Source organism: Helianthus annuus, chromosome 1, assembly GCF_002127325.2.
Source record: "Helianthus annuus cultivar XRQ/B chromosome 1, HanXRQr2.0-SUNRISE, whole genome shotgun sequence".
Lineage (NCBI taxonomy): Eukaryota > Viridiplantae > Streptophyta > Magnoliopsida > Asterales > Asteraceae > Helianthus > Helianthus annuus.
The window spans coordinates 140,501,832-140,645,004 of record NC_035433.2 but is presented as its reverse complement, the minus strand read 5'-3'; the positions used below and the strand labels follow the sequence as shown (position 1 = coordinate 140,645,004).

The window sequence follows — 143,173 nt, the reverse complement described above, 5'->3', positions numbered from 1 at the left end:
CGCGTCAACACGCGGTCAACTCAATAGCTTAGCTCAGTCATCCTCTAGACCGCCACGATCATGACACGTGTCGGCCTCAGGGTGTATCCGCGTTTCACGAGCTCTCGCGGCCCGCGTCAACTGTCTAGAACTCTCACGCGGCCCGCTTTAACTAATGAAATCAGCGGAGTCAACTTCAGTCTTAATACCGCCCGCATGAACTTAGGGTGAGGTCTTACGCGGCCCGCCTCAGCCCTATATTTCTTGTTTTTTATTTATTCTATAAATATAACATAACTAGGGCTCGGTTTTCACATACGGGGCATAATATAGGACATATTAGGACTTTTTAAGATGTAATAGAATATCAGAAATATTATGAGGGTGTCGGTTTTACCGAGGGTTGTTACAGAATGCATGCCAGATCCAAAGATATTGTGATGCAACAGCTTCAAACATCATAGCCGGCATTCCATGATATCCGCTTGTGTGAGAGTCTTGCCATGCACTTGGACAAAGTTCCCACTCCCATTTCATACAATCTAAACTTCCTATCATCCCGGGGAGACCATGATATTCAGCGTGATGTTCCAAAATTTGTTGTATATCACTAGACGTCGATTTTCTTAAGTATTTTTTCATATATAGTTTATTGATATACGCACAAAAATTGTGAAGACTTTCCCTAGCCACTCGTGCCGACATTTTTAAATAGTCGTCAATTATGTCGGAACTATTGCTGTAAGCCAATTATCTTTGGGCGACCGTAACCTTTTGCCACGTGGTAAATCCTAAATTACTACGCGCATCGGGTCTTTGTCGGAAAAAAAAAACATAATTATCCTCTAAATCCTTTGATATTCTTAAAAATAAATTTTTACTCATACGAAAATGATGCCTAAACATTCTTTCATCATACGTTGATTCGGGTGAGAAATAATCGCTTACCAGCAAATCGTTTGCGGTTTCCCGTTCACGAACAATATACTTCCTCCGTTTGGGTTGGGGTTGGGAAGTCCCTTCATCTGAATCTTCAACAATAGCTTTCACGACCATTGCAACTGTTGATACTAATATTTCCGCCCCGTCGTCGAATGAGGATGACAAAACAAATCTATCATACGAATCGCTTGAACTAGAAGAATCCATTGTATATATTTTTTTGGAGTTTGGTAGTGGATTTTGAATTTTTGGATAGTAAAAATGAGTAAGAATTGTTTGATTTATATAGAATATAAGAAAAAGAATATTTTTTTTAAATAGTCGTTGGCCAACTGCTATGCCAAACGGCTAGCCCAACGATTCTATCTCACCAGCCAATCCAAGCCAATCCAAGCCATCCATGAACCAACTCACCTTACCCCCCGCCCCACGCTAGCTTTCAAACCCACGCCAGCGGGGCAACGCCGTGGCCAACGCTGGCGCGGTGTGATTTAGCCGGCGTTGCTTGACATCCCCGCCCCAACCCATCCCCACACCCCGTTCCGTGGTCTTAAAGAGGGAGAAGTAGTACGTGGGAAGAGATTCCAAAACTGTCATTAGGAGAGTTGATTACCTCCCACGGAAAGAATTTTGGTCTTCCAAAGAGAAAGACACTCGTAAAAGTCTCCAAACCCGCCTCCCAATGTAAGATTCTATTCATATTTGCCCCACCCAATATGAATAAACAAACTTCATCCAAATCCACCCCACCCCACGCCAATAAGCTTGGACTTGGAATATATAGCTAATTTATTTAATACAGTAAATATGAAAATGCAATATAGCTAAATATGAAAGATAAAAATTGAATATTGAATATGGAAAAACAAATGGCAATTCATGTGTAACAGTAAAAATACTAGCATCTATCTTTGCAAAAGAAAATAATGTCTGCAAATCATTTGATGAAAACCTGCTTTTACTTTTTTCTTTTTTGAAGAAGAAGGCACGTACGTTCGCTTTTAGTAGCTTATTGTACAAACTTGTTAGGGTATGTATACATATCATCCTTGTACCAATACCATATCTGAGCACCTGCTGCTTCTTCTGATCCCATAATCACCAATCCTAAACCCTGAAAAACAAAAATGTCTGAGCATGACCAAATCCAATACAGCATCGAGATCCCAGATGACAGGATTCTTGACTGGATTATCGGCTCAGTTACCCATGTCGATGCCAATGACACTCCCCAACGGCCGTCACCAGCCGCAAAAATCCCCAGAGTTCCAAGCATGCTGCGTGAGAAACACAACTACGAGAAATACTTTGCTCCTCAGGCTGTCTCCGTTGGTCTTTAGATAACGTTAGGTTCTCTAAGGGCTGGTTTGCGTTTTCAGCTGCTGTACAACTCCCACCAATAACCTTGTTGAGTCGCACCAAGCCTGTTTTGTTAAACTTGATAGCCTATGAAACGTGCTTAGGTAAAGAGGCATGGTTTGCATCGTACGTTTGTCTTCTTCGGTCTCTGATTGGTAACCATGAGGACGTTAGGGTTCTTAAAAAAGCTGGGGTGCTTCAACACCGCTTCGGGACTGATAATGACGTCGTGGCTTTCTTCAATGAAATAGCCGCGGATTTAATTCCACAAAATGAAGAATATCTTGAACTTATGGATAACATACAAAGTTTTTATGAAGGTTGGAGTAACACGCCCATTTCCGAACTTAGGCGTGAATATCGCAAGAGTCCATGGAAGTTTATTTCACTTCTTGGAGCTTCCATAGCTCTTTTTCTTACTGCTGTTCAAACTTATTTCGCTGTCTGGAGTCGCAAATGATTGTCCATCTCCATCTGAATGCTTTTCCGAAGATGAACCATCACTTATTATTGTTGTGTTTGATCTGAGTGTTGCAAGTTGTTTTATTTATATTTGTAATTTTTCTTAAAAGAGATCATATTTGTTCAGTTGGTCCATTGGAACCAATTAATGTTGTGAAAAAAAGTATGCTATATATGTATGTACGTGTCTGTCTTATGATTGGTAAAATAATGAAAACTAGTGTTATGGTTAATTTAACATCGTGTTATTCAAAGAAGAAAGCTTTTTTATACTTTGACCCATGATTCAGAAATATATAGAATTACATGCACACAAATTCTTTGCTTCTCTTTATTTTAGTTTTTCATGATAAGCATTTGTGGATACTTGTTCTCAACTCTTATTCGGCAAGAATTCTCGCAAGCGGCTCAAAAATATTGTAGGCCTAAAACGGATAATAAAATTGAGACTCTTTTCGTAAAAAAATAAAAGAAAAAAATTACTTTTGATCCTACGATTCATATACCATCTCTATGTATACATAGTTATATATCATAAACCTCAACGCCAACAATTTTAAAGCCAAGATTACCTACATATAATATGTTTTCTTAAGAATTTGGGGCCCTAGGGAAGTGAAGGTCTAAAGCGTTTGCTTTATTTCACTCCTCCTTGAGCCCACCCTGGCAGTGACATCTACTTAGGGGGTAGGGGTGGTCATCACTCACCACCCATTTATCACTCACAACATCCAATCAAGTTCCGTCATGTTGTCATCAACCATTAATGGAAGAAATGCAAGAAGAGATGCAACAAATGCGACAAGAAATACAAGAAATGCGACAACAACAACAACAGCAACAACAACAACAACAACAACAACAAGTGCAAGTGCAACCATTCTCAAACCAAGCATTACTGGAACTACTACAACAACAACATGCGTTTCAAATGCAACAAATGGAAGCACAATTTCAAAGCCGACTTAATGAATTGAAACGAAAAATGCGTCAAGTTGACGAAGATGATGAAGATGATGATTAGACTTAGATATTTGCATTAAACTTTTAATTTGAAGTTTGTACTCGATAACTAATGTTTATTTTGAAGCTTGGACTTGATAACTATGACGAATATTTTGTATTTTGAATCTTTAGTATAATATGTAGTTTTGAAATTTCCTGTTTAAATTCAGTTTAAAAAAGCAGGTTAATAATTGAAAAAAAAAAGTAAAACGCATTAAAAAAATTAATCTGTAGGGACGACATATTGTCCCTATAGAAAAAAAAGAAAAAAAATGATTTTGAACTTGGTGGAACAACATATCGTCCCTATACATTTAAACCAATTTTTTTATTTTAACTCTAAAGGGACGACCTTTTGTCTCTAAAAGTTTAAACCAATTTTTTTAATTTTTTTTTATTTTAACTCTATAGGGACGACTTTTTGTCTCTAAAAGTTTAAACCAATTTTTTTAATTTTTTTTTATTTTAACTCTATAGGGACGACTTTTTGTCTCTAAAAGTTTAAACCAATTTTTTTTATTTTAACTTTATAGGGACGACTTTTGGCCTCTAAAAGTTTAAACCATTTTTTTTATTTTTAAATCTATAGGGACGACTTTTGGTATCTAAAAGCTTAAACCGGTTTTTTTTTATTTTAACTCTATAGGGACGACTTTTGGTCTCTAAAAGTTGACCTATGGGGACAACACCAATAGGGACCACCTTAATAACCTGTAGGGAGGGGCCTATAGGAACAAAAGATGTGGATACCATATATCGTTCCTATAGGTTAAAAATACTTATAGGGACGATAAGTCGTCCCTAAAAGCTCAAAAAATTTGGTTTCCACAGGTGTTTTTCCTTGTAGTGATTATTTCATCACTCACAACCTTTTTTAGTGGAAATGTCCATCACTCACCACCACACCCAACAATTCCCCCCTCCCCCCCTAACCAACAATTTCCCACACAACACTCAAATCATCACGCGTCAAAATGTTAACGCGATTTAATATCCACGCGTTAAACTTATGGGGTGGGGGTGGTATTTTCCTATTGTTCACGCGTTGAGTTTATCCATCACGAACAAAAATTAATCAACCCCGGGTGGCCTTAGTTTGCGTCTTTCAGATCAAAGCTGCATATCGGTACCACCATTTAACTTGAGGGTTAATGTTAGAAATAGTCAACTGAGTCAACAGTTTATCAGTTGGTCAAGTGGTTCAGTCAACAGTTTATGTTACTTGTAGTTGAGGAGTCCCTTTTAAGAGTTTAAATAGCCATTTTGTACTTGTTGATGTTTATTAAGAAAGAGTTACATGTCATTTGTACATGGTTTTGGCAATGCTCAGACCTGTACATTTAAGCATTGTATTACCTAATATTTAAACGTTGTTTTTAAGGAATTCATTAGGGATTTAAAGTCAAGAAGATAACCCCTTAGTACCCTAAAACATATCTACTTAGCGAAAAATTGTAAGAGAATCAAACACCTATTAAATTTATAGAATTACAATCAGTCTCCCACATGTTATATTAACCTTAATGACCCTAGTCCCAAAGACAACAAATGTTCCGACACTAAGAAATACGTTTCTAGAAATGAAACAACAAATACAGCATCAAACACAAAACGTAAAAAAAGTCAAGTTTCACATAGTTAAAAATATAAACAAGCATTAGGAAACGGTAATTAACACGAGGCCCCTATCGGTAAATAACCGAGGGCCAAACCGCAAAGTTACCCCTTCAAATCCGAAAGGTCAGGCAAATCATTACGAAAGATTTCGTTATTAATGGCCCGATTCTGTAATCATTATAAAAGATTTGAAAAATTCAGAAAATATAACCTCACGCGACCCGCGTAAGGTTTAGACATAAGTCGAGGCGGGCCGCGAGCCTCCTCACTAACTCGCCTGATTTCTTAACCTTTAGGCGACCCGCATTAGAAAGCATGGGAACTCCCATGCGGGCCGCGTAAAGTGCCCAGATGCAGAATGGTTGTAGTTTCTTGACTTTTGGAGCTTGTGAACGATCATGCACATAATTATGGGGCATGGGCACCCTATGCTCGACCCATAACACTTAGGGAACACCTACCATCACCTCTGGTCTGATTGTAAGAGTTGTAATGATCAAAGATGCTTGGCATTGGCTATAAATAGCCACCTTAAGCTCATATCATTCACACAACTCAAACAACTTCCATCTGATTATTCTAAGTGCTCCCAAGTGTTCTTCTTTGCTCCATATTCAAGTCCTAACTCCTGTAAGTTGCCTTGATCATTCATACTTCAGTTTATGCTTAGTATTTAGCTAAAAACCAAACCGTCGTAAGTACGGTTTGACTTTAAAATAACTCAGTGATGGTTCAGTCTTATGACGAACCAAAAGTAGTTTTGAGTTGGTATTTATGTGGGTATTAAACCTCTAAAATGGTTCCCCCTGATCACCACTCTAACTATGTCAATTATCGAGTCAAACGTGCGGTTAAAAAGTCAACAGAAAGCTATTTTAGCGATTTATGCATAATCTGTAATATATATGTTATGGAACCTGTTTTGATAATCATAAAACATGATATTAAGTATATAAACTTGTTTGCGCTCGTTTGAATCGATCATTTACTATATAGAACCGGTTCGGAGCCGAAAGTCGCAAAAGTTTGACTTTTGCTTTGACTTCAGTTCTGACCCGTTTTAGTAAGGTATGAATATACCTTAGGACTCTCTTAGGACCAGGTCACATGTTGGTATAAGCCTCTGTGGTCGGTTCATGAGTTACCCGAGTCTTTTACGTATTTCCGTCATTCGCCTAAAAGTTGACCGTAACGGCCTTTTAAAATTAAAACGAGTATTTCGGACACGTGAACGGACCAAAACCTTGCTTGTTAAATTATAAGCATGTCCCTAAAGTTTCACGTCAATCCGAGGTCTAGAATGAGAGTTATGCTAAAAGGCGCACTTTTAAGAAAGTTTTGTATTTAACGGCGCAATTAGCATAACGCCCATCTAACCCAAGTTTTCGTCACCAAAACTTTTACCCACTGTGGTAAAATAATATTTTGGGAATTTTAAAGATTTTTAATAATTTTTGCCTTGCTCATAACCTGCGGTTATGGCTACGGTTCGGTAAATACCGAATATGCCCTTTTTGGCCAAAACGGGAGTTCTACAAGGTCTTTTGACCCGATTCCAGTTGCTACTGGTTTTAAATAATAAATAAAGTATTTTAAGCTTTATAAGCTGTTCGGGAAACTCAGATTTCCTGTAGAACTCGAAAATCCCTTTTTAAAGTCTTTAAAATGACCGAAAAGCCCCTACGGGGCATAATATAAACTTAAACTCGTTACGGGCATTACGGAAGGTATCCTACTGATACCAAAATACTTTTAAGGCATATTGACTTAGGAAATAAGCGTACGACTCTTATGGTTAACCGTTTCGCCTATTTGCGCACACGGTACGGCTCATGGAACTAGTTTTCGTGCAATAGCCGATACGGGTCAAATTATACTATTTGAACCCCAAAATCCAGAGTATGAACCATTGACCCATATAAAAACAAGTCTCTGAACTTGTTGGGTCCAAATCATACTCCATTCTCGGTTTTCGCCTTTTCGTGCGAATTAACCATATCTATATATCGGAATCAACCGGTTTAAGCTACGGCTAATACAAGGACCGTTAGGATTCTAAGAGGTTAATTAAAACCTTCGTTCCAGATTAGGAGCCCCAGTAAAAGCTATCGGTGACTTGATCTAAATTAAGGATTAATACTTGCAAAGGTAAATACTTTAACTTATTTCCCCTATATGGGCTTGGGTTACGGTATATTAATACCGCTTGATTGAGCATTATATAATTCCATCGCTTAGGTGGTTAATTGATTAAATATGATCGGCTCATTTAAACAGTTTTGTTGCTTATAAGCCTTTGGGGGGTTTAATGACCGTTGTCCCGGATATCCTCGGCATCATTTTACGAAATGGCCACGACCATCGACATCCCGGTGTAGGCGTACACCCGGTATAAAGTGTCGACATTAAAACTAAAAGACGTAGCCGTTGGTTTCTGTACTACGGTTTTACGCAAACGTGGTGTGTCTATAAATCTTTAACCCGGCACGACCCGGGCTACTGAACGCATAAAAGAACATGTAAAACGTTCACAAGATCATTATGAATTTTCCCAAGTTATAAAAGAGTTTGTGCCTTGTGCATTCAAATCAATTTTAATAAACATTTTCAAATGTGTCAGTTGAATGTATTTACCAGTGTAAACTGACGTATTTTCCCCAAAAAGATTAAGTGCAGGTACCTAAACGTAATTGGCTGGTATTAGCTCCCTAGCGTCGGGATAAGCCTCGCAAGCTTGATTGCAGTATCTAATGGAACAATACTTTATCTTTATTTACGATCCACTGTGGATATTCAACTTCTGTAATACATTGATATTATCATCAGAGGTTGAAATTTATATATTTATCTTATGCTTCCGCTGTGCATTATATAATTGTGTGGTTTGACTATATTGTTGCCAACATCGTCACGGTAATCCCCCACCGGGCCCACCGGTGAGACACGTGGAAAACGGGGTGTGACATTAGTCCATGTGGTTTTGGCCATTATGCCAGTTTAGTCCAAAGGTTTGAAACATTGTCATTTTAGTCCAAATAGTTTTAAACGTTGTCATTTTAGTTCACTGGGTTAACTTCATCCCTTTATTTTGTTAACTAGAAGGGCATTTCTGTCACACCCCAACCAATGACGGAAACATCGGGGCGCGGCACTGAGCGAAACAGATTGTCCAAGAGAATCCATAACAACTATTAAATTACCATATATTTAGCATTCACGTCCCATACCATGAACATACACAGTAAAACAGTTATTACAGACATAGTTTTTCAAAGACAATTAAATTGTTCCGACAACTCAGATTTAATGTGACGTTTCTAGACCTCCTAACTTGATTCCATAACAGCAAGCATAGCATAGCATCCTAAACACCTGTCACATACGTTAAAATAAAAGTCAATACACATAGTGTAAAAGTGAGTACACAAGTTTAATAACATATATTATAGCGAAAGCGTTTACGCATAACCAACATGTAACACGTTGCAATGTGAAGCAAGTAAGCTATCGACACTGACACTATCAATACCAATGACTGCGAGTTGTAGAGTGCGCAATACATGTTCACCACTGCAAACACGTGAGGTAGTAACCTTAACAACCCCTGAGTAAACAGGTGCTGAGTCCAAACTATAGTACTATCGTTGCTAAGGCAGGTAGACAGCAATCAATGTGTAAACATAACATACAAGCATTCATCGAGTCACGTATAACATGCGAGTGAGGTTAGCGTTTAGAGTGTTTGCGTTGTGTGTTATGTGATTTGATATAGGTAACGTATGTAACACCCAAAGTGCGTTAAAGAAAATGGGTTCGAGTATACTCACAAAGCGTGTTTAGTAAATAAATACAGTCTTGGATTGAAAGGAGCGCTTAGAGATTAACCTGATCACAGTATGACGGTATAAGCGTTTGAATAGTGCGTAAAACAGTGTGAGTGTCGAATGGTGGTTCGGTCGGATGACCGTCCGGACGGATGATCATTCGGTCGATTGGTCATTCCACTGAGGTTGTGTATTTGTGAAACGTTTAAACTTTTGAAGTTTCCGTTGTATTTTGGAAAACATGGAGTATTTCAAATGTTAAGTCATCCGGACGGATGGCCGTTCGGTCGGATGGCTACTCGATTGGAAACTTGTTTGTTTGTAAAACTTCATAAAATCAGTTAAGTTGAAAAGTTTTGCGGTTTGTCGGAGACGGCATGACGACATGTTAAACAACGGAAACCCCTCCAAGTTCAGCTCGGTCAATCGGACAGGAATCACTCCGTTCGACCAGACTTAACTGTTCTTGATAGAGTTTCAAGTTCAACCCTTGAATCAGTCGTCTCTTCGGTAGGAATCCGTTCTCAGACCGGTTCTTGTCACGGCCCCCGACCCGGTTTGACCCGTTTCCGGAGCCGCGGGACAGAAACCCTGTGATATTTGTTTAATTGAGTTTTGCAGCGGAAAATTTTGAACATCAGGATCGTTGTAAAGCTAAATTTTTCCCGATTATTTTTATTTCACAATTCGGGATAAAACCCCGATAATTTACAATACATAAGTTTAGTGATAAATTCTTATTTTAAAACATCTTTATTCATTTTATATTGAGCCACTATTTTAAGCTTGAAATGCTCCTCAGCACTTTTCCTGATTTACAGCAGATCACCTGAAACATGTTTGAAAAAGATTTTGTCAGCGGGGAAATACTGAGTGAATCATTCATTTTACTGAAAATGACACATTTGTTATAATTCACAGTATTAAGAGTTTTTACTTATGTTTATTATCAACCAACATTTCAAGAATAGGTATTTGTCACAGACCAGCTCTGTGACTGTGGTCATATCACCATTGGCTGTCCCAATGAGTGACGTATATCACTTACTTTTAGGCTCGCCCACCTAATGTGATTAAAACAATAGTAATACTGTGTACAATACCCCACATACCGGCTGTAATTTGGTGATTACATAGACTTAATCACTGTAATTATAACTCTGAAAAATGATTTGGAGTATTGTAAAATAATTGATAAAAAGAGAATGACTCACATTGCAGATTTAGTACTGACAGAATATGATTTTATCCCTGTTAACCTAATTTCACAATAATGCACACAAAACAGAGTTAGTGATCAATACAGCAGTTACGATAATTTCCCGAGATCAAATACTCGCAATGAATGACCAAGTGCAATACTTCAACTCATTTATCAAAATGACAAACGACAAAGTATAGTACTTCAACTCATTATCGAATTATCGACAACGACAAAGTACAATGCTTCAACTCATTTATCGGATTACCGACAAACGACAAAGCATAGCCCAATGTGGGCGGCACTTAGACATTCTTTGAATGTATTGATTCCGGAAACTGAATCGTAATAGCGATCGAGTAATTACCCTGTTCTGCGGCAGCGATTCGATATTAGTGTGTGTGTGTTGGACTGTTTCTGTGATAACTTGATCTACGTAACTCGGATTTACGTCGTTCCAAAGACAGAATTCAAGTCCCAACCCCCTCTATTTATACCCGAAATTTGACACCGTCGCCTACGCGAGTGGTAACCTATGTTCATAGGGTAGCTACGTGTGTAACTAGGCTTGCTGTGTTGACAGTTTCGTTAATTTCGAATTTTACACAGAGTTATGAGGATAATCGTTGGCTAGGGTTTATCCCCCCCTGAGTTTTAGGGGCCCTGATCCTGATTCTGATTGTTCTGGAAATTTTAGGGTTTGCGTAGAATCATTTGGGTGTCTCAATTAGGGTTTTCTTAATAGCTAATTACCATTCTAATTATTAATTTTAATGAGAGTTGTTACATCCTCCCCACCTTAGGAAAAATCTCGTCCTCGAGATTTACTGAAATAGATGAGGATACTTGCGCTTCATTTCTGACTCTAATTCCCAAGTGTATTCCGGTCCTCTCTTTGAATTCCATTTGACTTTGACCAATACCAGTCGTTTGTGTTTGAGAAACTTGACTTTTCTATCTTCGATCTGTAGTGGTTTCTCTATAAACTTTAATTTTTCGTTCACCTCTATATCTTGAAGAGGTACTACCAGGGATTCGTCTGATAAACATTTCTTAAGGTTGGATACATGAAATACATCATGTACTCCAGCTAGTTCTTCTGGTAGTTGTAAGCGATAAGCAACTGGTCCGATTCGTTGAATCACTGGAAATGGTCCAACATATCGGGGACTCAGTTTCCCTTTCTTACCGAATCTTACAACACCTTTCCAAGGAGATACTTTTAGTAGTACTTTGTCTCCTATTTGGAATTCAAGTGGTTTGCGACGATTGTCGGCATAGCTCTTCTGGCGATCTCTGGCTGTTTTCAATCTTTCCTTGATTTGAGTTATCTTGTCTGTGGTTTCTTGCACGATTTCTGGACCTGATAATTGACTTTCTCCTATTTCTGCCCAACATACGGGTGTTCTGCACTTGCGTCCATATAGTGCCTCGAATGGAGCGGCTTCTATACTTGAATGATAACTATTATTATAGGAGAATTCGATTAATGGTAAATGGTTATCCCAATTACCTCCAAAGTCAATTACACATGCTCGAAGCATGTCTTCCAGAGTTTGGATTGTCCTTTCACTTTGTCCGTCTGTCTGTGGATGATATGCGGTACTTAGATTAAGTCGGGTTCCCATTGATTCTTGGAAACTTGTCCAAAATCGGGAGGTAAAACGACTATCTCTATCCGATACAATGGAGAGCGGAACTCCATGTAAGGATACTATTTCATCCACATATAGCTTGGCTAATCTTTCCATGCTAAAGGTTTCCTTTATTGGTAGAAAATGAGCTGATTTGGTTAATCGATCCACGATTACCCAAATTGCATCATTACCTTTTCTGGTTCTGGGTAACTTAGTAACAAAGTCCATTGTTATAAGTTCCCATTTCCATACAGGCATTTCTAACTGTTGCAGTAAGCCTGAGGGTTTCTGGTGTTCTGCTTTAACTTGTGAACAAGTTAAACACTTAGATACATATTCAGCTATGTCCTTTTTCATTCCTATCCACCAGAAATTTTTCCTTAAATCTTGGTACATCTTATTGTTTCCTGGGTGTACAGTATACCTAGATTTATGAGCTTCTTCTAAGATTTTCGATCTTAAATTTCCTTGTTTAGGTACCCAAATTCTGCTTTGGTGAAATTTCCAAATTCCATCATTTCCTTGTTCTAATTCTTTTAGGTAACCTTTCATTCCTTCGGCTTCGTCATTGATTGCCGTTTTCTGAATTTCCTTCACCTGTTCCCTTAAATCTACTTGTAGATTTATTCTAAGAGCACGAACTCGCCTTTGTTTTTCATGATACTTACGAATTAAGGCATCTGCTACTACGTTGGCTTTTCCTTCGTGATATTGAATATCACAGTCGTAATCACTCAGGACTTCCATCCATCTTCTTTGTCTCATGTTTAACTCTTTTTGCCCGAATATATACCTTAAACTCTTGTGGTCTGTATAAACAGTAAACTTACTTCCATACAGATAATGTCTCCAAATCTTAAGGGCAAAAACTATGGCTCCTAGTTCTAAATCATGAGTCGTATAGTTTTCTTCGTGCTTTTTCAATTGTCTGGAGGCATACGCAATTACCTTCTTGCGTTGCATCAACACGCATCCATATCCTAATTTTGAAGCATCACAATATACTTCAAAATCTTCTGTTCCTTCTGGTAAGGCTAAGATTGGCGCATTGGTTAATTTCTGCTTTAAAATTCTAAAAGCTTCTTCTTGTTTTGGTCCCCATTCAAACTTAGTGGCTTTACAGGTTAGCTTAGTTAATGGTACAGCTATCTTGGAGAAATCCTTAATAAACCGTCTATAATAACCGGCTAAACCTATAAAACTTCTAATTTCCATTGCAGTTTGTGGAACCTTCCAGTTGGTAATTGCTTCGATCTTAGCAGGATCTACGTGAATACCTTCATGGTTCACCATATGGCCTAAGAATTGCACTTCTTGTAGCCAAAATTCACATTTTGAAAATTTAGCGTACAATTTTTCTTTTCTTAACAAAGTTAAGATTGCATGCAAGTGTTGACAATGCTCGTCTTGACTTTTGGAATAAATGAGTATATCGTCAATGAACATGATCACAAATTTATCCAAATATGGTTTACAGATTCTGTTCATCATGTCCATGAATGCAGCTGGGGCATTGGTTAATCCGAAGGGTATGACTGTAAACTCATAATGACCATACCTAGTTCTGAAAGCAGTTTTAGGTATGTCTTCTTCTTGAACTTTCAACTGATGATATCCGGACCTTAAATCTATCTTAGAGAAATACCTAGCTCCTTGTAATTGATCGAAAAGATCATCAATCCTAGGTAATGGGTATCGATTCTTAATTGTAACTTTATTTAATTCTCTATAATCAATACACATTCTCATTGATCCATCTTTCTTTTTCACAAACAACACTGGTGCACCCCAAGGGGATGAACTAGGTTGTATAAATCCTTTGCTTAGTAATTCATCTAATTGCTTTTTCAATTCTAGCATTTCGGTAGGAGCTAATCGATATGGTGCCTTGGCTATTGGTGTAGTTCCTGGGATTAGATGAATCCTAAATTCTACTTCTCTGTCTGGTGGTAACCCAGGTAAATCTTCCGGAAATACATCTGGGTACTCTAAGACTACAGGAATTTCCTTGAGTTCTTTGCCTTTAGTACAAATGATTACTGAAATCATATATACTATTCCTTGGTTCCGTTCATAATTAGCAACTTTCATTACTGATATGAACTTTAATGGCTTCCTAGGTTTATCTCCTGAAATCTTAATTACCTCTCCAGTAGGTGCTTGAATTTCTATAGAATTTCTATCACATATGATTTGAGCATGGTTGGCTATTAACCAATCAATTCCTAACACAACATCAAACTCAGCTAATTTCATAGGCAATAGGTTTGCAACAAACTTATGACCTGAAAGTTCTATTTCTACTTTTTGCAAAACCTGATTAATTTCTATGGAATTCCCATCTGCAGTTTCGACTGTAAAGATCTGCCTAACTGTAGTTAATGGTAACTTAAGAGCTTGACAAAATGAAGTATTCATAAAACTTTGGTTCGCACCAGAGTCAAATAATACTTTTGCATAGACGTTGTGGACTAAAAACGTACCCGCGATCACATCCGGAATGAGTTCTGCTTCTTGAGTAGTCAGCTGAAATGCTCTAACATTCTTCTTAGTAGTTCCTTCAGCTGCCTTGGGTTTGTTGTCTGCTGGGTTGATTAACTTAGGACACTCTGGTTTGATATGTCCAGCTTCTCCACAATTGTAACAAATTATGGATTTCTTTCTGCAGTTTTCTTCCCGATGTCCGGTTGTTTTGCAAAAATTGCAAATTCTATTACACTTTCCAAAATGTCTCTTTTTGCAAAATTTGCATAATGGCACATTTGAAGATTGCCCTGTTCCTCTTTTCTTGAAATTACTACTATTACCTACCCTAAATCCCTGGGTAATTTTCTGAGCCAATTCTTTCTTCCTATCTTCATCTCTTGTACGGATTAGTTCATCGGTTAAGGTATTAGCTAATTCTACTGCATCGTCAATAGTGCGAGGTCTCGCAGCCTTGACGATATTGCGAATTTCGCTAATTAATCCCCAAATATATCGAGAAATGAGTACTGGTTCTGGCGAAGCCAGGTTAGGTACCACTCTTGCATATTCGAAGAATGTCGAAGTATAACCACGACAATCTACTCCGGTCATTCGATGATTTAGGAATTTATTTGCCATTTGTTCCTTCTCATACTCAGGACAGAATTTTCTTTCAACAAGATTCTTAAATTCTTCCCAGGTCATAGCATAAGCCACTCGTCTTCCTTTTGCCTGCAGCACTGTGTTCCACCATTCTAGTGCTCCTTCCTTAAACAGATGTGAGGCATACATGACTTGATCTTCGTCAGCACATTTACTTATTGCAATTACTGCTTCGGTTTTCTCTAACCATCGCAGTGTTGCAGTTGCTCCTTCGTTGCCTGCAAATTCAGCGGGTTTACAAGCAAGAAATTCTTTGAAAGTGCAACCAGGTGTTGCAGCCTTTCGTTTCTTAGGGCGCTGCGTGTGCTGAGATTCATTGTCATGATTTATATGATCATTGCCCCCGTTTATACTATTACTGAAATTATCTTCGATAGTATGTTTGCTAGGTATGATATGTTGCGGATCGTTTGGATTTTTCATAGCAGCAACGAACATTGGAATTGCGTTGGCTATTCCTTGGGCAACCATATTTTCAATATCTTGTTTGGTCATATATTGATCTTCTGGGTGTTGCTCCGATTGATTAACTTCATTTACTGGTTCGTTATTATTTGCCATCTGATGATAATTTATTATAAGTAATTAGCAATTAGCAATAAATAATTCAAACAATTTTAAGCACATAAAGTCAAAATTATCGATTTTTCGATTCTATTTCATATCAGTATAGTATGCATCAATACACACCGATATTTTACAAGGTTTTATTTGTTATGTTACAACTGGTTTCACTATTTACTTTTACTATTATACAAAGATAACTTTCCCATCCTCCTAGTTGTTATTCTAGAAACGTAATTCCCTCTCGTCATATTTCCAGGCAATCTGTCCCCCTATTTCCCTAATTCTATTCCCTGCATCCATCAACTCTTCACCGAAATGGCGAAGTTCAGCCAAATTCTCATTGCTCATTGGTGGATTGGGTAGGGGTTCTGGGTCGAACTGTGGAAGAAATGAGTAAGCGTTATTGACAATATTTTGAAATTGCCAATCGTTGGTCCACCATTCTTCCATTTCTATAGGTTGGTTATGGATTATTGGTTCAGTGATGGTTGGTGCAAAATTCATAGGAATTGGGTTTTCGATAGGATAAGTAAAAATACCCGGACTGGCAGGTTGCATAGTCTCACATTTTTCTAGTAAAATATCTATCTGATCCTGAAAAGTAACTCTTTTGGTTTGATTAGAACTTTCTCCAACTTCTACCTGGGTTGGGTTAGAACCTTGCCCTATTTCTATTTCTATTTCCTGAGAATACTGATCGAACTGCTCCTCCATTTGCCTAACCTCATTATTAGCTTCAGTTTCTTGTTCTTGCGGATTAGGGTTTTCCTGGATTACAATCGCTTTTCCTTTGTCTAAAAGTTTACTAGTTTTAGGGGTTTTTGTAACTGACTTTTTCTTACGTATACGGCTTCCCCATACATAATTTTTCTTTGGCTTCCTTTTTGGTTTGGTCACTGGTGGAGTAGGGAGTTTTACAGGTTGGTCCACATCAGCAATATATCCCGTGAATTCATGAGAAACTTCTATGTTCACTGGGTACAGATTGAGGTTCTGAAAAGCTTCAGATATCTCGTTCATGCTGTGTAGCATATATGCAAAATGCATAAAATATCAAGTTAAAACTTTGGAACAAAGTTTAACAAATAACATGGAAGTTTTATTGCACACTATTTGTACAAAATACAGGAAAACACACTCAAATTTATTTCACTTTTATTTATTTACTTATTGGGAAGTACTGCTTGCAAATTTTAGGGCATCTTTAAAGATTTGCATGTTCTGCCACAGTGGCTAGCATATATAAATTTGCCCATTTTTCATCGAGTTTATCTTCCCAAGGGGATTTCTTAAGTAACTCCAAGGTTTCCTTTTTAATTTTCTTTTCTCTGATTTGCTCCTTACTTTTCTTAATAATCATATTCCTTTTTCTAGGAGAAAGCGGATTTTCATAATTCGCTTTTTGCACAAATATTCCTTCCTCAGGAATCGTAGGGAGCCTTGAAATTTTAGTTTTAGACGAACTTCCTTTCTCGTAAATTGATCTATCTAATTTAAGATAGATATCTTGCAACTTTTGTTTACCCATACTGTAACTAACAAATAATCAGTTAAAAGCACATAATCACATAATCACATAATAGTAATCAGGAAAATTAAGTATCGGTTAAATACTTAATTAGCTTAACTCAGTGGCTTTGATACCACCTTGTTTCTGTCACGGCCCCCGACCCGGTTTGACCCGTTTCCGGAGCCGCGGGACAGAAACCCCGTGATATTTGTTTAATTGAGTTTTATCAGAAAATCCAAAAAACATTAGAAATTTTGAAAAAGCCAAAAACATGATAAAATTCAAAAATTGAGTTTTTATGTAAAAAGGGGAAATGATAGTACATCAGTAGACAGTTACAGTATGCTAAAGAAATGTAATGATTATATAGCGTTAAACAGTCTCACTGATGATATGCCGATAGGTTTTTATACATTTAGTAAACTTTTTCGGGATATAAACCTAAATTCAAACACTTACTTATTTCGTGGGGAACACTACTTGGATATATAGGTAACCCCTGAAATCTCGTTTGAAAGGTCTCGTATTCTGATATATACTAGGTCTTTACGCTCAATGATGTCTGGGGTATTATTCCGGGACTTCTGCTGAATGGAAGTTCTGACCTAGTCCTTGGATAATACTTTCTGCTAATGCTTGAAACATAGCATAAACCCTCAGCATGCAGATGAAACAATAAAATTGATAGTCGCTGCTGTTGTAACTAAAAGATCCTCTAAAGGGGACATACCAAAAAGTCGAAGCTGATATCTCTCTGCGCATACGGAAGTATCGACCTGAGATCCCTCGGCCCTCGCATACCTAATTTATGTACAGATATCATTGTAGTATAATCACCTGTAAGACTGAATATTGGGATTCTGGATACGGGAGTATATTCAAGAGGTGGGACACATGAATAAGTTTAAGTTCTTAAAACATCTAATTCGTATCCTGAATCAGTTGAAATTTGTGTGAAAATTTAAGTGGATCAGTATATCGACAATCTAAGTGAATTGTTTAATTCTTAATGTGTAACTAAGCTCAACGGTACTTGTAACTTGTCAAAAACTGATATGATCCTCTGACACGAACTCAAACAAAAATATTGTCTGTAAATATGTTTGTAAATATTTCTTTACTGCTTTATATTTCAAAAAGATACAAAAAGATTTTGATTTCTGCTTTATTTTCGACAACCTATGTCTGAATGCTGAGTTTCAAAATCTAAGTAAGCTGATTGTGTTTCTGAAAATAAAACAAGTTCATTAATTTGAAACTTGAATTAAAACAACAAAAATTCAAAAATAGTTTGTGACATCTCCAAGGTCATTAAATTGGACTTGGATGATTAACCGTGAAGGATTTGGATGCTCATATTGTTAAAATCTGTTGAAAAGAGCCAGTTTTCGATTTTGGATGCTTAAATACTGCCAAATCTATGGAGCATTTTGATAGGGGGAGAGAGTCAAGATAATCCTGGATATATTCATATTATTATATCTTAAAATCAGGATCTTGATTTAGAATAGCCAGATTACGATTTCTGGACAATTTCAAAACATTGTCACTTATAAACGTATGAGTGTTGCAGATGTTATTCCAGACTACGATCCCGACAGCCGAGTCTGAGGGGGAGTCTGAAGACGAGCTCAACGCAAACGGAAGTGTGTAAGGAGCCAGGTATAGTTCCTGGAAGAGCTTGTAACCGGAAAGCCAGGTGTCGATCCCAAAAGCACGGAAGCTTGACGAAAGGGGGAGCCTGAAGAGTTTACCGAAAGGGGGAGCTGAAGCTGAAGACAGATCCACCGGGATTCTGTTCAATCAAGAGGGAGTCTATGTTGCTGAATACGTGTCAAATATTCAAGAAGACTTAGAGAGAAAAAGATAGAAAAGTCGCTAAGAGCTTGATTACGGATTGACTGCGGCAATATCCAAGGGGGAGTCTGTTAGTGCAGTAATGTCTATCGCCTCCGTCATTTCCATTCGTAGCAGAAACAGAAGAACTTTAGTGATTATAATGTAATATCTTGTTACTAAAAGGCAAGGTGGCATTATTGTAAATAAGGAAAGATTCCTTATCACCTTGGCCTATAAATAGAACCATTAGGGTTCTCATTTAGAACTTTTTAGAACTTTTGTCATTTTGGAGCTTTGAAGGTTAGAGGCTAGAGAGAGAAAGTAGAGAGAGAAAGGCAAAAGGTGATTCGTGTTGCTTGTACATTTTCATACGTTTCTATAGAATCACAGATTAAGTACGTCTCGTGTGTTTCGGTTGTTCACGTTCACGGATTCCGCACGTCGAACGTGTCATACGCAATCGTTTCGGAGTCAAACCGGTCCTAACAAAGGGTGTGGTCAGATTCGGCAAGAAAGGGAAACTAGCGCCTCGATATGTTGGACCTTTTAAGATTCTTGAAAGGATCGGAAAAGTCGCCTACAAACTCGAACTACCGGAGGAACTTAGTAATGTCCACCCGACTTTCCATGTGTCAAACCTCCGAAAGTGCCTGGCTGAGCATGATTTAATTGTACCTCTCGACGACCTTCAAATAAACGAAACACTACACTTCATGGAGAAGCCTGTCGAAATCATGGATCGCCAAACCAAGCAACTTAGGCGCTCGCGCATTCCTATTGTGAAAGTCCGATGGGAAGGCAAACGAGGCGCAAAGTTCACTTGGGAACTCGAAAGCGACATGAGGGCAAAGTACCCACATTTGTTTGTTACGGCTTCGGCCTAATTTCGGGACGAAATTCCCTCAACTAGGGGAGGTTGTAACACCCCGTGTTTCGAAGTCAAGATTGAAGTCAAAAGGAAGAAAAGATTGCTAATTGCGATATGTCTCTCCTTGCTCAATTTCTGTTTTGACTTCTTTGATTACAATCTTGAAATGGGCATTCGGAAGCTTGTTCATATTAATAATTCTTTAACTTTGAAATGGGCATGGAGGTTCTTGACTGAGAAAGATAGTTTGTGGGTGAAAACGGTGGCGGCTATTCATGGCAATTGCAGAAATTGGGGATTTCTTCCTGTTAAATCGTCCTTGGGTGGAGTTTTGGGGAGTATTGTCAAAGCTGTGAACAAGCCTATTCGGGCCCGGGATCGTTTCTCGCACTTTTTGGAAGGGGCTGTTAGCAATGGGGAGGAGTTTGCCTTTTGGTTAGATCCCTGGTTGTCGAAGGACCCGCTGAGGTTTCGATTTCCGAATTTGTTTCGGTTGGAGGTAGATAAGAAGTGTAAGGTCCGTGATCGTATCGTTCGGCCGATTACGAATTCGAATGCGTCGTGGAGATGGAAATCGCCCCCTGCTAGTGATGTCGAGTTGGCTGAATGGTTGGCTCTGTGTGTCTTACTTCGGGATATATCGTTGTCCGATGCCCGGATAGGTGGCGGTGGTTGGCCGATGACACAGGTGTGTTTAGTGTTTTATCGGCGAAAAGGTTGATGGATTCCAGTAGCGGTGTAGGAGAGTGTTTTGTTTGGGAGTGGTGTAAGTGGGTGCCGTTGAAGTGTAACGTATTCGCTTGGATGGCTGAGATTGAGCGTCTTCCCACTAGGTTGGAGCTGGCCAAACGGAATATCCTGGTCGCTGACACCTGTTGCCCGATGTGTAATTGTGGTGAGGAGTCTGCTACTCACTTGTTTACTGCGTGCAGTTTTGCGGCGGAAGTTTGGGCTAAAGTTAGTAACTGGAGCAGGACTCCTTTTTGGTAGCCTTTTCTTTCAAGGATGTGCTCGAAGCTCACATTCATTGTGGTTTAAAAGGGAAGAAGCAGTACATGTTCCAAGGGATTGTGGTTATTACGTGTTGGATTATTTGGAAAACTAGGAATGATCGGGTTTTTAACGGCACGATCCCGAAGGTAGATGAGGTGTTTAGATCGATTAAGTTCCCAGGGTTTCTTTGGTTCAAGAATAGGAGTAAATGTATAGATATTAGTTGGGATAATTGGTGTAAATTTGTGTAAGGTTTTGTAGTCGGTTGGGTCTCCCGTTGTTTTTGTTCGGGTTGGTCGTTTTTTAATGAAGTTTTCGTTTCAAAAAAAATTAGGGAACCGCCGTTTGGTGAATTTACAAGATTAAATAGATGTAGGTTAGACTATGGGGTATGGGGCTTGAGTTGGGGCGTGGGTTGGGGGAAAACGCCCAAGCCACCACCCCGGGTGGGCTTGGGTTGGGGCGTGGCCCTTGGGGCTTGGGTTTGAAGCCGTGCGTGGGGCGGGCTAGCAAGGTGACATGGCAGGCTCTCAATGGCCAAACCAAACTAGCTATTTCACATGCCCCCGTGTGTCAACTCATGACCTCAACGCAAGCCCCACTATACCCCACGGGCATGGGTTTGAGTTTGTTAATCTTAAAATTTCACGTGTCAACTCATGCCCCCAACCTAAGCCCCACCATACCCCATGTTACTATATACAACGACCTCCTTAATTAATTATAGTAGGTTCCGTTTGGTGAATTTACAAGATTAAATAAATGTAGGTCAACGACCTCTTTAATTAATTATAGTAGTTTATATACAACAACCCCTTTAATTAATTATAGTAGGTTATATACAACTACCTCTTTAATTAATTATAGCTAACTTTTTAACTAATTTGTAATGTTTTCTTTTTCAACGGCAGTCTGTAATGTAATGTTAATGCTATAAAAGCCATTTGCAAATAATAATTTTTAAACATTTGTAAGTAATTTGTTGGTGTTTAAACATTTGTAAGTTTGGTGGGTAGCTTCTCGCTACATTTAATAATAATTTTTTGTCGGCCGTTCAAAAAAAAAAAAATGCTATAAAAGCCAATATTTGCAAATAATTTCATACAATAAAAAAATACATAAAGAAATTTGTATTTTTGATTGCAAAAGACACAAAAGACACAGTAAGTTGTTTCATATATGTTATGATTAGTGTTTTCATGATATAAATGAAGTCAAAACAGTAAATTAACTGGGTTTGGCTAAAAGAACATCTCATACAAGATTTTAAAACATTAATTACAGAATTCATCAAGTTTTGTGTCAAAGCACACCACCTAAAAAAGGGATAGAGATAAAGGACTAAACTTGTAATTTACTCATTATCACAAATACTTTTTTCATTTAGAGTAAAATGCCAAAATGGCCCTCAGTTAAAATGAAACTTTTTGTATCTGGGCCGTTGAGATTTTATTTTTGTTGTCATTTCCATCCATTTGCCAACTGGGTTAGAAATTTCTGTACTTTTTGTTGTTTTCTTTATTTAAATAGAGGGTATAATCGTCATATTATGTCGTTTTCCAGAAATGAAAACCGGTTCAAACCACCCGGTAGTATCGGTTGAACCGTCTGGTAGAATCGGTAAAACCGCCTGGTACATCCGATTGAAACTTCCGGTATGATTTGTGTCGGCCAAACTTCCGGTATTCGATCTAACCGATTCAACCGGCCGGTATAAACTGGTTTTTAAAACCTTGTCGTCAAGCAATCCCTAACCTTAGCAAAACAAACAATGTTTAGGGTATGGGGCTTGGGTTGGGGCGTGGGTTGGCTGAAAACGCCCAAGCCACCACCCCGGGGGCGTGGGTTGGGGCTTGGGTTGGGGCGTGGCCCAAGAGGCGTGAGTTTGAAGCCGGGCGTGGGGCGGGCTAGCAAGGTGATATGGCAGGCTCTCGATGGCCAAACCAAACTAGCCAATCACATTCCCCCAACCCACGCCCCAAACCCCTGCCCCACCATACCGTGTTGAATGTGGGTTTAGCCCATGTCTGCCCCCCAAGTCACGTGTCAACTAACGTCCCAACCCACGCCAAACCCCCGCCCCACCATACCCCACGGCCTTATTGTCTGAATTACATCTGCCAACATGGACAACCAGAAGCCATGTGTCGTTCCTTTCCCCAAAATACTGTTTTATTATTATGTCACATACAGGGGTGTTTGGGATTCCTTCTAAAAAAAACAACTTATTAACTTATATAAGTTATAAGTTATAAATACTAATTTCTCAAAAACAACTTCTCAACAACTTATTAACTTATATAAGTCATAAGTTATAAATACTAACTTCTCAACACACAAAAACAACTTAAATAAGGTAACCCAAACACTATAAAAACAACTTATTAACTTTTAGAGTAAATTACTTTTTGAGTCCCTGTGTTTCAGTGGTTTTAACCATTTGAGTCCAAAATCAAAAGGTTTAACACCCTGAGTCCCTGGCCACTCATTTTATCATTTTATAACGTTTTGAGTAAAAAATGGTCTCAAAATGTTATAAAAATGGGTAAATTACTTTTTGAGTCCCTGTGTTTTATGAGTTTTAATTAGTTGAGTCCAAAAGCAAAAAGTTTAACGACCTGAGTCCCTATAAGCATTTTCTTTAACCATTTGAGTCCAAATTTCTAACTCAGTTAGATAATCTCAGTTAACTTTTTTTAAAATAACCAAAACACCCTTTTATATTAAAAAAACTTATTTACTCTTATTATTATAATTACATATACATACAAACACAGAACAATGTGCATCTCTGTTCCTCATCCCTCTCTCTCTTCCTGATCTCTCTCACAACCACCACCACCACCACCACCACCGCCACCGTGATTTCAATCGAGCTGAAAATACCAGCATTTTTTCAATCGAGCGTAGCACTACATATTGCAAAGCACCACCGGTCAACCATACACATCAAGAACACACAAAAATATTCAAACCCACAAGTTCCAAAACACCAAATAGTTTCCACTTTCTAGTTTAAGAATCAAATACCTGCTGAAAAGACAGAATATCCGAGCTGAACCGCATCCGTTCACCCTTGTCACAATTAATCGATTTCGATACATTCTGAATCAATATCCCACCCGGGATCACAATATCTCTAACCTGTTCATCATCTATCCCAATCAACCTCGACTCGGGTGACTTCCCTTTACAATATTTCAATCTCAAATCCTCCGTAAGATCATACCCCAACCTGATCGCCCCGATCACTTCCTCTGCGGCCGCCATCATCAAAGGTTGAGACCGGGGCAGCGAGTGAATGGTAAATATCGTATGTATTCCTTGAATTGGTGTATTATAGAAGTTAGGGTTTATAATTTGGGAATAGGGATGAATAAATAAAATTCGAAGCCAAGTTGATTTGGTGGTCAGATTTGAATGATGGCGGGTGGGATGGTGAAGGGTGCGGCAGTGGTGATGAGATCTGGTGGATGATGGTGACGGTCTGAGGCAGTTTCAGGTTTACTGATGGTGGCCAGTTGTTGGAATCTTCATCTGTGCATCTTGTGCTTCCAATCTACTGGTGGTTGTTCGGCCTCTGATGTAATGGTGATGCAGTGAAGTCGGATTGTTGGAGGTGGTGCAGCGGTGGTGATGGTAGTGCGACGGTGGTGCAGTGGAGGTGTGGTGGTGGAGGGTGCTAGTATGTGCAGATAAAGAGAGGTGTTGGTGTTGCGGTGTTGGTGGTAGTGATGCGGTGTTGATGCGACGATGTTGGTGTAGGTGGTTGTGCGGTGGTGGAGGAGGTAATGGTTGTACGGTGGTGATGGTTGTGGTGTGGTGGTGGTTTTCTTGAGAGAGAAAGGTGTGTTAGAGAGAGAAAGATCTTAGGTATAGAGAGAGAGAGGTGTGTGTGAAATGTGTGTGCAGGTGTTTATAATAATAAAAAATATTAAAATATTTATGCATTAAACACTTGTTCCTTATACTCTTGTGCATATAAGACTTGTACTTTGGATGTAAATGACCAAATTACCCTTGTAGTTAACAAACTTGGTGGATGGAGTTAGAAATTTGGACTCAAATGGTTAAAGAAAATGTTTATAGGGACTCAGGCCGTTAAACTTTTTGCTTTTGGACTCAACTAGTTAAAACCCATAAAACACAGGGACTCAAAAAATAATTTACCCTATAAAAATATGTCTAGAGACTCAAGACGTTAAACATTTTAATTTTGAAATTAGATAGTTAAAACCACTAAAATATAATTACTTAAAAATAATTTACTCAACTTTTATAAGTGAATAACTTACAAGTCAACACACAAAATAAGCTATAACCCATACACCCTGATACTTACTCGAACTGAAGGAGGATGATTTGGGAGATCTAGGGTTCAAGGTAAGTAAGTAATACAATTCAAATTAGTTTCTGTTTGCTTTACAATAGATTCTTTGACTTTAGGATTAACATCATTAACCATATATTGATTGAGTCAGTACTCCGGGTATACGTATCATCCTTGTACCAATACCATATCTGAGCACCTGCTTCTTCTGATTCCACAATCACCAATCCTAAACCCTGAAATACAAAAATGTCTGAGCATGATCAAATCCAACACAGCATCGATATCCCAGATGACAAGATTCTTGACTGGATTATCGGCTCAGTTACCGATGTCGATGCCAATGACACTTCCCAACCGTCATCAGCCGCAAAAAAAATCCCCAGAGTTCCAAGCATGCTGAGTGAGAAACACAACTACGAGGAATGCTTTGCTCCTCAGGATGTCTCCATTGGTCCTTACCATTATGAAGAACCAAAACTCCAGGCGTTCGAGGAACTCAAGCCTGTTATGGCAAGTAGTCTCTTTAAACACAGGCCGGGGGCCTTAATAAGTTTGTACAAAAAGGTTGGTGAAGAGGAAATGATGAAAGATTTAAGAAGCTTTTATGAACAAGACTCGACAACCAAGTATTCCGATAAGGTCTTCATTAAGATGATGTTGCTGGATTCTTGTTTTATTCTTTATTTTATGTTATACGTTCATATGGGGGGGTCTTCTCGTGCTTATGGAAGCTTGTTCAAGAGCTTCGACCTGGTTTTAAGTGTTTGGGGAGATTTGTTATTACTTGAAAACCAAATCCCCTTCAAACTTCTACAAATGATGAATATATGGAATGAAACATATATTTTTAAAAACATCCAAGCGCTCATCCATAATATTTATATGTTGAGGTCTTCAGATCAGAAAAGAACGTGGTTAAAATCAATACTTTGCATCCGAAGTGATCAACAACGTTTGGAATCCGAGTTAACTGGCGACAATGCACCGGATCATCTTCTCCATCTTCTTTATCTTACTCATATACCTAAAGATGTCTCCATGAAGTATAAGAATAAAGAATACAATTACAACAGCAATAACTTCCCCACTGTTAACCAGCTTTTGGATGTAGGGATTCGTTTCAAGCAATGTGACCCTATTTCTTTAAAACACGTGAGGTTCTCTAAGGGCTGGTTTGAGTTTTCAGCTGCTGTACAACTCCCACCAATAACCTTGTCGGGTGAAACCAAGCCTCTTTTGTTAAACTTGATAGCCTATGAAACGGGCTCAGGTAAAGATGAATGCTTTGCATCGTACGTTTGTCTTCTTCGGTCTCTGATTGGTAGCCATGAGGACGTTAGGGTTCTTAAAAAAGCTGGGGTGCTTCAACACCGCTTCGGGACTGATAATGACGTCGTGGATTTCTTCAATGAAATAGCCGCGGATTTAATTCCACAAAATGAAGCATATGTTGAACTTAAGGATGACATACAAAGTTACTATGAAGGTTGTAGTAACACACCCATTTCCGACCTTAGGCGTGAATATCGCAAGAGCCCATGGAAGTTTATTTCACTTCTTGGAGCTTTGATAGCTCTTTTTCTTACTGCTGTTCAAACTTATTTCGCTGTCTGGAGTCGCAAATGATTGTCCATCTCCATCTGAATGCTTTTCCGAAGATGAACCATCACTTATTATTGTTGTGTTTGATCTGAGTGTTGCAAGTTGTTTTATTTATATTTGTAATTTTTCTTAAAAGAGATCATATTTGTTCAGTTGGTCCATTGGAACCAATTAATGTTGTGAAAAAAAGTATGCTATATATGTATGTACGTGTCTGTCTTATGATTGGTAAAATAATGAAAACTAGTGTTATGGTTAATTTAACATCGTGTTATTCAAAGAAGAAAGCTTTTTTATACTTTGACCCATGATTCAGAAATATATAGAATTACATGCACACAAATTCTTTGCTTCTCTTTATTTTAGTTTTTCATGATAAGCATTTGTGGATACTTGTTCTCAACTCTTATTCGGCAAGAATTCTCGCAAGCGGCTCAAAAATATTGTAGGCCTAAAACGGATAATAAAATTGAGACTCTTTTCGTAAAAAAATAAAAGAAAAAAATTACTTTTGATCCTACGATTCATATACCATCTCTATGTATACATAGTTATATATCATAAACCTCAACGCCAACAATTTTAAAGCCAAGATTACCTACATATAATATGTTTTCTTAAGAATTTGGGGCCCTAGGGAAGTGAAGGTCTAAAGCGTTTGCTTTATTTCACTCCTCCTTGAGCCCACCCTGGCAGTGACATCTACTTAGGGGGTAGGGGTGGTCATCACTCACCACCCATTTATCACTCACAACATCCAATCAAGTTCCGCCATGTTGTCATCAACCATTATTTCATCACTCACAACCTTTTTTAGTGGAAATGTCCATCACTCACCACCACACCCAACAATTCCCCCCTCCCCCCCTAACCAACAATTTCCCACACAACACTCAAATCATCACGCGTCAAAATGTTAACGCGATTTAATATCCACGCGTTAAACTTATGGGGTGGCGGTGGTATTTTCCTATTGTTCACGCGTTGAGTTTATCCATCACGAACAAAAATTAATCAACCCCGGGTGGCCTTAGTTTGCGTCTTTCAGATCAAAGCTGCATATCGGTACCACCATTTAACTTGAGGGTTAATGTTAGAAATAGTCAACTGAGTCAACAGTTTATCAGTTGGTCAAGTGGTTCAGTCAACAGTTTATGTTACTTGTAGTTGAGGAGTCCCTTTTAAGAGTTTAAATAGCCATTTTGTACTTGTTGATGTTTATTAAGAAAGAGTTACATGTCATTTTAGTCCATGTGGTTTTGGCCATTATGCCAGTTTAGTCCAAAGGTTTGAAACATTGTCATTTTAGTCCAAATAGTTTTAAACGTTATCATTTTAGTCCACTGGGTTAACTTCGTCCCTTTATTTTGTTAACTAGAAGGGCATTTCTGTCACACCCCAACCAATGACGGAAACATCGGGGCGCGACACTGAGCGAAACAGATTGTCCAAGAGAATCCATAACAACTATTAAATTACCATATATTTAGCATTCACGTCCCATACCATGAACATACACAGTAAAATCAAAGACAATTAAATTGTTCCGACAACTCAGATTTAATGTGACGTTTCTAGACCTCCTAACTTGATTCCATAACAGCAAGCATAGCATAGCATCCTAAACACCTGTCACATACGTTAAAATAAAAGTCAATACACATAGTGTAAAAGTGAGTACACAAGTTTAATAACATATAGTACAGCGAAAGCGTTTACGCATAACCAGCATGTAACATTGAGGTCGGATGACCGTCCGGACGGATGACCATTCGGTCGGTTGGTCATTCCACTGAGGTTGTGTATTTGTGAAACGTTTAAACTTTTGAAGTTTCCGTTGTAGTATTTTGGAAAACATGGAGTATTTCAAATGTCAAGTCATCCGGACGGATGGCCGTTCGGTCGGATGGCTACTCGATTGGAAACTTGTTTGTTTGTAAAACTTCATAAAATCAGTTAAGTTGAAAAGTTTTGCGGTTTGTCGGAGACGGCATGACGACATGTTAAACAATGGAAACCCCTCCAAGTTCAGCTCGGTCAATCGGACAGGAATCACTCCGTTCGACCAGACTTAACTGTTCTTGATAGAGTTTCAAGTTCAACCCTTGAATCAGTCGTCTCTTCGGTAGGAATCCGTTCTCAGGCCGGTTCTTTACTAGAGAATGAGTAAAGAGCCCGAACGAGTTCAGATCCTATCGGTTTTGAGTGTAAAGTGAAGAATGTGAGAAAAAGTTTGAAACAGTTTGAAAATGTTTAGATTTAGTTGAAATCGGTGTAAAAACATGTAGAAATCCTTTAGATCCGAACCATTCTTGATGAGACGAGGTCATTCAACAGTGTTCATCGGAACTCGTGATGATGTCATCTTGGAACAACTCAAACCAGGGGATTTCATGATGAAAGTGTGAGATTTGATGGAGAGGATGATAGAGATGTGTGCAATGAAAATGGATGTACAAGATTTAGGAAGGAAAATTTACAAGAATCGCGAGAAATCGGAGGGAAAGAGCCTGAGAGTGCGTGGGTCGAATGGTGATGTCACATCAATGAACAGTTGATGTGACAGGTGAGGTATTTATAGGCAAAGGGGTGAAAGGTGGTGTGAAGTGGGTCGGACGGCTGTTCAATCGGATGGCCATCCGATCGGATGGTCATCCGGTCGGATGACCATTCGATCGAACGGTCATTCGATCGGACGGCCCGTGCGAGTTAGTTTTCCGACTTTTCGTTTCGTGCGTTGAGCGTTGCGTTTAAGCGAGTTGCGAGTAAGCGATGCGATAGTATTTAAACATTAGTTACACAAATAACCTAACTACTTATCAATTAAAATGCATAAATTAAATCTGCGTTTCGAGTTGTGTTGAGATTGCGTTGCGATAGAGTTGCGATTGCGTTTTCGAATAATCACCCAAAACATACATAAGGCACACACAAGTAAAGCACATAATAACATACACACAATTATAGTCATAAACCTAACATAATCATTCGTTTGAGTTTGCGTTGCGTTGCGTTGTGATAGCGATGGTAGAATAGCGTTTAGTTATATTTAATTGTTACTTCTGCTAGTAGCAATTCATAGTTTAAAATATCATCAACTAACATATCGATTAACACCAAGAGTTAAATCAATTATCGAGTGTTGAGAGTACAAGCAATAATTAAGCAAGAAAAGACAGATCTGAATAACAATCTGACTGTGACTTTGACTTTGACTTCGGAAGGTCGGGTTGTTACAATTTCGGTCGTTTTAAATGTAATACTGTTAACTAGAAGGGCAATTCGACCATATAAAATGATCGAATTACCCTTCTAGCTAACATAAAAAATGGACGGAGTTAACCCAGTAGACTAAAATGGCAACGCTTGAAACTATTTTAACTAAAATAACAACGTTTCAAACCTTTGAACTAAAATAACAAAATAGACCAAACCACATAAACTACAATAACATTTAACTCATTAAGAAATATAAAGCATTATGTACACAAAAAATTTTCTTCACTTTGTTTTTAGTTTTTCTAGGTGTAAATGGCACAAGAGTGTGCATTAAATAAATAAATAATTTCATACAACAAAAAAAATACATAAAGAAATTCGTAATTCTGGTTGAAAAAGACACAGTAAGTTGTTTCATATATGTTATTATTAACAGTAAATTAACTGAGTTAGGCTCAAAGGACATATCGTTTAAGATTTTAAAACCTTAAGTACATAACTCGTCAAATTTTGCGTCAAAACACACCGCCTGAAAAAAAAAGATAGAGATAAAGGACTAAACTTGTAATTTACTCATTCTCACAAATACTCTTTTCATTTAAAGTAAAATGCCAAAATGGTCCTTGGGTTAAAATGAAAACTTTTGTATTGGGTTCTTGAGTTTTTATTTTTGTTGTCATTTTCATGGGTTAGAAATTTCTGCACTTTTTGGAGGGTATAATCGTCTAAAACTGTAATTTCTGCAGTTTTTTATTGTTTTTCTCATTTAAATGGAGGGTGTAATCGTCATATTATGTCGTTTTCCAAAAATGAAACTGGTAGAACGAGTAAAACTGCCTGATACATCCGGTTGAAACTTCCGATATGATTTGTGCCGGCCAAACTTCCGATATCCGATTTAACCAACTAGTATAAACCAGTTTTTAAAACCTTGCCGTCAAGCATTCCCTAACCTTAGCAAAACAAACAATGTTTAGTTGTTTGAATTACTTCTGCCAACGTGGACCATCAGAAGCCACGTGTCGTTCCTTTCCCCAAAATACTACTAGTTTTATTATAATGTCACATTCACATATACTTACTTACTCCAACTGAAGAGGATGATTTGGGAGATCTAGGGTTTCAAGGTAAGTAAGTAACTGCAATTCAAATTAGATTCTGTTGTTTGCTTTACAATAGATTGCTTCACTTTAGGATTAGCATCACTAACCATGTATTATGTATTGATTGAGTCAGTACTCAGTAATAACATGCTGCTGTCAACTTTATTTTATTCTCTTACCAAACCAAAGGGCTTTTTTTATGAACAGTAAGACTGGAAGGTATGGGGGCCGGCTGAGGCCCGGCTAGGACCGGCGCCGGTCCCCCACACCGCCCCCCTGGGGCTCGGCTCGGCACAACCGGCCACCCACAGCCGGGTAGCCGGATCTGCTTTCTTCTCTTCCTCTCACATATACCTATACATACATACATATATATATACATAAAGGGGTTCATCCCCACCCCCTAGGTCCATCCCCTCCAAGCCACTCCTACGTGGCGCTTACGTGGCGGCTCATCCCCTCCAAGCCCATCCTCTCCATACCCTTTAGTCTAATTGTACTGTGTTTTTATAACTAACCCATATATATTGATTGATTGGTCCATCTGAAGCACTGTGAATGTAACAATTAGAGCATTGTTTTGGTAATTTATTTTCTTTTTGAAATTAAGTTAACATCTAGGGTTTATACCTTTAGTTTACAGTTGATTGCTTAAATTGCTGAACTTTGTTGAAGCAGTCTCTATGTAGTTAATGTATATCAGTGATATATCGGTCATCGGTCCCCTACCGAGATATCGGTGTAAAGTATCGGCCAGAATATCGTACCGACTATATCAGCGATATTGACTGATATATCACTGATTTTCCCGATTATCAGCACCTTTCTTCTTGGTTCTACCATTTGTCTTTCTTCTTATTGTTGCTATTAGTGTTTTAAGTCTTAATTGTTAGTGTTTTAACTTTTAAGTCTTAATTGTTAGTGTTTTAAGTCTTAATTGTTAGTGTTTTAACTTTTAAGTCTTAGTGAGTTCCTACTTGCTACAATTGTTAGTGTTTTGCAAGTTGCAAAAGGTTAATTTGTTAACGGTAGGAGAGTATACTGAATTGTTAGTCTTAAATTGCTATTTATATAAATTTAGCATGATATTAAAATTACCGATATCCCACCGCGATAACTGATATCTCAAATATCGGTCCTTGACCAATATCCGATATTTTACCGCATTATGATTCTAACAAAGTATCTTCATACAATTGTATGCGTTTGGCTTTTGCAGGTTCACATTTGCAAGAACAGATCTGTCTACAACTTAAAGTAAGATTTTTTTTTTTTTTTTTTTTTTTTTTTTTTTTTTTTTTTTTTACATTTTGGTTTTGAAATGTAAAGACGTGTTGATGTCATCTTGGACATATCTATTTCAGTTGTTATACTGAGTGCCGGTACCGTACCGGTACTGTAACAAACCAAACTGATACCAAGTTACCTACCAAATACCCGCCGCAATGCGCGAGGAATCCCACTAGTTATACCTTACATCACAAATGTCCGGTTCAAAAATACCGCTACCGCCACTTCAGCCTGGTGAGTCATGGAAACGGAAACATTCAACTTCGAATGCACAAGTAGATGCCAACATGGGTGCACGATCGTCGAAACAAGCACGTCACCGTGCCTCGATGCTTGCCAAAAGAGGTCAAATTGTTGAAATACATAATCGTATTCTTCCTTATTATAACAAGCTTCATGATCATCGGAACAAAGGTCAAAATGCTGTTTTGTTTGACGGGCAGGTTAAAATCTTGGCCTATTTTTTCTTTAAACGATAATCCTTTTTTAAACGAACAAAAGATAAAGTATATGTTTAAACATTTTTCTACTTTTTACTTTATTAACGGGATGTTGCAGGACCGGCTACTTAAGGTGATCAGTTTTGTATCGTCATTACTGGATAACATGAAGAAGCCTATTTTAATAATAGCTTCTTCCAGTGCTCGTTTGTTGTGGGAAAGCGAGTTTTCAAAGTGGTCAAAGTCGATCAATGTTGTAACGTACAAAGGGACCAAAGATATACGGGCTGCCATTAGAGGTTCAGAATTTCAAGTCCTTTTATCTTCTCCAGACGCCATTGTGGAGGTACGCGATTGTTTTTATATGAAACTAATACAAATTCGTGCATGAATTATATGGATATTTTTCATTTGCAGGACATGGAAACGCTTGTTCATATTAAGTGGGAGCTGTTAGTGATAGACGAGTGCCAACACCCCGTAATTTCAATGCATTTAAAGACAATTCAGATGCTTATGGCTGATATGAAACTGTTAACGATTTTTGGTGAACCAGTGGTGTGTTTTCTCATTCCTTTTATCTCAAACGGGTCAATAATTAAAAAATCAGATACAAAGGGAAACGGGTCAAATTGGTTAAACGTGCTAAAAGCCAACTTAAGTATATAATTAGTTCAATGATTATAAACAAACGTAAGTTGGTCAACAATAGAAAAATAGTTTAAAAAAAGGGAAGCAAGTCAAATTGGTTAAACAGGATGAAAGTCAATCTGAGTCTATGCTTTGTTCTTTCGTGTTGTATATCTCAACGAATGTATATGGATCAACAATAAAAAAGTAGATAAAAAAGGGAGAGCAGTCAAATTGGTCAAACGGCTGAAAGTCAACTTGAGTCTATGTTTAGTCTTTAGTGCATCAGATCTCAACAAATGTATGCGGGTCAACCCCGCCCAGCCCGTTTCGACCAGTAACGAAATGACCATTTTCCCCAAAACTTGTTTTTGACCCATTACCGCACACCCTGTTTGACCAGTAATAAAATGACCATTGAAGCCTGAACTTACGTTTCCTCGATTCATTCATCTAAAAAGGGGTCAATAATAAGAAAAAAAAATAGTCAAATTGGTCAAACGGGCCGAAAGCCAACTTATGTCATCTGTGGTAATGTGGTGCACTAATTTAGTCAACCTTATTCAGGATGTTTTCCAGATTTCACTGGTTGATTGCAAAAATGAAAAGATACAAAGTGACGCTGACATGGAAATGAACGATGATATTAGCACATTGAAAGAAAGACTGTCGCCATTTATAGCATTCGATTGCAAGTTCAGCACCCCTGATCTTAAAGAGTACTGGGTCCCAGTTCATCTTTCGTCAACGCAAGACCGTCATGACACACTCAATCTAAACCAAACAGAGCTCAACCGGAAGAGCACACCTAAAGGTATCTCTACACGATTTCACGTTAACTTACATTTTTTCAATAACATTATTTGGTTATTGTTTTATTTCTTTTGATCATAGTTGTCGATAGCGAGCGTAGCGGTCGCTATAGTGCGCTACGTAGCGTATAGGTCTAGGCTCGCTATTAGGGTTGTAGCAATAGGTAGCGATAATAACGACAATTTTTTTTAATATAAAAACAATTAAATATAGCTATAAAATAGTTGGATTTTAGGTTTTTGTTAAATATACATGTAAAATAGTATATATACCAGGGTATTTTGATATAATATACATATAATTTTTTCGTGAAAATAACGTTAAAAGAGGGGGATGGTTTTCATGTGGTGGCGCTGATAGCCGAAAGACAAGGGGGTATATGCACTAATCGGCAGTTGTCTCAATTGCTGAGTGTTATGTGCCTTATGTCCAAGGCTTGATGCAAAACTACTATCGAGCCGGGGGTCTCACTGGAAGCAGCCTCTCTATTCCTACGGGGTAGAGGTAAGGCTGTCTACATCTTACCCTCCTCAGACCCTTCCTTAGCTTTGCTATTGGTGGGATCTACTGAGTATGATGATGATGATGATACATATAATTTTTTTCCTAGTGTATCACTATTTATCGCCATTTGCTATGTAGCATATAGGTACCTTATCGCTATTTGTCACTATTCGCCATTAACAACTATGTTTTTGATTACAGACACTAGCACGGTTAAAGTTCTTCAAATCCCTGCATCTACACTGGTTCAACCTAACAACCCATATATGATCAATGGGCCCACCACCGGGCCACTGCGCTTTCAAGCCCCTCATCTAAGGTCAAGCCCATCGTCGTTTGCATCATTCCGCAACCAGCCCACCAGTAGCGAACCCGAACCATCTCTCGAGCCATTGCCTAGTTTGTCAGCTACCCAAACAGTTGACAAACACGACCATGTATAGAAACAAGGTCAAACAGTTGACTTTATCAAGTATATAGAGATCTGACCAAACTTCCTTATTTACCATACGTAGCCTCAAATCGTGGCACATTTTGATCTTGCAAGTGTGTCTGGGCACTTGCTATCGAGGTTTTTGGTAGCGTTTTTGGATGTGTGTGGTTCGATATGCATATAAGTGTTCATATCTAGTAGTTGAACTATCAATTTTTTTTGGAATTGCTATAGTTAGGGTCAGCCAATGTATATGTTACAACTTGAGGTTTGATGTTTAGTAAATAGTCAACCAAGTTATATTTCTGTTGCTAGCTGCTGAGTAGTTCCTTTGAGACTACATTCTGTACTTATTCATATTCATTAAAAAATATACAGAATTACATGCACAACTTTTTCTTTTCTTCACTTTATTTTGGTGTGTTTTTAGGTGCAAATAGCATAAGATTGTGCAGTAAGCGATATTTTGTTTGAACGGCAAGGAACGACGTGCCAACCACCGTGACACTGGGCGCTGTAGCCAAGGTTGACTACTTGACCGCCGCTAGCTCCTTGGCTCTCCTAGATGCGCGGAAACCCGACCTCCACCCGCCCGAAGGCATGACAATGGAATAATCGGTAAAACCTCGCCTCCCATCCGCAGAAATTAATGGGGAGAGTGGGAGTCGAACCTGGGTCACAAGAAACACCAAGTCTTTCCTCATCCACTCCACCACTACCTCATTGGCTATGCACTAAGCGTTATAATTTGGGTTTTTTAACTTACTAATTTAACACAATCAACAAAATAAATAAATAAATTTACATTTTGTGTAGGGAAATGATGTGTTGGAAACGTGTAGCGAAATTTTTGTAGGAAATGTGTGTAAAATATTTTGGCGGAAATTTGTCAGAAAAGTTTTCTACGACCTATTTTTTAACAAAATATATTGTCTAAAACCGTCACTAAAGCAGTTTCCTGCGCGTTTCCGACGAATATTGCCATAAGAACCCACCCAGAACCCAGGTTTCTAGTATTCTATACACCCAAGGCACAATATACAACTGCGCTACCATTTATAGATGATAGGATTACTCCACTAAACAACGTTTCCAAGTATTTCTTTAAATACAACTAGGATTTTGACCTGCCGCACGTTGCGGCGGCGTCTAAAGTTAAAGTAACTCGTATTTATACTGTATATTTGACCCGACTCTTTACTTAAAAAAATTACATCGCCATCGAATGAAAACGTAGTATATTTGACCTGACTTGCTTTCAAATACACTTTACAAACGTACACAAAATAAGTAGAACATAGATAAAAAAAAGTATAATAATTTGTCCACATTGCCGTGTAAAGTCGTAAAAGTCATTTAAACCAAAGGAGGTGTCAAGTTATTAAGTAGAAAAGGTTAAGAAGGTCAAAGTTGTCAATTACTGAAAGTTAGAAGTGAATTTGCAACTTACTTAAAGATAAAGTTTAATAGCATTTCATGTCAAAAATTAAGGGTGTAAAGTAGAAAAACTTGAAAGTATAAGGGTCCTTTTTGTTGGTTAATGAAAATGTAAAAAAAAAGTCAAAGGAAGCAAGAGAGGTCCGGCAACTCTAAACTCTAGAACTCAGTCATTGAAGAAAATAAATGTACATTGTCTTTTATGGAGGATATAAAGACAAAGGTCACCGACCTTTGTCTTTAATATTATATAAATTTGTACATTGAGCTTATTCGAGATTTCTCATAGTATTATTAAATGAAATAATTTAGAAGAGAAAGATTACCATACAAGAGAATTGGATGTACGAATTATCCGAGACATTCAGATCCATCAACTCCTTAAGATTAATGGCTCAAAGGAGTGACAACAACGTAATTTAAAGAGTCTTAGAGCATTCACATCCTATCCACTATTTTTACCCTATAATTACACTAAAAACTACATTTTCTCTCTCCTTCTAATTAAATAATATATTTTTATACCTTTATCATTACATTTTTTCTCACTTCTACTCACAAGTCACAACCACTTTCAAAATATATTAAAAAATTATAGAGGGTGAACAATGTCCCCTCATATATACAGATGAACAGTAACATTTTTCTCTCCTCCACTCACAACCACTTACAACCACTATTTATAATATAAAAACTCCTCTCTTAGAATTTGATGGATAGGATGTGAATGCTCTTACAGTTGAAAAACAAATAGAGAAAAGGGAATATGGTCTTTTCTCAACTTCTTCCCCCATTGATTTTCAAACAGCTAAAACTTTTTATACGTTAATATTTTTAAATTACACCGTATTAACGAGCATTTTATTCTCTTTAATTCGAACAACCTATTGCTATAGTTTTCTTAAAGAAAAATACATGATTTTGAATAGCCATTACGTGATTTTGAATACCCGGTACCCATTACGTGATTTTGAATACCCAATACATGACTACGTGATTTCATTATATTGTGTGAATCCACATTAAGTGATTATGTAATAGTTAACTGTTTTTTATTATGTGTCTACGTGATTTTGAATATCCATCGTGATTACGTGATTTCATTATAGTATTTATGTGAAGAGGAAAGTGAAAATGCGGCTGTTATACATATAACTTAGATGTGAAACCACCAAAACTACATAGTTTTGATTACAATCTATATAAATCCTCTTTTAATCTCCACAAATATTACACGTACTGTTCCATTCCAGAATCATCAATTTCTCAACCCTTGCACGTACTGTTCCACTCGGATTTCCAGTGAAACCCCCGGTTCGATAGTAGTTTTGCATCAAGCCTTGGACAAAAGGCACATAACACTTAGCAATCGGGACAAAGACCGATCGGTGCATGTACCCCCTTATCTTTTGGCTATCAACGCCACTGCATGATGCATAATTAACCGTCCGCCGCTTTTAACGTTATTTTCACGAAATTAGTAAAATAACGTTAAAATTAGTGCAATCTCACTTTTGGGGGAGGTTCATTTGAGAAGAAAATTAAATTGAGAAGAAAAAGAACAAAGGGGTACAATTGTAAAACATTAAATAATTTTTCTCTCATCTCATTTATTATTATCTTTGACTAATTAATTAGTTATAAAGACTATAATCCTCCACACTAATTTTTTTGCCTACACACACAAAAAATTATCATACACGTTTTGAAATTTATGCTACACATATAAAATTTATCCTACGCAACTCGTAATTACTCTTACACACCTCGTAATTTATCATATACTTTAAATTATTTTTTTCTTCTTCTTTGAAATAATATATATTTTTAAAACAAGTTACAAATTTAATATAGTTAGCTATTAAAAAGGAAGACTACCAATTAATGATTTATCTAAGTTTACCAATATACCCTTACACTAAAATTAAATACAAAAATTAAATGAAGTAAAATGAAGGATTCTTATTGGTTGAAATTTCTTCTTTTTTATTCTTACAAAAAAATTATTCTCACCCTCCACTCTCACTTTTACCCTGTAAGCGCCCACACATATATACATTATATATGCACACCGCAAGCGGGGTGTAGCTGCACAACCAACGCAATCCGTTTTGACCCGTAATCTGAAGCCATTAGAAGAAGGCTCTGATAGTAAACTGAAGACTAGAAAAAGTACCTTGAAGCCATGTCTCATAGAACGCACTTAGGAAAGCAATATCCAGATCATTGTCAAGGGGCTGATCAAGGAAGCAAGAGAGTAAAAGTTAGTAATTGATTTGAGCTTAGTGTTGCAGAAAGTAAAACAACAATCAAAAACTAGTTAATGATACATTTCACAAGAAGTGGTTAATAATCCCACATTTTTATAACAAATGCTAGTTTATACAAAAAAAAACAACCATTTAATAAATACCATACACTTAATCTACATGGACTTTACATAGCCCCTTTGATGGGTAGCACAATACCGATTTATGTGGATATGTGTGTGTAAGTCTCACGAAACATACGTTTTTGGGTTATACCAAGTTCGAGTTAAAACGAGCCCATAGGTTGTTCTTTGGGAAGGTTTTTGCCGGTTTTACACATCCCCCATTTTTCATTATTGTGGAGGTTGGTTTTGGTGAGGAACGTTCAGAACCAAGTTAGTGGTGGCTATGTTTTTTTAATATAAAATATAGGGTTGTGTTAAATCGATCCACAAGTCAACTTTTTTATATCATTTTCTGGTGGCATATATACCAATTAAAAGTCAATTGACTTTTTTTTATAATCTCTATGACACCTTACTCTATATTTACCTCTTAATAAATGCAACCATTAATACATAAGCATTAATTGCCTATTTTTTAATGTTGATTTCTATATATTGTCAAGTAATTAACTTTTATGAATATCTGTGTTTTTTCTTGTAAATGTAAGAATATATTTTATATTATATAACATATCAATACAAACAAAATAATATTTTTGTATGAATAGCGTTGATAAGAAAAAAAAATTATACGAGGCAAAAATTAATTTGGTGGTAGTTTAATTGCTGAATGCAGTTCCAAAAAGTTTGTCAAAAAAATGATTGCAAAATATATGTTGCATGAGTTACAGCTTTATTAAAACATGATATATTTATATTTAGAATTTGATGTTAAAAAGATGGTATTTTTTAGTTCAAAGTAATAATCAAAATTTTCTTTGAACCAATTAACTTGGTTTAATTATTAATCTAAAATATATTAGTAGATTCATAAAACAATTAACTTGGTTTTAATATTAATCAAAAATATATCTATATATATAATAAATAAACAAGATGTGGGACACGTGTCACTATATTGTGCAACCTCACAAAGTTTTAGGCGGGAAAATTAGAGAAATGTGATGTTTCTACACGGGATCCGTGTATTCTATCCAAACCCACATGGATATTGACCCGGGTATATAAGGAACTAAAAAACCCTAATTTGTGAAACTTCTCATTCTTTCTATTCTTTCTACCGTAGTCTCTCAACCCTAACCAATTTTCAATGCCGTTCGTCCCTGATTCTTCATCAGACTTCCATCATCAACATCTTAATTCGAAAAATCAGTTCGTGTAATATGTTCGATGAACGTGTTTACGAGATTGAGCGTTTGATTCTGATTATTTTATGGTTTTATAACATGAAACAGTTGATATTTAAGGAATTTTGGGGGTTTGAGAAGCTAGGGTTTGTGGTTTTGGTAAGCATTTCATCTTCAGATCTGTTGTTGCTTTGGTTAATCTAATCTTGTGAAACTATTTTATGAATTCTGGTTGCCTTGGCGGAGAAGGGTTTTCAACCATTCAGACACCCTAGAGGCGGAGGAGGGTTTTGTTTTGTGGATGGAGACGATGATTTTTGGCCGGTAGGTGTACGCTTGATTTTTCTTAGGGTTTTTTGTTGTTTAGTGATTATTAATGTTACAAAAATGAACTGCAGGTTGATTTGAAGCATCTGATGATGCTGGTTTTAGCACAGATCTTCATGTGGTAATCGTTATATACATTTTTGTATATTTTTTGGTTTTGGGTCTTTATATTTTTTTAGGGTTCTGGATAAAATTGGGGCTTTTACTGTCAGATATAAAAAAAGATAAAAAAAATTAAAGCTTTGGTCAAGGGGTGTTCTTTGGTTTAGTTAAACGGGTTTCAAAAAAATCAAAGCAAACCTGATGCAAGGAATGATTTTGGTCCGATTTCAGGTCAATAGGGTTCCACCATTTGGTTTCGATTAAGGTTGTTGATTTTGGCTACTCAAAGGTATTCATATTGCAACCATGGTTAATTGTATTTTGTAAGTAAACAGGTGTTTTGATTGCTTTGGTTAAGTGTATTATATAATACAATTATTTATATATGTATGTTTATGTTTGCATAAAAGAATTGATTTTTATATTTATATTTATACAAGGTCCTGTTTTCTCGATCTATGTTGAATCATGATGATGTGTTTGTCTTGGACACTAAAGATAAGATCTTTCAACTTCAATTTAAGGGAGCAAATTCAAATATTCAAGAAAGGGCTAAGGCTTTGGAGGTTATACAGTTCTTGAAGGATAAATATCATGAGGGGACATGCAATGTTGCAATTGTCGGTACGGCCTTTTGCTATTGATACTGATACTAATATATGCGTAGTTTTTATTTCTTTTTCTTGTGTTAATTGTTATTTATATGTTATTGAACGTTTTAGACCATGGAAAACTACAAGCCGAGGGAGATTCGGGTGAATTTTGGGTTATTTTTGGCGGGTTTGCTCCTATTGGCAAAAAGGTTCTAAGTGATGATGATGTCATCCCCAAAAGGACGCCTGGCAAACTTTATAGGAATGAATATGTTTTTGTTAGTTCAAGATTATATTTATTTTTGTGTGTTTGAACACGAACTTTGTATATATATTTGCATAACAACATTGATCTATATTTGCAGCATCGATGGAGGGAAGGTTGGGGATCAAATCGAGGAATATTCAAAATCGTCATTCGAAACCGACAAATGCTATCTAATGGATTGTGGTTTCGAGGTGTTCGTTTGGGTTGGTCGAGTAACGCAGGTGGATGATAGAAAAGCTGCCACACAGGCTGCCGAGGTAAAAATATATAAATACCAAAAATAATTTTTTTTACTCATCTTCATCATTAACCAATTATAGGAGTTTCTCACCAGTAATAATCAGCCGAAAGCCACCCTTATAACCCGACTAATTCAAGGCTATGAGACACATGCATTCAGGTCAAATTTTGACTCTTGGCCATCATCAACCGCACCTTCTGCTGAAAACCGAGGAAAAGTGGCTGAAGATAGAGGAAAAGTTTCAGGTAATATCAGATCTTATCATTGTAATGATATCCAAATTTTTATTTTATTATTAATGTAAAATGGCAAAATTAGTCGGTTTGTTGTTTAAATATTCATATACATCTCGCCTCTGATTGGGTTCTGATCTTTTTTATTCGTCTCACGGGTCTGATTGCAAGGGGTTTTTCTTTTTGTCATGGTGCTCTTGGTGTCGCTCTTACCCTCGCAAAAAGCAGCCAAGGTATACAAATTAATTACAACTTTTCAACCCTCAATTATCCTTATAGTTATGAGTAGGCCGATCTAGGTTGTGTTGTATATGAAACGGGTCAAATAAAAGTTCTTGCTAAAGGGGGTGTGGGTTGCTTAAAAACGTGTTGAAAGGCGTTTTGAGCTCAAATTTTAATTTTAATGTATTTAACCTCCTAAATTGTTGCGAGAATAAAAGTTTTTTTAAAAATTGAACGTGTAGCACTGTAGTAGAAGATGAACCCATTTTGACCCGTTTGATACCTAACCCGCTTATGTTGCCATATCTCTTAGGTGGCTAACTATATGTTGTGACAAGTTCTTCGAGTTGGAACAAAATATTTAAGAAGCCGTCTATGGTGGTATGAAATAGTTTTTTGGTTCCGATTTAAAATTTTGCAAAACTTCACGGTCTATTCAAGTAATAATTATGACTACTAAACACTTACTTGAATCAATTTGCATTTTCATGATCACATACTGCCCTTTTCAATTTGCGGCTTTTAATTCCTGATTGAATGCCAAAATTGAAGCATCTTCTATAGAGTCTATTGTTTGGGTTAAATATTGGGTTTTTACGAATCTGAAAGTGAAAATGTATAGTCTTCTACAGATCAAGTCTCCCTTCATTTGATTTAGGAGACATTTCTACAGAACCTTGTAAGTTCCACTGTTCAACTTTATGTGTTTGATTACTGTTCTGTTCATTATAGTAATCTTGGCAGTCTTGTTTTTCATATATGGTTTGCTTCACTTGCTGTTTAGATTCTTGACAAAACACAATTCTTCATCGAATTCACATCGAACAAATCGGTTTCCAGAGGGTTCCCCATCTGATGGACTACAAAGACAGCTGCAACAACTGTTTCATTTACATGATTCTGGTTTAGATCAAACATTCATAGATGATTTACCTGTTTTTATGTGTAATAAAGTAGTGGGTGCGAATGAACCGTTCGATTATGCCGTTTGTTTGTGTGAGTTTTCGGAGAATGATAAATTGAGATTGCTCCCAACTTGCAGCCATGCGTTCCATATCAATTGTATAGATACATGGCTTTTATCGAATTCGACTTGCCCTCTTTGTAGAAATACACTTTTTGACCCTGGGTTTTCAATGGATAACCCGATGTTCGATTTTGATGATCCACACGAAGCAGATGAAAGTGGGATTCCTGCTGGTTTGAAAACGGTTGAACCCGAACAAACCCAAGTTGAAAAGGGGGGTTTTTGGTGAGACTTGGTAAGTTTAGAAATATGAATGAAGGGGAAGGTGAAAGTGGAAGTGAAACCGGAGGTGAAACGAGTAGAAGCAATTTAGATGCGCGAAGATGTTATTCGATGGGTTCTTATGAGTACGTGGTCGGAGAAACGAATCTCCGGGTCCCTCTGATTCATCTGAGAGATTTGCAAGATGCAAAGTTTGTGAAAAACATCGAACGGGTTGAGGATCATTCGCTTGATGAAGATCTTGAAGGGAAAAAGATAAATATTGGTGCGAAAACAGGTAGTTTTTCTGTTTCAAAGATCTGGTTATGGTCTAAAAAGTGAAAATTCGCGAGTTCTTCCGGTAATCAGATGCATAATCCATCTTCGGTCGACATAGAATTACCGCAATAGGGGATATTTCAAGGTACATGAAAAAGAATTGCTCTTTTTTCATCATGTTTCTGTGTACTTTTCTTAAATGATTAGTTATTTGTTCTTGCTACATTTTATAATATATATTACATTTGATGCAAGATTTCTATCATGTAGATGCTCATAATTGATTTGTTGTTGATGTTTTCCTACCAAATGCTCTAGAAAGAAGTTGAAAATAATATGACGAGGCCAACAGAAAGTTATCTAAACTAAAATCAAGGATATCTCGCTTAACAAAGAAGCTAGCGCATGATTTTGGTATGTTTTGTTTATTTAATCTTGTAAATTACAGTAGTTTTTCGTCTTTTCTATGGTTCTTTCTGTGACCCGTGTTTGACTTTGCAGGACTAGAGAAGGAATTCTACTCGTGATATGGTCAATGTTTTGAAAGCAAACAAAACAAGTTACAACCTTTGCAACTTTATGTTTTCCTTTTTTTTCCATATTGAGCTATAATTTCTTTATCTATTCTCTCTAAATTTGAATTGTTCCTTTTTTTTTATTGATTTCATTCCAGATATGTTTACAAAGTTTGCCCTTTTAAACAAGCCACTCAGGATGAAGGGTACAACACAATGCGGTTGGGGTAAGTCAAAACACGTTGGGGTTGAAACGGGCTATATTTTTTAGTACAGGTGGATGCAGGCCGGACTGGGTTGTGCTGGCCCATTTAAATTTGTTTATAAGTTAAAATATATATATACCTGAATATTCTATCTTATGAATATTAATCTTCATGCACTAAATGTCACAAGGTGATCGGAACGAGATGTCAGAGAATATATTTTCGTCGAATGGGTCATTGTAGAGTGGGATGTGTTTTTGTCAGTTACTCAGGTATGGGTTGATATTTAAGCTTATAGTAACAGTTTAATTTAAGGTAAGATGGATGATAGATGTAGTCATAGTTGTTAGACTCAGACAAGTCACGAGTCGACTCAAAACGAGTCATAATTTTAGAAGATGAAACATATATTATAAACTCTGCTAAGAAGTATGTGTATGTGTGTCAAGATTTAATGGAGAAAACTGTGGTCCTTCCTTTAGATACTGGACAGAAGAGATATAGTGCTTAAAAGTACGCTGAACTTGTGATTTTGTGAGATAGGATCGCTCTTTCAACTGTATCAGGTACGGACATTGTAGACTACGAACATTTATAGACTGATCTCTTTATTTTCATGGTTCATTTGAATACTTAATTATCAGCTAAGAGTTCAGCAAATCTAAATCTGAACAAATGTCATTTTTTTCTTAGGTTTGGAGGTTTTTCTTTATAATTTGTTTTTATTTATGTGTTCAGTATATTCTTTTGTATTACATAAATACGACGTATTCATTTCGAGCATGAAATATATGTAAACTTTAAACACATTACTTCAAGATCAATCTATCAGATCAGTATCATCAAAGTAAATATCAACAAATTCATCATCCACCTCCGCGTGAGGTATTGGACCGCTATCGGGTTGACATTTTTTTATAAGATTAAAAATGAAGAGGGTTGACATTTTTGGTCAAAATAAATGGTTGCTACGTATATAATGTTCTAAAAAAAGAACAAAGTTAGTTGTATGGAGTCAATGGTTCTCTCAATGACATTTGGGTTCCGTATAATATGGCGTCAAATTATACATTTACATGAGATACATGAAATTAGTTCATCTATAATGTATTTATTTTATATTCACACATTGGAGTAATGTTTTAAAAAGTAATAAAACGTATGATATACGTGAAATTTTTTCGTGTATCATCATCTTTGGTGTTTAGTACAATGAAAAAGCCATGAACTACATGGAATTATTTCACATATCGTATACGATGTATACCAGTTTGACAATACAACATTTTGAAATATTATTATATCTTTTTTTATACTAGGACATGAATCTCATTCTATGAGAAACTATATTAGAGAAATGTTGCGCTTATTGACAACCATTAGAAAACCATTAACGCCAAAGACTTGTGTGGTGGGAGCCACCTTGAGTGAGCCAATCAGATTTTTTTTTGTTTTGTTTTTTTTCTTTAAAAGAGACGCTAAAGCACACCGTCGATGTTTAAGGGGGCGTCATTGTTGCCCTAAAACCTACATGGTGCTATGTCGCTGACGGAACACAATAAAGCCCCTAGGGACTTTATTCCAAAGTCACCATCCAGCCTAAAGCATATATAGTCACCATCCAGCCTAAGCATATATCATCGCTATATTTAGATTCAAGAAAAAGAAACTAAAGTCCCATTTAATAAAGAGTGGTGCCTATATCTATAGACTAAATGAAAGACTTATTATTTACTATTCTATTAATTAATTTACAATTTTAGTTTTCTAATTTGTAATCGGTATATGTTAAACACTAATATGCGGATGCAAGTTGGGTGAATGTGGTTCACCTTAATTGGTCCATGTGTCACCATCTTATATGTTCACGTTTTCATTGTTTTTTTCAAATCCTCCCTCTCTCAAAGACGCTAACGTACAACACCACTTCTCCATGACTTCTCACCACCACCACCCTAGGGACTTTACTGCCAAAGTCACCAAATCTTCTCGCTATGTGTATGCCTTTGTATTGTCTGGTCAGAATTACGAATAAGCATTTAAAATACACGAATATACAAATCTAAAGTTTGAATTGGATGTGTTTAGATATTGTTATATATACGATTACTGAGGTATTTTTTAATACAATCAAAGTATTCATATTAATACATTAATATTTATAGTTTATAGCATTCTATTATTAATCAACCTGGACATTTGATATTTAAGGCTTTGATCACCATGATCAAAGCACTCTATTTAACATTAATTTATGAATCTCAATAAAAGAAAAACTAAAACCAACTACATATGATTGCATAAAAGACGTTGATTATAATTTCTTTATTAATGTAATAATTCGTTGCAAATTCAAGTAACAACGTATTCTAATATAATTTAAAAAAAAACATAAGTCAATAAAACATTTTGTATGGGTTTAGAAAACATTCTAATAAAAATGAAGATTAGTGAGGTATTTTTTATTTCAATAGATGATTCATGTTTAATTTTTGACCTTTGTTTCAGGGAAACCATAAAGAATTTATCAAAAAAGAAAGTCACATTCCAAGTGTTAAGGATGATGATGTTAACACCAGTTGTGATATCAATAAAATCAACAAACGTAAATTGGTTGACGTTTACAAGTCTTCAACTCCAAGTAATTTCAAGAATTCAGAGAAAGTTAGCAAAAATATACTTAGCTCATATCTCTATTAATTTAAAGCAGTTGTTATGATTTTTACGTTTTTACCAATGGGTATTTTGAATATTTCAGTTTGTTTGACGTGGTTGTTTGATCTTTATATGTTTTTTTATATCTACGAATAAATCTATCCTTTTTAATCAATATTTTTTTCTCCTTTCAATTTAATCAACTTATGATCTGTCGTGTACAGATTTCAGTGCATTTATCAAAAGAGTAATATAACATAATTAAAAAAACAAACAATATAACATTTTCTATGGGTTTACGAAACAACTTTTAACTCAGATCTCAATAACAATTAAAACGTAATAAAATTTACACAAAAACTATGAATACACATGTAGACAAACTTAGGATACTGATGAAACGAAACAAATAAATTATTGTTAGAAGGGAAAGAAGATACTAACGACTTTCAATATGTTGTTTGTTTACCTTTTATTATCGAAAACTAAATTCTCCTAACCCGGGATGTTCCCGGGTGATAGCCTAGTTAGTATATATATTAGCATCATAAAAAATGAAAATATTATAGTTAATTAAAGAGCAAAAAATAAAGAAGAATGAATCTTATTGAAACTTACTAGTCAAAATTATTAAGATATAATTATTACTTTTAACTTTGTAATAAATAGATGTATTAAAGTAGTTAATCATTACAAAGTTGACTAATTTAGGGATATGATTTTTTTTTTGAAAGAAGAACTTCATTAAACTAAACCCGAGCCCGAAAACCGAGCCGGGAAAACAACAAAACAAAAGAAAAACTACATCACAGGATAATTACACCAATCCGACCACGAGATGTGGTTGTTCCTAGATCTATACTTGAACCACAAATACCTGAGAGACTTCAACTCGCAAAAAATATTCTCCACTTTGGCTTCAATCCCCGAAAAGATTGCTTTGTTACGAGCCGACCACAAGCACCATATCGCCGAGTAAATAATCCCTTGAACGACCGACTTCGCAGCCGTCTTCACATGGTTCGACTGATGAAGATCCAGAAGGTCTCTAACGGAGAAGGCAAAGATAGGGGGGATACGACACCACCGACTCACCTTCTGCCACAACACAGCCGCAACATAGCAAGCTGTGAAGATATGATCGGCCGATTCGGCTTCCGTCTTGCAAAGAGGACAAATACCATCACCCACAGGAATCCCCCTTTTGCGAAGAGCGTCCGCCGTGGGGACCCGATACATCTCCGCCTTCCAAGCCAGGAGATTGCATTTACTAGGGACCCATTTATTCCAGCTGAATATGAAGTTGACTGGCGACGAACCAGCCCCCGCTAACAGACTTTTAACAGAGCTCACGGAGAAGGAGCCGGAACCGTCACCGAGCCACCTCCACCCATCGGCTTTTGGCTGGAGAATGACAGCCGACAGGTCCGACAGGAGGGAAGCAAACTCCGCTAGCTCCTCCCCTATCTCCGGCTCGTGTCTCCACAGCCAATCACCCTGAACTCTATCCCGAACAGAACACGCCTTGACCACTTCGAGCGCGAAGAGGTTCGGAAACACGTCCTTAAGAGGTTTATCTTTCAACCAAGGATCAAGCCAAAAAAGGATGCATTCTCCGTTACCCACCAGCCCTTTAAAATAATCCCGAACCACAACATTACCTGCAACAGGTTTAGAAATAGCCGAAACAATACTGCTCCAAACGCCACTGCAAGTCTTCTTGACCGGAAAAACGGACCAGTTAGGCCCATGCATGTGGATTGCATCGACGACCTTAACCCACATGTTGTTTTTCTCACGTTTGTACCTCCATCCCCATTTGCTAAGAAGCGCGATGTTGATGTGATTTAGCCTACTAATCCCAACCCCTCCTTTTTTCTTAGGTAACGTTAGTCTTTCCCAAGCCACCCAATGGGTTTTCCTGACATCGCTAGAACCGCCCCACAGGAACTTTTTTATGAGCCTTTCCAACCCCGCGATGACCTGAACCGGAGCCTTATACAGCGAGAAATAATATGACGGAAGGCTCTCCAGAACAGATCGAACCAGAGTGATCCTACCCCCAAAAGATAACAAAGCCGATTTCCAAAGGGAAAGCCTAGCCTCAAAAATATCGAAAAGCGGTCTCCAATTGTTAACACGGCTCATATTAGACCCAACCTTAAGCCCGAGATAAGTAACCGGAAACGAATCCGCCTTGCAACCGACAATCCCAGCCAACATGCTTACTTCCGACGGAGGAACACCAACCCCGAAAATACTCGATTTAACAACATTGATTTTCAGCCCTGAGCATATGTGGAAGCATCGCAACAACCTAACGATATTCATAAGATTCTCCTCACTCCATTCCCCGACCAAAAGAGCGTCATCCGCGAAAAATAAATGAGACAGTAACGGCCCGTCATTAGGAAGTTGAATTCCCTTGATAACACTCTCCTCAACCGCCTTACGGACCAAGCACGACAAAGTTTCCATAACGATAGTGAACAGGAAGGGGGAGATAGGATCTCCTTGTCGCATCCCCTTACTACATTTAAAATCAAAGGTGGGAGAGCCGTTAACCAACACCGAGGCTCTAGCCGAGCACAGGACCCCCCAGACCCAATTACACCATTTCTGCCCAAACCCCATTTGACGGAGAATGTCAACAACGAATTTCCAATTGATATTATCGTACGCCTTCTCGAAGTCAATTTTAAACATCATAGCCCTTCTTTTACTCTTTTTAAGCCAAGAACACACCTCATTGATAATGAGGGGCCCATCCAGAATATATCTACCACCTAAGAAAGCAGACTGTGAATCTGAGATAACCGAATCGAGGACTTTTTTGAGCCTATTAGCTAAAACCTTCGACACCACTTTGTTGATAACCCCAACCAGACTAATGGGCCTATAATCGCCAAGACACAAGGGGTCCTTTTTCTTGGGCACCAAAGCAATAAACGAAGAGCCGCATCCCACATTAATAACACCTGAATCATAGAAATCCGCCATGAGGCTTACAAAGTCATTTTCAAACAACTCCCAAAAGTGTTTGAAAAAGCGAAAGTTGAAGCCGTCCGGACCAGGGGCGCGATCATCACCACAGTCAAATACCGCCCTCCTAATTTCCTCCCTAGAAAACGTGGACTCTAACCACAAGGAATCAGAATCGGAGATCCTCTTCATGCCGGGGCACTCAATACAAGGCCGAGATACACAGTCTTCCTCAAATCTAGATCTAAAAAACGAGAAAACCTCCTTCTTTACCAAAGAGGGTTTGGAAACCCAAGACCCACCGACGTTTAAACCATGAATAACATTGCAGGCCTTTCTCCAATTGATTTGAGAATGAAAGAACTTGGAGTTTTCGTCACCTTCCTTAGCCCACCTAATACGCGATCTTTGCTTTAAGTCCATATTCTTGGCTAAGTCCAAGTCCGCGAGAACCTTTTTATTCTCCGCAAGCACCCATTCCTCTTCCTCCGTCAAGTCTCTTAATTCTAACACTTCTTCCAAACCTTCCACTTCTTCTAAAGCCTTACTACGGACCTCTCCATCCTTTTTTAACATAGCGTCTCTCCAAATTTTGATTTTACTTCGGATCACCCCCAGTTTTCTAATCAAGTTCAAATCCCGGGAACAACCTGTATCAGCGAAGTTAACACATGCATCGACCACAACTTCCTTGAAACCATCTTTGTTCAGCCACGAATTGAATATTCTAAACGGACGGGCCCCGAAATTTACCTCTTTGGTTACCAGAATTAAGGGACAGTGGTCAGACCAGAGTTTCGGAGACGCAAGCAAACAGGCCTCCGGCCAAGAGTTGAAAAACTCCGAGTTCACAAGGAATCTGTCTATCTTGCTCTTCTTTTTACCATTATCGGAACGCCAAGTGAAAGCGCTGCCCCTCATGTTGTATTCCAAGAGGCCCGAATCGAAAACAAACGAATTAAAATTATTGGCACATACCGTTTTGAAAGCACAGTTCCTTCGTTCTTCCCTACACCGGACCGCGTTAAAATCACCACACACCACCCACATACCATCCTTACCACTAATTAGAGAACAAAGAGAGTCCCACAGCTCCTTCTTCGCTTGAATCCCCTTGTGACACCCCAGGATAACCGGGAAAACCTTACAACTTGACTAGCTTCCTCAGTGAGTGCCATCAAATTTCGGGACGAAATTTCTTTCAACTTGGGGATGATGTGACAACCCGAAATCTAGAACTTTTCATTGTGTCGTGATGTAACTTGTTTGTACATTATGTGACTAGTGACTGATTAAACTTAATGATAACGTGAATCTTTATGTGATATGTGCTTTGTTATGTGTGCATTGGTATGTATATATGTATGTGTTATATGTGAGCCGAGAACCCAACCCGAGAACAAGGAACCCGACTCGAGACCATGAGGTCTCGAGTGATTTGTGACCATGACTCGCAACCGGGCGGTTGCGAGTGGGCCTTTGGGCCGTAACCGGTTTGGGCCGAAACCCCAAGCCCAACCCGAAACATCCCTTGGTATATATACCCCATCTTTCCCCACTTTCCCTCATTTCATACACAACACACAAACACACTTCTACTATTTTTCTCTCAACTAGAAACCCTCAACAACACACCCCAATCCCTTTCAATTTTCGGTTCAAGCAAGGATCCCGGACAAGGACTCGGTCAAGACCACTAACTCGGACACTCCATCTTCTCGGTTCTTTTCCTTGTTTACGGCTTCTTTTTCTCAAACCGGTTAGTGTTCTATTTTGTGTGTAGAAATTATGTGTGATAAATGAACTAGAAAATGTTTGGTTAGAAACAAGATGCATGATTCTTAGGTTGGTTTGTAAAGCTTGACAATATGTGGTAACATGTTTAAAAATGGTTAGAAAATGGTAGTCTAAGAATATTCATGGCTAACCAATCTATGCTTCATTGTCCTTGCAAAATGATGTTGTTAAATATGAGATTTCGGCTACAAACATGTGTGTTTCTTGTTCTTGCATGATGATCTTGCTAGAAATATGTGAGTTTTGGTTCAAAAATGTGTGAATATGTTGGCATGAAAACCCTAGAAAACTTTGAATATAGGATGAACTTGTTGAATATGGTTTGAAGGTTTTAAAATGGCAAAGTTTGATCTATTTTCATTGCTGGTCAGTTTAGGAAAAGTGTTAGTGGAACCTTATTGGTAGTTTCCTAATCTGGGTCTGATTTTATATGTACAATCTGGACTGTCATACCTGCATCATCACGTGTACATGAAAGTGACAGCATTCCGACTCGCAACTGCGTCGTTGCGACTCGCAACCAAGGCATTCCGACTCGAGACCACGCCGTTGCGACTCGCAACCAAAGCATGACAAGTCGAAACCACGAGATTACGACTCGAGACTACGACCGTTGCGACTCGCAACCACAGCGTGATGACTCGAGACCACGCGGTTGCGACTCGCAACCATAACGTGACAAGCCGAAACCACCTGGTTGCGACTCGAGACCAGCTGGTTGCGACTGGGCCGTCCACTTTGGTTATTGGGCCATTATGTGTTATGGGCTATCTGTTGACTGGGTTATGTGTTACTGTTGACTGTTTAATTGTTAGGCCGGCCCAATAACCCCATGACTGTTTGTATTGTTTTGCATGATACGTGGTAGTTATGTGCATGTTTTTACGTGATTGCTTGTACACCGAACCTGACCTATACCGGTAACCATGTTAGGACGTGGTGACCAACGTGATTGACAAGTAACCTAAACCTACCGAGCAACCCAAGGTGAGTTCACACACTAGAAGCATGCGTCCCGGTGGTTTGGGACACGAGACTAAAACAATCCTATCCCCTGGTAAAAGGGGATACCATTTACATACCTTCCCTAGTTATGGGAACAAAACTTACTTTTTCTTCCCTGGTATTGGGAAACCTTTTGGACAATCCTATCCCCTGGTAAAAGGGGATACCATTTACATACCTTCCCTGGTTATTGGGAACAAAACTACTTTTCCTTCCCTGGTTATTGGGAACAAAATTTACTTTTCCTTCCCGGGTATTGGGAAACCTTTTGGTTAATTACTGTTTATACGGATTGCAACTAACGGCACTAAACGAAACTCTATCACTCAAGTCCCTACTACAAATACCGATTAGTCGCCGGGTTAGGCGAACGGGTTATTAGTTGATAGCGCTATTTAGGTGTTTACCAGCCTCACACCGTGCCCTGGTTTGGGACGGGCGTGAACTAATGTACTCAGAAATCCGTCAATGATGATAGAACATTGACATCGGGGCATCCTGCGGATACGCAACGGTTACCTAGTGTTCGGTATTGGAAAAACAGTTTAGTCGCTAACTTTTGGGGTAGCTCCCCAGGGCATGTATAAACGGGTAAATTAACCGGTGAAACAAGTTTTTGGTAATTAAAACTGGACAACTAGTGAACTCACTCAGCATTATTGTTGACCCCTTACTGCATGCTTTGCAGGTAACCAATGATTCAGGAGCTGCTGCTTGGGGATGTGTAGTGTTCGTCAAACCCGTGTGTTGGGATAACTGTTTTGAACAATGAACCGTCTTTAAAACTATTTTGGTTTATGCTTCCGCTGTTTTGTTAAACTAATTACCGAACCTAAACTCTGATATTGCTAATTACTACGGATACTAAATATTTCTTAAATGCTCGGTATAATTGGTGGCTGGATCCTGGTCAGTCACGCCCTCGAAGCGGGTGTCATCCGCAGGTGGATTTTGGGGGTGTGACAGATTGGTATCAGAGCCATTGGTTATAGTGAACTTGGTTTTAAAAAAAAAGGGAAAATCTTTTTGGAGAAAACCAGACTATAACCCGTGACTCGTGACGACACTACACTCCAAGTACAAGGCTCAACACTTTTGACCTCATAGCTCGGACCAGTGTTTACTTGTTTGCTTACTTTATGTTTCCTGTTTCGCTATACGTACTAGTATGCCTAACTAGTGAACGCCCACATACGATATTGCATGTGATTGCACGTTAGCACACCAATATGAATTCATGTACACTTTCTCGTATCGTGTGATTGACAGGGTGGTAATTCCCTAAACCTCCATGACTTACACTACTTGATACTCTTTGAAATCTACTCGAGTGTGGGGAACCATTTGACATGAGTTAAGAGGAGCTGAGATGAACATGCAAATCACAATATTATTATGGGTGCACACATAATAATATAGTGGGGTGGATGTGAGTCCCAGTGAGGCTTAACAAGTGAAAAAGGGGTTCCGTTTCGTTATTTGTATGATGAGAAACCCAACAGTCCATAGGAGCCGTAGCAGTGATTGTCTCCTACTCGAACACGATCTTTTCACTTCTCACTGCACCCTTTCGAATCTCGAGGCTATCGAGTATTACCTGAACACCCATATGAACGCCTAGCGAACTGTGTGGAACATTAGGTGCATGTACGAACATCCCTGGGATGGATGTTGAAACGACAATGATTGGTCTATATCCTTCTCACCTTTCTTCGCTTGTTGGAACTTAACGTGTTGACGTCTTAAATCCCGAAGTGTGATCACTTCTGCAACACTATCTCAACATACCGTGTATTACTCAGTCAAGAGGGTAGACGTAGTACCTTACTGGCTTCAGCATTTGAACGACCCTAGTCACCGACAACGAGCATCAGCGAATTGACTCCAATCGAACCCTTAACCCTAGTCAGCGGCTCATAGGAGCCAGCTCTTACGAATCAGTCGTGCCATAAGCAATGACAATTGACAATGGTGCGGAAATGCGTGACGGCCAGCTCAATAAGTACACCTTGGGACGCGGCACGAAAACGTGACAAGATGGACTTGTCAGTGAAGGATCGTAGCGCACCATTTCAAGAAACGACATCAGAAACAACAGTCGCGACAACATCAAGGTCAACAACCAGGGGAATGATGATAGTAATGGGAATCCTCGCAACCGTAACAACAACATTGGAAATGATGCTCGTGGAAGGGCATTTAGGATTGGCGCAGGCGACGCCAGGCATAGTAGCAACATGGTAGCTTGTATGGGTAGTTGTTTGCTTCATCTCTATTCTGCTTGACCCTGATACTTCTTGAAACCGAACCAGATGTGGAATCGACTGATGGCAAGTCAAATAGAATCTCAAAAGTTCGTTAGGATGTAAACACGACCTTGTGGGACGAGTGTCCGATGTCGACCTTCCTTCTACCACACTCGATGGTTACAATGCAGTAGTTAGTGTGAATTGGTTACCCAGGAATCACGCGAATATACCCAGTGAGGAGAAAACTTTGTGTGGAGAATCGGCATTTGTTCTAAAGCATCAGAGTAGTTCAATAGTTAGCGCCATTTCAGCTGTGAAGACCAGAAGTGTCTACAGAGGGATTACTCCGCTGTGTTAGCAACCGCTACGGATGTTAAGGCTAAGGAAAAGTGGATCGAGGATCCACCAGTTGTTCGTTGTTTCTCTCGGCGTGCTATCCGAGGAACATTCAGTTTTTCTTCCGAAAATTTGTTAGGTGGAATCTCAGTTTGATCTCACGTCTGAGGCAGCCCTGATTACTTGTACTTTTACCATTTTGCGCCAGGAAGGTCGCAAGATCTATCAAAGCAACTATAGGAACCGTTGGACAGGAATTTTGTAGGGTCTAGTTCTTCGCTTTGGGGGAGCCCCACTTATCCTAGGGAAGATGGGCCTTTTCGTGTGTATACTGACTATTAAGAACTCATCAAGGTGACAGCCCATAACCGTTCGTCTCGATCCTGTATTGACAACCTGTTGACCAGTTACATGGGTCATGCTCCTATGTGAAGATTGAATAACGAACGAACTAACATCAGATGGAAGTCCAAAGGGAGGATGTTCCTAAAACGGCATAGTGAACGCAATAAGGCCATTTCCAGGAGACACCGGACGAATTATTCCATGACCTTTTGGGGTGAACAACCCACCAGCTGCTTTATGGATCACACTGCAACTGTGTTTATCTGATACGTTTTGAATCACTTCTAGGAGAAAGGGGCACCTTGAACAACACTTGTATTCCATTGTAGAGCTTCTAGGGGAGGAGCGTCTACGTGCGAAGTCTACCTAAGTGTGACTTCAGGATTCGGGAAGTACACATTTTTTTCTTTTTATCAAACAACAAAGTAGGAATACACATGGATCTCGCTAAGATCAAAGATCCCTTCGAGGATACAGGAGTTTCTTGGTCTCACTAGATACTATCGCAGCTTGATCACAAGATTTTCGAAGGTCGCACAGCTTAAGTCTCGTTGGCACAGCAGGGTGTTGTGTTCGTGAAAGACCAAAACAGGAGGACGTCTTTTCAGCTTTCGAATCCCAACTTTGTAATGCACTGAGCATCATCTTCACCCTAGGGTACGGGTGATCTAGCGGTATACCATGATGCTTCGAATCAGGATCCCAGTTACACACGGATGCAACGCGAGAAGGTTATTGCTTACGCCTCTCGACAACTTAGGACGCACGAAAGGAACTACACAATGCTTGATTTGGAACTGGGAGCAGTGATCTTCGCACTTAAGTTATGACGACATTACCTATACGGAACCAAGTGCGCCGTCTACACCGACCGCAGAAGTTTAGAACACATATTCAAGCAGAAGGAACTGAATATGCGACAGCGACGATGGGTCGGACTGCTGAATGATTACGAGTGCTCTATCAGGTATCACCCGGGCAAGGCCAATGTAGTGGCAGACGCCCTCAGTCGGAAGGACACTACGCCTAAGCGCGTAAGAGCTTTACAACTCACGATCCATTCTAGTCTACCTTCGCAAATACGAGCTGCTCAGATAGAAGCACTGAAACCAGAGAACGTTAGAGCTGAAGCCCTACGCGGGTCAAGGCAACGCTTAGAACAGAAGGAAGACGGTGCTTATTATGTAACAGGACACATTTGGGTCCCACTCTATGGCGACTTACGGGAACTTGCGATGGATGAAGCGCACAAATCTCGCTACTCAGTACACCCTGGTTCGGACAAGATGTACCACGATATTAAGACTACGTATTGGTGGCCTAGCATGAAGGCCCACATAGCAACTTACGTCAGCAAGTGTTTGACTTGTGCGCGAGTCAAGACGGAATATCAGAAACCCTCAGGCCTACTCCAACAACCAGAGATACCACAATGGAAATGGAAGCAAATTTCCATGGATTTCGTTACTGGCCTACCTAGATCACAGCGCGGAAACGATACTATCTGGGTGATCGTGGATCGACTCACGAAATCCGCACACTTCTTGGCAATCAAAGACAACAGATAAATTCTCCACTCTGGCGAAGATATACTTCAAGGAAGTTGTTTCGAGGCACGGGGTGCCCACCTCTATCATCTCTGATCGAGATGCACGTTTTACTTCGGAACTGTGGCAAGCAATGCACAAGTCTTATGGCTCACGTTTAGATATGAGCACAGCGTATCACCCACAAACGGACGGGCAGTCCGAACGCACTATTCAAACATTAGGAGACATGCTTCGCGCTTGTGTAAACGACTTTGGCAACAGCTGGGAAAGGCATCTGCCACTCGTGGAATTCTCGTATAATAACAGCTACCACACCAGCATTAAAGCTGCTCCGTTTGAGGCATTGTACGGACGTAAATGCCGGTCACCTCTTTGTTGGGCAGAGGTGGGGGATAGTCAAATCACTGGTCCAGAACATGTGGTAGACACTACTGAGCGGACTGCTCAAATACGACAACGCATGGCGGCCGCTCGTGACCGTCAGAAGGCCTACGCCGATAAGGGCAGGAAACCACTTGAGCTCCAGGTTGGGGAGCGGGTATCACTCAAAGTTTCACCCTGGAAGGGTGTGGTTCGTTTTGGTAAACGAGTCGAACTCAACCCACGGTACGTTGGACCTTTCGAAATCCTTGAGAAAATAGGCAAGGTGGCCTACAGACTGAACTTACCAACAGAACTCGGTGCAGTTCACAACGTTTTCCATGTGTCGAATCTGAAGAAGTGTCTGTCAGATGAGACGCACTTAGTTCCTCCGAAGGAACTCACGATCGACGAACAGTTGAAATTCGTCGAAGAACCTGTCGAAATCACGGACCGGGATGTTAAGGTCCTCAAGAGCACTAGAATACCTCTTGTTCGAGTTCGTTGGAACTCACGTCGCGGCCCAGAGTTCACCTGGGAGCGCGAAGATCGGATGAAACAAAAATATCCCCAACTGTTTGAGAACAGTACAAACGCTACTGAGGCTGAAGCTACGGAATTTCGGGACGAAATTCCAGATCAACGGGGGGTGGATGTGACACCCCAGGATAACCGGGAAAACCTTACAACTTGACTAGCTTCCTCAGTGAGTGCCATCAAATTTCGGGACGAAATTTCTTTCAACTTGGGGATGATGTGACAACCCGAAATCTAGAACTTTTCATTGTGTCGTGATGTAACTTGTTTGTACATTATGTGACTAGTGACTGATTAAACTTAATGATAACGTGAATCTTTATGTGATATGTGCTTTGTTATGTGTGCATTGGTATGTATATATGTATGTGTTATATGTGAGCCGAGAACCCAACCCGAGAACAAGGAACCCGACTCGAGACCATGAGGTCTCGAGTGATTTGTGACCATGACTCGCAACCGGGCGGTTGCGAGTGGGCCTTTGGGCCGTAACCGGTTTGGGCCGAAACCCCAAGCCCAACCCGAAACATCCCTTGGTATATATACCCCATCTTTCCCCACTTTCCCTCATTTCATACACAACACACAAACACACTTCTACTATTTTTCTCTCAACTAGAAACCCTCAACAACACACCCCAATCCCTTTCAATTTTCGGTTCAAGCAAGGATCCCGGACAAGGACTCGGTCAAGACCACTAACTCGGACACTCCATCTTCTCGGTTCTTTTCCTTGTTTACGGCTTCTTTTTCTCAAACCGGTTAGTGTTCTATTTTGTGTGTAGAAATTATGTGTGATAAATGAACTAGAAAATGTTTGGTTAGAAACAAGATGCATGATTCTTAGGTTGGTTTGTAAAGCTTGACAATATGTGGTAACATGTTTAAAAATGGTTAGAAAATGGTAGTCTAAGAATATTCATGGCTAACCAATCTATGCTTCATTGTCCTTGCAAAATGATGTTGTTAAATATGAGATTTCGGCTACAAACATGTGTGTTTCTTGTTCTTGCATGATGATCTTGCTAGAAATATGTGAGTTTTGGTTCAAAAATGTGTGAATATGTTGGCATGAAAACCCTAGAAAACTTTGAATATAGGATGAACTTGTTGAATATGGTTTGAAGGTTTTAAAATGGCAAAGTTTGATCTATTTTCATTGCTGGTCAGTTTAGGAAAAGTGTTAGTGGAACCTTATTGGTAGTTTCCTAATCTGGGTCTGATTTTATATGTACAATTTGGACTGTCATACCTGCATCATCACGTGTACATGAAAGTGACAGCATTCCGACTCGCAACTGCGTCGTTGCGACTCGCAACCAAGGCATTCCGACTCGAGACCACGCCGTTGCGACTCGCAACCAAAGCATGACAAGTCGAAACCACGAGATTACGACTCGAGACTACGACCGTTGCGACTCGCAACCACAGCGTGATGACTCGAGACCACGCGGTTGCGACTCGCAACCATAACGTGACAAGCCGAAACCACCTGGTTGCGACTCGAGACCAGCTGGTTGCGACTGGGCCGTCCACTTTGGTTATTGGGCCATTATGTGTTATGGGCTATCTGTTGACTGGGTTATGTGTTACTGTTGACTGTTTAATTGTTAGGCCGGCCCAATAACCCCATGACTGTTTGTATTGTTTTGCATGATACGTGGTAGTTATGTGCATGTTTTTACGTGATTGCTTGTACACCGAACCTGACCTATACCGGTAACCATGTTAGGACGTGGTGACCAACGTGATTGACAAGTAACCTAAACCTACCGAGCAACCCAAGGTGAGTTCACACACTAGAAGCATGCGTCCCGGTGGTTTGGGACACGAGACTAAAACAATCCTATCCCCTGGTAAAAGGGGATACCATTTACATACCTTCCCTAGTTATGGGAACAAAACTTACTTTTTCTTCCCTGGTATTGGGAAACCTTTTGGACAATCCTATCCCCTGGTAAAAGGGGATACCATTTACATACCTTCCCTGGTTATTGGGAACAAAACTACTTTTCCTTCCCTGGTTATTGGGAACAAAATTTACTTTTCCTTCCCGGGTATTGGGAAACCTTTTGGTTAATTACTGTTTATACGGATTGCAACTAGCGGCACTAAACGAAACTCTATCACTCAAGTCCCTACTACAAATACCGATTAGTCGCCGGGTTAGGCGAACGGGTTATTAGTTGATAGCGCTATTTAGGTGTTTACCAGCCTCACACCGTGCCCTGGTTTGGGACGGGCGTGAACTAATGTACTCAGAAATCCGTCAATGATGATAGAACATTGACATCGGGGCATCCTGCGGATACGCAAAGGTTACCTAGTGTTCGGTATTGGAAAAACAGTTTAGTCGCTAACTTTTGGGGTAGCTCCCCAGGGCATGTATAAACGGGTAAATTAACCGGTGAAACAAGTTTTTGGTAATTAAAACTGGACAACTAGTGAACTCACTCAGCATTATTGTTGACCCCTTACTGCATGCTTTGCAGGTAACCAATGATTCAGGAGCTGCTGCTTGGGGATGTGTAGTGTTCGTCAAACCCGTGTGTTGGGATAACTGTTTTGAACAATGAACCGTCTTTAAAACTATTTTGGTTTATGCTTCCGCTGTTTTGTTAAACTAATTACCGAACCTAAACTCTGATATTGCTAATTACTACGGATACTAAATATTTCTTAAATGCTCGGTATAATTGGTGGCTGGATCCTGGTCAGTCACGCCCTCGAAGCGGGTGTCATCCGCAGGTGGATTTTGGGGGTGTGACACCCCTGAGGAGCGTAGACATTAAGGATGTTAATACACGAACTACACCCAACTAACGACCCCCTGAGGAAGATAAAATTCCTCTCTTTGACGGACTCAGATAGGGAGAAAAGATTATCGTCCCATAGACACGCTAACCCCCCAGACAAGCCAGTGGAGTCCACTGACTCAGAGCCGAAAGAACCCGACCCCCAGAATTTACGAAACACCGAGCAGGGGATAGCTCCTTGTTTCGTTTCCTGGAAGGCAAGGAAGTTAATACCGTACTCCCGTTTGAGATCCCTGATCCACCCTGATTTCGAAACACCCCCAATCCCTCGCAAGTTGACGGAGAGAAAATTCATGGTTTGACCACATTAATGCCTGAAGAACCCAGTGACTTCCTAACCAGATCCACGTGAGAAGACAAATTAACACCAATTTTTTTACCCACCGAAACAGTGTTAGCCACCTCCACCTCAGCCGGAGCCTCCTCCTCCGCTCCTCTACCACTAGATGATGCGACAATATTTTGGGTTTTCTTATTGGATGATGCTATGATGGTGGTGGATTGGAGACGTGTGCTAGACAGACTTCTGAGTTAGGACACATTCACTAGAACGACACAACTGCCACTAGATGCCCTAGATGGCTCAACCTCAAGTTCATGCAGGGGCGGAGCTTTTAAGTGATAAGGGGGTGCACACGCCTCCGCTAATGTTTCGGTTAGTAATGTACTTTTTTTAGATTTTTGTCCAAAATTTTTAAAATTATATAGGTTCGCCCCCGCCAATTATTTTACCTAAAATTCCCTAGCCTTACCAAGTTTATTGTGCAAAACATTTATACATATTTTCATATTGAGTTAAAAAAACGTGAAGAATTGGGTTATTAGTAATTTTTTATAATTGTTTTTAAACTTGAAATGAGTTTAAATAAAGTTTGAAACTAATTTTTATATAAATAAAATTAAGGGTTCAAATTTAGTTTTTTTACGTATAAGAATGAGTTCTTTGAATGAATAAATATTATTTAGTTTGTTTTGGTGTTATTATTGTTTGACCCGACCCGAATCGAATAGCCGACCCAAACATATAACCTGAAACATAGCGATAAGATAAAAGGTTTTGACATGACTTTCCACCCCTACAAAACTTTTGGTCAAACTCCACCACTAACTTCATAAAACTGATTAGTGTGAATGCTTGATTTCCAATGGTAACATTACTCTTAAGCTTTTGTTTTGTTTGTAACCACCGATTCCATACTATATATTTTCTTTCATTTTCTAATTTTTTTACACAACCAACACATATCTCTTATATATTTTCTTTCGAACAACAAAAAAAAAAGAAAAAAAAAACTCAACATTTTCAAAGGGATAAAATGAAATATTTTCTACCCGACTCGTCGACTTCTTTCGACTCAACTAATTCTTGTTGAGTTTCCTGCCAAACGCCGTAGCGAAAGAACTTAAAGATACGAGAAGATTAAAGAAAAGATATGTGCAACGTGATTGTGAAGAACCTCATCAAGTTCTAGTGAATGATTATTTCGTTGACAACCCAACTTGGTCTATTTTTGTTAAATCTTTTGCAAGGCCAACCGAAGATAGAAAAAAAAAATCAAGGAAGTGCAAGGGTCGGCAAAAAAGATTTCCAGCGAGTGTTTAGTGTTTTAAAACGCTTGGAAATCTAAATGAGGTATAGTTAATTGACCGACACAAACATTAACAATGAAAGGGGGAGGGAGTGAAAGTGCACAAATTTTAACGTTATTTTACTAATTTTTTGAAAATAACATTAAAAGACGGGGGACGATTAATCATGTATCATGTGGTGGCGTTGATAGCCGAAAGACAAAAGGGTACATGCACTAACGATCTTTGTCCCGATTGTTGAGTGTTATGTGTCTTGTGTCTAAGACTTGCAAAACTACTATCGCGCCGGGGATCTCACTCGAAGCAACTTCTGGTAGAGATAAGATTGTCTATATTTTACCCTCCTTATCTTAACTTTACGGGATTTACTGAGTGTGATGATGACGACCAGATTACTTTCCCATCTATTTTTGAAATGAGACTGAGCGAGTTTAAATAAGTTGACTTGTTACTATTGAGTTACTAGATGTGTGTGAGTGTGTGTCCTTTAGTTGTTAACCCGAGCTTATTTTTGGTATTGTTCCAAGTTGATCTGCCAACATGGACCAGAAGCCACGTATGGTTCCTTCCCCCAATACCACTTTACTGTTTTGTTTTATGTCATACTTACTGGGTTTGAAGCAGGATGATTTGGAACATCTAGGGTTTCAACTTTGAAGGTAAGTGCTTCAAATTGGTTTCTGTTTTACAATATATTGGTTTTGTTACTGCATTTGTTTGAGTAATATAATAGGTTTCATTTTGGTTGATAATCATAGGGATTCTGTGAATTAAGAGTGAAAAGAAAATCTTGATTTTTTTAGAAAACCCATATGTTTTTTTTTTTTTTTTTTTTTTTTTTTTTTTTTTTTTTTCAGACTTCAAATTGTATGGGTTTGCAGGTTGACATTTGCAAGAACAGACCTGTTTACAACTTAAGGTATTGTATTTACTATTTAGTATTCATTTCATTACATATACCCAATATACATAATAACATAAAGGCCACCTAACTCAATTTGGCCGATAATAATCCCAACTCAGTTATAGGCCGATAATAATCCGAACTGGTCAATTTTTTGTTGTAAAATAGTCCGCCGTTAAAATAGCTTAACGGAGTTAAGTTTTTTCTCGAATTACAAACCGATGCTTTAGGGTTTTTGATCAGAACGAGGATACGAGTCGATTGATGTAAAACTTACCTCGAAATTGTGCTCAAACTGGCTTGTTTTTTGTTAATTGGAAGTTTAAACACCCGAATTGAAGCACCGTTTTCGTGGGTTGGAGCAGTATTTTGAGGTAAGTTTTACATCAATCGACCCGTATCCTCGTTCTGATCAAAAGCCCTAAAACATCGGTTTGTATTCGGAAAAAAAACTTAGCTCCGTTAAGCTACTTTAACGGCGGACTATTTTACAAAAAGAGTTAATTACTGTTTTCGTCCCTGTGGTTTGTCAAAAATCACTATTTCAATCCATTAGTTTAAAAATTGCGATTTCAGTCCCTATGGTTTCACTTTCGTAACCATTTCAGTCCACCTCGTAACCATTTCAGTCCCTGTACTTAACAGACCACAGGGACAGAAATGGTTATGAAAGTGAAACCACAGGGACTGAAATGGTTATGAAAGTGAAACCACAGGGACTGAAATCTCAAATTTTAAACTAATGGACTGAAATAGTGATTTTTGACAAACCAAAGGGACGAAAATAGTAATTAACTCTTACAAAAAAATTGACCAGTTCGGATTATTATCGGCCAATAACTGACTTGGGATTCTATCGGCCAAATTGAGTTAGGTGGGATTATTTATTTCCAAATTGCCTAACAGAAAACATGTTTTTTTTACCTTACACATTACTTGTTACATACACAGTCAGTCAGTCATTACACCTTACACCACAAATGTCCGCTTCAAAAATACCGCCACTTCAGCCTGGTTCGTCACGGAAAAAGAAAAGGAAATATACCAATTGGGATACACAAGTAAATATGGGTGTACCATCGTTGAAACGAGCAAGTCCCCGTGCCGCGATGCTTGCCGTGTCGATGCTTGCTGCAAACGCTTCCAAAAAAAACGACGCAGTCTCTTCCAACGCTACTCCACATGTACCTTTACCTGCCTGCACGTCAAGCAAACAATCACAAACGCCTATCAAGTCATCGTCTTATTTACAATCTGGCGATTGCAATATTGTATGTGAATACTGTGGCTCGTATTTCTGGCATGGTGAACGCGTGATAAGCTTTGCCACCGAGCGCCCGATTAAATACATACGGTGTTGTAAAGGAGCCGCTAGTGACACACTTGCTGAACAATCTTGTTCAGGTTCTACGCTTACAAAACAGAGGTGATTTAGTTAGTGACATATTTCTGCGTACCTTAAGCTTTAATTGTTCATGATATATTGTAAAACTGTTTGATTGTTTGGATGCCGAATTTGTAGATTATGTTCTGGACAAGAAAGTGGAGAGAGTGTTCAACAGTCTCGTACAAAGGACAAGATCGAATCTGGTGTGTGTTCTGTTTCTTTATATCACAAGTTTGTAATTTAATGCCATTTAATGATGAACCTATATTTGTTAAGGAGAAGGTTCATTGGGGAACACTAAAAAAGTGGGGAACAGCGGGGAACCGACTCAAACGAACTCCGATTGGACTCAATTCAATGGCGTTGGAACCGTCTCGTCGAACCCTAACTAAGATCTCTTAACCCTAAATCCTAACTCCTAAACTCTAAACCCTAAAGCTAAAAAATAAGGCTAAAACCTAAGCTAAACCGTAAAATCTAAACTATAAACCCTAAAAGCTAAACCCTAAAGGCTAAACCTAAAGCTAAACCCTAAATCTAAACCCAAAGGCTAAACCCTAAACCCTAAATCTAAACCCTAAAGTTAAACCCTAAAGTTAAACCCTAAAAGCCAAACCCTAATATATTTAGGGTTTAGGGTTATGATTTAGGGTTTAGGGTTAAAAGATCCTAGTTAGGGTTCGACGAGCCGGTTCCAACGCCGCTGGAATGAGTCCAATCGGAGTTCGTTTGAGCCGGTTCCCCACTGTTCCCCACTTTTTTAGTGTTCCCCAATGAACCTTATATTTAATGATAGTCATTAATTGGATATGCGACAGGCAGAAGTGAGTCAGCTGATGTTCAGTTTGAGGTCTCAACCGAAATACATAATAATATTCTTCCTTATGTTAACAAGCTTCGTGATCATCGGAACAGAGGTCAAAATGCTGTTTTCTTTGACGGGCAGGTGGAATTCTTGGCTTAAATATTCTTTACATGATAATCTTTTTTTTTTACGAACAAAAGATTAAGTATGTGTTTAAACGATTTTCTTCTTTTTACTTTATTAACGGGATGTGCAGGACCGGCTAGTGAAGGTGGTCTCTTTTGTATCATCATTGTTGGATAACATGAAGAAGCCTATTCTAATAATAGCTTCTTCCAGTGCACTTTTCTTGTGGGAAATCGAGTTTTCAAAGTGGTCAAAGTCGGTCAACGTTGTAACATACAAAGGGACCAAAGATATCCGGGCTGCCATTAGAGATTCAGAGTTTCAAGTCCTTTTATCTTCTCCAGATGCCGTTGTGGAGGTACACCGTTCTTGATGTTATATGAAACAAACACAAAATCTACGCATAAATTATAGAGTAAAATGCCAAAATTGTCCCTGAGGTTTTGACACTTTTGCCTGTTCCATCCAAAATAAGAATTTTTTGTATCGTTAACTAATGGACGATTTCGTCCATTAGTTAACGATACATTTTAACTGAGTTAGTGATTTGGATGGAATTGGCAACAAAAATGAAACGTCAGGGGGAGCCGTTAAAAAATCTTATTTCGGATGGAACAGACAAAAGTGTTCAAACCTCAGGGACGATTTTGGCATTTAACTCTAAATTATATGAATATTTTTCATTTTGCAGGACATGGAAACGCTTGTTCATATTAAGTGGGAACTGTTAGTGATAGACGAGTGCCAACGCCTCATGATTCCAATGCATTTAAAGAAAATTCAGATGCTTATGGCTGATATGAAACTGTTAACAGTTTCAGGTGAACCAGTGGTGTGTTTCTCATTTCTTTTAAGTTTTATCTAAAATGGATCAATAATCAAAAGAGTTAATTACTGTTTTCGTCCCTGTGGTTTGTCAGAAATTACGATTTCAGTCCATTAGTTTAAAAATTACGATTTCAGTCCCTTAAGCTAATGGTTACGAAAGTGAAACCACAGGGACTGAAATCGCAATTTTTAAACTAATGGACTGAAATAGTGATTTTTGACAAACCACAGGGACGAAAACAGTAATTAACTCATAATCAAAAAGTAGTCAAATTGGTCAAACGGGCTGAAAGCCAACTTAAGTCATATGTGGTAGTGTGGTGCACTGATTTTAAACAAATGTATGTGGGCCAACCCAACCCAGCCCAGCCCGTTTTGATCCGTGGGTGCACTGCAGGCTGCAGCCTTTGTTTTTTACATTTGCTAATTACAGTCAACCGTTTCAGGATATTTTGCAGAGTTACCGAAATATTCTTTCACTGGTTGATTGCATAAATGAAAATATAAATACTGATGCTGACGTGGCAATGAACGATGATATTAGCATATTGAACGAAAGGCTATCGCCATTTATAGCATTTCAGTGCAATCTAAAGAGAACACAGAAAGGTATCTATATTAGATTTCAGGAAAAAATATAAGTTTTGTCCTTTATCTTTATACCACTTTTCAGGCGGTGTCCTTTTTAACGAATGTTGACAGGCGGTGTCCTTACTAGGTATTTTGTTGCAAGTTTAGTCCTTTACTCCCAACCCAGTTAAAAAACCCTGTTAATTGTTGGGTGTAAAGGACTAAACTTGCAACAAAATACCTAGGTAAAGGACTAAACTTGCAACAAAATACCTAGTAAAGGACACCGCCTGTCAACAATTAACATGGTTTTTTAACTGGGTTGGGTGTAAAGGACTAAACTTGCAGCAAAATACCTAGTAAAGGACACCGCCTGACATTCGTTAAAAAGGGCACCGCCTGAAAAGTGGTATAAAGATAAAGGACAAAACTTGTAATTTTTCCTAGATTTCAAGGTAACTTTATTTCTTTCAAGAACATCAATTGATTATAGATTTGTTTCTTTCGATTACAGAAACTAGTGTAGTTAAAGTTCTTGGAGAGAATGTTCAACAGTCTAGTACAAAAGACAAGATCGAATCCAGTGCGTATTCTGTTTCTTTATATCACAACTTTGTAGATTAATGTCAGTTAGTATCTAAATCAAAGTAGTAGTGGGGAAGGTTCATTGGGGAACACTAAAAAAGTGGGGAACAGCGGGGAACCGACTCAAACGAACTCCGATTGGACTCATTCCAGCGGCGTTGGAACCCTAATTAAGATCTCTTAACCCTAAACCCTAAATCCTAACTCCTAAACTCTAAACCCTAAAGCTAAAAAATAAGGCTAAAACCTAAGCTAAACCGTAAAATCTAAACTATAAACCCTAAAAACTAAACCCTAAAGGCTAAACCTAAAGCTAAACCCTAAACCCTAAAGCTAAACCCTAAACCCTAAAGTTAAACCCTAAGGCTAAACCCTAAAGCTAAACCCTAAAAGCCAAACCCTAATATATTTAGGGTTTAGGGGTTATGACTTAGGGTTTAGGGTTAAGAGATCCTAGTTAGGGTTCGACGAGCCGGTTCCAACGCCGCTGTAATGAGTCCAATCGGAGTTCGTTTGAGTCGGTTCCCCGCTGTTCCCCACTTTTTTAGTGTTCTCCAATGAACCTCACACAGTAGTTTAATTTTTATGTTTACTGACAGCTGTTAATATCATACACAACAGGTAGCAACGAGTGCAAGTTCGGCACCACTGATCTTGAAGAGTATTGGGTCCCGATTCATCTTTCATCAATGCAAATTAAACAATATTGTTCAATTTTAGCTTCGAATTCAAGCACACTCGCTTCATTATCAAGAACATCTTCACTCAATGATGTCATCACACAGATCCAAAAGGTTTTTTTTTTTTTTTTTTTTTTTTTTTTTTTTTTTTGTAGTTGTAAACGTTGTATATCTATTGTTCCACATACTATATAGTAGAAGCTTCTTTAATTCGATTAATTAATCTTGCAGTGCTGCGATCACCCGTATCTAGTGGACCCCACTTTACGTAATTCATCGAAAGAAGCTTCTTTGATCCATGTCAGTGGCAAACTGCATGTTTTCGACAAGATCCTGTTGGAGATTAAACGATGCGGTTTGAGAGCACTTGTACTATTTCACGTAAGTAAATCTTTTAATGTACTTTAGTTTTTACATGCTTGAACTGTTTTGTTGATTGACAGTCGACGGTTAATTCAGAGAAGATGTCAACCGGGCGTTATTTGGATGATCTTGTTCGTCAAAGATTCGGCGAGAATTCGTATGTGTATATCCCCTGGTGGACGCTTTCTCGTTCTGGATATGTAAAGAAAGAAGAAGCGTTAGAAATGTTCAACAAAGCCGAGAGCGATAGGTTCGTTTGCTTATGTGATCACCTTGCTTGTCTGTCAAATCTTCGGCTTTCCCGTGTGGATGTCGTTATATTATTCAACAGTGACCGGAACCCGTCAAATGATATAAAATCGCTTAAGAGGATCACCATCGATTCACATCGTGAGCGTTTAATTGTTTTCCGGTTATATTCAGCATTCACCGTTGAAGAGAAATCACTTATTCTTTCAAAGCAAGGTACAACAGTTGACAGTTTTATTAGCTCGAGTGTTTGCCACCAGTTGTTAGCATGGGGCGCAACCTACTTATTCCGTAAGCTCCGAAGCGGTACCAACTCCGGACCTCAGTCGTTTATAAATGATTTGGTTTGTGAGTTGTCATCCCTGTTGACGAACACGAGTGTCAAAACAGGTCCCGTGAACCGCTCAATCATTGCAAATGCGCGTATGCAAACCGGAGGTTATTCTGGAAGTATCTTGTTATTCGGTGAAACTGAAACGCACTTAAAAGAAAGTTCTTCGATTGATGAGTACTTGATTGATAACAGACATTCTGTTTTCTGGAGTAATTTGGTCAACAAAAGTCAACCTGTACCCGAACGCTCTTGTAGCAGCAGCTCTTCCACACTTGCTGATGAATCTTGTTCGGGTTCTACTGAATTAGAGGTCTCAACCGAATTACATAATCATGTTCTTCCTTATGTTATTAAGCTACTTGATCATCGGAATAGAAGTCAAAATGCTGTTTTCTTTGACGGCCAGGTGGAATTCTTGCCTTATTCTTTACACGACAATCTTTTTTGGAAAAATTTCAAGTTTTGTCCTTTATCTTTATACCACTTTTCAAGCGGTGTCCTTTTTAACGAATGTTGACAGGCGGTGTCCTTTATTAGGTATTTTGTTGCAAGTTTAGTCCTTTACACCCAACCCAGTTAAAAAACCCTGTTAATTGTTGGGTGTAAAGGACTAAATTTGCAACAAAATACCTAGTAAAGGACACCGCCTGTCAACAATTAACAGGGTTTTTTAACTGGGTTGGGTGTAAAGGACTAAACTTGCAACAAAATACCTAGTAAAGGACACCGCCTGTCAACATTCGTTAAAAAGGACACCGCCTGAAAAGTGGTATAAAGATAAAGGACAAAACTTAAAATTTTTCCATCTTTTTTTAACTAACAAAATATTAATAGAGTGAATTTCAAGAATTGTCCTTTATCTTTATACCCATTTTCAGGCGTTGTCCTTTATGTTTAAAATTAACGAGTTTTGTCCTTTATGTTTTCATATCATACACGTTTTGTCCTTTAGGCCTAACCCAGTTAGTTTTTTCAGTTAAATTTAGTCATGTGTTTTGCACATGAGGGCATTTTTGTCAATTCAAAGGTAAGTTCAACGGCAGATTTATAGCTCAAAGCTTCTGCAACCTTTGAATTGACAAAAATGCCCCAATGTGCAAAACACATGACCAAATTTAACTGAAAAAACTAACTGAGTTAGGCCTAAAGGACAAAACGTGTATGATATGAAAACATAAAGGACAAAACTCGTCAATTTTGAACATAAAGGATAGCGCCTGAAAATGGATATAAAGATAAAGGACAATCCTTGAAATTCACTCATATTAATATTAAGTATATGTTTAAAGAATTTTCTACTTTTTACTCTATTAACGGGATGTTGCAGGATCGGCTAGTGAAGGTGGTGTCTTTTGTATCATCGTTGCTGGATAACGTGAAAAAGCCTATTCTAATAATAGCTTCTTCCAGTGCTCGTTTGTTGTGGGAAATCGAGTTTTTAAAGTGGTCAAAGTTGATCAAGGTTGTAACATACAAAGGGACGAAAGATATACGGGCTGCCATTAGAGGTTCGGAATTTCAAGTCCTTTTATCTTCTCCAGACGCCATTGTAGAGGTACACAGTTCTTGATGTTATATGAAATTAATACAAATTCGTGCGTAAATTATATCAATGTCGGTCTTTTGCAGGACATGGAAACGCTTGAACATATCAAGTGGGAATTGTTAGTGATAGACGAGTGCCAATGCCCCGCAATTTCAACGCATTTAAAGAAAATAAAGATGCTTATGGCTGATATGAAACTGTTAACAGTTTCTGGTGAACCAGTGGTGTGTTTTTACATTTCTTTTAGAGTTAATTACTGTTTTCGTCCCTGTGGTTTGTCGAAAATCACTATTACAGTCCATTAGTTTAAAAATTGCGATTTCAGTCCCTGTGGTTTCACTTTCGTAACCATTTCAGTCCACCTCGTAACCATTTCAGTCCCTGTACTTAACAGAATAATGGATTGAAATGGTTACAAAAGTGAAACCACGGGGACTGAAATGGTTACGAAAGTGAAACCACAGGGACTGAAATTGCAATTTTTAAACAAATGGACTGAAATAGTGATTTTTGACAAACCACACAGACGAAAACAGTAATTAACTCTTTCTTTTATCTCAAATGGGCCAATAATAAAAAAAGTAGTCAAATTGGTCAAACGGGCTGAAAGCCAACTTAAGTCGTTTGTGGTAGTGTGGTGCACTAATTCTAAACAAATGGATTTCGGCCAGCCCGACCCAGCCCGTTTTGATCCACGGGCTGCAGCCTTTGTTTTTATACATTGCTAATTTCCGTCAACCGTTTCAGGATATTTTGCAGAGCTACCGTAATATTCTTTCACTGGTTGATTGCAAAAATGAAACGATACATACTGATGCTGACATGGAAATGAGCAACGATATTGGCATATTGAAAGAAAGACTGTCGCCGTTTATAGCATTTGAGTGCAACCTGAAGAGAACACAGACAGGTATGTATATCTTATTTGGAAAAATTACAAGTTTTGTCCTTTATCTTTATACCACTTTTCAGGCGGTGTCCTTTTTAATGAATGTTGACAGGCGGTGTCCTTTACTAGGTATTTTGTTGCAAGTTTAGTCCTTTACACCCAACCCAGTTAAAAAACCCTGTTAATTGTTGGGTGTAAAGGACTAAACTTGCAACAAAATACCTAGGTAAAAGGACTAAACTTGCAACAAAATACCTAGCAAAGGACACCGCCTGTCAACAATTAACAGGGTTTTTTAACTGGGTTGGGTGTAAAGGACTAAACTTGCAACAAAATACCTAGTAAAGGACACCGCCTGTCAACATTCGTTAAAAAGGACACCGCCTGAAAAGTGGTATAAAGATAAAGGACAAAACTTGTAATTTTTCCATCTTATTTCAAGATAACTTTATTTCTTGTAAAAACATCGGTTGGTTATAGATTTGTATCTTTCGATTACAGAAACTAGTTCGGTTAAAGTTCTTCAAATCCCTGCATCTGCACTGTTTGGATCCAAGAACCCGTATTTGACCAGTGGTCATAGTTTAGCCGGGTCAGGACTACGCCCAGCCCCTCATCTAAGGTCAAGCACGTCGATGTTTGCACCATTCCGCAACCAGCCCGCCAGTTGCGAACCATCTCTCGAGCCATTGCCCAATCTGTCAGCTACGCAAACAGTTGACAAATAGTCAAATACTCCCCTGTATAGAAACAGAATCAAATAGTTGACTTTATCAAGTATATAGCGATCTGACCGATGCATGGCACCTTTTGATCTTGTAAGTGTGTCTATGCACTTATTATAGAGGTTTGATATGAACATAATTATAGTGTTCATATCTAGCAGTTAGGCTCACCCAATGTACATGTTTTAAATATGCTTGCTTATAGATGCATGCCGTAGGTGTTTAGATATAGTCAACTAAGTCAACGGTTGTCGGGTGAGTTAGTTTGACTTTAAGTATGAAGATCGGTGTCACTTTGACACCGATAAAGTTCTTCTATGTGTTACGAAAGTGTTTTGTATTCGAGTGACTGTATATTCTCAAACGCTGACAGTTATAAATGTTCGTTACGATGAAGGTAAGTTGAAAATAAAAATTTAAAAATTTAAAAAATCCTACAATCTTTGCTTTATTATTTATTTACCCCTGTAAACTTTTAGTGTTAGGCTTTAAAAAAAAACTAAGGAAATTGGAGCAAGGGTAAGGTATACAACACTGAACACTAACAATTTGTCATGATGGTTTTAAAATTTTCGTACCCTGTTTCTTTTAACATCTTTGAGTAAATAATAATTCTGCCACAAGAAATTAAATATAAAAATATATTTAAATGACTCTTTTTAAGCAAGCATATTATGTATTTTAAACATAACTAGTGTTATGCGCTGCCCGCGTTGCGGGGCGCTAAACCGAATATTTCTTAGTTTAATAACATGTACGTCTTTATTTCAGTTACCTATACATGCTACTTATAACACGATCTCAAAAAAAAAAAAAAGACACATCGAGTCAACCAATTAAACCAAAACACTACCACAGTTTTGCCAAAAAAAAATAACTAAAACGATGGCAAGCATGTAATTTAGAGCTGGGGGCAAAACAATATATTGTTAGGACCAATTATCGAGTGTTAGGCACTTGTTTGGCACGAATAAAAACTACACTTAGTCAACCAAGTAAAATAAACATTGCCATAATTTTGTGCAAAAAAACACGATGGCAAGATTGCAATTTTGAACTGGGGTAAAACCGTAATTTTTAAATGGAGGCAAAATCATATTTTGAACTAAGGGCAAAACCATAATTTTATTTTGAACTGAGGGCAAAATCGTCATTTTTAACTGATGGCAAAATCGTAATTTTAACTTGCGGGCAACACGGAAAGTTTATTTTGAACGGGGGCGAAACGGTAATTTTAAACTGGGGATAAAATCGTAATTTGGCAGGACCATAGTTGGGGGCAAAAACCATAAATTTATGTTCAACTGGGGGCAAAATCATAATTTTTAACCGTGGGCAAAAGCGTAATTTTAAGCTAGGGGCAAAACCAAAAGTTTATTTTGAACCGAGGGCAAAATCACAATTTTAACTATTATATGCTAACTAAAAAAACACCTGTTGGTTACCGCCATCTTTGGCCAACCAGAAAAGAAGACTATTCCCCAACATTGAAAATGTAAATGTAGTAAATAAATAAATAAATACATATAGTTATGTATGAAGATGTATGGTTTATCAGAAGTATAAGCATGTGTATTTTATTTATCAACTAGTATTAAGTGCCCCCGCGTTGCGGCGGGGCATAAACCATGCCAAGTATCACTAATGCTACACAACTAGCAGCGACCAACAACGCCGAAAAAGCTCGTAAAAACAAAATAAACTAAAAGGAAAAAATAACACCGTATGAAAAGCATATGTAAAATCGTTGAATCACGCATGCCGGTTGCGGCATGATAATGCGGATAAATTAGACTAAAACGTAAAAATAGAAAAGAATAACTAAGTCGATCTAAGACCACGCGCATTGCGACGAACATGTCACGCAGGGAAAAATAGATGCGTTGTGACAGTCCTGTCAAACGGGAAAAAATAGACGAAAAATGTTGAAACCCACACGCACGTTGCGGCGTGTTCACTCGCAAAATTAGAACAAAACGTAAAACGAAAAATTTGCAAAAGATGAAAAATACGGGGATCAAAGTTGAAATAAAAATATGTTAGGATTAAATTGCAAAAGATAGAAAAAATTGTGTTAAAAGTAAAAAAATAAAACCAAAGATGTTAAAATGCAAAAAATGAAAACATTTGGATTAAAAGTGAAAACTCAATTTTTTTTTTTTTTTTTTTTTTTGAAAAACTCCCTAACCTTAGAGTACAACTCACTAAAGTACCAACATGTTATAAATTTATAGTATGGTAATTTTGCTATTACAATGATAATATAAAATAAGAAATTTAAACAATATTCTATATTGTAAGATTAATAGTGGGAACAAGGAAGTCTTTTTAATACACTGTATTTTTTATTAAGTTTGATGGTTAACATGACTCAACTCGACCCGACATAACCTGATCCAATAATTTTGTACATTGAGTGATAGACATCGAAATAACGAAACATGGTGATACCAGTGAAGAAATTCTTGGGTCCGGAGACTCCGAAACTCAGAGAGGTGATATTATTGATGGTCAAGTAAGTCGCCAATTGTGGGTTGGGTTAGTTTTGTCAATTGATCAAGTGGTTTAGTTATGATATTTACGTTTATGTTACAAAGGGCTTGTAGCCTAATGGTAGCATTATCTTTACCATGGTGTAAGTCCATTTTAAACTGTGAGGGTTCAAGTCCCGTTACTAGTGAAATAGAGTATTTGAGAGTAGTTTATTTTGACATTCACAAACAAAATAAAAGGTTATACTTCTGTTTACTAGTAGTTGAATGGTTTTTCTGGCACTATAAATAGCCATTTTGTACATCATATTCATTGTATACCTATTGTGGTTAACTGAAAACAAGGCGACATCATCGTCGTGTAGGCTTAACTCATTCACTAACTAATCCATTAACTAATACGTTGTGGGTTAACTAAGCTTAAATAAAACAAAAGAATAATAAAAAAACGTTTTATTCGTTGTTATTGGGTGAACCCCACTTAACTTCAGGGGCACTTATGACTCACTCATGCCCACAACGGGTAACATTAGAAATATAGAGACTCACATACAGAGATAATTTTCAACTTTTTATTTTAGTGTTTTTATGTGTAAATAGTACAAGAGTGTATATTTGTTGTTTTAAATAAAGTACTAATTTGATGCAATCAACAAAAAATAAATAGATTTGTATTTTTAATTGTTCTAAGACTTGACACTTGTACGAAACTGGGTTTGGATTGCAATTATCGCACTTTTTCGATCATGAGGTGTGGGTGACCTTTTGCCATTGGGTTTACCCGAGTGGTCGGACTTTTGTTGGTCGTTAAAAGAAAAAAATAAGATTCGTTGTTTTAATATCTGTGTGCGTTTTTTGTGGGTGTTTTATGATTAAAGAACACACATGCTCATGTGCTATGGTGTTATTACAGATCTTATAAACTAAGGGCCTGTTTGTTTACCTCTTAACGAGGCTCTTAATAGGTCAGACCGTTTACTGGTTCAGCACTTAATGGTTCAGACTATTTGTTTCATGAGCAAATGTCTGAATGGTTAAGACCTCTAATCTAAATTGGTCAAACATTTGCCTCTGAACGGTTAAGCATTTTACAAGCTCTTAATGGTTCAGACCTCTTACTGGTTCAACACTTAATGATTCAGACCTCTTACTTGTTCAACACTTAATCATTCAGATGTTGCCAAACAGCCCCTAAGATCCACACAACCCTTGGTTTGTAGTTCTTTGGTTGCAAAGTTGAGCTGTAACATTAACATTTATAAGAAACACCCTCAAAAATATCCTTGTAAGTTGTAACCTAACACACCAACTAAACACCAAAAAAAAATAAAATTTACACTCTATAGTTACATAAGTAACAAAAAAAATTAAAAAAAAATAACCCACAAAATCATTATGCAAGCCTTATCTTGAGAAAAGGGATGCCCAGACTATTCATACAAGTTAACACACCTTGAGCTTTGATGGACAAGCCAGCGGCCCTGTACAAATGCACGGCTGCACTCATAATAAACCGGTCAGATTTTGCACCACCGCTATCACTAATGCTTTCGAACAAAGATACACCTTTCTCCACATATCCATAGTCCAAGTAGAATCTAAGCATGGTTTGATAACACGCAACGTCTGGAATCAATCCAGCCGCAATTAGCAGCTCATAAACCCTCTCGACGTCCTCCAACACGCCTGTTTTTGCATATGCAGATAGTAACACGTTATAATGAGCACAAGTAGGGGATATCCCAATCCCCCCTTGTTTCCTCATCAAACTAATGGCTTCCTCCGCTTCCATGTACTTCTTACCAGCTGCGTACCCTCGAACAAGGGTGAGATAGGTAAAAGAGTCGGGTGACAAACCATCCCTTTGCATCTCGTTAAAAAGTTGAGCCGCTTCTTTGTAGGATCCGCCACAAGCATACACATTCATCATAATATTGTAGCTTACCTATAATAAATTTATATATATAACATAAAATTATTACTCTGATTAACACAACATTTTTATAATAAACCATAATTTCCATCACCAAACCATATATCATTTAAGATTATAACCATCCATAGTTGTAAATGGCGAATAGCTACAAATAGCGATAAGGTACCTGTATGCTACATAGCAAATAGCGATAAATAGCAGGCGGTATTTTATAAATAACGATACACTAGGAAATTGTTTTTAAATTTTATATGTATATTATATCAAAATACCCTGGTATATATGCTATTTTACATGTATATTTAACAAAAACCTAAAATCCAGCTATTTTATAGCTATATTTAATTGTTGTTTATATTAAAAAACAAAATAAACAATCGCTATTACCGTTGTCTATCGCTACAACCCTAATAGCGAGCCTAGACCTATACGCCACCTAGTGCGCTATAGCGATCGCTACACTCGCTATTCAGTGGTGAAGCTTGAGATTTCCGTCGGGGGGTCGAAAACGTATATACCCAAAAATTTCTGTAGAACCAGGGGATCGAAAACGTATATACCCAAAAAATTCTATACGAAAACCACATATATTACACTACTGAGCGAAAAGTTCGCCCCCCCCCGGGCCCCTTCTAACCTGCGCCAATGTCGCTATTGACAACTGTGGTTATAACTTACAACTATACAAGATAAATCTCTATATATAATGGGGTGCATACCTGCCCAGGTTTTATTCCTTCTTCCTGCATCTGATTAAACAAGATCGACGCTTCATCGATTTTACCAGCCTTCCCATAGTAAACTATTAAATTCGTGTACGCTTTCTCATCCAGGGTCACACCCTTTATTCGAGCAGTGTTGAACATCTCTATAGCTTTATCAAGATCTCGACTACGCCCATACACACTGCATATCTCAACAAGCTTAACATAAGAAAAGAGAAGGGAACTCTTGTTTCTTGTTATACACATTGAAATAAATAATAGAGTAAATTACGTTTTTAGCCCCTGTGGTTATATCACTTTTACTATATTAGCCCAAAATAAGAATTTTTAACATATCTGCCCCCATGGTCTCTATAACTAACCATTTTGGCCCCTAAGTCTAGAGATCACGGGGGCCAAAATGGTTAGTTATAGAGACCATGGGGGCTAAAATGGTTAGACTTAGGGGCCAAAATGGTTAGTTATAGAGACCATGGGGGCAGATATGTTAAAAAAAATTATTTTGGGCTAATATAGTAAAAGTAATATAACCACAGGGGCCAAAAACGTAATTTACTCTAAACAATATCTTACGTAATCATGGTGTTGAATGTCTGAATTGACGGAGCAACACCTTTTGTAAGCATCTTCTCGTAGATGTTTGCGGCAAACCTCAATCTACCTGCACCGTTTAAAAGATGGTTTGCGCGTATTCACTCAAAATTAAATAAGAGAAAGTAAAATGGGACTTAAGAACAGGAAGCAAACCCGCATCTAGCATTGCTTTTATGAAAGTATTGTATGCCACTGTATCAAGCTCCGTGTTTTTATTGAAACAATTATTTATGACATTCGTTGCATCCCGATGTTTTCCTAGAAAGTGAAAAATATAATTATAACAATAAGCATCAACTGTATTAACACTTGACATTTAAGATAAACCAACTTAATCATGTTAATGTACTTGCAAAATTCAAAATGAAAAGAGTAAAATGACATTTTTGTCCCTGAGGTTTGTCTTTTGCGACTTTTGTCCAAAGGTTTGTTTTTCCGCATCTGGATCCAAAAAAATTGAGATTTTGCCATTTGGCTCGTTAACTCCATCCATTTTTCTCCGTTAAGTCAGGGGTATTTCCGTCTTTTTTGCTAACTTAAAGAGTAATTAGGTCTTTTCCGTCTTTAAGTCAGGGATATTTCCGTCTTTTTTGTAAAAAGACCGAATTGCCCTTTAGGGGGGGGGGGGGGGGGTTATTGCACGGACCTCCCGGCCGCTGGAGTGATCCCACTCCACAAGCTAGCAACGTCCCAATGCTGCCTGGCGGTGAATACCCCATCCCGAGCTGAGTCCGTTTCCCTCTGGGAAGAAGGTGGCAGAATACCCCCTGCCTGGACTCGAACCCGGGTCTCTATGAAGAGTAGAGGTGGGACTGGCCAACTGGGACACCCCAGTTGGTTCGAATTGCCCTTTAAGTCAACAAAAAAACGGAAATACCCGATAAACGGAGAAAAATGGATGGAGTTAACGAGCCGGATGAAAATGGCAAGATTTTAAACTTTTTTGGATCCTGACGCGGAAAAACAAACCTTTGGACGAAAGTCGCAAAACTGGCCAAACCTCAGGGACGAAAATGGCAATTTACTCAAATGAAAAAGCAAGGGTAGGGACATTGTTTTCTCATTTCTTACCACAATTACTCAATGCGTTAACCAGCATGCTAATTGCAACAGCACCAACATCGCGGCCTTTCTTATCTTCCTCTACGTAAAACAAATATGCTTCATCCGCTTTTTCAGATTTGACATATACATCAATCATACAACTGTATAAATGCTTTTGCTCTGAAGAAGCATCTGCCACTGCTGCAAATGCGCGTTTGGCTCGCTCCACCTGCTTTTGCTTTCCGTATAAATATATCATAGATGATAAAGTAGAAACCTCTGGCTTGCAACCCAGCTTCAGCAATAGGTCAAATAAAGATTCTGCTTGAGATGTTAAACCTACACCAACAAAGAAAATTTTGGTACCCAAAACGAAAGCAGGCACATGTAGGGTTGCAAACAAACCGAACGAACACGAACAAGACCTTGTTCGTGTTCGTTTGTTAAGGAAATGTATGTGTTCATGAACTGTTCGTGAACACTTACCCAACGAGATTTGATGTTCGGGTTTGTTCGTTAAGGAAATGAAAGTGTTCGTTTGTTAATTTTAGGCAGCGAACGCAAACGGACGTTCAAGAACACAAATGGAAACAAACGAGCACAAACAAGCGTTCATGAACAGAATATATAATACATTGATACTTATTAAATATTGAGTGAATTTCAAGAATTGTCCTTTATCTTTATACCCATTTTCAGGCGTTGTCCTTTATGTTTAAAATTGACGAGTTTTGTCCTTTATGTTTTCATATCATACACGTTTTGTTCTTTAGGCCTAACCCAGTTAGTTTTTTCAGTTAAATTTGGTCATGTGTTTTGCACATGAGGGCATTTTTGTCAATTCAAAGGTAAGTTCAACGGCAGATTTATAGCTCAAAGCTTCTGCAACCTTTGAATTGACAAAAATGCCCCAATGTGCAAAACACATGACCAAATTTAACTGAAAAAACTAACCGAGTTAGGCCTAAAGGATAAAACGTGTATGATATGAAAACATAAAGGACAAAACTCGTCAATTTTGAACATAAAGGATAGCGCCTGAAAATGGGTATAAAGATAAAGGGCAATCCTTGAAATTCACTCTTAAATATTTAATTTGTCAGAATTTTGAAGTACTTGAATAAATATAAAAATTAAAAACACTAATAAACTATCGAACACAAACGAACACGTTACCGAATGTTCACGAACATAAATGAACTTGTTCGTGTTCGTTCATTTATTAAACAAACGAACACAATCGAACTTCCCGCCGAATGTTTCACGAATAGTTCACTGAACGTTCGGTTCGTTTGCAGCCCTTAGGCACACGCATCCTCAATGGAAACAACTATACCTTCTTTCATGAAATTGTTAACCACTTGATTGGCTACTTTACAGCCATTAGTAGTGTTCAACAACAAGTTGAGTGTTTTCTCCATCTTATATGCAGTTTCGGGTGCCATATACAGAGTCGACAATAGCTCAAACGCCAAGGGATCTAAATCAACTTCTTCAAGTCCTGTCAAATCTCCACGTATACCCATCAAAATCGTTCGAATGAACTTATCATCGTCTTCTTCGAACAATCTGTTTTCGCTAAGCTCTTGTATCATTTGCTCGGCATCATGTGACATGTTTTCCTTACAATATACCTTCATAACCGTTTTCAGAAGCACCTTATCAAATTTTACTTTATTTTCTCGTACATGGACGATCAACTCTTTTGCCTTCTTGGTAAGCCCTAGTTTCATATACAAAGTCAACATGTCTGTGCAAGAACGACAATCGGGAAAACCCGTCTCCGAAAGAGCTTGAAACGTACGTTCGGCGGCTTCTGCATCCTCCTTCATTACATAGCATTGCAACAAAACAATATACGCAAATCTTGAAAAACTTACGTTTTTAGATCTCATTTGTTCCATTATATCTAGTGCCTTTTCATAATTCCCGGTACTCAAATGCACTTGTGCCATTGTTATATACGTTTTATCGTCACTTAATAAACCTAACTTGCCAATCTCTTCAAATGTTGCTATCGAATCCTCGTATAGACCAAGCTTACCGTATATCCTAATAAGCAAACCGTATATGACTTCGTCCACTACAACTTTATACCTTTCCATTTCCGAAAATAGAGATAAAGCTTTCGAATAGTTTCCGCTTCGATAGTAGAGAGATAAAAGAGACGCACACGTGAAGTTACTCGGAACTATATTTTGTTCTCTCATATCATGATAGAGCCTTAAAGCTTCATCTTGGTTACCCTTTTTACAAGTTACCGCAATAAGATGGCTATAGGTAACCTCCTCCGGTACAATTTCCATACTCTTCATCTCGTTAAAAGTCATAAAAGCTTCATCGGTAAGACCATTTTTCACCAATGACGTGATAACAACCGTGTATGTGAATTGGTTTGGAGTTACACCACTTACAACCATCTGTCTCCAAATCTCTATGACGTTTTGGTGAAACGATTTCTTCTGCAAAGATGATAGCATGAAATTGTAAACCGCAACAGAGAGCACGATACCCCGTTGTTGTACGGCCGAGTAGAACGACAACATAGCTTTGTGGCGACCCCATTTAGCGTATGCACACAACATGGTTCCGCACGCAACTTCATCTGGCTCGCACCCGGCTTCGAGCATTTCCAAAAACGTCTCTTCCGCAAGCTTGATTTTTCCGGTTTGTCCATAAGTTCGAAGAACGAGCGTATAGGCTATTACACTGGGCCGGTAACTTAACTGTTTAACCATAAGACTAACATTACACCAAATTAATGTAAGAGCATACATGTAAAGACATATAATAGACAAGGAATTTTCACACCTTAATGAATAAAGCTAGTAAAAGTAGGGTTGCAAACGGACTAAACGTTCAACGGGAAGTTCTTTTGTGTTCGTTCGTTTAATAAATGAACGAACGCGAACAAGAAATTTTGATCGTTTAGTTAAATGAATGAGCATGAACAGAGTTTGCGTTCGTTCATTTATGTTCGTGAACGTTCGGTAACGTGTTGGTTTATGTTCGATAGCTCATTAGTGTTTTTAATTTTTATGTTTAATTAGAATACTTCAAAATTCCGACAAATAAAATATTTAATAAGTATTAATTTAGTTCATGAACGCTCGTTTGTTTTCATTTGTGTTCATGAACATTAGTTTGTGTTCGTTATCTAAAATTAAACACAAACGAACACGAACACTTCATTTCCTTAACAAACGAACACGAACATAAAATCGCATTCGGTAAGTGTTCACGAACAGATCGTGAACACATATATTTCCACAACAAACGAACACGACAAGTTTTTGTTCGTGTTCGTTCGGTTGGTTTACAACCCTAAGCAAAGGAGCAGTCACCTGTAATTTCATCCATGCAAAAAAGTCTCGGGCTTGTCTCCAACTCCTTTGCTCTTTCAACACCGTACACATCTCTCTAAAAGTGAGAGTAGTAACAAAAGAAGCCATAACCTGCCTCATGTCATAAGACCCTTCGGGCAAACCCGAAAGGCTCCGAACCCGTTGAATAGCTGCCACTACATGCCGACCGTACAAGTGCCCGTTCCTATCATCCTCCAAGTATTGTATCATCTGCTCGGGTGACCTCTTGATCCACCTGGGTGTTAAAGCTTGTGAACCCTGGTTGCGCCTCAATGTGCTTAAATAACGGGCTTTTGCTTTGATAATGCGACGGGCATTGTCGTCGGAGAGAGGATTCTTTGGGTGCTTTGATTTGGGTTTCGGTTTGTTTCCATCGCTCAGAGACCACGGGTCTGGTGAGACCGAACAGGAGATTCGCGATGAGGAATTAAGCTTCGGATGATAAGGATGCTTCCAAGGTTGACACGTCAACGGAGTTGTGTTCAGGAACGAAGATTTCAAACCTTCCATGGACGTTCAATACCGTCGTCACCGTCTCACAGGACGACCAATACATGCATTCTTCAAGATAATGAATTTACGGACCTGCACCACAAATTCAATACATTTTTACCATTTCACATATCAAGTAGATTAGGGTTTTCTATTCAGAAAGGGATGGCGGCGCAGTTTGTTGCTCGTCTACCTGCTATCCTTATGTAATTTGCCCTGATGATTGGAATGAAATAGATAAAATTCTAATTCTAATATATATATATATATATATATATATATATATATATCAACTATCAAGTCAAATTGCACAAATTCAAGCATAATCCTTTTCAATGCATATGAATCTTACTAACCCTAACCCTAACCCTAACCAACCAGTAAATGAGAATCAACTCATGGCAACCAAAAATCAAATGTACATGCAAATTACTTTAATTCAGAGAGTATCATCAACCCTAACTTTTATTGAGAATCATATAACAAAAATTTGAAAACATACAAACATTAATTCCACAACAATTAAGTTTCTTTTAATATTTTAACCAATGGCAAACATGTTTCCCACCCAAATTACAGTTTCTATATAACTATTAATAATTAATAATGTTAAACCTAGAAAAAAAACAAATAGAAATATGTGAATTTGAAAACAAACATAGCTCAAAATTACAGTTTCAAACCTAGGCAAAGAAGCAGCTATCTCGTGTTTTGGAATGATAAGCAAAGAGTGGCTACAATTGCACTTTTGATTTTTTGGGAAGTTAGGGCCGTTGAATATTGGAAAGAAATTAGTTAGGGCTGGTGGTTATTGCAGTGGTTGCAGTGATGGGGGTGGTTGTTGCAGAGGTCGTGAGCTGGGTGTTTTGGTGGTGGTGGCCGGTGCACGGTGGTGGTCGTGGTGGGAGAGAGAGTGTGTTTGGGAATATTTTTTCCTAAAAAAATGTTATATCTATATACCGAATTATTTTACTTATAATATGTTTTATATTTATTTACATATAATATATTAGAAAAAATGATTTAAGTGATTTTTTTGAACAGGTAATTTCGTTCACAACCAACACCAAAAATTCAGTAGAGTACATCACCTCAGGGTAGTGGGTTACTAGACCAAACTCCAAATATCTAGGCTTGTAGTTTGATTATTATTTACATGTATTTAGGTTTTTAGTTTGATATTATGACACATTTAAATGTTGATTATCATGCTAATGAACAAATATTCTATTTACTTGAAATATTAAATTTATTTTGTGTTGTTGAACGTGATTTTGGCTTGTAATGTATTAGGTTGAACTTATTTTGAAAATGTTATTTTGAAGTATTGAATAATATTTTAGAATATTGAAATTTGAGAGCTGCGTATTAATGTTTATTTTTAAAATCGAGCCAAAACAAGCTGAGCCGAGCTAGTTCGATTTAAAACCAAGCCGAGCCCGAGCTTAGATTTTCAGCTTGGTTTCAAATCGGAGCCAAGCCGAGCCAGTTCGGTTTATAATCGAGCCGAGCCCGAGCTTGCCCTAGCTCGGCTCGGCTCATGAACAGCCCTACCCTCAACTATCACTTTGACGTCCGTCACCCCAACTTAACACTTAGTATGCTCTGTCACCACGTCGGTAACTGATCACTAACTTTTGATCCTGTTACTATACTTTTGGGGTGTCCTAAGATCCCTAAAACATTCCTAAGATCCCTATGACACCCCAAAAGTATAGTACCAATATCAAAAGTTAGTGATCAGTTACCGACGTGGTGACAGAACACACTAACTGTTAAGCTGGGGGTGACATGCGTCAAAGTGATAGTTGGGGGTGACAACGGCAAATAACTAATAGTTAGAGGTGATAAAATCCAATAACCCAATAAATAACGCCTATTCAAACAACTATACATTTATAGTTTATTAGACTATTCGGTCTGAAAGGCTTGAAGAAGAGGCATGAAACGTCACATGATAGCCACATCAGCAGCAAGGGCGTTTAAAAAAACGCGGGTTAAAGGGGCTTTAAACGAGGTGTTTAAAAAAAATACTCCCTCCGTCCCGTTAAAAGTGTCCTATTTTGAATTTCAAAGTCTTTATTTATAAACTTTGACCTTAAATAATTTTGTTTGTGTTAGATAATACTTGATGAAAGTTATATGAGTTGATTGTGTTTTACAAATGTTTTTATCAGGTTAATTTTCATCAAGTTTTGCATAACACAAAAAATTTATATTTAAAGTCAAAGTTTATAAATAAAAACTTTGAAAATTCAAAATATGACACTTTTAATGAAACGGAGGGAGTAATCAATTAAAATCTAAAGAATCAATCAAAACAAAACCAAACAACAACCAACCAACCACATATTGCCACATCATCAGCAACACTTGCCTCACACCACCTCACATGACGGTGTTATTTCGTGAAGGAAAGTTAAAACCCCTGAAAAAAATCGTTCTTTGAAGCAGCATTTCGATCAATTTCAGCTCACTGATTACTGTAACCACTAATTTGCATGTGCTCTGTTTCTTCTTCTTGTTGATTAGAACAGAGTTTTAAGGAATTTTTTTGTATGTATTCTGCTATGAATGGCTGAATGCCATTGTTGTTGATTAATCCTCACTTTCCTTTTATATCATGAGTTTATACATATTGATCGCACATTGTATCTATATCTATATGTATAACATATTCTGAGTTTATACATATTGATCACACATTGTATCTGTATGATTGTAAGTTTTTTACTCCCCCTGTTTTTATTCATCACATATATGTGTCAATTTAGGGCTTAAAAGGGTTTTGCATTTTTTAATTAACCCCCTTTTCACTGTTTATGCACAGAAAGAAACCTAGGGTTTACACCATTGTGGAGGATATTCAACAAAGTTTGAACACAATAGTGCTTTGTGTAGGTTAATGACAAAACTACCCCTGTTTTATCAACTTTTGTGTGAGCTTACACATTCGTTGATCGGGGATAGGAGTTCTTGGAGACGTCAGATAAAGTTTGTGGACTTTTCGGGGAGCGTATAGAGTTGTGTTAGCTTTTTCTTCGGGCCTTAGCGTTAGTTTTGCCGTAGCCTTAGTTTGTCTTAGCCTATGCAGTTAATGCGGTAAAATATCGGTAATTTTATTATCTTGCAGAATTTATATATATAGCAATTTAAAACTAATAATTCAGTGATATATCAGTTATCGGTCAAATATCAGTCAATATCGCTGATAATATCGGTACCGATATTTGACACTGATATTTTGCTAGAGGACCGATATATCACCGATATTAACTGCATAGGTCTTAGCGTGATTTTAGGGTATAGATTCGTTAGGGAAACGTATAGGTACTTTAAAGGGATTTGTGTTACCTTATAATGTCTATGTGCTCTTTGTCTGTTACTACTATAGTTTTCTCACCGTTTTGTGCTATCGGCATTTTCCTTTTCCCGCTTTTATATTAGTACTTTTTGTTTGGTTACGTTTTTGATTCCATGCGCCACACTTTATGTTATCCGGATACTATACTTTGCATGTGTTAATTTACGGCTTAAAATATGTTTAGTAACTGTTTCCAAGGGCGTAGCTATGAAGGGGCCCAGGGGGGCGCCCGACCCCCCGAACTTTTCGCTCAGTAGTGTTATATATGTACGTTTCGTATAGAATATTTTAGGTATATACATTTTCGACCCCCCGGTTTTATAAAAACAAAAGAATTTAGGTATATACTTTTAGGTCCGGTGACTTCCGACCCCCCGGTGGAAATTTTCAAGCTTCGCCACTGACTGTTTCTAATGTTTATGCTGGTATGCATAGAAAGAAACCTAGGGTAGTAATGTAGTATTTTGAGCATGAACCACCGTTGTTGATATTCAACAGAGTTTGAACATGATGGTGCTCCGTTCAACTTGTGTAGGTCGAAGAAGACTTCATATTGAATGACCAAAATACCCCTTGGCTTATGGATTTGATAGAGCAGACAAAAGGTCAAGAACGCGATAAGATCAATATCAAGAATTCTGAGAAAAAAAGTATGAAACCGAAGAAATTAAATGCACATTATTATAAAAAGTTGTTCCAAATTTGTGGACCAAAAGTTAAGGGGTCGAATGATGCTAAAGACACGGTTGCGGAGGAATCTAAATCTTGTTCGGTTTCTAGACATAAAAAACGGAGGTGACTTGGTTAATGGCATATTTATTCGTTAAACAACATTTGGTTACATTAATCTTTAATTGTTCATGAATTAGTTGTTTGATTCTTTGATCACAAATTTTGTAGATTATGTTCTGGACAAGTATTCGGAGAGAGTGTTCAACAGTCTGGCGCAAAAGACGAGATCGAATCTAGTGTGTATTCTGTTTCAACCGAAACGCATAATCACGTTCTTCCTTATGTTAACAAGCTTTGTGATTATCGGAACAGAGGTCAAAACACTGTTTTCTTTGACGGGCAGGTGAAATTCTTGGACTATTTATTCATTAAACGATTATCGTTTTTTCACAAACAAACGATTACGTAAATGTTGCAGGACTGGCTAGCTAAGGTGGTCTCTTTTGTATCATCATTGCTGGATGACATAAAGAAGCCTATTCTAATAATTGCTTCCTCCAGTGCTGTTTCTTTGTGGGAAATCGAGTTTTCAAAGTGGTCAAAGTCGGTCAAAGTCGTAACATACAAAGGGACCAAAGATATCCAGTCTGCCATTAAAGATTTAGACTGTCAAGTCCTTTTATCTTCTCCGGATGCCATTTTTGAGGTACATAATGGATAGTATATAACAAAACGAACATGAATTCGTGTTTGGATTTTGTTAATCTTGTTGTTTTGCAGGATATGGACATGTTTATTCATATTAAGTGGGAATTGTTAGTGCTAGACGAGTGCCAACGCGCGGTATTTTCAACACATTTTACGAAATTTCAGATGCTTATGGCTGATATGAAGCTGTTAACGGTTACTGGTGAATCAGTGGTCAGTTTCCTCAATTCATTTTTTTTTAATCTCAAATGGACCAATAATAATAAAAAAATAGATAAAAGGGAAACATGTCAATTTGGTCAAATGGGCTGAAAGTCAACTCAATTTGGTCAAACGTGCTGAAAGTCAACTTAATCTGGTTAAACGGGCTGAAAATCAGCTTAATTTGGTCAAACGGGCTGAAAATCAACTTAATTTGGCCAAACAGGCTGAAAGTCAACTTAGTTTGGTCAAACGGGCTGAAAGTCAACTTCATTTGGTCAAACGGGCTGAAAGTCAACTTCATTTGGTCAAACGAGCTGAAAGACTACTTCATTTGGTCAAACGGGCTGAAAGTCAACTTCATTTCGTCAAACGGGCTGAAATTCAACTTCATTTGGCCAAACGGCCTGAAAGTCAACTCAGCTCAGCCAGTTTGACCCCTGGCCTGCCACAACTGCAGGCTGCAGCCTTTGTTTATTACATTTGCTAACTTTTAGTCAACCGTTTCAGGATACTCTGCAGAGTTACCGTAATATTCTTTCACTGGTTGATTGCAAAAACGAAAAGATACATATTGATGCTGATATGAAAACGAACGATGATATTAACACATTGAAAGAAAAACTCTCGCCATTTATTGCATTCGAGTGCATGTTCAGCACACCTGAATTTGACGAGTATTGGGTTCCGGTTCATCTTTCTTCAACGCAAATCGAACAATATTGTTCAATTCTAGTTTCAAATTTGGACGCACTCACTTCATCATCAAGAAAATCTCCACTCCATAACGTTATCACGCAGATCCAAAAGGTTCGTATCGTGGTTGTATTTCTTGGGTTCCACATTCCCTTTGGTAAACCGTAAATACTTCTTAATTTGATTAATTGTATTTGTAGTGTTGTGATCACCCGTATCTTGCGGACCCTACTTTGCGTAATTCTTCGAAACCTTCTTCGGTTGATGATCCGTTGGCTGCTGAAATCAATATCAGCGGCAAACTGCAAGTTCTCGACAAGCTGCTACTAGAGATTAAACGATGTGGGTTAAGAACACTTGTTCTGTTTCAGGTAACCAAATTCTTGAACATGTTGCATATGCGCTTAAGTCCACGAACGAACACGAACAAGACCTTGTTGGTGTTCATTTGTTAAGAAACTAGTTGGTGCCCTGCCCGCGTTGCGGGGCGATGGCCGAATAATTCTCAATCAATTAAAAAAACACTACTATAATTTTGCTAGGAAAAAAAAAACTAAAACGACATTTTTCGAATAAGGGCAAAACTGTAATTTTTCAGGACTAATGAGCGTGTGTTAGGCGGCTCCTTGACACAGAAAAAAAATTAAATCTAGTCAACCAATTAAAAAAAGTTTTCTACTTTTGCTAAAAAAACTAAAACAATGGGAAAACGTAATTTTCAACTGAGGGCGAAATCATACTTTTTTTTCAGGGATAAAATCGTCAATTAAATGGACCAATGGGGGAGTGTCAGGCAGTTGCCGGCATGATTGTAATTTTACACTGGGGAAAAATTGTAATTTAACCAGTAAAACAAACAAAAACAATGGAGAAAATGTAAATTTAATTTGAGGGCAAAATCGTAACTTGGTTGTGAGAAAAAAAAAAACTAATGGCAAAACTGTAAATTTAAACGGGTAAAATCGTAATTTTGAACTGAGGGCAAAACTGAATTTTTTAGCTGGAAGCAAAAGCGTGAATTTATTTTTAACTCGGGGTAAAAACATAACTTTGAACTCATGGCAAAATCGTAATTATAAGGGGGGAAAAACTAATGGTAAAACTGTAAATTTAAACAGGGCAAAGTCGTAATTTTTAACCGAGGGCAAAATTGAAATTTTTAGCTAGGGGCAAAAGCGTAAATTTATTTTTAAGTGGGGGCAAAAACATAATTTTGAACTGATGGCAAAATCGTAAGTTTAAAGCGGGATAAAATCGTAAATTTGTTGGTCCAATAGGGGAGTGCCAGGCAGTCCTGACACTGTTCCCTCCACCGCCCATTTCACCCAATAGGTGAAAACAACTATTATCGCCCATTGAATTTGTATGTGTTGAAAATTATACTAAGCTTAAAAATGCAAAAAAGGAAAAAAAAAAAAAAAGAAGAAAGATGGGGCCAGCCTCCCTTTCCCACCAATGTGATGGCGGAACTATTGCCGGCCATCTTCTTTGTATATGTAGGTAATATATGTGTTCATGACTGTTCATGAACACTTACCGAACGAGATTTTATGTTCATGTTCGTTTGTTAAGGAAATGAACGTGTTCTTGTTTGTTTGTGTTCGTTTGTTAATTCTAGGTAACGAACATTAATGAACACAAATGAACGAATACAAGCAAATAGTCATGAACAGAATATATATTATACCGACATTAATTAAATATTTTATTTGTTGGAATTTTGAAGTATATAAATAGCATATAAAAACTAAAACACTAATGAACTATCGAACATAAACGCACACGTTACCGAACTTTCACGAACATAAATGAACGAACGCGACCTCTGTTCATGTTCGTTCGTTTAACTAAATGAACAAAATTTCTTGTTCGTGTTTATTTGTGTTACAAACGAACGAACTTCCCGCTATTCACTGAACGTTCGATTCGTTTGCAGCTCTACGCGCTTTACATCATTTTGTTTATTTAAAAGTGAATTTTGTTGATTGACAGTCGGCGATTAATTCGGAAAAGATATCAACCGGACATTTTTTGGATGACCTTGTTCATCAAAGATTCGGCGAGAATTCGTACGTATACATTTCCGGAAAGATTCTTTCGAATTCTTCGCCCGCAAAGAAAAAAGAATTATTAGAAACGTTCAACAATGTGGATAGTGAAAGTTTCATTTGCTTATTTGATTACCAGGCTTGTCATTCAAGCATTAGACTTTTGCGTGTGGATGTCGTGATATTATTCAACAGTGATCCGAACCCGTTAAATGACGTAAAAGCCCTTAAGCGGATCACCATCGATTCACATCGTGAGCGGTTAAACGTTTTCCGGTTATATTCAGCATTCACTGTTGAAGAGAAAGCGCTTATTCTTTCAAAGCAAGGTACAACTGTCGACAGTTATAATAGTTGGAGTGTCTGCCACCAGTTGTTAGGATGGGGTGCGCCGTACTTATTCGGTAAGCTCGAAAGCAGCACCGACTCCGGAACTGAATCGTTTATAAACGATTTGGTTCACGAGTTGTCATCCCTGTTGACGAACACGAGTGTCGAAACGGGTCCCGCAAACCGTTCAATCGTATCAAACGCTCAGATGCAAAACGGAGGTTATTCTGGAAGTATCGTGTTATTCGGTGAAACTGAAACCCGCCCGATTGAAAGTTGTTCTGTTGAGTTCTTGAGTGATAGCTCACCTTCTGATTTTTGGAGTGATTTGGTCAAACAAAGTCAACATAGACTGAAAAGCCCTTGTAGCAGGTTGTCTCGGAGAGTTCAAAAGCCAACGCAAAAACGACTTGAAGGTGAAAATCAAGATCAAAACGATGCAACTAATTCGTCTTCTGTAAAATCAAATGTTAAAAGTAAGAGAAAAGCGCTTGATAAAGTCGGAAGAAAATGTGCACGGTTACCAATACCACCTTCGACAAGTATTTCCGATTCGGTTGCTTTAAATCCTACAACAAGTGAAGCGGGTCCCGACGATCAACTACGGCCACGTTATTCTAGTTCTCCGCCTCTTGAAACGGAAACCGAAAGAATTCGAAAGGAGCGAGAACAAATCACCAAGTCATATCAAGAAAAGGTTTTGTTTGATTATAGAAACACGTCTTATTTTAGTTAGGGCTGCAAATGAACTGTACGTTCAGCGAACAATTCGTAAACCGTTTGGCGGGAAGTTCGTTTGTTTAATAAATGAACGAACATGAACAGAGGTCACGTTCGTTCGTTTCGGTAATGTGTTCGTTTATGTTCGTTTGGGTTCGATAGCTCATCGGGGTATGATTTTTTTATATTTTATATTTAAATACTTCAAAATTCCCATAATAAAATATTTAATAAATATTAGTGAATTGAAATACTATTTAAATTATATAATAAATATTAAGTTAGTATACTATGGGTGGATTTGCGTAATATTTGTAATGAAAGATACCGATTTTATTCAAAATTTAATACATGTTCCTTTTTGTTGTGTCCGTTTGTGTTTAGGAACGTTCGTTTGAGCTCATTTATGTTCATGAACGTTTGTTACCTAAACTTTATGAACGACCACAAACGAACACGAACACGAACACATTCATTTCCTTAATGAACGAACACGAACAAAAAATCTCGTTTGGTAACATGAACAGTTCGTGAACACATGATTTCTTTAACGAACGAACATGAACAAGGCCTTGTTCGTCTTCGTTCGGTTCATTTGCAACCCTAAATTTAGTTATAGTAATGGCTGGATTGTATCATGATAATGATATTGTTTATATGCAGAAATCGATGCTTCTTGTTGAATGCGAAAAGGAGATTTTAGAGGTACAAAAGAAGTACGATGCGTTAATCCATGACTCAGAGACGAGTTTAACAACGGAAATTAAGATTCTTGACGACTATCAGAAGCTTGTTGACGCTAATAAACTTTTGGCTGAGATTTTGGCACGAAACTGGCGGGACAAACTTAATCTGAAGAGTCCAGAGCACAATCTGAAGAGAGCACATAAAGGTAATATTAGGGTGCAAACGAGCCAAGCGGCTCGCGAGTTGCTCAAGATCGGCTCGAGGAAAAGCTCGAAACAAGCCGAGCCTTATCGAGCCCGAGCTGAGCTTGAGCCTAAAATAAAGCTCGTTTGTTTTCGAGCCCAAGCTCGAGCTTGGCATGTGAAGCTCGTCGAGCCTTAGTGTAATATTAGTTTTTATTAAAATTTTAATAACGTTTAGCTCGACCTGGCTCGTTTATTATTTCCTAATTAATTTATATTAATTATAAATATTATATTATATATAATTCAGTTATTTTTCATAATTTTATAAATATTAATCATTATTATTTAAATGTATATTAAATATATAAATAAAATAATATATTATTTTTTCGATAAACGAAGCTCGGGCTCGGGCTCGTTTATTTAACAAGCTTGTAATTTAGGCTCGGGCTCAAGCTCGTTCAAGCTTTTTTTTCGAGCCGACCTCGAGTAGCTCACGAGTAGCTTGGCTCGTTGCACCCCTACATTTACCCCTTATTTAAAGTTGTCTAGTAAACGAGCCGAGCCTATGTAAACTTGTTTACGAGCCGAGCCCGAACTTAAAAATAAGTTTGTTTAGTAAACAAGCCCGGGCTTCACTTATCGAGCTGAGCTCGAGAGCCTAAATAAGTCTATAATTTATATTATGTTTATTTAATAGATTATAAACGAGCCGAGCCCGAGCCTGTGAAACTACCAACGAGCCGAGCTTGAGCTCGAGCTCTAGCTCTCATAAGTTGATCGAGCTTCCTGTTTTATTTCTTAATTTCTTTCAAGAACATCATTTGCTTCCTGTTTTATTTCTTTTGAAAACAGACACTAGCGCTGTTAATGTTTTGCAAATCCCTGCATCTGCACTGGTACGACCAACGGACCCGTGTTTGACCAGGGGTCCCACCAGGTTAGCCGGGTCAGGACTACGTTTTCCAGCCCCTCATCTAAGGTCAAGCCCATCAATGTTTGCGACATCAATCCACAACCGGCCCGCCACTGGTGAACCGTCTCTTGAGCCGTTGGCCATGCCATCAACTACCCAAACAGTTGACGAACATTGCGCTGTATAGAAACAAAGTCAAACAGTTGACTTTGTCAAGTATATAGAGATCTAGTCATCATGGTCTTTTTGATAGTGTGTTTGGTTTGATATAAATATGATGATAGTTGCTAGGATCAAAATGTGAAGAATTGAAGATAGTGTTCATATATGCATAACCTTTCTTTTGAAAATATTATTGTTAGGTTCACCCAATGTATATGTTATAAATATGTTTTGCTTACAAACATTTGGTGTTTTAGAGATAGTCAACCCTTATGCTTATAAACCACACATTATGATTATAGCGTTTTCAAAATATTATTGTTTGGTACCGTACCGATCATTTTCGGTACCGGTACCTGTACCCATTTTTCCACTTTTCGGGATCGCTACCGGTATTTTGGTTGATTTAATACTGGTACCGTACCTTTCCGATTATTTTCGGTACCACTTTTCGCACTTGTTTTGTACCGGTATTTTCGGTATCTGTCTAGTATCGTGTTCATCCCTACTCTTATACTTGTAAACATATAAGTTAACGGGCCCATGTTTTATAATTGGCTTAAAAGTCGATTGTATATATTAACTAAAGTGGACTTGATCGAGTTGATGGCATCGATGTTTAACCAGATTCACCTAAGCTCTTTTAATAATAACTGAAATAACCGAACCGTTTTAACTGAATAGAGGTTATGCATGTATATAAAAACAGAAACATTGGTGCAAGTTCGATTTTGAGCTATAACTTACTCGAATGTCGAATCAACGCATACTTACACGTATGCTTAGAAAAACACTCGTAACAATGTGTCGTTTGAATTAAAATTCAAAATCCGAGTTTTGGCTAAGTTTTGTAAAACATTTTTTGGTAACAAAAGGGACTATGGCATTCTATAAACGCAAAGGACCGCCACCATACTTGAACCAAAAATTTAAGTACATGAGAATCAAGAACCGAGTCATATCACTTGATAGTTGAGTGGTGGATTCGGGAGTTTTTTTTAGAGCGGTATAAAACTGGTTAGGTAAAAAGTAAAAACAACAATTTGGACATGAAACAATTAATAAGTTGATTCTAACAAATACTCTATCCATCTATTTGCAATTGAAGGTATAAATGATTTTATCAAATTTATCTAAATAATTGTTTTCAATACCCGAAAGGTTAATGGCCAATCTCTTTAGTTACATAGGTTGGTGAGTTGACATTTATATTTATATTTGAACGTGTTAAAAAGGTTAATTTGAACACAACTTGATTTTTTAACAAGTCAACCTGAAATAAGCCGTTTATTAAATGATTACATATGTGTCTAAGTCGAAAAATTAAACATTATTTTCAACATGTTATAATATTCATGCTAGTTAAATGATGTGAAATGCTATTAAACATTATTTTCAACAGGTTATAATATTTATGCTAGGCATTTAAAAATGTCTTTATTTTAGATAACTTACATTCATTAACTTAAAAAAATCTGAATATGCAGCATGTTTAGTTTTTTCTCGACTTCCCAAATAAACGTTGTTGAAAACGAATTTGTAATCAAAATATGGTATTTTTTGGCATCTTAAGCTATAGCAATTATCAGTACTCTACTAGCGTCGATATTATTGAACTTGGTACCATCATTTGTTTTTATGTTTTTCATTCGATGTAAAACATGTGTCCGTATCCTTTAGCCATATTAAAACTTTACTTTTTTAGTTTTCTCTTTCGGGTTGATATACCAAGTGTAACACACCCGTATAGACCGAACTCCTACCCCGTAGGTTGCTGTGAACTTGGACCTTTTTTTAAGTTTCAATCGCACCTCTTGTATTGTAAATAACATAGGAAGAAAAATCATTTAATTTGATTTCTCTCTAACAATTTCGGTTCGATAAGTTAAAAAAAAAAAGAGTAAATAATAAGCCTTTTGACACAAAACAAATTAATAAACCCTATTTTTATTTTATTATTTTTAATATTTTATTAATTTATTTTAGAGTTAAATGTCATTTTAGTCCCTATGATTTGGGCCATTTTGCATAGTTTAGTCTAAAGATTTCATTTTTCGTATGTGGATCCAAAAATATTTTACTGTTGCCATTTTAGTCCACCGGGTTAACTTCATCCATTTTTTTTGTTTTAGAAGAGCAATTCGGTATAAAATGACCGAATTGCCATTTTCGTTAATAGAAAAAATGAAAGAAGTTACCACAGTGGACTAAAATGATAACGGTGAAACATTTTTAAACCCACAGTCGAAAAATAAAACGTTTCGACTAAACTGGTAAAATAACCTAAACCACAAATTTAACTCTATTTTGTGTCAAAACCCTCACGTCCTGAGTCTCACAAACACCAAAATGGCGACTGCAGCGGCGGCAGCTCGATCTGTTTTCCGATCAACCACCGTCCGTCACGCGGCGGCGCGTATAGCCTCCCAATCCAAATCTGCACGCTCCACCTTTCCTATCCCTAATCGGAATTCCTTATCTAATCGCATTTTCCGGTAACTTTATATTCAAAAATCTTGAATTGATTTGGGTTTTAACTAAAGATTCCAAATTAATAAACTTTACATTCATGTTGTTATGTATGTATATCGTATTGCAGTTGTCCAGTGGAAATGAGTGCTTGTTTGGAATCACTGCAACCTTTTCACACTGCCACTGCTTCATCCTTGATGACCTCCATGCTTACTCTTTCAAGAAATGGTTATGGTTGGCTCCCTGAAGGTGATTTCATGTTCATATTATTAAAAATTTGATCTTTTTGTTGTTTGATGTGTTTATACTTGTTGGGTTGATTGGGGGGGGGGGGGGGGGGGGATTTAGTACACGATCCTCCCAACTGCCGGAGTGAGCCGCTACCCGACCAAGCTAGCTCCACGGTGAATTCCCCTTGCCGAGTTCTTACCCTGGGCGACATATGCCACTCCCAAGACTCGAACCCGGTACCTCTGGGAAGAGGTGGGTGTCGGTGGCCAACTGGGCTACCCCAGTTGGTTTGTTGGGTTGATTGGTTTTGTGTTGTTTTGGATGTGGGTTCTTTTGTATGCATTTTGGGCTTGTGGGTTTTTAGATAGAACTTTAGTATGTGAATTGTGATGGAAGGGTGGATCCTAGGGGTGTGCACGGTTTGGTTATTAGCATAAACCGTAACCGTAACCGAAGTTATCGGTTAATTGGTTTGGTTAATTCGGTTAGTTTGTCGGTTTTCGGTTCGGTTCGGTTAATTTCGGTTAATAACTAAATCAAACAGGGGCTAAAAATTTTGCTTAGAAATACATGTAATGGAAGTATAAGTACATGAAATGGATGTATAAATATAAATACATGAAATGGAGGTATAAATACATGAAATGAAAGTATAAAACATGAAATACATGAAATGGAGGTATAAAATAAAAACTAGAAATATATGAAAATATAAATGGTTCGGTTCGGTGAATTTCGGTTAATCCATGGTACAAAAATAACCGATAACCGACTTTCGGTTAATTCGGTTTGGTTTCGCCGGTTTTCTGTTCGGTTAACGGTTTGGTTATTGCACACCCTTAGGTGGATCATATGTGTGCTCTTGGTTTTAGAAAGCGAAAAGCGCACTGTTTTTCGTACATGAGACACTAAGCGAATATATATTTTTTTTATATATTTAATAGGTTTTTTAGCATTCTCTAACCAAAGTATAGCTATAAATAAGCTTTAGAGTTAAATACCATATTAGTCCCTGTGGTCTGGGCCATTTTGCCAGTTTAGTCCAAAGGTTTCATTTTTCGCATGTGGATCCAAAAAGGTTTCACCGTTCCCATTTTAGTCCACTGGGTTAACTTCATCCATTTTTTCTGTTAACGAGAAGGGCAATTCGGTCATTTTATATGTAATTCTGTTAACTAGAAGGACAATTTGGCCATATAAAATAATCGAATTGCCCTTCTCGTTAACATAAATAATGGATGAAGTTAACCCAATGGACTAAAATGACAATGGTGAAACCTTTTTGGACCCACATGCGAAAAATGAAACCTTTGGACTAAACTGGCAAAATGGCCCAAACCACAGGGACTAAAATGGCATTTAACTCTAAGCTTTATATATTTTTAACATATAAATTACCTACATGTATAACCTGAAAAGCCTGTTGTGCAACATCCTGCTGCTCAAAAAAGGCCATGTACATGAGGCGCGCGCCTCACCTGTGTATAATTCTATGAACCAGCACAGGAAAGAAATTCTTGTTTATATACTAGCGCCCTTATCTTTCTCTGTTTTATAGGGTTTTGTGGAACTAGATAGAGTAGATTCTAGAGCCGTTTATGTGTTAGGATAATAGGATTACAACCTTTCGATGAATCCTCCATTTGATTGTTTGTTCTTCGTTAAACAAATCTTTTTACTTGGTACTTATCATGATCATGGATTCGATGATCGAATTCTTAATTTTTTCATTCCTCCATTGTATCTCAATGGCATTATATATGTGATTATTTTCGGTTTACCCGTAATCCGTTAACCCTCCAAAGTCTTTTCATGATTATTTTTGGGCTTTTTTTATTGATTAGGTATCTAACGAAGCGTCATAGGTCCCTTCTTGATAATCTTTTCATCATGAGTTTCGAGTAAGTTGGTATTACGGGACAGAAATAGTTTCACACTTTCGCTTCAGTTTTACTAAAAAAAAAATTAAGAAAGACAATAAACGGGCTGGAAAAAGGGTCGGGCCCAGAAGCGCATAGAATCTGTCTGGCGTACTTGTACAAATCAATGTTCTTATATTCGTTTCTTTCTTTGATCTCTGTGTATATTTTCTTTAGCCTTTTCGTCTACTTGTGGGCATCTCCATGTCATATTTTAAACCGTCGTAAAATATTCCTCGTCACAAGTAGAATTTCGTTTCTTCCTTTTGTTAAAGTGGTACATGCTTCATTTGTAGGCGTTGACAAGACTAGATGAAGATCAAGAAGCAAAGATGGAATAACTTGGATTTTTTTTTTTTTTTTTTTTTTGTAATGAAATATTAACTTTTGAAACAAGCCTAACTGTTATAAACGTGTTCGACTTTTATGCTACGGGTCAGATGTATTTTTATTAATCATGTTGATACACGCTCACATTCTGTTCATACATGGTTTATTCGAGATTTGTACGAATCGGTTTATGAATTATATTCTTGTTTAATCAGCTTGCAACGATGACGTGTGATGAGTTTTGAGAAGCATCAAGCAAAAAAAATAATCTTCTAGAAACTTCGCTGTTCGATCCATAGGGACCCGTATCTTTGTTCATGTTATTAAAGAGTTGCAGAAGCAGCATAGCGATCTCAGTTTATGCGAACGACTAAATTTCGTTTCTTTTTTTTTTTTTAATAAAGACAACTTATTGAATATATTAATTTCTTGTGTGTTGTTTAGTTTAAAGGGTGTTTTAAGTATCGATGAATGGTATGATTAGACGTGAAAACCGACACTAATATGATGTATGTTGATCAGCTTGCAACAATGATGCATGATATCTGGAACTCGAGAAACGATGTCGGATGAACTCGGATAAAGTTGGTTTTTTGGATCAGGAAGATAAGGTCTTGGTGGATGAATATTGGTGTGATTTGATCTGCAAAGTGCACAATTGTATGCCAGTTTTATCTTTTGTTTAATGGCTGGCTTCAGGGCCTCTTGAATCTTTGACCATGGTTTGACTTTATTTTTTCTTAACGGCAATTTTTATTAGAAAACCTAAAAACTATACAACAAGATACAACATCATCATCGTACTCAGTAAATTTCACCATGAGTAAAGCTAAGGTATGGTCTGAGGAGGGTAAGACGTAGACAACCTTACCTCTACCCTATAGGACTAGAGAGGCTGTTTCCAGTGAGACCCCCGGCTCGATTTTATCAACAAGATAGCTTGTACGATGTTTTTTTTTGCGTCTGAGCCAAATATAGTATTATGCATCCCAAGTAGGTCGCAAACTGAGAAGGCGTACAAGGGTGGGATCAAGAGCCATGATGAGATCATCTCCACTGTCTCATCCGAATCGTTGCATAAGGGGCAATGGGGCATAGGTTTACGAGTACGGTTATGTGCTTTTTTTCTAGCGCTGGTCAATACGCTACATGAATGCAGTAACATTTTCGTAAAACTATCTAAATATTAAAAGTTAACATTAGGTACAGTCTACTTTTTATCTCACACATATTGCCAGCAAACTTTTTCACCTTTGTCAAGCACCATATGTTTTGAGATGTTTCACTAAGGTGTTAGGTATTTAAAAATGTTGAATTTAGTGTTTTAGCTAACTAAATAACTCTTTTATTTGTTATACGTATAGATGGTACTTATTTTATATATTTCAATATAATTTATGTTTGTTTCTTTTGTTTTTTAAAATATACTTTTGTGTTCGTTCTATTTGCACAAATCGTTACGTTAACCATCATTACGGGTGTTTTTTTTATTAGCATACATTTTGATGTTTAAAACCAAACCACCTAACCACCACAACACGCGGTGGTAAACCACTAGTTAACATTAAAGCGCATTCATCAGCTATGGTGTATAGAACTGCAAACGAATCGAAGGGACACAAACAAGGCTTTGTTTGTGTTCGTTTGTTAAGGAAATACTTGTATTTACAAACAATTCATGAACACTTAACGGACGAGATTTTTTTTCGTGTTCGTTCATTAAGAATATGAACAGGTTTGTGTTCATTTGTTAATTTTAGGTACCGAACACAAACGAACGCAAACATTCATGAACACACTTTCATCATTACATTAAGAAGATCCACCCGAAGTATACTAATGAAATTGGGAATACTTGAATTGGGTTTATTTGTCACGGTTATCTCAAATAAAAATAAAAAAATATCAAAAATAAAAACGCTAATTAACTATCGAACATAGTAAACTGATGGCAAAGTGTCATCAAAGTATTTTCTAAAAGCAGTTAGAGAAAAGATGAGGAAAACCTCAACCTCAAAGTGATGAAATTTATTCATAACTTACAAATAACCAACCAATAGAAAAGCATATGTCAACTGCATAACCTGGCTTTTGAGCAGTTATCTTTATATCCTTACTCAAATAACAAAACCAAAAAATCTTGTTGTGGTCTAATTCCCCTCTCCACAACTCCAAATAGTACATGAATGGAAAATTAGTGTAAGAAAAATGGAATCAAACTTTATATGCAATTTGCACCATCTTTAATGCTCAAAGATGATCGATGATCGCTTTTGTAAATTCCGAGGTTGTTGATTGGCCACCTAGATCGCCAGTTCGGTACTTGCCTTCTGCGATTGTCTTCAAAACCGCATCTTGGATTTTATCGGCTTTTTCATTCAGGTCCAAATGGTGAAGCATTGATACGGCACTTAGTAATAAAGCGGTCGGGTTTGCCAAATTCTACATATATAAGAAAAATTATGGTGATGATTAAAAGATGAATAGTGTTTAATTTAATAATATCTCACAAGCTCAAGAAAAAAGCTTCTCATAGTATAAACACACTAGTATAAGTGCAAAGGAATGTAATAGACCAACAACTGTTTAAACTTTAAATGGTTAACTATAAAGAAATGTGATTTAACTTTTACTTTTTACGTAGGATGCACCATTTTTTGCGATTCACTTACGAATGAACTTAATCCCACGTGAATTAACATGCCATTTTGTGATTCTCATACTAAGTAGTTAATGCGGTAAAAAAAAAAGGATATCGGTCAAGGACCATTATTTGAGATATCGGTAATTTCATACCATGCAGAATTTATATATATAGAAATTTAGCACTAACAATTCAGCATACTTTCCTACCATTTACAAATTAACCTTTTGCAACTTGCAACACTTTCAATTGTAGCAAGTAGGAACTCATTAAGACTTAAAACACTAACAATTAACAATTAGGACTTAAACACTAGTAGTAGCAATAAGAAGAAAGCCATATGGTAGAAGTGTAGAACTATCAGGAAAATCGGTGATATATCTGTCAAATGCCGGTCCAATATCGATAAAAATTTCAGTCAATATCGCCGATAATATCGGTACCCATATTCTGACCGGTATTTTGTACTGATATCTCACCAAGGGACCGATAACCAATATATCAGTGATATTAACTGCAAAATTAGAATCACTTGGAAGACGAGAACTATGATGAAAAAAAAACCCAACCCTGACTACACATATAAAATGCTTAATGATGAAATAAAATCGACGCTAACCTTTCCAGCAATATCAGGAGCTGAACCATGAACGGCCTCAGCAAGAGCAATACCACCCTCTCCAATGTTTAAGCTGAGGATGATGTCATGTATTTAAATTCCATATAGTAAAGAGAGATACATATATATATGAGAGAGAAAGGTTAACATACAAAAGCGCTTATCATACTTCACGTACGCGACAATGGTAACCGTCAGATCAGGGCTATAATCACGCATGGAACATATAATAACGCATGGGATCAGTTATTTGGTGATAATCACGCATGGGAGGTGATAATCACGCATGGGGAGTATAAGCACGCACGTTAAGATGCTCGAAAATGTAATCACGCACGTTATGTATTTGGTCGCGTACGTTAATGTAGGTTAAGCCGTGAAGTACATTATACTTTCTCTCTCTCTCTCTCTCTCTCTCTCTCTCTCTCTCTATATATATATATATATATATATATATATATATATATATATATATATAAACAAAGAAAAAGCAAATACCTTGGTGTTAAACCCAGTCCTCCAATTAATCCAGCACACAGATCACTGATGATGTCACCATAAAGATTGGGCATTACTAAAACATCAAACAGCGTTGGATTCTTCACAAGCTGTAAATTGAAAATAAATTCATCTTTATTTATACTGATTAAGATAAGATATTGTATAGAAACAAAGAGATAAAATTTCCCACCATCATACAGCAATTGTCGATGACAACTTCCTCGTACTTAATCTCCGGGTACTTCTCAGCAACTTCACGACAGCACTACAGATGAGAGAAAACAATCAGTATAGCGCCACATGGAATTAGATTTTAAAATAAAAGAAAACGGAACATAATAAAAATAGACCTTCAAAAAGAGACCATCGGTTTTCTGCATGATGTTAGCTTTGTGTACTGCAGATACTCTCTCCCTACCATGTGTTTTAGCGTAATAAAAAGCGTATTCAGCGACCCTCAGACTTGCCTGTCGAGTGATGATTTTGAGACTTTCGACAACTCCCCGCACCACCTAACGTCAACAAAAAAATGTCATTAGATTTTTAAATGGTAGAAGAAGGTTTGGGTAGACACGGGTAGGCCTGTAAACGAACTAAAGTACCGAACGTTCATGAACTGTTCCTGAACTTGTTTAGCGGGAAGTTAAAGTTTGTTTATTTAACAAAAACGAACGACGTGAACACACGTCCTGTTCTTTCATTCACATTTGTTTATGTTTGTTTAATTATGTTCGCTTCAATTTAAATACATAAGCACTTGTATTTATATAAATATTAAGCATAAAAGGAACTTTCTAACTACTTATATAAATAAAACTAATTGGTAATTGAACTTTTTAGTAATAAAAATGGATTATCCAATGGAACTCATTGTAATTAATCACTAATGATATAATTACATGGTTAGCACCTGTGGTTTACATATTTTGCCATTTTCATACCTATTTTTTGAAAACTACACCATCGGTACCAACTTTTACAAATTGTCCCATAATTAGTACATGTGGTTGTAGAATTAATTACATGGTCAGTACCTGTGATGTATCAATGGTAAATCATTTTGTAAAAGTTGGTACTAATGGTGTAATTTTCAAAATATAGATATGAAAATGGCAACATAGGTAAACCACAGGTACTGACCGTGTAATTAATGCATCACTAATTTATATAAAAAATTACTTTATGTTTGTTTATGTTTAGTCCTCTATGTACATTTGTATTCATTTATGTTTGTTCAATTATGTTCATTTGTGGTGTTTATTGTTTGTTAAATTATGTTCGTTTAAGTTTGTTTGTTTATGTTCGTTTACGTTTGTGAACTGTTCGTTTAGGTTTTAAAAGAACTAACACGAACATGCCTATTTTCTTAATAAAACGAACATGAACAAAAAATGTGTTCGATTATATGTTCGTGTTCGGTTAAAGTTAAATGAACAAACGGGAACATGCCTTTGTTCGTATTCGTTCGACTCATTTACAAGCTTAAACACGGGTCCACTTTTATTACTGGTCAAACAGGTTGGGTGGCAAGCTTGTTGGCCATTTTAAACAACTTATAAACAAATTAATGTGTTAGTTATGATTACGAAAAACGATATCGGTAAAATAATAAACTGAATCTTAGATTAAAAAGTTTCGAAAGGTTGTCTACATTAGAAAATAACCACTTGACCCGTTTGAGAAAAAATTTAAACTTGACCCGCTTGAGAAGAAAGTTAAACTTGGCCCATTTGAGAAAAAGCACAACCAAAATCCGGGTCAAACTTACCTGATGTTCAAGACCACTGTACTCTCCTTCAGTGTTTTCACGGATGGTAACAAGATTAACATCGTCATATCGAGTCTTGTAACCAGGTAAGCTGTAACATGGTCTGACATTTGCGTACAGATTCAGTTCTTTCCTCAACGTAAGGTTTAAGGAACGATGTCCTTTTCCGATTGGCGTAGCCATTGGGCCTTTTAAGCCCACTTTATTTCTTCTTACTGACTCTAGACTTTCCCATGTGAGATAGCTTTGGGTCCTCGGGTCAACTTCTGTCCCCACAAAATGTTCTTCCCATTCAATTGGAACCTCTGCAGCATTGAATACCTATAAAATGTAGGAAAAAACATTAACATGACCGAAAAGTTACATTCTAGAATAGTTTTACACCTCTCCATGAGCTTTCTACTAGTCTAAGAAAACAATATCTCTTTATTATGCACAGAGAAAAAATATAGAAGATACTAAATCGATACCAGTAGAAGAAAATCCGTGTAAAAACTTATAGCATAATCAATATCCCTGGTAATCTCTAACTATCTACGTGTAGAAACTTAATCGATAAACGCCCAATCACTCTCATATAGTCATATATAACTAAAATATGTCCCTGGGTTCTCCCAACGTATATAACAGGCTCATACACCAGACCAAGTGCAAACACACACAAAATAAGTTTAATAGTAATCTTCACTTCTCATCATTGATTCAACTTGTACTTTATACAGAAAAATAACACTTAATCTGAACCAAGTACTAACATTTTATCAATCATGAACGCTAAACATATACATCTTCCAAACACTTGAATTCGATTACGCTACACACGCGCACCCAATTTTTAATTCTAAATTCTATATTTGACCACTTGGATATAAAAACCAATTATCCTTAATTTCACCCAATGCATACAACAAGTTTATACACCTGACCAAGTGCAAACACACACACACTGACACACACACACAACATAACTTCATTTTTTTTATAATTCAACACATAAGCGAAAACATTAGCTAGCAGTTCCATTATACATCCAAAAACCAACAATTAGGTTAACCAACAGACTCCTAGATCTCAAACTGCATATCAAATCAAATTAGTAAGTTACATCAACCAAACAGTGTTAAATTCACAACAAAACAACACACAACAACGAAATTTCAAACCACAAACATAATAATTAATATACATAACAACAGTATAATTAACAAAAACCTAAACAGTAAAGCATCAAATCATCATAACTCTGTTGAAAAGTATAACCGTGAAAACAAATCGGACCTGTTTAACAGATTCGGCGATCTCGGGACCGATGCCGTCACCGGGGAAGAGAGTGGCGCGGATCAGATCGGAAGAGGTGGAGGAAAAGCTCCGATCAACGGCTGAGAAAAGTGCGACGGTAGGGGTGGTGGCGCGGGTGCGGAGGAGGCGTTTGGCGATATGCAGAGCCATCGGAATCGGAAAGAGTGGCCGGAGAGATGATGGATGACGGAATTAGGGTTACAGGAATTTTGAGAAATTGAGATGAAGAGGAAGGGGAAGAGAAGAATATTATTGCATTATTGGGGGAAAAGGGGTTTGTGTTAAGATATTAATAAAATTGGGAAAATAATTATAGTTATTGGTCAACTATAGCCAAAATGTTATTATTCCAATCTTCAAAGGGGTATTTCATATTTGGGTTTGCTATGATTATGAATAAGTAAAAGGTCTGAATACAAGAGGTTTAAATCATTAAGAGGCAGTATAATGCTTAATCGTTCAGAGCAAATGTCTGATTAATTCAGATTAGAGGTCTTAACCATTCAGACTCAGTATAATGCTTAACCATTCAGAGTCAAATGTCTGAACCATTCAGACATCTGCTTGCGAAACAAACAGTCTGAACCATTAAGTACTGAATCAGTAAGAGGTCTGAACAATTAAGAACTAAACAAACAGCCCCTTAATTAAACAAGTTCTACATAAAATAAATAGTGGGGTTAATTTTGTGTTGGTCCGAATTGATTCGATTTGTTACAGGGTACAGTTTACAACTCAAATTTGCAATTTTCAATTTACGTGGCCATGCATGTGTAATGATCAAACCACATGGGCCATTTCTGCAATTAACTCCTTTCATAGTGGTCAGATTAAAAGCAATGAAGGGTTTAGATTAGTTTTACTCTTCTCTATCGGTAATCTATACTATATAATAAAAGAAACCACTTTTGGGACACTTGTCATCATATTAGGGCATCTCTTATAGATAATTATTATTTTAATTTAATTTTTTTAATTAATTATAGATAACTCTCCTATTAAATATTATTTAGTTTAATATCTTATAGATAATTATTATTTAGTTTAATCTTTTTTTCATTTATAATATTATTTAGAGAAAATTATGATTTTGGCCCCTGTAGTTATATCACTTTTACCCTTTTAGCCCAAAAAAGAATTTTTTTAACATCTGAGACCCCAACGTCTTTTTTTCTAACCCTTTTAGCCCCTAACACTAACCTCATCCATTAAATGTTAAGGGCCAAAAGGGTTAAAAAAAGACGTTATATTATTTAGTTTAATATCTTATAGATAATTATTATTTAGTTTAATCTTTTTTTCATTTATAATATTATTTAGAGAAAATTATGATTTTGGCCCCTGTAGTTATATCACTTTTACCCTTTTAACCCAAAAAAGAATTTTTTAACATCTGAGCCCCCAACGTCTTTTTTTCTAACCCTTTTGGCCCCTAACACTAACCTCATCCATTAAATGTTAAGGGCCAAAAGGGTTAAAAAAAGACGTTAGGAGCCAAAAAGGTTAGAAAAAAAGACGTTGGGGGCTTAGATGTTAAAAAAATCTTTTTTGGGCTAAAAGAGTAAAAGTGATATAACCATGGGGCCAAAATCGTAATTATATTATTTGATGTATAAAATTAGATTTATTCAATTCGTACAATACATGAGGTTTTTAAGGATATATATTTTTTATTATTTAGTACAGAAAATTACATTTATTCAAACCGTGTAATACGCATGTTTTTAAAGATGTAATTTTTTTATTATTTGGTATATAAAATTACATTTATTCAACCCGTGTAATAAATGAGGTTTTTTAAAGATGTATTATTTTATTATTTGGTAAACAATATTATATTTATTCAACTCGTGAAATACACTTGGTTTTAAAGATATAACTTTTTTTATTTTGTATATAAAATTACATTTATTCAACCTGTACAAAATTGTCTTTTTATTATTTAATATATAAATTATATTTATTCAACTCGTGCAATAAAGAAGGTTTTTAAAGATATATTATTTTATTATTTAGTATATAGAATTTATTTATTCAACCCGTGTAATACACGGGGTTATAACCTAGTGGCTTTTAAAAGAATTTCGAGTTTAAATTAGTACCATTCGATATTCAAAACCATAAGAAACCGCCTTTTAACATTGAATGGTACTTTCATGGATGATTAAGATACATTTTATACTTTCTTTTCTACTGTATAAATGGTAATCGTTGCTATATCATGATATCACATATCTAATTGTGACAAAACGGTTCTCAAAATTTAAGTGACCCAACTCTTATATATATTACTAGGGAGAAAGCTCGTGCGATGCACGGCATGAATAATAGCTATTGTTTGTTTGTGGTAAGACGTTTTACACGGCCGGTGCATAACATGTAAGACAATACGCCTACAAAGGGGCGTGCTTAAACTTTATTAAAGCATGGACCATAAGTTGTTTCGTTGGCAAAACTTGCCGGCAAAAAAGAAGTGTAAAAAGATGTCTTCCAAGGAAAAAAACATGAAACAGAAAAAAGAAAAACGCATAAACTCTCGCATGCCTTCCTATCTTATTGGATAACACATAGACCAAACTTTAACTAACGCATGCCACCGTCATCCCCAATCCCATCACCAGCCAACTGACTGCAGTGAAATAACAAAAAGAAAAGTATTAAAAATGGTATACTATGTTTACGTATATATGCATCGAAAAGTAGCACGGGTTTTCATTACTAACACCAAGTGCAGACGGTATACCTTTCATATGGGTCACTGTCAACTGTTTCTTCTGAATCCGAATCTGCATAAGCAGGCCTACGAAGGAAAAGCACGAAAAAGTTATGTAGACGGTTATCCAAAAATAAATATGCACAACTACATTGTTTATGGAAATCAATCAATTATAGTTGAAAGTTTTATATTTTTAATGTAGAACAATGCACTTTTATATTTACGAACTCAAGTTTCCGACTGTGGTAGCCTCCTAATTTTAAAATAGAGTAAACATATACCAGGTATGTAAATAATATTTCAGATCGAGGAGAAAGGTAAGTAGCACATCTTTAATTAAAATGGTTTATTAAACAGGGCACGAATAAAGTGTAAGCCGATATATACCTTACGATCGGTTCAACGCGCTTAATTGGTGTCGGAATGGGTAGTACCCCTTTGTCTTTAGCGTGGATCGATGGAGGTGTGGAAGAACCAAAGGGCTTACAACCATCTCCATCTAGCAGGACATTCTTGCAGTTGAAGGATTCAAAATGGCCATGATCATAATATGTACACGAATCAAGCTGGAGGGTCTGAGTGCTGCCCACAAGAGAGTGCAAACAATTGGGCAGTGTTGAAATGCTTCCATCAGCGTTCCTTACCATCACCGGAGTGAACTTATCCTGTATGTCAGTGGAATAAAGGTTGTAGACGCGTGACAGGCCAGTCTCTGCTGTGAGTATACTATGAGCAGTGGTCTTTGTCAAGCGTTGGGCGGTGTCTTCAAAGCAGACAACGGCAGCTTCGGCTGTTGAGTCAAAAACCTCGAGTTCTACCCTGAAATTGTGCAAGGTTTGTACTTTATTTTTAGTTATAAGCCTGCATGAGAATGGCTACAAATTAAGACAACTAAATATTTTTATAAACAAACCTTGCTCTGGGGAAGACAACGGGGTTTTCGCACCCATCACACCACATATCATTGTCTTTACGCCACACACCTTTCATGCAATTCCCACTGCCACATGTCAGCCTGAACCAATCTTGGCTATTGCGTATGCGTTTGACTTCATTGGTCCTCCATCTTTATGTACCATTCGATAACCCTAGCCCTTAACGCCTTCATTTGTTCCTAAACAGTCAACACCAAAAACAATCAGATCATCTTCACCTAATTTTAAAACAGAAACAGACTATACGAATGCTAAAAATTAGAAATCAACATAAGAGCATAAAAATTACACATCTATATCATCCAAAACACAAACACATAATCCAAATATTTTAAATATTTTATGAGATCAAACACCTCTGTTCAAAGTTATAAAAACCCAAATCAAGAAAACTTCAAATCCAAACAAAACAATATAATTGAAAACGACACAGATAGGGTTCGTTGATTGTTACCTTAGCCGCCGGTACTTAACTCAGATTGGTTCGGTAGCAGAATCCTAGTGGTATGAAAATGAATTGAATTAGGAATTAAAAAAAACACAGGAGTGAAAAAGGAATTGAAATTAAAAGATTAGAAGTTAAGAACCCTAACCCTAAAATCCAGTTTCTAAATAAATCACAAATTTAATCCAGAAACACAGTGTTTACTAAGGGAATTAGTAACCAAAGGTCAAACCATAATCAATCAAATCCAACATGATAGAATTAGTAGGTATAAGGTATGGATTCGAATGAAGAGCACCTGAAGGTATTTAAAGATTCCCCTGTGTGTTATTGGTTGAAGAAATTCAGTTTACATGAGGAAGAACCTGTTACTAATGCCACTTGAGCTCAAACAATGAGAACCCTTGATCCAATCTTACCGCAGTCGTCGGAATAATCATTTGTAGACTTTGATTGAACCAGAGGGATGAACTGTTAAACTTTTGAGTAACAATCTGGTTTCAGTCGCTGCCGGTGATGATGACTGTGTGCGGCAGAAGAGGTGTCCAGCGGCGATTGGGTACGTTTGTGGGTGACCGGCGACGGAGATGGAACGTCTGAGTGGTGGCGACGGCCGGTGCTTGATGGGGGTGGGTGACCAGCAAAGTGTAGGTGGTGTTTGGAGATGGAGGGCTCCTCAAGAACAGACCTACTATTATGGAGGTCATAATTGTCAAAAACCATATAACATGGATGTTTTAATTCTGCGATCTTATGATTTTGTCGGATTATGTTTAATCTCTAACCAGTCATATGGGTCTTATAGGTTATGATGATGGTTGGGCTATATGGGAAGACTATTCAAACTATAGTTATGTTAACAACTTGCAAATTGTGGCTCCGGTGAGAATAAAATAAATACGTTTTTCTATACGTTTTTTTTACTTTTGAACTCACATATTTAACAGGCTAATAAGGTTGTAAAAAGTTGATATAATGATATGAAACATAAACATAGACAAATGCGATACCGACAACTTATCACCAAAACTTTCAATTCATATGTATTTTTTTTAAATGCAGATACAACTTACAGACCAGAATCATGAATCAATATTCAGTCTACGGTTATATTAACGTAAAGCTCTTCATCCAATCGTCTAAATTCACCAAGAAGAAACCCATTCTCATCAACAATCATCCCTCCGTATTTCTCAAACCAATCTTCATCCACCGATCCAAATTCACCACAAACATTCTCAACGACCATAGTGGACTCACGTGTCGTTTGCGATTTATTGGCCGATGTATCGGTCTTGGAACATGGAGATTCAACTTCATCATCATCGGATAGATTTATTACTTCAAGAATTGGATCATATGACCCAACTGAACTCGTGCACTCTTGTTTGGGAATATGGATCTTGTTTGACCCGTTGACTGGGCCCGAAACCGGCGTTGTTAGAAGTCTTTTGTATTCTCTGTAGTTAGTAGAAGAAACCTCTGATAATGCCCTCTTCGAAATTGTTTTGTTTGTTGTTGATTGTAGAAACGCATCGAATGGGAAGAATATATTGAGACTTGGGGTCAACCAAATGATGGAAGGAGATGAAGAGTTGTTCTTAAAATTCCTTTAATTCTATTATTTCGGTTATGTTATCTTTAATTATTGTAATTCTAATTTCTCCTTTAATTCCATTAATTCAGTTACTTTAATTCTATTATTTCAGTTATATTATCTTTAATTATTGTAATTCTAATTTCTTTTTTAATTCCATTAATTCAGTTACGTTATCTTTAATTTTATTTTAAGTCTAACAAAAGGAGATGAAGAGTTGTTCTTAAAATTCCTTTAATTCTATAACACACATATATTTTAAAGTAAATGTTTAAAGTTTTTTATTCCTTTAATTCCATTAATTCAGTTACGTTATCTTTAATTTTATTTTAAGTCTAATTTGTTACAATTATAATATTAATTTTATTAATTTAAAGAAAGAATGTATTTAAGAGACTCATGTATTTAAGAGTCTCATTAATGAAGGTTGTAAAATAGTTCATATAACTAAATTTAATTTGAAGAAAGAATGTATTTAAGAGACTCATGTATTTAAGAGTCTCATTAATGAAGGTTGTAAAATAGTTCATATAACTAAATTTTTAAATATATATATTAATTTGAAGAAAGAATGTATTTAAGAGACTCATGTATTTAAGAGTCTCATTAATGAAGGTTGTAAAATAGTTCATATAACTAAATTTAATTTGAAGAAAGAATGTATTTAAGAGACTCATGTATTTAAGAGTCTCATTAATGAAGGTTGTAAAATAGTTCATATAACTAAATTTTTAATTATATATAGATTATTGTTATTATTATTGTTATTATTAATGTTATTATTATTGTTATTATTATTATTATTATTATTATTATTATTATTATTATTATTATTATTATTATTATGGGTAGGGATATGGTAAAAAGTGTCTAAAATGTGAGAAGGGTAAAAAGTGTTTTAAACCATTGGATATTTGATCTAATGGTTGAGATCAATAGGGTATAAAATGTAAATTGTGTTTTAATTAGAAGGACCTTATGTAAAATTAAAGGGCAATAGTGACTTTTCCAACGTTTCAAATATGGTAACCGTTTCAAAATCCCCATCAATCTCCTATAAATCAGCGAATTTATGGTAACTGTTTCAAAACCCCCTTCAGTCTCCTAAAAATCAGCGAATTTCTCGTACTGAAATAAATTCTTCGATTTCCTTCACAACAACTTTTTATAACACTATAAAGAACATTATATTACATGATAAAACACTATAGGAAGATATAACACTATCTGTTTACTGTAAGACACTATACATAAATAAAACACTGTTGATGGGGGATAAAACACTATGAAAAGGAACAGTATATTACATGATAAAACACTATATGAAGATATAACACTATCTGTTTACTGTAAGACACTATACAGAATAAAACACTATTGATGAGGATAAAACACTATGAAAAGTAACAATATATTACATGATAAAACACTATAGAAAGACATAACTCTATCTGTTTACTGTAAGACACTATACAGAATAAAACACTATTGATGGTGATAAAACACTATGAAAAGGAGATTAAAGATACATGTACATAATATAACACTATTGACTGGGGAATATAACACTACAACAAGAACTTACCGTAAACAATTAAATAAATAGAACAAATCGAATTCGAATCACATCCCTAATATATCGCCTGATATTTTTGGCAGTTATCTTTGGAAATCAATTAATTGATAAGAATGGATAAGTACTAATATACCCTTTTGAATTAATTAAGATAAGGGACACTTGTCATTCCCAAATTATTTCTCACACTTCTCACAAAAGTTGGACTTTTTACAGGATCCTCTACCTTATTATTATTATTATTATTATTATTATTATTATTATTATTATTATTATTATTATTATTATTATTATTATGGGTAAGGATAGTGTAAAAAGGGCATAAAGTGTGAGAAATGTATTATAACACTATATATAATACTATATAACACCATATAAACACCGTATAACAATATGTAACACCATATAATACCATATAACAATATGTAACACTATATAACATTATATAACAAATATAACACTATACATCTATCATAGACATGCTATCAGACAAACTATAGTGTTATATTTATTATATAATGATATATAGTGTTAAATAGTGTTATATGGCATTATATGGTGTTACATATTGTTATACGATGTTTATATGGTGTTATATAGTATTATATATAGCGTTATAATACACTTCTCACACTTTTTACAGGATCCTCTACCTTATTATTATTATTATTATTATTATTATTATTATTATTATTATTATTATTATTATTATTATTATTATTATTATTATTATTGTCACACCCCTAATTTCCACGTGTCACCGGTGGGCCCGGTGGGGGATTCCGTGACGTAGTTGATATCATCATATGTCAAACAACACAAATTATAATGCACAGCGGAAGCAAATGAAAATAGATTTATTTCAACTATTAATTGTAATATCAAGTATCACAACCAGTCAAAATAGATCCACAGGCGGATCGAAGTAAAAAGAAAGTAATTGTTCAACAGATTATGCATCCCAAAAGCTTGCGAGACTCTACGATGCTAAGGAGAAACCAGCCTATTCCGTATAGCACCTGCACTTAATCTTTTTGGGGAAAATACGTCAGTTTGCACTGGTAAATACAATTTAACTGACTCATTTTGAAAACATTTGAAAAATTGGTTTTAAATGCACAAGGCACAAAACTCTTTATAACTTGGGAATAATTAATCAGAGTTAAACTTGTAAAAGATTTACATGTTTGTTGACCGTTCAGTCGCCCGAGTCGTGTCGGGTTTAAGGTTAAATGACACACCACATGGTATAAGTCCGCGGCGGGAAGCCAACGTTAATACCTTAAAAATAATAGACATAAGACCGGGTGTACGCCTACACCCGACTGTCGAGGTCGTGGCCAAAAATGATGCCAAGGATATCCGGGACATGGTCATTAAGCTCCCAAGGGTACAAGAAACAAACAACACCAGATTTTCAAACGGGTCCCATTGGTAATACCCATCTACTAATGAGATGGAACCAACCGCCCGACCAAGCGGTATATTACATACCGTACCCCCAAGCCCGTATAGGGAAAATAAGTTAAAAGTATTTACCTGAGCAAGTATAACCACAATTTCAAAAATGCACGTGTCTTTTACTGGGCTCCTACTCTGGAACGAAGGTTATAATAACCTATTAGAATCCTAACGGGTCTTTATATATAGCCTAAGCTTAGACCGGTTAGTTTTAAAGAGTAAACTATGGTTTAATCGCGAGGAATGCGAAAACCGGGAAAGAATATGATTTAGACCCTACAAGCTTGGATACTTGTATAATATGGGTAAACTGAATATATTCTGAATTTTGAGACTTAGATGTTATGGTTTGACCCGTTTCGGCCAATATGCGCGAACTAGTCACATAAGCCGATCCGAACGCGAAAGTGCGTAACGAGTAACCATATAAGTCATATGCAAGTTTCCTGAGATTATATGCACAAAATATGTTGTAACATCAGAAAGGTATGCCCACATATGCCCCAAATGTTTTTATACGCCAATTACGCCTCAAAAGGGCATTTTAGTAATCTTACATAGGTTAAAAAGGATAAAATGGGAAATCTGAGTTTCCAACTTTAGGCTACTGTTATAAGGTATATTTTTATAAAATATATCAGTAGGTATTAGGCCTTTTATATAAAATCTCATTTTGACATATACTATGTCGTAAAAATGCCTAAAAAGGCGATTTGGAGCCATTTACGGGTTTTTATAGAAAAGCTGATATTTTTATATTTCCAGAAGGTTCAATATATCATTTTTAATATAACAAATCAGTAGAAAAAGGTTTCGGGTCAAAAGGATTTGTAAAACTCATTTTATGACCGAAAAGGGTAAAACCGGCATAAGCCGAAATAAGCTTAAAACACTAGGTTAAGCTCAGCCTAAAAATAAATAAAAATCTCCAAAAATCCTAAAATATTATTTTATAACAGTGGGTATAAAGTTTTGGCATAAAAATTCGGGTTTAGATAGGCTATGCGTTAATTACGCTAATACTTTACTAAGAAAGCCTCTATTTACGCTAATAAGCATAACTCTTAATCTAGACCTCAAATTGATGTCAAATTTTGGGGACAACTTTATATTTCAGTAACTAAGGTGTCTACCCTTTTACATTTTCAAAAATTATGATTCTTGGACATTCGGGCATAATGGTCAACATATGGGCTTTTAGCGGAAACATGCATACGAACTAAATATCTAATGAACCATATTGTGTAATCACAGGAGGATATACTAACATGTTAATAGGTCCAAAAGAAGCTCTAAGGCAGATTCAAACTTGCCTAAAACGGGTCAGAACTGAAAGTCAAAGCGAAAGTCAAACTATGCGACTTTCGGTTCCGAACCGGGTCTAAACAAAAAATTGTCGAGTTGAACATGTTGAAACATGTTCTTACACTTATTACCAAGTTATATAAATTTTCAAACAGGTTACATACAACCTATATTGCTAATTATGCGTTAATTCAAAGATAAGCATTCTGTTGACTTTTTCTAATTAGCTTTGACTCGACAATTAACATGCTTAGAGTGGGAATCTGGAAATACCCTTTTAAAGGTTTGTTACCCACTTAATTACCTTCCTAAAGGTACTTTTAATTCGTGATTAGACAAGGTACATTATGCTTAATCACGAAGTCAAACCTTAATTACGACGGTTTGACTTTCGCTTAATTAACTAAGCTAGAAAGGATTAAAGAGGGTTAAGGACACTTACAAGAGTCCTAAGATGGATTAGAGAGCTTAAGAAATTGCCTTGATGACCAGAGGATTTCCAGAAGTGCCTAGCCAAACTTCCCAAGTGAGCAAAGCTCAAATGTTCAAGGTCAAGTTCTTTATATAGGGAACCCAAGACTCTTGGATCAAGCCAAGCAAGTCTAGTGTTGATATAAGATCATTACAATTGTCCCTAAGGGGCTATAAACAGCCTATGCAGCCCATAGTAACTCAATTTTTACAATTTAAGTCGGTTACAAGCAATGGACAGGCAGCTGTCCAAAACATACTGCCAGCGACGGTCTTACGGACCGTAAGCTTGAGGCTTTACGGTCTGTAAGGACCTCTTGCGAACCGTATGCTACATGCCTTGCGATCCGTAACCAACTTTACTGAAACATAGTTCAGGTGCCTTCTTTACGGACCGTAAGTCTAGAGCTTTGCGGTCCGTAACCGTTCATGCGGAACAGAATCTATATACCCTGCTTACGGACCGTAAGCCAAAGGCCTTGCGGTCCGTAAGCGATGACCAGAAGACAAAAATTTTGCAACTTTAAAGTCTTGACCATGCATTTACAAAACCGAAACATGCCTATCTTTTGCAGCTTGTGGGACCATCTGACCAACCTTTGCATGAGGAGAAGACTCTTACATGTCCCCTATTTCATTTATTCACAAAGGTCTTGACAATTTGACGGATATTTCAAAGGAATGGGTCTTGAAGTTTTTTATAGAAGTTGGCCATTATATAACTAATGTTAATCACAAGGATCTTATTAAATTTAGGAGTAGTAACAACCTTCATTTCCATAGTCCTTAATAAAGATGAACTTTATTTATTGAGAACAACCGGTTATTGTACGAGATGATCATAAACTGATTTAAGGATCTTGGGATTTATAAAATGTCGGGTCGCTCAGAGGTGATTTAATAACATGTCGCCCTTGGGTCGTTCAGCGGTAATTTAAAATACATGACGCCCCTTTTTAATTAAGTCCTACCACATATCTCTTTATTAAACCCGGTTTCTCTGACACGTCTGTCGCAGAGGACACGTGTCTTTATTTAATTGGACAAGAATTTCCGAGGTGTCACATCCTCACCCCCTTAAAAGAAATCTCGACCTCGAGATTTATTGGAATAATTGAGGGTATTTCTCCTTCATCGTGGATTCTAACTCCCACGTATAATCAGGACCTCTACGGCCCTCCCATTTGACCTTGACAATGGGCACATACTTCCTCCGAAGTTTCTTTACCTGTCGGTCCTCAATTGACACAGGTTTTTCTATAAATTTCAAACTCTCATCAATATGCACATCTGTATGGGGTATGACTAGCGATTCATCAGCCAGACATTTCTTTAAATTGCAGATGTGGAACACATTGTGAATGCCACTAAGCTCTTCTGGTAAGTTTAACTTATAAGCCACTGATCCTACACATTCGATGATTTCGAATGGTCCAATGTATCTTGGGCTTAGCTTACCTTTCTTCCCAAATCTCATTACTCCCTTCCAAGGAGACACTTTGAGCAAAACTTTATCGCCGACCTCAAATTTGAGGGATTTTCGCTTACCATCGGCATAGCTTTTCTGCCTGTCACGGGCAGCTTTTAGGTGCTCAATGATTTGGGTAACTTTGTCAGTCGTATCCAGGACTAACTCCGGTCCTGATACTTGAACGTCTCCTACCTCGGCCCAGCAAATGGGCGTTCTGCATCTTCTACCATATAGAGCCTCAAAAGGCGCAGCCTTAATGCTGGTGTGGTAGCTATTATTGTATGAGAACTCGATTAGAGGCAGATGTCTATCCCAACTTCCTCCTAGGTCTATCACACATGCACGAAGCATGTCTTCTAGGGTTTGAATAGTACGCTCACTTTGCCCATCCGTCTGCGGATGATAAGCCGTACTGAAATTCAGTTGCGAACCTAGAGACCTTTGGAAACTTTTCCAGAAGTGAGATGTATATCTGGTATCTCGATCAGAGATGATGGATACCGGTACGCCATGTAGAGCTACTATCTTATCCATATATAATTGGGCTAACATGTCAGAACTGAAAGTTTCTCTAATGGGTAGGAAATGAGCTGACTTAGTCAGTCGATCCACTATCACCCAAATAGTATCATTTCCCTTTGGCGTTTTAGGTAACTTGGTAATAAAATCCATCGTTACCATCTCCCATTTCCAGGTGGGAATTTCAGGCTGTTGTAGCAAACCTGACGGTTTCTGATGCTCAGCTTTGACTTGAGCGCATGTCAGACATTTAGCCACATGGGTGGCTATAGACTTTTTCAAGCCTATCCACCAATAATTTGCCTTCACATCCTGGTACATCTTATCCGCTCCAGGATGGACGGAATATTTAGAACTGTGGGCTTCCTTAAGGATGACGTCACGAAGACCTCCATAAATAGGAACCCATATTCTTCCATTCAATCTCAAGATTCCGTCCTTGCCATAGGATAACTGTTCTTCAGTCACTCCTAGGTTCTCATTGGGGTAATTAGCTTCTAGCACTGCTTCCTTCTGTGCAGCTAACAACCTTTCATGCAGACCATTCCTGACCTCAATGCTTTTGGCGTTGATTCGGATTGGCTTTATCCTTTCCTTCCTGCTGAGGGCATCTGCGACTACGTTGGCCTTGCCTGGATGGTATCTTATTTCACAATCATAGTCATTTAGAGTTTCCATCCATCTTCGCTGCCTCATATTCAATTCTTTCTGGTTGAACAGGTGTTGCAGGCTTTTGTGATCAGAGTAGATCACACACTTCGTGCCATACAGGTAGTGCCTCCACAACTTTAGTGCAAATACAACAGCACCCAATTCTAAATCATGAGTGGTGTAATTTTTCTCATGCACTTTCAATTGTCGTGAAGCGTAGGCGATGACCTTGCCTTTTTGCATTAACAAACAACCCATCCCAGTGTGTGATGCATCACAATAGACTACAAATTCATCAATACCATCAGGTAACGTCAACACAGGAGCGTTACTTAATTTCTGCTTCAAAGTATCGAATGACTCTTGCTGCTTAGGCCCCCAACTGAATTTACTATTCTTGCGAGTCAGCAAAGTTAGGGGTGCTGCAATTCTTGAGAAATTCTCGATGAATCTCCTGTAGTATCCAGCTAAACCTAGGAAACTGCGAATTTCCGTAGGTGTCTTTGGTTCTTGCCAATTCATGACGGCTTCAACTTTAGCGGGATCCACTTGAATACCACGCTCACTGACCACGTGTCCAAGAAATTGGACTTCTCTCAACCAAAACTCACATTTGGAAAACTTGGCATACAGCTTTTCTTGGTGAAGCAGCTTTAGAATACTGCGGAGGTGTTTCTCGTGATCAGCTTTACTCTTGGAATAAATGAGAATGTCGTCAATGAAAACTATGACGAATTTATCCAAGTAAGGTTTGCAAACGCGATTCATGAGATCCATGAATGCGGCAGGTGCGTTTGTGAGCCCGAAAGGCATCACTAGGAACTCGTAGTGGCCATAACGAGTCCTAAACGCAGTCTTATGAACGTCTTCTTCCTTAACCTTCAGCTGATGATATCCTGATCTCAGATCTATCTTGGAGAAGTAGCTTGCCCCTTGAAGTTGATCGAATAGATCGTCGATCCTGGGTAGAGGATACCTATTTTTAATGGTAACCTTGTTGAGTTCTCGATAGTCGATACATAGACGCATCGAACCATCCTTCTTCTTGACAAATAGAATTGGTGCTCCCCAAGGAGACGAACTAGGTCTTATGAAACCTTTAGCCAGCAAATCATCTAACTGTGTTCTCAATTCCTTCATCTCCGTTGGCGCTAGTCTATACGGTGCCCTAGCAATCGGTGCGGCTCCAGGAATAATATCGATCCTAAACTCTACTTGTCGGTCTGGTGGCAAACCAGGCAGTTCTTCTGGAAATACTTCAGGGTATTCAGATATAACGGGGATATCTTCAATCTTCGGCTTTTGTTCATCAATGGTTACCTGTGCCATATAGATGACACAACCATTCTTCAAACATTGGGATGCCTTGAGCATAGACAACTGCTTAGGCAATCCATGACGAGTATCTCCTTGAATAGTGAGAGACTCACCAGTTGGAGTCTTGATTATTACTTGCCTTCTACTGCATACGATCTGGGCTTGGTTATGTGATAACCAATCCATACCCAATACTACATCGAAACCAGCTAATTTGAAGGGTAGCAGGGATAGAGGAAAAGAGTGGTTCCTAATGGATATAGTACATCCATCTACCACAGTCGAGACTGTTTCTAAGGTACCATCTGCTAACTCTACCTCATACTTAGCACTAAGGGTTTTAACAGGCAATCTTAATAGCTCACAGAATTTACTATCCACAAAAGATTTATCCGCGCCCGAATCAAATAATACTCTTGCGAAAACGTCATTAATGAGAAACGTACCAGTTATGACGTTGTCGTTCTGGATGGCTTCTTGGACATTCATTTGAAAGACCCTAGCGTTGGTCTTCTTTCCATCCTCAGCCTTCTTGGCGTTCTTTGGGCAGTTAGTCTTGATATGCCCCTTCTCATTGCAACTAAAACAAGTTGCATCCTTTAATTTCTTGCATTCAAGAGTCCTATGCTCAGAGGACTTGCATATCCCACACTTTTTGGACTGGGATCCTTGCTCAAACCTGCACCTCCCAAAATGGTGCTTTTGACAAGTCTTGCACTTGGGCCTATCGCCCGATCGGTTCTCATTTTTCCTGGCCTCAGAGCCCTTCTTACCATCACGGTTTCCCTTATGCCTCTTGTTGGATCTATGAGAGTTATCATCTTCCTGTTTCCTTTTGTCAGATTCCGAACTTTTCAGAGCTCTCTGTCTTGCTGCATCTTGGGTGAGTGACAGAGATAAGTCGGTGACAGATCGAAACGTAACTGGTCGCGAGGCCTTCACACTGGCCTTGATCTCAGGGGCCAAACCCCCAATAAAACGCGCGAACCTTTTTGGTTCAGGGGTTACCAGGTAAGGTACTAATCTGGATAAGGTGTTAAAACTGGTGAGGTATGCTTGACAATCAAGGTTCTTCATAACCAAGGATAGGAATTCAGATTCAATACGCTCAACCTCATGTTGAGGGCAGTAGTTTTCCTTGATAAGAGCAACAAACTGCTCCCATGACATACTATACAAGGTAGCTTTCCCAGATGCCTGGATCAATGCTCCCCACCAAGCCAACGCCTCACCTTTGAAGGATTGTGATGCAAACTTCACCATGTCCCTCTCAGCACATCCACTAATGTCTACCACCGTCTCAATCTCATCGAGCCATGTCATACAATCAACTGCCCCTTTCTCCCCTGTAAACTCTCGAGGTTTACATGACACAAAATACTTATACGTGCAGCCTTTAGCACGTGGGGTTTCATCAACCACAAGCTTTTTAGGGTGAACACTGTTTTCATTAGAGGAATGACGATCCTCATCTTTCTTAGGTTTGGGAGAAGCAGGTGGCGGCTTGTTGCGAACCTCAGAATGGTTCTTTGGCTTAGCGTGAGGTGCAGACAGGGTTCTACTGTGGGTTTCACTGAGTTCACTATACTGTCGCGCTAAGGCTTTGTCAACTGCTTCATTTACAATTGCTTTTAATTCGGCACTGGTTACTAGGAACTTTACATCATCACGGTTCTTAACCGGATGGCTATTGGCTTCCTCTGATCTAGTCATGTAGCTTCAACACTACATATAATTAATAGACAAGGTTTTACTTAAAGGCTCTTTTATAGTATTTTATGTTCTATTAACCAAGGTTTTAAATTGCCATTTTAGGTTAATTTATTAAAACATCAGGATTTTATTATCCTATAATACTTTAATCCTTAGCACATAGGCCTAGTCACAAGGACAATAAAGATATTTCAATAACCAAGATTTTACAATATCTAGGTGTTTTAGGTCGAATCATAGTTCTATACCATTAATTAACAGGGAGTCATGAGCTACCGCTGTCCTTAATCACGGAGGACATTTAATTATTGCCCACAGGCACTTCACTTTCAAAGAAGTGGTTAATTAATTTAAGGGAATTTTAAAAGTAACCCAAATATACATGGCCTGTGTGACTTTACTGATTCACAGTTTGCCAAGAGCTTTAACATACTAGATGTTAATAATTGGAATCTATTATGTGGGTTATACCATCTAAGATTTTACCTCTAAGATTCTTTTAATAATAAACGCAGAACAGTCCTAAATTGAGATGTTAATTATGGATCTTAACCTAATTATGGAACTACCATCTTGGCTTTGTTTTACAAAGCTAGGTCTTGGTTCACTTTAGATTTTACCAATTAATTATAATGGCAGATCCTTTTTAAATATTTCATTTATTTTCATAATTTATGCATGCCATAATAAAGAAACTTAATTAAAACATCTCACACATAGTTCTAAGACAGTACTACAATTGCCCAAACGGGACTTTCTACCAAAATAAATAAAAATGCCCACGCAGGGGCGGGAAACAAGAACATACCCACGCAGGGGTTAACTAACCAAACTTGCTCACGCAGGAGCGGAATACAAACAACAAGCTCACGCAGGAGCTGAATACTGAAATAACAAGTCCACGCAGGGACTGAATTACAATACAAATAAGTAACAAGGGTTTTCAATGACCCCTCCTCTTCGATTTCCCCTTAAGCAAATCTGACAGCCCCTTGAAGAATCCTTGCCGCTCTTTGCGGTCTTCACGAACTTCTTGTTCGACTTGGCTCAGCCTCTCAAGGACTTCCTGTTGAATCGGTGGCTGAGGCGGCTGATACACCGGCGGAGGAGGTGGCTGATGCTGGTACCCATAAGTCGGGTAACCCGTAGTCCATGGCCCTCCATATGGTCCTTCAGGATGAAGAGCATTGTAATCCCGAGCTACTAGGTATGGATCTACCTCTGCATAACCGTAGTTGTAGTTGTAGTGGGTATGTGCCGGCTGCTCAAATGGGTTGTACGCCGCTGACCCAGCATATGCAGGAATCGGGTTATCGAAACCCAGAGGTGGTACCACAGGTACTGAGTTGACATCTGGTATGGGGCTTGACGGACCACCATCATATGGGTCTTCTTCCTCCTGAAGTGGGGGATAGTGGCTGCCACTGGATGGCTGGGGAGTAGCAATCCGAACTCCACCTCGCACGGACATCCGTGCATTAGACCTTCTTCGCCTCGGTGGCTCCGGAGGCGGCTGCTGCGGCTCTACTGGCGGTGGCGGCGGTGGCGTGACTGCCACAAATTGATGACCCACTGAAGGATCCTGTTGCTGCTCATGATGCGAGTGTTCAGACGGTGTGAAGTACCAGTCAATGTTTCGGAACCTTTCCTCGTAGCTGTCTGGACCACGATATGGCGATCCATGAAATGATGACCCATCTGATATCTCGATGGGATGGTTCGGCGTTCCTGATGCTGGCTCCACGGGGTCAGTATCCTCATCCATGTCGTTCTCCTCTGGAAAGTGGTCTCCCGGTCCGAGTGGGTTAAAACCCATGGGTTCAGGCAAAAGGTTAGCCGGGTTAAACCGGCTTTGGAAGACGGGTGTTGGGCTGCCAAAAGAATGGTGAGAATTTGATCTTTGGAGAGGTATGAAAGCTGGAGGCTGGTTATTGGGCTCGTTTTCAGAATTGGGCCCAAATGAATGTTGGTACGAAGGAGAGGAGCTAAGGGATACTGATCGCCTTCCTGGTTCGACATAGAGTCTCCAAGGCTCTTGCGGGCTGGTGCTCATAGTAATGGATGGGGTTCGCCGGTGCGAAGGCCCGGCTTCGTGATCATGACCTGTCACGGGTCCTTTGCCTCTACCTCGAAGGAATCTGGGTGGCATGATGACCTGCATACAATATTTAGATAACCACAATAATATAATTATAAAAGACTCAAAATAAAACAAAGCAGAGTTTGTCCTATGTTCAATGTCTAGACTTGGAACTCGAAGAATGTGCAAATTTGTGCACTGAGATTAAACACAAAAGGCTAGTGTTTAATTCACTCAGTGTTGGCTCTGATACCAACCTGTCACACCCCTAATTTCCACGTGTCACCGGTGGGCCCGGTGGGGGATTCCGTGACGTAGTTGATATCATCATATGTCAAACAACACAAATTATAATGCACAGCGGAAGCAAATGAAAATAGATTTATTTCAACTATTAATTGTAATATCAAGTATCACAACCAGTCAAAATAGATCCACAGGCGGATCGAAGTAAAAAGAAAGTAATTGTTCAACAGATTATGCATCCCAAAAGCTTGCGAGACTCTACGATGCTAAGGAGAAACCAGCCTATTCCGTATAGCACCTGCACTTAATCTTTTTGGGGAAAATACGTCAGTTTGCACTGGTAAATACAATTTAACTGACTCATTTTGAAAACATTTGAAAAATTGGTTTTAAATGCACAAGGCACAAAACTCTTTATAACTTGGGAATAATTAATCAGAGTTAAACTTGTAAAAGATTTACATGTTTGTTGACCGTTCAGTCGCCCGAGTCGTGTCGGGTTTAAGGTTAAATGACACACCACATGGTATAAGTCCGCGGCGGGAAGCCAACGTTAATACCTTAAAAATAATAGACATAAGACCGGGTGTACGCCTACACCCGACTGTCGAGGTCGTGGCCAAAAATGATGCCAAGGATATCCGGGACATGGTCATTAAGCTCCCAAGGGTACAAGAAACAAACAACACCAGATTTTCAAACGGGTCCCATTGGTAATACCCATCTACTAATGAGATGGAACCAACCGCCCGACCAAGCGGTATATTACATACCGTACCCCCAAGCCCGTATAGGGAAAATAAGTTAAAAGTATTTACCTGAGCAAGTATAACCACAATTTCAAAAATGCACGTGTCTTTTACTGGGCTCCTACTCTGGAACGAAGGTTATAATAACCTATTAGAATCCTAACGGGTCTTTATATATAGCCTAAGCTTAGACCGGTTAGTTTTAAAGAGTAAACTATGGTTTAATCGCGAGGAATGCGAAAACCGGGAAAGAATATGATTTAGACCCTACAAGCTTGGATACTTGTATAATATGGGTAAACTGAATATATTCTGAATTTTGAGACTTAGATGTTATGGTTTGACCCGTTTCGGCCAATATGCGCGAACTAGTCACATAAGCCGATCCGAACGCGAAAGTGCGTAACGAGTAACCATATAAGTCATATGCAAGTTTCCTGAGATTATATGCACAAAATATGTTGTAACATCAGAAAGGTATGCCCACATATGCCCCAAATGTTTTTATACGCCAATTACGCCTCAAAAGGGCATTTTAGTAATCTTACATAGGTTAAAAAGGATAAAATGGGAAATCTGAGTTTCCAACTTTAGGCTACTGTTATAAGGTATATTTTTATAAAATATATCAGTAGGTATTAGGCCTTTTATATAAAATCTCATTTTGACATATACTATGTCGTAAAAATGCCTAAAAAGGCGATTTGGAGCCATTTACGGGTTTTTATAGAAAAGCTGATATTTTTATATTTCCAGAAGGTTCAATATATCATTTTTAATATAACAAATCAGTAGAAAAAGGTTTCGGGTCAAAAGGATTTGTAAAACTCATTTTATGACCGAAAAGGGTAAAACCGGCATAAGCCGAAATAAGCTTAAAACACTAGGTTAAGCTCAGCCTAAAAATAAATAAAAATCTCCAAAAATCCTAAAATATTATTTTATAACAGTGGGTATAAAGTTTTGGCATAAAAATTCGGGTTTGGATAGGCTATGTGTTAATTACGCTAATACTTTACTAAGAAAGCCTCTATTTACGCTAATAAGCATAACTCTTAATCTAGACCTCAAATTGATGTCAAATTTTGGGGACAACTTTATATTTCAGTAACTAAGGTGTCTGCCCTTTTACATTTTCAAAAATTATGATTCTTGGACATTCGGGCATAATGGTCAACATATGGGCTTTTAGCGGAAACATGCATACGAACTAAATATCTAATGAACCATATTGTGTAATCACAGGAGGATATACTAACATGTTAATAGGTCCAAAAGAAGCTCTAAGGCAGATTCAAACTTGCCTAAAACGGGTCAGAACTGAAAGTCAAAGCGAAAGTCAAACTATGCGACTTTCGGTTCCGAACCGGGTCTAAACAGAAAATTGTCGAGTTGAACATGTTGAAACATGTTCTTACACTTATTACCAAGTTATATAAATTTTCAAACAGGTTACATACAACCTATATTGCTAATTATGCGTTAATTCAAAGATAAGCATTCTGTTGACTTTTTCTAATTAGCTTTGACTCGACAATTAACATGCTTAGAGTGGGAATCTGGAAATACCCTTTTAAAGGTTTGTTACCCACTTAATTACCTTCCTAAAGGTACTTTTAATTCGTGATTAGACAAGGTACATTATGCTTAATCACGAAGTCAAACCTTAATTACGACGGTTTGACTTTCGCTTAATTAACTAAGCTACAAAGGATTAAAGAGGGTTAAGGACACTTACAAGAGTCCTAAGATGGATTAGAGAGCTAAAGAAATTGCCTTGATGACCAGAGGATTTCCAGAAGTGCCTAGCCAAACTTCCCAAGTGAGCAAAGCTCAAATGTTCAAGGTCAAGTTCTTTATATAGGGAACCCAAGACTCTTGGATCAAGCCAAGCAAGTCTAGTGTTGATATAAGATCATTACAATTGTCCCTAAGGGGCTATAAACAGCCTATGCAGCCCATAGTAACTCAATTTTTACAATTTAAGTCGGTTACAAGCAATGGACAGGCAGCTGTCCAAAACATACTGCCAGCGACGGTCTTACGGACCGTAAGCTTGAGGCTTTATGGTCCGTAAGGACCTCTTGCGAACCGTATGCTACATGCCTTGCGATCCGTAACCAACTTTACTGAAACATAGTTCAGGTGCCTTCTTTACGGACCGTAAGTCTAGAGCTTTGCGGTCCGTAACCGTTCATGCGGAACAGAATCTATATACCCTGCTTACGGACCGTAAGCCAAGGGCCTTGCGGTCCGTAAGCGATGACCAGAAGACAAAAATTTTGCAACTTTAAAGTCTTGACCATGCATTTACAAAACCGAAACATGCCTATCTTTTGCAGCTTGTGGGACCATCTGACCAACCTTTGCATGAGGAGAAGACTCTTACATGTCCCCTATTTCATTTATTCACAAAGGTCTTGACAATTTGACGGATATTTCAAAGGAATGGGTCTTGAAGTTTTTTATAGAAGTTGGCCATTATATAACTAATGTTAATCACAGGGATCTTATTAAATTTAGGAGTAGTAACAACCTTCATTTCCATAGTCCTTAATAAAGATGAACTTTATTTATTGAGAACAACCGGTTATTGTACGAGATGATCATAAACTGATTTAAGGATCTTGGGATTTATAAAATGTCGGGTCGCTCAGAGGTGATTTAATAACATGTCGCCCTTGGGTCGTTCAGCGGTAATTTAAAATACATGACGCCCCTTTTTAATTAAGTCCTACCACATATCTCTTTATTAAACCCGGTTTCTCTGACACGTCTGTCGCAGAGGACACGTGTCTTTATTTAATTGGACAAGAATTTCCGAGGTGTCACAATTATTATTATTATTATTATTATTATTATTATTATTACTATTATTATTACTATTATTATTACTATTATTATTATTTATTATTATTATTATTATTATTATTATTATTATTATTATTATTATCTATACTATATAATAAAAGAAACCTGTTTTGGGACACTTGTCATTCTCTCATTTAATTGATTAAAATTATTAATAATACTAATAATAATAATATTTAATCTAATCTAATACAAATAATAATAATTCTTAGCTTGTGCAAGTCTTCATGATTCTCAACGTCATTACATGTATATTTATATAACTAGGTTTAAAGAAGTTCGACGTGTTGCGGCGAATTTCTTTTGTTATTTAGTTTGCATGTTTTTTGAAATCACTACAACCACGTTGTGAATGGAATTGCTGACAAGAATAAAAAGAAAATGGAGAAAAAAAAAACTAAAAGATAACCGAAATAAAATAAACAAAAAAAGTTGTATGGTAACGATGTTGTTCGTATGAAACCTATGGTCAGAGATGAGCCAATGGTTCTGGGTACCGGTACCAAGTTTGCCGAACCGAAAGATCTTAAGTACCAGTTCGGTACCGACTTTTGTCGTTCCTGGTACCGGTTCACTACCGTTTTATACCTTCATATACCGGTACCGTAACCGGTATTTTTGGTATCATTACCGATTCTGTATCGGTATCATACACGTGAATATTAACCATAAACTATGAATATGCTTCTCCACACGTTGATTTGTAGTTAGGGTTACCAACTTTGACAAAGTTTCAAAGGAACAATGACTTTTGAATGTCTGTTAATTAGTTTTTCAATCTTTAAACATATGGCAGGATATTCGATCTTTAGTTAGGTAAGTTATTAAATTGTATAAAATAAAGCTGTTGACATTTAAGTTGTATAAATCATATTGGAATACCATTAAATTGTATAAATCTATACTATATAATAAAAGGAACCTGTTTTGGGACACTTGTTATTCTCTTATTTAATTGATTAAAATTATTAATAATACTAATAATAATATTTAATCTAATCTAATACAAATTCTTACTATTAATTCAATAACCTATTGTTAAACTAAAACTTCAATAGAATCTTAAATCCTAGCTAAACAAGTTTCGAAATTCATAATAATATTAATATGTTAGACTAAATATATTATTGATATATATAAAAAATATATTCTTGATATATATAACTAAAATTATTATCAATAATATTAATAATAGGTTTAGAATCAAATACAAAGATTCAAAAAATAAGAAGTCGTACAAAGGGTATCAAATAGACTCTGATTGACCTTATTCAACCGACATTAAAGCCGTGTTATTGAACTCTACGACATTAATTAATATGTACGAGTTGATGGGTTACATTTATATTAACTCATTTATGTCAATGTGGTATGTAAATGTCTATGTCTTTGTTTTGCATTTACATGAAATATGTATACTATATAGTTTAAATTGTTCAACCCGTGTAACACACGGGGAACTAACCTAGTTATTACAATATGCAAACGAATGCAAGTTGTGTAATAAGTAATAACCGCAATAATCATATATTATTTGCAACCGTGTTAATAATTGATAAACAAAATTTAGAAAGCCTTTTAAAAACATTATTACATTTTGAATTTGTAAATCAAATTTCATCTAAGCCTCTCTAATTGTTCACTTTTTGTTAAAAGATTTAAAAAGCGACATATTGGATAATGGATATATTGATAGATGAAACATTATTACATTAACATTTAATCTAGTAAAAGGAACGTTAAATAATGCAAGAGGGAAGTCACTATTATTCTTGGTCAAATTATGTGATGCAATACATCTTAGTAATTAACTAGATAGAAAAAGAAAAGATCTTCCAACATGCATGGATTGATATCCTAAACCACAAGGAACTTCCCTTATATAGTGAATTTGATCTAGGGCCTATTAGCGGCACGAGGAAGCCCGATGGGCTTCTTGGCAGCGGCCGAAGGTGTCACAAATTGAGGTGGTGATGGAGGGATTGGAATGTACGATGGTAGTGGTCGCCGTGGTGGTGAATTTTGTGGCGGTGTTAACATTGGAGGGCTAGGAGGTGGGAGAGGGAGAGGGAGGTAACCGGGTATCGGAAAGTTGGGTGGAGGGCCGTCGGCGAGGACCTTACCGGTGTCGGAAAGTGAGAGTGCAAAGAGGAAAGACAAGAAGAAGAACTTGAATGGTGCCATGTTTATTGGGGTGTTTGTGTTTGGTTTGGATGGAAAACCTTTACAAGGGTTGTACACTTTTTATAAGGGTGGGAGGGAATTTACATTTGATAAATATGTATTTTTCCTAAATTCTTCATTATTTTCTAGATTTAAATGCACAAACAATCAAATTATCAAAATAAAGATTTATATGTTAAGATTTAACTAAAATTATGTTGTTTAAGTTATACTTTTATTTTAAAACAAGTCAAGTGAATAAAATTTTAATAACGAATAAAAATATAGACCTTATGAATGAAATAAGGTTGAAACTTGAAAGTCTTTTGATTTGAAAATCTGCCTGCTATGAAGATAAAATGAACTGAAAATTAAGTGTTTACATCCTTCTGTTAGCTATGGATATTCAATCATGAACAAATTTTATAGCAAAAGCAAAAATAAGTATTTAAAAATCTACTGAAAATAGTTTATTAAATAAATGATATATATTTAAATAAAATTATACAACCATTTAGCAAAATCGCAAAATAAATACTTAAAAACAAATAAGAATTATAAAACCCATAGCGAAATCAATATATAAATATTTTATAAAGCCCATAAGCAAATTCAAAAAATAAATACTTAAAAAATGATTGTATAGTTAAACCAGTCACATTTTTTTTTAATTATGTACAACTTGTCTATTTACTATCTCTTAAATCAGTTATATAAATATTTACTAGGGAACAAGTAACTAAATTCAGACAAATTTTTTTCAGAAAAAGGAATGGATTTACAAAACTTTAGGTGAAAATGTGAAATGGTGTTGGATTACTTCTAGCCAAGTTACCAAAATGTTAGTAGAAAATACACACCAAACTTAAATCCCCTTCTATTCTTTCTTTCTGTCTTTTTCCTTGTAACACATTGAAAATTGGAAACCACTATTCAAAATTTCAAACATAATGACACATTTTCTTTGTTAAAAACAAAAAAGAAATACAAAATTCTCTTGTACTTGTTGATTAAAAATCTAAAAAGACCAAATACACGCGTACAATTTATATAAGATAATGTTACCATCCTAAGAACAAATCTCAACTTCACTATACATTCTTTTAGAAAATGCTATATTACCATGCTAACAATAGATCTCGAATTCACTCTGTGTTCTTTTAGAAAATGTTAATTTCAGTACCTAGTGAAAATATTTCATTTTCATTGCGAAACAACGGTCTACTAGCAACAGATATACAAGTTATATAAATATAAGAAGAAATATCAATTATGATCATAAGAGGGAATGGAGAACTCTTTTCATTAAGTGTGACAACCAAATACAAAAACCATCTATTTATAGCCATAATATTATTACAAACTTTAATGGTAGAATGATGAAGCAAAATTGGAAGTTAGACACTCGTATCGACTTAAATATATAAACTTTGATCAAGAAACAAAACCTACACTGTTTAGATTTTTATCTTAAAAAACCATGGAGCCCTTCTATATGTCCAAAGTTAAATGGTTGTATAGAAAAAGGCTCCAAAATTTAAACAACCGTATAGAAGAACTCTGTCAATCAGTTTAAACGTCATAAAAAGAAGCTCCGTGTTCTACACGAACGTATAGGAAATTGAACTGACAAAAATTTACTTGCATTTATGTTTTGTACCTCAAACATTACAAATCAATAACACACCTATAGCATTATCATCATCATCATACTCAGCAAAACCCACCAATAACAAAGCAAAGGAAAGGTAAGATGTAGACAGTAACAGTCTTACCTCTACGGTTCTACCCGTAGCAAAAGATAGTAATCAAGGGAACGAAACATGTAACACTAGAAATTATTAATTAAAACACCACCGAAATAATATCAGTTTATACTTGTTTCTATGTGGAATTAAAAAAAAAAAAAAAAAAAAAAAAAAAACCAAACAAACACAAAGATCATCTCATCTTGATAGTAGACCCATCTTGTCGCTAGCCTAGAAATATTTACACAACATAACGACATCGTTTCAGGCCTACCTAAAAAGAAAAAAAAAAGAAAAAGAAAAAAAGCTCCATTATTCTACTTAGAACATCTCTTGTTCTTCCAAGCCCAAACCTACACCATCACCATCACACCATCGTATCGTGTCCTCGTCGTCACCACCACCATCGTAGCCGAACACAAAATTTAAAACCTGGAAGCTAAGAAAGACCGAAAGATCGAGGTTTTTTTTTTTTTTTTTTTTTTTTTTTTATAAATATCAGATAACCCAAAAAAAGAAGCCCAAGAGGCCGAGACCTATGGGCTGCGGCTAAGCCCATCTGGAGCCACGGCTAGCAACCGGCGTTTGTACCGTTTAAGGACGGACGCCAGGTTTTCTTTTCCTTTAGGGAATGCCACATCACCGGCTGCGGTTCCGGGTCGACCTTTTCTACATGAGATGGCGGTCTCGACGTTTTTTACTATGTCCAAGAGACTGGCGGCGGTGGTGCATTTCCCTCTGCTTGGTTTCGCTTGCGGCGGAAAACTGGTGGTGGATTTGGGCGGTGATGATCTCTGTTGGCATGTGTCCGGAACTTGAAGGCAGAAACACGGGCTTGTTGGCACACGCGGTTTTGAAAATGCCGGTTCGATTATTCCCTACACAAGTGAAACCATAATTTAAATTTACTCCAGTATGGTATGGGTCAGGTCGGGTCGGCCCTAAAACGTATTACATATAATTCTAAAAAGAGTAAAATGTCATTTTCGTCCCTGAGGTTTGGCCAGTTTTGCGACTTTCGTTCAAAGGTTTGTTTTTCCGTATCTGGATCCAAAAGGTATGAAATCTTGTCATTTTCATCCGGCTCGTTAACTCCATCCATTTTTCTCCGTTAAGTCAGATATATTTTCGTCTTTTTTTGTTATCTTAAAGGGCAAGTCGGTCTTTTTCACTTTATGTACAAGCATGTAGCATGATGTACGAGTATTCAAAATACCCTTACTAAATAAAAAAAGACAAAAAATACCCCTGACTTAACAGAGAAAAATGGATGGAGTTAACGAGCCGGATGAAAATGGCAAAGATTTCAAACCTTTTGCATCCAGAAACGGAAATACAAACCTTTGGACGAAAGTCGCAAAACTGGCCAAACCTCAAAGACGAAAATGACATTTTACTCTTCTAAAAACTATATTGTTTCAATAATAATCTAGTGACTTTATGTAGTATAAATACATGTTTGACCCGTTTGACCCATCTACTTTTAACTCTTTAAGGCTTTTTGTATATAAAATAGCCCTAGTCGACCCATTTACTTATAAACGAATCGAAACAGCTACCTCTTCAAACACGAACTAAAACGACAGAACAGAAACAAATAATTACCTGAAGACGATTAAGAACGTAGGTGTACTTCCCCCAAAGCTCGGGCCTACTTTCCATAAGCGAAAGCTCGAGAATCCTATGCATACACCAAACACCGAAACTTTTTATCAACTCAATTCTCCAAACACAATCGTCACCACAATTAGGAACCGAAGTTACAAGATACTTATTATACTCGGTTTCATCAACTTTCGTTCCGCCACCACGAGCCACCCGATTCACCTCAATTTCATACAAAAATCTTTCTCGAACCGCCACACGGTCCACAAGATCCTCATCTAACCCCCCATTTTGGTTAAACAGCCATTCAGACCCTTCAAGTTTCAAAAGTTTAAACACGCAAAGCCTAAGAGACTTTATAAGATTCGCTTCCGAATCCACAGCAGGTGTAGTCATCTCTTGAGCGCTCAAATCGGGCCTCGGGTTGACCGAGTTGACCTTCTCGGCTACACCGAACTGTTCAGATGGTTGTTTGGACCACATGGACCACGTGTCTGACCCTAACCCTGACCCTAACCCTGACCCTAACCTTGACCCGTAACTTGAAACGGGGTGGTAAGCAGCTGCATCCCTAGATAAATTCGAATACGACAAACCACCATAACCGGATATTGACCCGGTTCTGTATAACGGGCCTGTATAAACCGACTGTCCGAGAGTCCCGTATCTCGAACCACCATCCCTTTCGGGTATAGTTTTCGGTTCCCGATTTGGAAGGAGGCCCGAAATATCTGGCATGCTGTAATACTTCTTCTCATGCACATTCTCAACCGGGCCCGGGCCCGGGCCCAGGCCCACGGGCTGAATATTTTGATAAGTTCGTTCGGGTTGCATCGAGCTGTTCCTGGACACAACTGGATCCGGAAAGCCCGGTGGCTTTGCGGGCCGAAGCCCGTTTTGTTGGGTTTTCGTCACGGAAACCGGAGATTTGTAGTTTGATGAAACAAGTGGTGGCGATTTAGGAGATACCGGTTCGAGCTGGTTTTGAAAGTAATCGGAAGTTTGTTTGGTTTGATTTATATATGACTTGATTTGATACCCGTGAACCGTAGCGGGCTGATCCATGTATGGGCCCGAAGCATGCGGTAACCGCAAACTATGGTATCGTTTCTCAGGATCCATCACATTTAGTCCAGGGTTCGTTGTATATGCATCCAGTAATTGCTGATAGCTGGTCAACAAAGAAGTTGACCCCCGTTGCACCCCGTAAACTGGATCGATTTCGGGGCTACTCATATTCGTAACAACCGGGCTAGTCACATTTGTAATAACCGGGCTAGCCTTTACGTTTACTTTAGAATCAATCCCGAGCAATTTATCAAGTTTGTTATTTTTCGCAACTTGTGTCATTTCCCCGTGTAAATCAAAAAGAAGTTTCCAAAAATCGTCTAGTGTCGTTGCCAATTGACGTCTAGCGGCCCTCCCTAACCCGGCTAGTTTCGAAAGACTCGCGGGCCCACTCATGGTGTCATCGCTTTTCCCGCTAAGACTCCTAAACGAACCCGGCCCGTTATAGGTTGGAGACTGGTTCGTTTCATTTCCTGTTCCTGTTTCAGATACCATTTTCGGTGGATCTTCGGGTTCACAGTCAGGCGGTTTAACCAAATGCAGGTTTCCGTCAATTTTTAACGTCTTTTCAACCGAATCATCAATTTCCTTTTTCGAAACCGGGCTCGACACACTTTCGACTATGGTCGGTGACTCCTCGGGCTGCTGCAACGAAGGTGTAGTATAAGAAGAATTTTCTTCAATAGTAGTCAAACGAGGGCCGTTATCATAGTCTAAAAGATCATCAGGCAAGTTAAAATCACGAGCTGAATCAACGTCACGTTCGTTGGTAAACGTCATTTCTTGAATTTCTTTCGGGCTTTCTTGTTTTTCTTCGACAAACGTTGATTCGGGCACAGCATTTTGAATATTATCCCACGTCGGAACATCGGGTACGGAACTTGCGGATTTTAACGGTGTTACAACAAGCCAAAGCATAAGCGAGATGGAAAAAATCGCAGTCGTGAGAATGGAAAGATACGGGACCCACATTGTCCACCTCAGATTACTAGCCCAATCACTGTTTCCAAACACCATCTCAACGAGAAACACGATCACCAACCCGAGTATCCCGATATACGTAACCCAAATTGCATACTCGACAAACTGCGTAATTTTGTTCGCACCCATTATCGATCTTGACGAAGCGATACGAAAAAGCGGGACCACTGATGACGGGAGCAAAATCGCAACCGTTACTTGAGTAAACAGCATAAGTTGATATGCACCTTCGGCACCCGAATGCCATGTGGATAGAAGTGCGGGGATTAACGAAATGAATCGGATCGTTGAGTGATGGCACCAACCGGGAATGTCGAGTTTGAAAAAATTAAGGAGGACCGATTGGCCGCTGAATTTCCACATCAGCGCTGTTGTGTGATATGAAAGAACCAGAACGATTATTAAAGCGAAAGGTGCCATAAAGCTCCTAAATACCTGAAATTGATTTTAAAAACCAATTTATTCAAAAGTATGATCATAGTTAAATAATTCGATATTCAAGAAATTGAAATTAAAAAGAGTAAAATGCCATTTTGGTCCCTGAAGTTTGGCCAGTTCTGCGACTTTCATCCAAAGGTTTGTTTTTCCGCATCTGGATTCAAAAGGTTTGAAATCTTGCTATATTCATCCGGCTTGTTAACTCCATCCATTTTTCTCCGTGAAGGCAGGGGTATTTTCGTCTTTTTCATTAACTTATGGGTATTTCCGTCTTTTTGAATATTTGTACGTTATGCTAAATGCTTGTACATAAAGTGAGAAAGACCGAATTGCCCTTTAAGTTAACAAAAGGACGAAAATACCCCTGCCTTAACGAAGAAAAATGGATGGAGTTAACGTACCGGATGAAAATGGCAAGATTTCAAACCTTTTGGATCCAAATGCGGAAAAACAAACATTTGGACGAAAGTCTCAAAACTGGCCAAACCTCAAGGACGAAAATGGCATTTTACTCAATTAAATATATATATTAGCACCATAACCTGGTCCATTAGAGACAATGCGTCCTGAAACGTAAGCAAATCGAGGCCCGTGCTATAGAACACATTTGCTGCAGAGTTCATGAGAAAGCAATTAATGACGAAAATGCCACTGAAAACGCAAGAAATGGCGAAAAGATGGTCATGGCATAAAGCTCCCTTTGAAATTTGTGTCGGTCCCTGATCTTGCTGCAAAGATACGAACAATCAGAAACTTGATAGAAAATTGAAAAAAAAAAAAAAAAAAAAAAACCTTTTATTCAACAAAACTCAGAAATCGTAACGTTTTGGGCCCACACGATACCTGAACCATAGACGAATGCAAATAAAGATTATGAGGCATGATACTTGCACCAAGAAGACCCATTAACGCAAACGCACTTTCACCGCTTAAATTTGTAAGCATCCCGCCCATTGACAGTGACGTGTCACGTTGACTTGTAACAACCCCAAAGAAATAAGAAAATAACGCAACGACTGCTAACCACATACATATAAACTTTGCTTTCCCACACTCCTACACAATATAACACGTCATTATACAAATCAAAACAATAGAAAACGCAAACATAAACGATTGAGGTCGAGATCAAAGATTGAGCTTACCAAGTAACTAGATACAACCGGAAATAAAAAAGCATCGAGAGAAGTCAAAACGACACAAGTGAAGAGACCGATGCCGAATGTGAGATTAAGCGCGTGTGCGGTTCCCAAAATCTTGCGAAATAGGAGATTTTACATTAGTATGATTAATAATGATTGTAATTTATTAAAGGGTAAATTGCATTTAATATCTAAGCTTTAGCAAAATTTCAGGCGTTGTCCTTTAACTAACGAAATTACAGTGGATGTCCTTTATGTTTTAATTTCTTTACAGGCGGTGTCCTTTCTACCTAAAAAGATTACAGAAATAAAGGACATTCGCTGTAAAGAAATTCAAACATAAAGGACATCTGCTGTCAAGAAAATAAAACATAAAGGACATCCGTTGTAATTTCGTTAGTTAAAGGATGGCGCCTGAAACTTTGCGGAAACTTAAAGGACGTAAAATGTAATTTACCCTTTGTTAAAGGGCTAAGGTTTACCATTGTAAGGTCCAAAGCGATCATAGATAGTTCTGCTTGAATTCCCAAGAATACACATGTGACTTTATCGTATTCCGTACTACAAATCTACAGAAAACATATAGAAATAGAACGCGATTTGGTTAACAAGGAGAGTGAAAAGGTTACACGAAGAAACGGAGAGTATTGTTTGTATTTTGTACTTTATTTTATAAACCTTAGAGTAAAATGTCATTTTCGTCCATGAGGTTTGGCCAGTTTTGCGACTTTCGTCCAAAGGTTTGTTTTTCCGCATCTGGATCCAAAAGGTTTGAAACCTTGCCATTTTCATCCGGCTCGTTAACTCTATCCATTTTTCTCTGTTGAGTCAGGGGTATTTTTTTCTTTTTTGTTAACTTAAAGAGCAATTCAGTCTTTTTCACTTTATGTACAAGCATTTAAATTACCCCTTACCAAATCCATTAGACCGAATTGTCCTTTAAGTTAACAAAAAAGACGGAAATACCCATGACTTAACGGAGAAAATGGATGGAGTTAACGAGCCGGATGAAAATGGCACGATTTCAAACCTTTTGGATCCAGATGCGGAAAAACAAACCTTTGGATGAAAGTCGCAAAACTGACCAAACCTCAGGGACGAAAATGGCATCTTACTCTAAATTTCAAACAGGCAAAAAACATAAGTTAAAGCAATCATCAATCATAAACACCAAAAAGCATACCTGCGCAAGATCTTTCCCGGTAACCACAGCAATAGAAGCTGAAAGGTATTGACAGAGAACAGCAGCCAAACTAAAAACAAACATAAGTACAATGAGATCGTACCCAAAACGGGCCCCACCCTCGATTGCTGCAACCCATTTTCCTGGGTCAACATATGTAATTGCAATAAACAGAACCGGTAAAACAGCTGGAAGCAGCCTATGTGTCGTGTTTGGATGGGATTTTGCGATCATATTGTCCGTCTCCATTCCGGAAATAACTGTAACAACACTAATTAGAATAACAAAATTGCAGTCATGCAATTAATCAACGGTTTTGTTAATCTTCGAAGCTTATCTAGCGGCTGAAATTTGCTCTAGCGGTTTCAATCACATGATAGTTGTTGGCATAACAAGACTTTGACACTCGTTGTGGTCACAATCATAACCACCTTCATGTCAGCTTTGGAAAATGAATATCCAAATTTGACATGAACATGTCGTCTCGAATCCAAACGGGCCGACTGCAACTAAATCCTGTTTTCACAAAAACAAAAGGAAAAAACATTAAAACAAATGTAAATTCATTTATTTAGAATCTAATGAACATCATACAAATATAAATCATGCTAATCAAGAGTTGACTATTACATTAATAATCCGATTCGCATAATAAATCGGCAATAAAGTCAAAGTCAAAGCCATAACCCTAGCTTGTGAGTTCTTATTAAAAATCCCAGAAAACAAGATTTAACAATCCCAAACTACCATTATTTCCTAAAAATTCCAGAGTTAATTAGGGCTGATATGTACAAGTTTGACCAACACATTTGACTTTCAGATTCCAACATTTGGGAATGATGAAACATACTTGATATGAAAAATCAACCAAATTCAAATAAGTATAAGTTTCAAACAGCAGATCCATACAAGTTAACAAGCATAAACCCCAAATTCAAGAAAAAAAAGTCAAAACCCTAGAAAGCTAAAGCATTCAGATTCAAAAGTACTGGGATCTGACAAGATTTGTTAATCTGAATCTTTCTTACAAACCCAGAAAGATACATACAAAAAAGAGAAAACCCATGTACAAAATCAAGAAAAAAGTCAAACTTTGACAATTAATAACATTAGTTAATCAAGTAAAGGTTGTACCTTTATTGCTGATTGCTGTTCTTCCGGATGTTTGGTTTATGGGTTTTGATTGAAAGCTGATAAAGATCAATAATAAGTGATCTGTTGTTGAGAGGTAGATCTGATGGGGTCTAATGAAGACCGTAGGAGTGAGAGGACGATCTTTTCAAGATGGAGAGAGAGAGAGAGAGTGTGTGTGTGTGATTACTGATGGTGTAATAATTATTATAGCAGGGGTCACAGAGCTATGAAGCTATCTATCTTGTAGTCAGACAAGTCCAATTGATAAGCAGTAAATTGGAAAAGGAAACTGTAAAGGGAATGTTGTTTTCACTTTCTGGAGTTAAAAAGTATTAGCTTCAATCATAGATTTTTCATTTTTTTGGCATGTATAATGGTAGAGTCATATAGCGTGGAAGTTATGTAATAAGTGGCAATTATATAAGAAACGAGGGTTGAGGCTTTATATAGTTTGAGTGCGTAGTAAGATTATATATGTATGGGGCTTTATATGTATGTATGTATATATATGTGTGAGTGGAAAAGGAATGGTAACGCCGTGATATACATAGCGGGGAGGTAAAAAGCTTACCCTATAGCGTCGGCTGTAACAGTGTAGCCAGGCGCTATAGGGCGCCATCATCGTTTTCGGCAGTATATACCGCCCCATTACGGACGGTCTTAGAGTGGGAGGGTGGTCAATAAAACCATCTTGGATTTCATTAATCTTACATTCTCACCTATTTTTATTCTTAACTTTTTTTTTGAACAACAAACTTATTTTATTCATCACCCAGTGTATTTACAAATGATTGACACCAGCAAGTAACTAGCCCAACCCTTACATCATCACCCATTTAATCCTTTACCCCATACGGGTGCTGAAATAGAAAACTACAACTCGAAGCGCAGTCACTTTGCCCAATCCATGTCGTGTCGCCTTGCTCGATGCTTTACCCACATGAAAGTTACAGCTTGTAATTCACCAAACACTTGGTCTATGGACACTCGCTTACTAGAAAACACAAGCCCATTTCGTGCTTTCCAAATCTCCGAGCTGAGAACCAAAAAGATTAATTGTACATACCTTTTTTGCGAGTCTCTATATTTTCATATGCATGTTGTTGTTGTAAGAATATGAAAGACTTGATTGCTATTATTGATATGTTTGATTACAATATATAGAGATCATAAGGAACCCTATAAACCTAATCGAGCCTGTGGGCTTACACTAATAAACCCTAGTCTAAGAATGCAGTCCAATACTCCCCCGCAGTCTGAGCGGTAGAAAATCGAACGCTTAGACTGGAAAAAAAACAAACAAAACAATAAAAATAAACTAGTCTCAATCTCGGTTCTTGACTCGTTCCAAAAAAACCTGGTTTTGCCAAAAGAAGTAACAATACTTATTCTTCGATGCTTCACATTAAATCGGTGTAAGGCTTCCACTGCTTTAATTTCTTAGATCCTGGAATAATAACACAAGATCGGCAAGATCGCAATTGGCCATGGTAGGACGAACAAGGAAGAAAGGATGCAAGAAGATAACCGGCGACCATGGTCGAGCGCGGTATGTCTAAGAGAGATGGTGAAGGCCGGTGACCGTGGTCAGGCGCGACTTCGAAAAGAAGTGAGATCTGTAGATCAAAGAAAGAGATCTGATCAAACCGTGGTTTGATAGGACTGAGATCGGTGGGAGAGTAGCCGATCAGAAAAGAAACATAGTATTCAGGAGGAGGCGGTGGCCTGATTACGGCTTACTTTAATGTGAGGGACGGTGGTACTAAAGCACCTCTAATAAACATTTGCCACCAAAAAGTTAAAGTATAAAGTGGAATTAGAGGCTGGCAATTAAAGCATCAAGCATGCACCTCTAATACTTTATTAGAGGTTGTGCATTATCGAAGAGAAATAAGGACACAAGTAGCAGATATTACAATCAAGAATTAAGGATGAACACCATAGTCGTGACTTTATTCGAACATGAAAGGAAAAAAAAACGCGGCGTAGCGGCTCAATTTTCAGATCAGTTTGGCAGACAGGGGATATTGTTTGGAACCGTAACTCAGACTTTATTTAGAACGTGAAATAAGAAAAAAAAATGATAGGAAACGAACGGGGGTCGGACAGGGCGGCGGCAGTGGGGGCACGCCGCCCTGTCTAGGGTTTTTCTCAAGTGGTGATGGCTAGGGTTTTATTATTTTTGTGTGGCGCGGCGGAAACGGTATAGAGCGCGGGCTCTGATACCATGTAAGAATATGAAAGACTTGATTGCTATTACTGATATGTTTGATTACAATATATAGAGATCACAAGGAACCCTATAAACCTAATCGAGCCTGTGGGCTTACACTAATAAACCCTAGTCTAAGAATGCAGTCCAATAGTTGTAGAAGATCCTTGACGGTTGATGGTTGCCCCATTGGGATTCTACACCAAGTGCTGACTTTTGCTCTTAGTACTGATGCGAAATAGCAGGATACGAATAGATGGTTCGCGTCCTCCTCAACTTCCCCACGCAACTTGCATGGAGCCGAGCCATGATGCACGTTCCGTTTCACCAAACCTTTAAGTGCCGGGAGGCGATTTTGTCCTGCTCGCCAACCAAATATATTCACCTTTTTAGGTACCCATTTAACCCAATTAACAAGTGCATAGGGAATCGAGTATATATTAAGCATATTCCGACATGAGGTCACTGAGAAAATCCCATATGAAGTTGCTTCCCAGACCCACTTATCTTCACCCGAATTAAGAGTAATGCTGCTGAAAATCATGTTTATTGCTGCCAATTAACTTCTTTCCAGAGATGATGCAGGTTCCCGCTTTCAATCCCACTGACCACGCCTTGTTGCTACAGTAGCATTTTTATTATTCTCCAATATGAACATTCTGGAAACTTCTCTTTTAGCGGGATTTCTCCGCACCACTTATCTAACCGAAACCTTATTTTTAAACCATTACCCACTACCCCTTTTATTAATTGATTTGTCGAAATATTTATACCGGCTAGCTCCTTTTCAAGAGCACATATCCCATTCCATTCGCCCGACACTCCAGCCTTGATTGAACTCAATGTAACCTATATAAGTATTGTGATTGGATCATAACGTAAAGTCAACCGAATCTATCTCGTACAATCATAACTTATTCTACAGAATTAATTAAAGCTTTGAAAAAAAAAGAAAAAAAAAGAAAAAGAAAAGAAATCACAATTTGACTCCACTCTATTCGGAACAAAATTTATGAAAACGTACATAAAATAATTAAGAAAACTTATTATATAAAAAAGTATATCCAAATGTAGACCAACTCGTATTGATACAGACACATGCATGAAAATATGCACGTAAAAATGGTTTTTTAAATAAAACCGAGTTATATTTGACCTTACTGATCGGAGTGTTGCGCTCCGGTCAAAGATAATATTTATATGCCCAAATTACCCTTAACAATGTGTTAGTGGTAGTAAGGGGTCGATCCACGAAGAGTATGTGGTTTGTGTATGGATTTGACTGAATTATAAGAACTTGTCACAATTATGAAGCTTGCTAAAGTGTTTTTGTATTTTTGTTTAATAAAAAGATGTGAATTTGAACTACGGGAAATGAATTACTTAATTAACAACTACTACTTAATGATTGCAAGAAATTTTGATATGAGAACAATAATAATAAAAAGGAATCACACCCGGGTTCGGTAATTGCTAAACTAGGATTTCTACAAGTTTTAGTTTCAACTCAAATGCATTTGATTAACGGATTT

At 37.5% G+C, this 143,173-nt stretch overlaps 11 protein-coding genes across 43 annotated transcripts; 6 read left to right on the top strand and 5 right to left on the bottom strand.

The window, feature by feature from the left end:
- Nucleotides 1-25,282: 25,282 nt before the first annotated feature.
- LOC110933131 (UPF0481 protein At3g47200) lies at nt 25,283-27,299 on the top strand. 2 transcript variants are annotated; one of them, XM_022176371.2, is made up of 2 exons: nt 25,283-26,987; nt 27,244-27,299. In XM_022176371.2, exon 1 carries the CDS (start codon nt 25,512-25,514, stop codon nt 26,889-26,891), a length of 1,380 nt encoding a protein of 459 aa, XP_022032063.1. In that variant the 5' UTR covers nt 25,283-25,511; the 3' UTR covers nt 26,892-26,987; nt 27,244-27,299. The 2 variants fall into 2 exon arrangements, with proteins under 2 accessions (XP_022032063.1, XP_035831526.1); XM_035975633.1 differs by having other exon boundaries at nt 25,284-26,990; nt 27,247-27,298.
- A 3,829-nt stretch (nt 27,300-31,128) lies between these two features.
- On the top strand, nt 31,129-35,691 carry LOC110881846 (chromodomain helicase hrp1). 2 transcript variants are annotated; one of them, XM_022129994.2, is made up of 7 exons: nt 31,129-31,213; nt 32,409-32,446; nt 32,554-32,922; nt 33,038-33,265; nt 33,337-33,477; nt 34,117-34,363; nt 35,068-35,605. In XM_022129994.2, the coding sequence occupies exons 3-7, from the start codon at nt 32,674-32,676 to the stop codon at nt 35,307-35,309; spliced, it is 1,107 nt and encodes a 368-aa protein (XP_021985686.1). In that variant the 5' UTR covers nt 31,129-31,213; nt 32,409-32,446; nt 32,554-32,673; the 3' UTR covers nt 35,310-35,605. The 2 variants fall into 2 exon arrangements, with proteins under 2 accessions (XP_021985686.1, XP_035831500.1); XM_035975607.1 differs by having other exon boundaries at nt 32,554-33,265; nt 35,068-35,691.
- Nucleotides 35,692-40,196: 4,505 nt separating this feature from the next.
- Nucleotides 40,197-45,373, top strand: LOC110881853 (villin-2). Of its 16 annotated transcripts, none has more exons than XM_035975613.1 (12): nt 40,198-40,456; nt 40,547-40,621; nt 40,696-40,745; nt 41,685-41,844; nt 41,908-42,073; nt 42,233-42,294; nt 42,906-42,962; nt 43,068-43,935; nt 44,109-44,204; nt 44,292-44,349; nt 44,464-45,077; nt 45,205-45,373. In XM_035975613.1, the coding sequence occupies exons 1-7, from the start codon at nt 40,334-40,336 to the stop codon at nt 42,939-42,941; spliced, it is 672 nt and encodes a 223-aa protein (XP_035831506.1). In that variant the 5' UTR covers nt 40,198-40,333; the 3' UTR covers nt 42,942-42,962; nt 43,068-43,935; nt 44,109-44,204; nt 44,292-44,349; nt 44,464-45,077; nt 45,205-45,373. The 16 variants fall into 16 exon arrangements, 14 of the variants coding, with proteins under 14 accessions (XP_021985699.1, XP_035831506.1, XP_035831507.1 ...); XM_035975614.1 differs by lacking the exon at nt 45,205-45,373 and having other exon boundaries at nt 44,464-44,532; nt 44,702-44,996; XM_035975625.1 differs by lacking the exon at nt 45,205-45,373 and adding an exon at nt 42,597-42,664 and having other exon boundaries at nt 42,916-42,962; nt 44,464-44,996.
- A 17,819-nt stretch (nt 45,374-63,192) lies between these two features.
- LOC110881796 (chromodomain-helicase-DNA-binding protein 3) lies at nt 63,193-73,120 on the top strand. Of its 10 annotated transcripts, none has more exons than XM_035975604.1 (17): nt 63,193-63,392; nt 63,615-63,652; nt 64,589-65,063; nt 65,160-65,227; nt 65,843-65,970; nt 66,086-66,313; nt 66,647-66,787; nt 67,230-67,392; nt 67,868-67,936; nt 68,560-68,732; nt 68,850-68,999; nt 69,062-69,536; nt 69,621-69,970; nt 70,892-71,119; nt 71,194-71,334; nt 71,858-72,020; nt 72,501-73,120. In XM_035975604.1, exons 3-17 carry the CDS (start codon nt 64,618-64,620, stop codon nt 72,725-72,727), a joined length of 3,150 nt encoding a protein of 1,049 aa, XP_035831497.1. In that variant the 5' UTR covers nt 63,193-63,392; nt 63,615-63,652; nt 64,589-64,617; the 3' UTR covers nt 72,728-73,120. The 10 variants fall into 10 exon arrangements, with proteins under 10 accessions (XP_035831497.1, XP_021985678.1, XP_021985666.1 ...); XM_022129986.2 differs by having other exon boundaries at nt 63,591-63,652; nt 64,593-65,063; XM_035975572.1 differs by having other exon boundaries at nt 63,224-63,289; nt 63,358-63,392; nt 64,593-65,063; nt 69,062-69,970.
- A 3,332-nt stretch (nt 73,121-76,452) lies between these two features.
- Nucleotides 76,453-84,337, bottom strand: LOC110881866 (pentatricopeptide repeat-containing protein At5g27270). 2 transcript variants are annotated; one of them, XM_022130015.2, is made up of 8 exons: nt 84,056-84,337; nt 82,860-83,465; nt 80,852-82,241; nt 79,543-79,854; nt 78,625-78,729; nt 78,451-78,538; nt 77,872-78,058; nt 76,453-77,161 (listed from the first exon to the last, which is right to left on the bottom strand). In XM_022130015.2, the coding sequence occupies exons 2-8, from the start codon at nt 83,388-83,390 to the stop codon at nt 76,610-76,612; spliced, it is 3,165 nt and encodes a 1,054-aa protein (XP_021985707.1). In that variant the 5' UTR covers nt 83,391-83,465; nt 84,056-84,337; the 3' UTR covers nt 76,453-76,609. The 2 variants fall into 2 exon arrangements, with proteins under 2 accessions (XP_021985707.1, XP_021985712.1); XM_022130020.2 differs by lacking the exon at nt 84,056-84,337 and having other exon boundaries at nt 80,852-82,257; nt 82,860-83,159.
- Nucleotides 84,338-85,754: 1,417 nt separating this feature from the next.
- Nucleotides 85,755-94,361, top strand: LOC110881881 (helicase protein MOM1-like). 3 transcript variants are annotated; one of them, XM_035975556.1, is made up of 10 exons: nt 85,755-85,857; nt 87,272-87,531; nt 87,637-87,811; nt 87,887-88,114; nt 88,189-88,329; nt 88,828-89,127; nt 89,214-89,384; nt 91,006-92,088; nt 92,775-93,003; nt 93,839-94,361. In XM_035975556.1, exons 2-10 carry the CDS (start codon nt 87,317-87,319, stop codon nt 94,084-94,086), a joined length of 2,790 nt encoding a protein of 929 aa, XP_035831449.1. In that variant the 5' UTR covers nt 85,755-85,857; nt 87,272-87,316; the 3' UTR covers nt 94,087-94,361. The 3 variants fall into 3 exon arrangements, with proteins under 3 accessions (XP_035831449.1, XP_021985719.1, XP_035831450.1); XM_022130027.2 differs by having other exon boundaries at nt 85,784-85,928; XM_035975557.1 differs by having other exon boundaries at nt 85,785-85,928; nt 91,201-92,088.
- Nucleotides 94,362-96,361: 2,000 nt separating this feature from the next.
- LOC110881889 (protein NUCLEAR FUSION DEFECTIVE 6, mitochondrial) lies at nt 96,362-99,788 on the top strand. 4 transcript variants are annotated; one of them, XM_035975554.1, is made up of 4 exons: nt 96,362-96,556; nt 96,661-96,782; nt 98,609-98,665; nt 98,980-99,157. In XM_035975554.1, exons 1-3 carry the CDS (start codon nt 96,411-96,413, stop codon nt 98,614-98,616), a joined length of 276 nt encoding a protein of 91 aa, XP_035831447.1. In that variant the 5' UTR covers nt 96,362-96,410; the 3' UTR covers nt 98,617-98,665; nt 98,980-99,157. The 4 variants fall into 4 exon arrangements, with proteins under 4 accessions (XP_035831447.1, XP_021985726.1, XP_021985735.1 ...); XM_022130034.2 differs by lacking the exons at nt 98,609-98,665; nt 98,980-99,157 and adding an exon at nt 99,536-99,788; XM_022130043.2 differs by lacking the exons at nt 98,609-98,665; nt 98,980-99,157 and adding an exon at nt 99,229-99,437.
- A 1,209-nt stretch (nt 99,789-100,997) lies between these two features.
- On the bottom strand, nt 100,998-106,124 carry LOC110881909 (3-isopropylmalate dehydrogenase, chloroplastic). Its single transcript, XM_022130048.2, has 7 exons — nt 105,824-106,124; nt 104,546-104,866; nt 103,128-103,289; nt 102,968-103,042; nt 102,775-102,884; nt 102,277-102,349; nt 100,998-101,455 (listed from the first exon to the last, which is right to left on the bottom strand). Exons 1-7 carry the CDS (start codon nt 105,992-105,994, stop codon nt 101,264-101,266), a joined length of 1,104 nt encoding a protein of 367 aa, XP_021985740.1. The 5' UTR covers nt 105,995-106,124; the 3' UTR covers nt 100,998-101,263.
- Nucleotides 106,125-122,964: 16,840 nt separating this feature from the next.
- LOC118491617 (leucine-rich repeat extensin-like protein 5) lies at nt 122,965-124,074 on the bottom strand. The gene is made up of 2 exons (XM_035989521.1): nt 123,550-124,074; nt 122,965-123,453 (listed from the first exon to the last, which is right to left on the bottom strand). The coding sequence occupies exons 1-2, from the start codon at nt 124,072-124,074 to the stop codon at nt 122,965-122,967; spliced, it is 1,014 nt and encodes a 337-aa protein (XP_035845414.1).
- A 5,789-nt stretch (nt 124,075-129,863) lies between these two features.
- On the bottom strand, nt 129,864-130,151 carry LOC110932991 (leucine-rich repeat extensin-like protein 5). Its single transcript, XM_022176241.1, has one exon. The coding sequence runs from the start codon at nt 130,149-130,151 to the stop codon at nt 129,864-129,866; it is 288 nt and encodes a 95-aa protein (XP_022031933.1).
- A 1,868-nt stretch (nt 130,152-132,019) lies between these two features.
- On the bottom strand, nt 132,020-139,642 carry LOC110881329 (ethylene-insensitive protein 2). Its single transcript, XM_022129621.2, has 8 exons — nt 139,430-139,642; nt 138,296-138,811; nt 137,595-137,681; nt 137,116-137,226; nt 136,814-137,026; nt 136,513-136,698; nt 133,484-135,967; nt 132,020-132,756 (listed from the first exon to the last, which is right to left on the bottom strand). The coding sequence occupies exons 2-8, from the start codon at nt 138,542-138,544 to the stop codon at nt 132,415-132,417; spliced, it is 3,672 nt and encodes a 1,223-aa protein (XP_021985313.1). The 5' UTR covers nt 138,545-138,811; nt 139,430-139,642; the 3' UTR covers nt 132,020-132,414.
- Between the last annotated feature and the right edge of the window lie 3,531 nt (nt 139,643-143,173).

Excerpts from the sequence above, each read along its gene's own strand:
- LOC110933131 (XM_022176371.2), top strand. The coding sequence starts at position 25,512 with ATGTCTGAGCATGATCAAATCCAACACAGCATCGATATCCCAGATGAC.
- LOC110881846 (XM_035975607.1), top strand. The coding sequence starts at position 32,759 with ATGCCAACATGGGTGCACGATCGTCGAAACAAGCACGTCACCGTGCCT. Across the intron at positions 33,266-33,336 it reads CTCCAGACGCCATTGTGGAG|GACATGGAAACGCTTGTTCA; the intron begins GTACGCGATTGT and ends TTTCATTTGCAG. Across the intron at positions 33,478-34,116 it reads CGATTTTTGGTGAACCAGTG|GATGTTTTCCAGATTTCACT; the intron begins GTGTGTTTTCTC and ends AACCTTATTCAG.
- LOC110881853 (XM_035975613.1), top strand. The coding sequence starts at position 40,334 with ATGTTCGATGAACGTGTTTACGAGATTGAGCGTTTGATTCTGATTATT. Across the intron at positions 40,457-40,546 it reads AGCTAGGGTTTGTGGTTTTG|GGTTTTCAACCATTCAGACA; the intron begins GTAAGCATTTCA and ends TTGGCGGAGAAG. Across the intron at positions 41,845-41,907 it reads CTGCCACACAGGCTGCCGAG|GAGTTTCTCACCAGTAATAA; the intron begins GTAAAAATATAT and ends AACCAATTATAG.
- LOC110881796 (XM_022129949.2), top strand. The coding sequence starts at position 63,603 with ATGGGTTTGCAGGTTGACATTTGCAAGAACAGACCTGTTTACAACTTA. Across the intron at positions 65,228-65,842 it reads AAAGGACAAGATCGAATCTG|GCAGAAGTGAGTCAGCTGAT; the intron begins GTGTGTGTTCTG and ends GATATGCGACAG. Across the intron at positions 66,788-67,229 it reads CAGTTTCAGGTGAACCAGTG|GATATTTTGCAGAGTTACCG; the intron begins GTGTGTTTCTCA and ends CAACCGTTTCAG.
- LOC110881866 (XM_022130015.2), bottom strand. The coding sequence starts at position 83,390 with ATGGAAGGTTTGAAATCTTCGTTCCTGAACACAACTCCGTTGACGTGT. Across the intron at positions 79,855-80,851 it reads TAACAATTTCATGAAAGAAG|GTTTAACATCTCAAGCAGAA; the intron begins GTATAGTTGTTT and ends TTGTTGGTGTAG. Across the intron at positions 78,730-79,542 it reads TAACGCATTGAGTAATTGTG|GAAAACATCGGGATGCAACG; the intron begins GTAAGAAATGAG and ends TTCACTTTCTAG.
- LOC110881881 (XM_035975556.1), top strand. The coding sequence starts at position 87,317 with ATGGATTTGATAGAGCAGACAAAAGGTCAAGAACGCGATAAGATCAAT. Across the intron at positions 89,385-91,005 it reads GAACACTTGTTCTGTTTCAG|TCGGCGATTAATTCGGAAAA; the intron begins GTAACCAAATTC and ends GTTGATTGACAG. Across the intron at positions 92,089-92,774 it reads CCAAGTCATATCAAGAAAAG|AAATCGATGCTTCTTGTTGA; the intron begins GTTTTGTTTGAT and ends GTTTATATGCAG.
- LOC110881889 (XM_022130034.2), top strand. The coding sequence starts at position 96,411 with ATGGCGACTGCAGCGGCGGCAGCTCGATCTGTTTTCCGATCAACCACC. Across the intron at positions 96,557-96,660 it reads TTATCTAATCGCATTTTCCG|TTGTCCAGTGGAAATGAGTG; the intron begins GTAACTTTATAT and ends ATCGTATTGCAG. Across the intron at positions 96,783-99,535 it reads TTATGGTTGGCTCCCTGAAG|CTTGCAACAATGATGCATGA; the intron begins GTGATTTCATGT and ends TATGTTGATCAG.
- LOC110881909 (XM_022130048.2), bottom strand. The coding sequence starts at position 105,994 with ATGGCTCTGCATATCGCCAAACGCCTCCTCCGCACCCGCGCCACCACC. Across the intron at positions 104,867-105,823 it reads TCGCCGAATCTGTTAAACAG|GTATTCAATGCTGCAGAGGT; the intron begins GTCCGATTTGTT and ends TACATTTTATAG. Across the intron at positions 102,350-102,774 it reads GGACTGGGTTTAACACCAAG|CTTAAACATTGGAGAGGGTG; the intron begins GTATTTGCTTTT and ends CATCATCCTCAG.
- LOC118491617 (XM_035989521.1), bottom strand. The coding sequence starts at position 124,074 with ATGAGCACCAGCCCGCAAGAGCCTTGGAGACTCTATGTCGAACCAGGA. Across the intron at positions 123,454-123,549 it reads CGCCACCGCCGCCACCGCCA|CCATCCAGTGGCAGCCACTA; the intron begins GTAGAGCCGCAG and ends GCTACTCCCCAG.
- LOC110932991 (XM_022176241.1), bottom strand. The coding sequence starts at position 130,151 with ATGGCACCATTCAAGTTCTTCTTCTTGTCTTTCCTCTTTGCACTCTCA.
- LOC110881329 (XM_022129621.2), bottom strand. The coding sequence starts at position 138,544 with ATGGAGACGGACAATATGATCGCAAAATCCCATCCAAACACGACACAT. Across the intron at positions 137,227-137,594 it reads TCGCTTTGGACCTTACAATG|ATTTTGGGAACCGCACACGC; the intron begins GTAAACCTTAGC and ends CTATTTCGCAAG. Across the intron at positions 135,968-136,512 it reads CATTGTCTCTAATGGACCAG|GTATTTAGGAGCTTTATGGC; the intron begins GTTATGGTGCTA and ends AATCAATTTCAG.